Genomic DNA, 144,179 nt, shown 5'->3' on the forward strand with positions numbered 1-144,179 from the left:
TGACTTGGTTTAATTCTGCAAAGGCTAAAGTTCCACGGTGTAGAGAAAGTAATGTTACTGAAAGTAAATTCTGGAGCATAGGTAGCACACTCATGAAATTGGTTGCAGACAACTCTAAATCATATGATTAGTGTACTAACAATGTTTACATCATCTTAGCACATAGTAGTTATCAGCTAAATACAACTGTACACTCCTTTGAGTTCAATGCATTACTTTCTCTTCAATGCATTCTGAGGTAAGGTTGTGTACATAACTACTCTGGGTGGTTTGGAACTGTATAGGTATTGCATGTAGAGTGCTCACGGCCATGGAATACTCCAATGCAAGCTGAATTCAGTAAGCTACCTGTTACCATTTACAGTGGGACAGCCATTGACTTGGTTTACTTCTGCAAAGGCTAAAGTTCCACTGTGTAGAGAAGGTAATGTTACTGAAAGTAACTTCTGGAGCATAGGTAGCACACTCATAAAATTGGTTGCAGACAACTCTAAATCGTATGGTTAGTGTGCCAACAATGTTTACATCATGTTAGCACATAGTAGTTATCAACAGAATTGAACTGTACACTCCATTGAGTTGAATGCATTACATTCTATTCAATGCATTCTGTGGTAAGGTTGTGTACATAACTACTCTGGGTGGTTTGGAACTGTATAGATTTTGCATGTAGAGTGCTCACTGCCATGGAATACTCCAATGCAAGCTGAATTCAGTAACCTACCTGTTACCATTTACAGTGGAACAGCCATTGACTTGGTTTACTTCTGCAAAGGCTAAAGTTCCACTGTGTTGCGAAGGTAATGTTATTGAAAGTAACTTCTGGAGCATAGGTAGCACACTGATAAAATTGGTTGCAGACAACTCTAAATCGTATGGTTAGTGTGCTAACAATGTTTACATCATGTTAGCACATAGTAGTTATCAACAGAATTGAACTGTACACTCCATTGAGTTGAATGCATTACATTCTGTTCAATGCATTCTGTGGTAAGGTTGTGTACATAACTACTCTGGGTGGTTTGGAACTGTATAGATTTTGCATGTAGAGTGCTCACTTCCATGGAATACTCCAATGCAAGCTGAATTCAGTAACCTACTTGTTACCATTTACAGTGGAACAGCCATTGACTTGGTTTACTTCTGCAAAGGCTAAAGTTCCACTGTGTAGAGAAGGTAATGTTACTGAAAGTAACTTCTGGAGTATCGGTAGCACACTGATAACATTGGTTGCAAACAACTCTAAATCATATGGGTAGTGTGCTAACAATGTTTAAATAATGATAGCACATAGTAGTTATCAGCAAAATTGAACTGTACACTCCATTGAGTTGAAAGCATCACTTTCTATTCAATGCATTCTGTGGTAAGGTTGGGTACATAACTACTCTGGGTGATTTGGAACTGTATAGATATTGCATGTAGAGTGCTCAGTGCCATGGAATACTCCAATGCAAGCTGAATTCAGTAAGCTACCTGTTACCATTTACAGTGGAACAGCCATTGACTTGGTTTACTTCTGCAAAGGCTAAAGTTCCACTGTGTAGAGAAGGTAATGTTACTGAAACTAAATTCTGGAGCATAGGTACCACACTCATAAAATTGGTTGCAGACAACTCTAAATCATATGGTTAGTGTGCTAACATTGTTTACATCATGTTAGCACATAGAAGTTATCAACTAAATAGAACTGTACACCATTGAGTTGAATGCATTACTTTCTATTCAATGCATTCTGAGGTAAGGTTGTGTACATAACTACTCTGGGTGGTTTGGAACTATATAGATTTTGCATGTAGAGTGCTCAGTCCATGGAATACTCCAATGCAAGCTGAATTCAGTAACCTACCTGTTACCATTTACAGTGGAACAGCCATTGACTTGGTTTACTTCTGCAAAGGCTAAAGTTCCACTGTGTAGAGAAGGTAATGTTACTGAAACTAAATTCTGGAGCATAGGTAGCACACTCATAAAATTGGTTGCAGACAACTCTAAATCATATGGTTAGTGTGCTAACAATGTTTACATCATGTTAGCACATAGTAGTTATCAACAGAATTGAACTGTACACTCCATTGAGTTGAATGCATTACATTCTATTCAATGCATTCTGTGGTAAGGTTGTGTACATAACTACTCTGGGTGGTTTGGAACTGTATAGATTTTGCTTGTAGAGTGCTCACTGCCATGGAATACTCCAATGCAAGCTGAATTCAGTAACCTACCTGTTACCATTTACAGTGGAACAGCCATTGACTTGGTTTACTTCTGCAAAGGCTAAAGTTCCACTGTGTAGAGAAGGTAATGTTACTGAAAGTAACATCTGGAGCATAGGTAGCACACTCATAAAATTGGTTGCAGACAACTCTAAAGCATATGTTTAGTGTGCTAACAATGTTTACATCATGTTAGCAGATAGTAGTTATCAGCAACATTGAACTGTACACTCCATTGAGTTGAATGCATTACTTTCTATTGAATGCAGTCTGTGGTAAGTTTGTGTACATAACTACTCAGGGTGATTTGGAACTGTATAGATATTGCATGTAGAGTGCTCAGTACCATGGAATACTCCAATGCAAGCTGAATTCAGTAACCTACCTGTTACAATTTACAGTGGAACAGCCATTGACTTGGTTTACTTCTGCAAAGGCTAAAGTTCCACTGTGTAGAGAAGGTAATGTTACTGAAAGTAACTTCTGGAGCATAGGTAGCGCACTGATAAAATTTGTTGCAGACAACTCTAAATCATATGGTTAGTGTGCTAACATTGTTTACATCATGTTAGCACATAGAAGTTATCAACTAAATAGAACTGTACACCATTGAGTTGAATGCATTACTTTCTATTCAATGCATTCTGAGGTAAGGTTGTGTACATAACTACTCTGGGTGGTTTGGAACTATATAGATTTTGCATGTAGAGTGCTCAGTCCATGGAATACTCCAATGCAAGCTGAATTCAGTAACCTACCTGTTACCATTTACAGTGGAACAGCCATTGACTTGGTTTAATTCTGCAAAGGCTAAAGTTCCACGGTGTAGAGAAAGTAATGTTACTGAAAGTAAATTCTGGAGCATAGGTAGCACACTCATGAAATTGGTTGCAGACAACTCTAAATCATATGATTAGTGTACTAACAATGTTTACATCATCTTAGCACATAGTAGTTATCAGCTAAATACAACTGTACACTCCTTTGAGTTCAATGCATTACTTTCTCTTCAATGCATTCTGAGGTAAGGTTGTGTACATAACTACTCTGGGTGGTTTGGAACTGTATAGGTATTGCATGTAGAGTGCTCACGGCCATGGAATACTCCAATGCAAGCTGAATTCAGTAAGCTACCTGTTACCATTTACAGTGGGACAGCCATTGACTTGGTTTACTTCTGCAAAGGCTAAAGTTCCACTGTGTAGAGAAGGTAATGTTACTGAAAGTAACTTCTGGAGCATAGGTAGCACACTCATAAAATTGGTTGCAGACAACTCTAAATCGTATGGTTAGTGTGCCAACAATGTTTACATCATGTTAGCACATAGTAGTTATCAACAGAATTGAACTGTACACTCCATTGAGTTGAATGCATTACATTCTATTCAATGCATTCTGTGGTAAGGTTGTGTACATAACTACTCTGGGTGGTTTGGAACTGTATAGATTTTGCATGTAGAGTGCTCACTGCCATGGAATACTCCAATGCAAGCTGAATTCAGTAACCTACCTGTTACCATTTACAGTGGAACAGCCATTGACTTGGTTTACTTCTGCAAAGGCTAAAGTTCCACTGTGTTGCGAAGGTAATGTTATTGAAAGTAACTTCTGGAGCATAGGTAGCACACTGATAAAATTGGTTGCAGACAACTCTAAATCGTATGGTTAGTGTGCTAACAATGTTTACATCATGTTAGCACATAGTAGTTATCAACAGAATTGAACTGTACACTCCATTGAGTTGAATGCATTACATTCTGTTCAATGCATTCTGTGGTAAGGTTGTGTACATAACTACTCTGGGTGGTTTGGAACTGTATAGATTTTGCATGTAGAGTGCTCACTTCCATGGAATACTCCAATGCAAGCTGAATTCAGTAACCTACTTGTTACCATTTACAGTGGAACAGCCATTGACTTGGTTTACTTCTGCAAAGGCTAAAGTTCCACTGTGTAGAGAAGGTAATGTTACTGAAAGTAACTTCTGGAGTATCGGTAGCACACTGATAACATTGGTTGCAAACAACTCTAAATCATATGGGTAGTGTGCTAACAATGTTTAAATAATGATAGCACATAGTAGTTATCAGCAAAATTGAACTGTACACTCCATTGAGTTGAAAGCATCACTTTCTATTCAATGCATTCTGTGGTAAGGTTGGGTACATAACTACTCTGGGTGATTTGGAACTGTATAGATATTGCATGTAGAGTGCTCAGTGCCATGGAATACTCCAATGCAAGCTGAATTCAGTAAGCTACCTGTTACCATTTACAGTGGAACAGCCATTGACTTGGTTTACTTCTGCAAAGGCTAAAGTTCCACTGTGTAGAGAAGGTAATGTTACTGAAACTAAATTCTGGAGCATAGGTACCACACTCATAAAATTGGTTGCAGACAACTCTAAATCATATAGTTAGTGTGCTAACATTGTTTACATCATGTTAGCACATAGAAGTTATCAACTAAATAGAACTGTACACCATTGAGTTGAATGCATTACTTTCTATTCAATGCATTCTGAGGTAAGGTTGTGTACATAACTACTCTGGGTGGTTTGGAACTATATAGATTTTGCATGTAGAGTGCTCAGTCCATGGAATACTCCAATGCAAGCTGAATTCAGTAACCTACCTGTTACCATTTACAGTGGAACAGCCATTGACTTGGTTTAATTCTGCAAAGGCTAAAGTTCCACTGTGTAGAGAAGGTAATGTTACTGAAAGTAAATTCTGGAGCACAGTTAGCACACTCATAAAATTGGTTGCAGACAATCTTAAATCATATGGTTAGTGTGCTAACATTGTTTACATCATGTTAGCACATAGTAGTTATCAGCTAAATAGAACTGTACACTGCATTGAGTTGAATGCATTACTTTCTATACAATGCATTCTGAGGTAAGGTTGTGTACATAACTACTCTGGGTGGTTTGGAACTGTATAGATTTTGCATGTAGAGTGCTCAGTCCATGGAATACTCCAATGCAAGCTAAATTCAGTAACCTACCTGTTACCATTTACAGTGGAACAGCCATTGACTTGGTTTACTTCTGCAAAGGCTAAAGTTCCACTGTGTAGAGAAGGTAATGTTACTGAAACTAAATTCTGGAGCATAGGTAGCACACTCATAAAATTGGTTGCAGACAACTCTAAATCATATGGTTAGTGTGCTAACAATGTTTACATCATGTTAGCACATAGTAGTTATCAACAGAATTGAACTGTACACTCCATTGAGTTGAATGCATTACATTCTATTCAATGCATTCTGTGGTAAGGTTGTGTACATAACTACTCTGGGTGGTTTGGAACTGTATAGATTTTGCTTGTAGAGTGCTCACTGCCATGGAATACTCCAATGCAAGCTGAATTCAGTAACCTACCTGTTACCATTTACAGTGGAACAGCCATTGACTTGGTTTACTTCTGCAAAGGCTAAAGTTCCACTGTGTAGAGAAGGTAATGTTACTGAAAGTAACATCTGGAGCATAGGTAGCACACTCATAAAATTGGTTGCAGACAACTCTAAAGCATATGTTTAGTGTGCTAACAATGTTTACATCATGTTAGCAGATAGTAGTTATCAGCAACATTGAACTGTACACTCCATTGAGTTGAATGCATTACTTTCTATTGAATGCAGTCTGTGGTAAGTTTGTGTACATAACTACTCAGGGTGATTTGGAACTGTATAGATATTGCATGTAGAGTGCTCAGTACCATGGAATACTCCAATGCAAGCTGAATTCAGTAACCTACCTGTTACAATTTACAGTGGAACAGCCATTGACTTGGTTTACTTCTGCAAAGGCTAAAGTTCCACTGTGTAGAGAAGGTAATGTTACTGAAAGTAACTTCTGGAGCATAGGTAGCGCACTGATAAAATTTGTTGCAGACAACTCTAAATCATATGGTTAGTGTGCTAACATTGTTTACATCATGTTAGCACATAGAAGTTATCAACTAAATAGAACTGTACACCATTGAGTTGAATGCATTACTTTCTATTCAATGCATTCTGAGGTCAGGTTGTGTACATAACTACTCTGGGTGGTTTGGAACTATATAGATTTTGCATGTAGAGTGCTCAGTCCATGGAATACTCCAATGCAAGCTGAATTCAGTAACCTACCTGTTACCATTTACAGTGGAACAGCCATTGACTTGGTTTAATTCTGCAAAGGCTAAAGTTCCACTGTGTAGAGAAGGTAATGTTACTGAAAGTAAATTCTGGAGCATAGGTAGCACACTCATGAAATTGGTTGCAGACAACTCTAAATCATATGATTAGTGTACTAACAATGTTTACATCATCTTAGCACATAGTAGTTATCAGCTAAATACAACTGTACACTCCTTTGAGTTCAATGCATTACTTTCTCTTCAATGCATTCTGAGGTAAGGTTGTGTACATAACTACTCTGGGTGGTTTGGAACTGTATAGGTATTGCATGTAGAGTGCTCACGGCCATGGAATACTCCAATGCAAGCTGAATTCAGTAAGCTACCTGTTACCATTTACAGTGGGACAGCCATTGACTTGGTTTACTTCTGCAAAGGCTAAAGTTCCACTGTGTAGAGAAGGTAATGTTACTGAAAGTAACTTCTGGAGCATAGGTAGCACACTCATAAAATTGGTTGCAGACAACTCTAAATCGTATGGTTAGTGTGCTAACAATGTTTACATCATGTTAGCACATAGTAGTTAACAACAGAATTGAACTGTACACTCCATTGAGTTGAATGCATTACATTCTATTCAATGCATTCTGTGGTAAGGTTGTGTACATAACTACTCTGGGTGGTTTGGAACTGTATAGATTTTGCATGTAGAGTGCTCACTGCCATGGAATACTCCAATGCAAGCTGAATTCAGTAACCTACCTGTTACCATTTACAGTGGAACAGCCATTGACTTGGTTTACTTCTGCAAAGGCTAAAGTTCCACTGTGTTGCGAAGGTAATGTTATTGAAAGTAACTTCTGGAGCATAGGTAGCACACTAATAAAATTGGTTGCAGACAACTCTAAATCGTATGGTTAGTGTGCTAACAATGTTTACATCATGTTAGCACATAGTAGTTATCAACAGAATTGAACTGTACACTCCATTGAGTTGAATGCATTACATTCTATTCAATGCATTCTGTGGTAAGGTTGTGTAGATAACTACTCTGGGTGGTTTGGAACTGTATAGATTTTGCATGTAGAGTGCTCACTTCCATGGAATACTCCACTGCAAGCTGAATTCAGTAACCTACCTGTTACCATTTACAGTGGAACAGCCATTGACTTGGTTTACTTCTGCAAAGGCTAAAGTTCCACTGTGTAGAGAAGGTAATGTTACTGAAAGTAACTTCTGGAGTATCGGTAGCACACTGATAACATTGGTTGCAGACAACTCTAAATCATATGGGTAGTGTGCTAACAATGTTTAAATCATGATAGCACATAGTAGTTATCAGCAAAATTGAACTGTACACTCCATTGAGTTGAAAGCATCACTTTCTATTCAATGCATTCTGTGGTAAAGTTGGGTACATAACTACTCTGGGTGATTTGGAACTGTATAGATATTGCATGTAGAGTGCTCAGTGCCATGGAATACTCCAATGCAAGCTGAATTCAGTAAGCTACCTGTTACCATTTACAGTGGAACAGCCATTGACTTGGTTTACTTCTGCAAAGGCTAAAGTTCCACTGTGTAGAGAAGGTAATGTTACTGAAACTAAATTCTGGAGCATAGGTAGCACACTCATAAAATTGGTTGCAGACAACTCTAAATCATATGGTTAGTGTGCTAACATTGTTTACATCAGGTTAGCACATAGTAGTTATCAGCTAAATAGAACTGTACACTCCATTGAGTTGAATGCATTACTTTCTATTCATTGCATTCTGAGGTAAGGTTGTGTACATAACTACTCTGGGTGGTTTGCAACAATATAGATTTTGCATGTAGAGTGCTCAGTCCATGGAATACTCCAATGCAAGCTGAATTCAGTAACCTACCTGTTACCATTTACAGTGGAACAGCCATTGACTTGGATTACTTCTGCAAAGGCTAAAGTTCCACTGTGTAGAGAAGGTAATGTTACTGAAAGTAACTTCTGGAGCATAGGTAGCACACTCATAAAATTGGTTGCAGACAACTCTAAATCATATGGTTAGTGTGCTAACATTGTTTACATCATGTTAGCACATAGAAGTTATCAACTAAATAGAACTGTACACCATTGAGTTGAATGCATTACTTTCTTTTCAATGCATTCTGAGGTAAGGTTGTGTACATAACTACTCTGGGTGGTTTGGAACTATATAGATTTTGCATGTAGAGTGCTCAGTCCATGGAATACTCCAATGCAAGCTGAATTCAGTAACCTACCTGTTACCATTTACAGTGGAACAGCCATTGACTTGGTTTAATTCTGCAAAGGCTAAAGTTCCACTGTGTAGAGAAGGTAATGTTACTGAAAGTAAATTCTGGAGCATAGTTAGCACACTCATAAAATTGGTTGCAGACAATCTTAAATCATATGGTTAGTGTGCTAACATTGTTTACATCATGTTAGCACATAGTAGTTATCAGCTAAATAGAACTGTACACTGCATTGAGTTGAATGCATTACTTTCTATACAATGCATTCTGAGGTAAGGTTGTGTACATAACTACTCTGGGTGGTTTGGAACTGTATAGATTTTGCATGTAGAGTGCTCAGTCCATGGAATACTCCAATGCAAGCTAAATTCAGTAACCTACCTATTACCATTTACAGTGGAACAGCCATTGACTTGGTTTACTTCTGCAAAGGCTAAAGTTCCACTGTGTAGAGAAGGTAATGTTACTGAAACTAAATTCTGGAGCATAGGTAGCACACTCATAAAATTGGTTGCAGACAACTCTAAATCATATGGTTAGTGTGCTAACATTGTTTACATCAGGTTAGCACATAGTAGTTATCAGCTAAATAGAACTGTACACTCCATTGAGTTGAATGCATTACTTTCTATTCAATGCATTCTGAGGTAAGGTTGTGTACATAACTACTCTGGGTGGTTTGCAACAATATAGATTTTGCATGTAGAGTGCTCAGTCCATGGAATACTCCAATGCAAGCTGAATTCAGTAACCTACCTGTTACCATTTACAGTGGAACAGCCATTGACTTGGTTTACTTCTGCAAAGGCTAAAGTTCCACTGTGTAGAGAAGGTAATGTTACTGAAAGTAACTTCTGGAGTATCGGTAGCACACTGATAACATTGGTTGCAGACAACTCTAAATCATATGGGTAGTGTGCTAACAATGTTTAAATCATGATAGCACATAGTAGTTATCAGCAAAATTGAACTGTACACTCCATTGAGTTGAAAGCATCACTTTCTATTCAATGCATTCTGTGGTAAAGTTGGGTACATAACTACTCTGGGTGATTTGGAACTGTATAGATATTGCATGTAGAGTGCTCAGTGCCATGGAATACTCCAATGCAAGCTGAATTCAGTAAGCTACCTGTTACCATTTACAGTGGAACAGCCATTGACTTGGTTTACTTCTGCAAAGGCTAAAGTTCCACTGTGTAGAGAAGGTAATGTTACTGAAACTAAATTCTGGAGCATAGGTACCACACTCATAAAATTGGTTGCAGACAACTCTAAATCATATGGTTAGTGTGCTAACATTGTTTACATCATGTTAGCACATAGAAGTTATCAACTAAATAGAACTGTACACCATTGAGTTGAATGCATTACTTTCTATTCAATGCATTCTGAGGTAAGGTTGTGTACATAACTACTCTGGGTGGTTTGGAACTATATAGATTTTGCATGTAGAGTGCTCAGTCCATGGAATACTCCAATGCAAGCTGAATTCAGTAACCTACCTGTTACCATTTACAGTGGAACAGCCATTGACTTGGTTTACTTCTGCAAAGGCTAAAGTTCCACTGTGTAGAGAAGGTAATGTTACTGAAACTAAATTCTGGAGCATAGGTAGCACACTCATAAAATTGGTTGCAGACAACTCTAAATCATATGGTTAGTGTGCTAACAATGTTTACATCATGTTAGCACATAGTAGTTATCAACAGAATTGAACTGTACACTCCATTGAGTTGAATGCATTACATTCTATTCAATGCATTCTGTGGTAAGGTTGTGTACATAACTACTCTGGGTGGTTTGGAACTGTATAGATTTTGCTTGTAGAGTGCTCACTGCCATGGAATACTCCAATGCAAGCTGAATTCAGTAACCTACCTGTTACCATTTACAGTGGAACAGCCATTGACTTGGTTTACTTCTGCAAAGGCTAAAGTTCCACTGTGTAGAGAAGGTAATGTTACTGAAAGTAACATCTGGAGCATAGGTAGCACACTCATAAAATTGGTTGCAGACAACTCTAAAGCATATGTTTAGTGTGCTAACAATGTTTACATCATGTTAGCAGATAGTAGTTATCAGCAACATTGAACTGTACACTCCATTGAGTTGAATGCATTACTTTCTATTGAATGCAGTCTGTGGTAAGTTTGTGTACATAACTACTCAGGGTGATTTGGAACTGTATAGATATTGCATGTAGAGTGCTCAGTACCATGGAATACTCCAATGCAAGCTGAATTCAGTAACCTACCTGTTACAATTTACAGTGGAACAGCCATTGACTTGGTTTACTTCTGCAAAGGCTAAAGTTCCACTGTGTAGAGAAGGTAATGTTACTGAAAGTAACTTCTGGAGCATAGGTAGCGCACTGATAAAATTTGTTGCAGACAACTCTAAATCATATGGTTAGTGTGCTAACATTGTTTACATCATGTTAGCACATAGAAGTTATCAACTAAATAGAACTGTACACCATTGAGTTGAATGCATTACTTTCTATTCAATGCATTCTGAGGTAAGGTTGTGTACATAACTACTCTGGGTGGTTTGGAACTATATAGATTTTGCATGTAGAGTGCTCAGTCCATGGAATACTCCAATGCAAGCTGAATTCAGTAACCTACCTGTTACCATTTACAGTGGAACAGCCATTGACTTGGTTTAATTCTGCAAAGGCTAAAGTTCCACGGTGTAGAGAAAGTAATGTTACTGAAAGTAAATTCTGGAGCATAGGTAGCACACTCATGAAATTGGTTGCAGACAACTCTAAATCATATGATTAGTGTACTAACAATGTTTACATCATCTTAGCACATAGTAGTTATCAGCTAAATACAACTGTACACTCCTTTGAGTTCAATGCATTACTTTCTCTTCAATGCATTCTGAGGTAAGGTTGTGTACATAACTACTCTGGGTGGTTTGGAACTGTATAGGTATTGCATGTAGAGTGCTCACGGCCATGGAATACTCCAATGCAAGCTGAATTCAGTAAGCTACCTGTTACCATTTACAGTGGGACAGCCATTGACTTGGTTTACTTCTGCAAAGGCTAAAGTTCCACTGTGTAGAGAAGGTAATGTTACTGAAAGTAACTTCTGGAGCATAGGTAGCACACTCATAAAATTGGTTGCAGACAACTCTAAATCGTATGGTTAGTGTGCCAACAATGTTTACATCATGTTAGCACATAGTAGTTATCAACAGAATTGAACTGTACACTCCATTGAGTTGAATGCATTACATTCTATTCAATGCATTCTGTGGTAAGGTTGTGTACATAACTACTCTGGGTGGTTTGGAACTGTATAGATTTTGCATGTAGAGTGCTCACTGCCATGGAATACTCCAATGCAAGCTGAATTCAGTAACCTACCTGTTACCATTTACAGTGGAACAGCCATTGACTTGGTTTACTTCTGCAAAGGCTAAAGTTCCACTGTGTTGCGAAGGTAATGTTATTGAAAGTAACTTCTGGAGCATAGGTAGCACACTGATAAAATTGGTTGCAGACAACTCTAAATCGTATGGTTAGTGTGCTAACAATGTTTACATCATGTTAGCACATAGTAGTTATCAACAGAATTGAACTGTACACTCCATTGAGTTGAATGCATTACATTCTGTTCAATGCATTCTGTGGTAAGGTTGTGTACATAACTACTCTGGGTGGTTTGGAACTGTATAGATTTTGCATGTAGAGTGCTCACTTCCATGGAATACTCCAATGCAAGCTGAATTCAGTAACCTACTTGTTACCATTTACAGTGGAACAGCCATTGACTTGGTTTACTTCTGCAAAGGCTAAAGTTCCACTGTGTAGAGAAGGTAATGTTACTGAAAGTAACTTCTGGAGTATCGGTAGCACACTGATAACATTGGTTGCAAACAACTCTAAATCATATGGGTAGTGTGCTAACAATGTTTAAATAATGATAGCACATAGTAGTTATCAGCAAAATTGAACTGTACACTCCATTGAGTTGAAAGCATCACTTTCTATTCAATGCATTCTGTGGTAAGGTTGGGTACATAACTACTCTGGGTGATTTGGAACTGTATAGATATTGCATGTAGAGTGCTCAGTGCCATGGAATACTCCAATGCAAGCTGAATTCAGTAAGCTACCTGTTACCATTTACAGTGGAACAGCCATTGACTTGGTTTACTTCTGCAAAGGCTAAAGTTCCACTGTGTAGAGAAGGTAATGTTACTGAAACTAAATTCTGGAGCATAGGTACCACACTCATAAAATTGGTTGCAGACAACTCTAAATCATATAGTTAGTGTGCTAACATTGTTTACATCATGTTAGCACATAGAAGTTATCAACTAAATAGAACTGTACACCATTGAGTTGAATGCATTACTTTCTATTCAATGCATTCTGAGGTAAGGTTGTGTACATAACTACTCTGGGTGGTTTGGAACTATATAGATTTTGCATGTAGAGTGCTCAGTCCATGGAATACTCCAATGCAAGCTGAATTCAGTAACCTACCTGTTACCATTTACAGTGGAACAGCCATTGACTTGGTTTAATTCTGCAAAGGCTAAAGTTCCACTGTGTAGAGAAGGTAATGTTACTGAAAGTAAATTCTGGAGCACAGTTAGCACACTCATAAAATTGGTTGCAGACAATCTTAAATCATATGGTTAGTGTGCTAACATTGTTTACATCATGTTAGCACATAGTAGTTATCAGCTAAATAGAACTGTACACTGCATTGAGTTGAATGCATTACTTTCTATACAATGCATTCTGAGGTAAGGTTGTGTACATAACTACTCTGGGTGGTTTGGAACTGTATAGATTTTGCATGTAGAGTGCTCAGTCCATGGAATACTCCAATGCAAGCTAAATTCAGTAACCTACCTGTTACCATTTACAGTGGAACAGCCATTGACTTGGTTTACTTCTGCAAAGGCTAAAGTTCCACTGTGTAGAGAAGGTAATGTTACTGAAACTAAATTCTGGAGCATAGGTAGCACACTCATAAAATTGGTTGCAGACAACTCTAAATCATATGGTTAGTGTGCTAACAATGTTTACATCATGTTAGCACATAGTAGTTATCAACAGAATTGAACTGTACACTCCATTGAGTTGAATGCATTACATTCTATTCAATGCATTCTGTGGTAAGGTTGTGTACATAACTACTCTGGGTGGTTTGGAACTGTATAGATTTTGCTTGTAGAGTGCTCACTGCCATGGAATACTCCAATGCAAGCTGAATTCAGTAACCTACCTGTTACCATTTACAGTGGAACAGCCATTGACTTGGTTTACTTCTGCAAAGGCTAAAGTTCCACTGTGTAGAGAAGGTAATGTTACTGAAAGTAACATCTGGAGCATAGGTAGCACACTCATAAAATTGGTTGCAGACAACTCTAAAGCATATGTTTAGTGTGCTAACAATGTTTACATCATGTTAGCAGATAGTAGTTATCAGCAACATTGAACTGTACACTCCATTGAGTTGAATGCATTACTTTCTATTGAATGCAGTCTGTGGTAAGTTTGTGTACATAACTACTCAGGGTGATTTGGAACTGTATAGATATTGCATGTAGAGTGCTCAGTACCATGGAATACTCCAATGCAAGCTGAATTCAGTAACCTACCTGTTACAATTTACAGTGGAACAGCCATTGACTTGGTTTACTTCTGCAAAGGCTAAAGTTCCACTGTGTAGAGAAGGTAATGTTACTGAAAGTAACTTCTGGAGCATAGGTAGCGCACTGATAAAATTTGTTGCAGACAACTCTAAATCATATGGTTAGTGTGCTAACATTGTTTACATCATGTTAGCACATAGAAGTTATCAACTAAATAGAACTGTACACCATTGAGTTGAATGCATTACTTTCTATTCAATGCATTCTGAGGTCAGGTTGTGTACATAACTACTCTGGGTGGTTTGGAACTATATAGATTTTGCATGTAGAGTGCTCAGTCCATGGAATACTCCAATGCAAGCTGAATTCAGTAACCTACCTGTTACCATTTACAGTGGAACAGCCATTGACTTGGTTTAATTCTGCAAAGGCTAAAGTTCCACTGTGTAGAGAAGGTAATGTTACTGAAAGTAAATTCTGGAGCATAGGTAGCACACTCATGAAATTGGTTGCAGACAACTCTAAATCATATGATTAGTGTACTAACAATGTTTACATCATCTTAGCACATAGTAGTTATCAGCTAAATACAACTGTACACTCCTTTGAGTTCAATGCATTACTTTCTCTTCAATGCATTCTGAGGTAAGGTTGTGTACATAACTACTCTGGGTGGTTTGGAACTGTATAGGTATTGCATGTAGAGTGCTCACGGCCATGGAATACTCCAATGCAAGCTGAATTCAGTAAGCTACCTGTTACCATTTACAGTGGGACAGCCATTGACTTGGTTTACTTCTGCAAAGGCTAAAGTTCCACTGTGTAGAGAAGGTAATGTTACTGAAAGTAACTTCTGGAGCATAGGTAGCACACTCATAAAATTGGTTGCAGACAACTCTAAATCGTATGGTTAGTGTGCTAACAATGTTTACATCATGTTAGCACATAGTAGTTAACAACAGAATTGAACTGTACACTCCATTGAGTTGAATGCATTACATTCTATTCAATGCATTCTGTGGTAAGGTTGTGTACATAACTACTCTGGGTGGTTTGGAACTGTATAGATTTTGCATGTAGAGTGCTCACTGCCATGGAATACTCCAATGCAAGCTGAATTCAGTAACCTACCTGTTACCATTTACAGTGGAACAGCCATTGACTTGGTTTACTTCTGCAAAGGCTAAAGTTCCACTGTGTTGCGAAGGTAATGTTATTGAAAGTAACTTCTGGAGCATAGGTAGCACACTAATAAAATTGGTTGCAGACAACTCTAAATCGTATGGTTAGTGTGCTAACAATGTTTACATCATGTTAGCACATAGTAGTTATCAACAGAATTGAACTGTACACTCCATTGAGTTGAATGCATTACATTCTATTCAATGCATTCTGTGGTAAGGTTGTGTAGATAACTACTCTGGGTGGTTTGGAACTGTATAGATTTTGCATGTAGAGTGCTCACTTCCATGGAATACTCCACTGCAAGCTGAATTCAGTAACCTACCTGTTACCATTTACAGTGGAACAGCCATTGACTTGGTTTACTTCTGCAAAGGCTAAAGTTCCACTGTGTAGAGAAGGTAATGTTACTGAAAGTAACTTCTGGAGTATCGGTAGCACACTGATAACATTGGTTGCAGACAACTCTAAATCATATGGGTAGTGTGCTAACAATGTTTAAATCATGATAGCACATAGTAGTTATCAGCAAAATTGAACTGTACACTCCATTGAGTTGAAAGCATCACTTTCTATTCAATGCATTCTGTGGTAAAGTTGGGTACATAACTACTCTGGGTGATTTGGAACTGTATAGATATTGCATGTAGAGTGCTCAGTGCCATGGAATACTCCAATGCAAGCTGAATTCAGTAAGCTACCTGTTACCATTTACAGTGGAACAGCCATTGACTTGGTTTACTTCTGCAAAGGCTAAAGTTCCACTGTGTAGAGAAGGTAATGTTACTGAAACTAAATTCTGGAGCATAGGTAGCACACTCATAAAATTGGTTGCAGACAACTCTAAATCATATGGTTAGTGTGCTAACATTGTTTACATCAGGTTAGCACATAGTAGTTATCAGCTAAATAGAACTGTACACTCCATTGAGTTGAATGCATTACTTTCTATTCATTGCATTCTGAGGTAAGGTTGTGTACATAACTACTCTGGGTGGTTTGCAACAATATAGATTTTGCATGTAGAGTGCTCAGTCCATGGAATACTCCAATGCAAGCTGAATTCAGTAACCTACCTGTTACCATTTACAGTGGAACAGCCATTGACTTGGATTACTTCTGCAAAGGCTAAAGTTCCACTGTGTAGAGAAGGTAATGTTACTGAAAGTAACTTCTGGAGCATAGGTAGCACACTCATAAAATTGGTTGCAGACAACTCTAAATCATATGGTTAGTGTGCTAACATTGTTTACATCATGTTAGCACATAGAAGTTATCAACTAAATAGAACTGTACACCATTGAGTTGAATGCATTACTTTCTTTTCAATGCATTCTGAGGTAAGGTTGTGTACATAACTACTCTGGGTGGTTTGGAACTATATAGATTTTGCATGTAGAGTGCTCAGTCCATGGAATACTCCAATGCAAGCTGAATTCAGTAACCTACCTGTTACCATTTACAGTGGAACAGCCATTGACTTGGTTTAATTCTGCAAAGGCTAAAGTTCCACTGTGTAGAGAAGGTAATGTTACTGAAAGTAAATTCTGGAGCATAGTTAGCACACTCATAAAATTGGTTGCAGACAATCTTAAATCATATGGTTAGTGTGCTAACATTGTTTACATCATGTTAGCACATAGTAGTTATCAGCTAAATAGAACTGTACACTGCATTGAGTTGAATGCATTACTTTCTATACAATGCATTCTGAGGTAAGGTTGTGTACATAACTACTCTGGGTGGTTTGGAACTGTATAGATTTTGCATGTAGAGTGCTCAGTCCATGGAATACTCCAATGCAAGCTAAATTCAGTAACCTACCTATTACCATTTACAGTGGAACAGCCATTGACTTGGTTTACTTCTGCAAAGGCTAAAGTTCCACTGTGTAGAGAAGGTAATGTTACTGAAACTAAATTCTGGAGCATAGGTAGCACACTCATAAAATTGGTTGCAGACAACTCTAAATCATATGGTTAGTGTGCTAACATTGTTTACATCAGGTTAGCACATAGTAGTTATCAGCTAAATAGAACTGTACACTCCATTGAGTTGAATGCATTACTTTCTATTCAATGCATTCTGAGGTAAGGTTGTGTACATAACTACTCTGGGTGGTTTGCAACAATATAGATTTTGCATGTAGAGTGCTCAGTCCATGGAATACTCCAATGCAAGCTGAATTCAGTAACCTACCTGTTACCATTTACAGTGGAACAGCCATTGACTTGGTTTACTTCTGCAAAGGCTAAAGTTCCACTGTGTAGAGAAGGTAATGTTACTGAAAGTAACTTCTGGAGTATCGGTAGCACACTGATAACATTGGTTGCAGACAACTCTAAATCATATGGGTAGTGTGCTAACAATGTTTAAATCATGATAGCACATAGTAGTTATCAGCAAAATTGAACTGTACACTCCATTGAGTTGAAAGCATCACTTTCTATTCAATGCATTCTGTGGTAAAGTTGGGTACATAACTACTCTGGGTGATTTGGAACTGTATAGATATTGCATGTAGAGTGCTCAGTGCCATGGAATACTCCAATGCAAGCTGAATTCAGTAAGCTACCTGTTACCATTTACAGTGGAACAGCCATTGACTTGGTTTACTTCTGCAAAGGCTAAAGTTCCACTGTGTAGAGAAGGTAATGTTACTGAAACTAAATTCTGGAGCATAGGTAGCACACTCATAAAATTGGTTGCAGACAACTCTAAATCATATGGTTAGTGTGCTAACATTGTTTACATCAGGTTAGCACATAGTAGTTATCAGCTAAATAGAACTGTACACTCCATTGAGTTGAATGCATTACTTTCTATTCATTGCATTCTGAGGTAAGGTTGTGTACATAACTACTCTGGGTGGTTTGCAACAATATAGATTTTGCATGTAGAGTGCTCAGTCCATGGAATACTCCAATGCAAGCTGAATTCAGTAACCTACCTGTTACCATTTACAGTGGAACAGCCATTGACTTGGATTACTTCTGCAAAGGCTAAAGTTCCACTGTGTAGAGAAGGTAATGTTACTGAAAGTAACTTCTGGAGCATAAGTAGCACACTCATAAAATTGGTTGCAGACAACTCTAAATCATATGGTTAGTGTGCTAACATTGTTTACATCATGTTAGCACATAGAAGTTATCAACTAAATAGAACTGTACACCATTGAGTTGAATGCATTACTTTCTTTTCAATGCATTCTGAGGTAAGGTTGTGTACATAACTACTCTGGGTGGTTTGGAACTATATAGATTTTGCATGTAGAGTGCTCAGTCCATGGAATACTCCAATGCAAGCTGAATTCAGTAACCTACCTGTTACCATTTACAGTGGAACAGCCATTGACTTGGTTTAATTCTGCAAAGGCTAAAGTTCCACTGTGTAGAGAAGGTAATGTTACTGAAAGTAAATTCTGGAGCATAGTTAGCACACTCATAAAATTGGTTGCAGACAATCTTAAATCATATGGTTAGTGTGCTAACATTGTTTACATCATGTTAGCACATAGTAGTTATCAGCTAAATAGAACTGTACACTGCATTGAGTTGAATGCATTACTTTCTATACAATGCATTCTGAGGTAAGGTTGTGTACATAACTACTCTGGGTGGTTTGGAACTGTATAGATTTTGCATGTAGAGTGCTCAGTCCATGGAATACTCCAATGCAAGCTAAATTCAGTAACCTACCTGTTACCATTTACAGTGGAACAGCCATTGACTTGGTTTACTTCTGCAAAGGCTAAAGTTCCACTGTGTAGAGAAGGTAATGTTACTGAAACTAAATTCTGGAGCATAGGTAGCACACTCATAAAATTGGTTGCAGACAACTCTAAATCATATGGTTAGTGTGCTAACAATGTTTACATCATGTAAGCACATAGTAGTTATCAACAGAATTGAACTGTACACTCCATTGAGTTGAATGCATTACATTCTATTCAATGCATTCTGTGGTAAGGTTGTGTACATAACTACTCTGGGTGGTTTGGAACTGTATAGATTTTGCTTGTAGAGTGCTCACTGCCATGGAATACTCCAATGCAAGCTGAATTCAGTAACCTACCTGTTACCATTTACAGTGGAACAGCCATTGACTTGCTTTACTTCTGCAAAGGCTAAAGTTCCACTGTGTAGAGAAGGTAATGTTACTGAAAGTAACTTCTGGAGTATAGGTAGCACACTGATAACATTGGTTGCAGACAACTCTAAATCATATGGGTAGAGTGCTAACAATGTTTAAATCATGATAGCACATAGTAGTTATCAGCAAACTTGAACTGTACACTCCATTGAGTTGAAAGCATCACTTTCTATTCAATGCATTCTGTGGTAAGGTTGGGTACATAACTACTCTGGGTGATTTGGAACTGTATAGATATTGCATGTAGAGTGCTCAGTGCCATGGAATACTCCAATGCAAGCTGAATTCAGTAACCTACCTGTTACCATTTACAGTGGAACAGCCATTGACTTGGTTTACTTCTGCAAAGGCTAAAGTTCCACTGTGTAGAGAAGGTAATGTTACTGAAACTAAATTCTGGAGCATAGGTAGCACACTCATAAAATTGGTTGCAGACAACTCTAAATCATATGGTTAGTGTGCTAACATTGTTTACATCAGGTTAGCACATAGTAGTTATCAGCTAAATAGAACTGTACACTCCATTGAGTTGAATGCATTACTTTCTATTCAATGCATTCTGAGGTAAGGTTGTGTACATAACTACTCTGGGTGGTTTGCAACAATATAGATTTTGCATGTAGAGTGCTCAGTCCATGGAATACTCCAATGCAAGCTGAATTCAGTAACCTACCTGTTACCATTTACAGTGGAACAGCCATTGACTTGGTTTACTTCTGCAAAGGCTAAAGTTCCACTGTGTAGAGAAGGTAATGTTACTGAAAGTAACTTCTGGAGCATAGGTAGCACACTCATAAAATTGGTTGCAGACAACTCTAAAGCATATGTTTAGTGTGCTAACAATGTTTACATCATGTTAGCAGATAGTAGTTATCAGCAACATTGAACTGTACACCATTGAGTTGAATGCATTACTTTCTATTCAATGCATTCTGAGGTAAGGTTGTGTACATAACTACTCTGGGTGGTTTGGAACTATATAGATTTTGCATGTAGAGTGCTCAGTCCATGGAATACTCCAATGCAAGCTGAATTCAGTAACCTACCTGTTACCATTTACAGTGGAACAGCCATTGACTTGGTTTAATTCTGCAAAGGCTAAAGTTCCACTGTGTAGAGAAGGTAATGTTACTGAAAGTAAATTCTGGAGCATAGGTAGCACACTCATGAAATTGGTTGCAGACAACTCTAAATCATATGATTAGTGTACTAACAATGTTTACATCATCTTAGCACATAGTAGTTATCAGCTAAATACAACTGTACACTCCTTTGAGTTCAATGCATTACTTTCTCTTCAATGCATTCTGAGGTAAGGTTGTGTACATAACTACTCTGGGTGGTTTGGAACTGTATAGGTATTGCATGTAGAGTGCTCACGGCCATGGAATACTCCAATGCAAGCTGAATTCAGTAAGCTACCTGTTAACATTTACAGTGGGACAGCCATTGACTTGGTTTACTTCTGCAAAGGCTAAAGTTCCACTGTGTAGAGAAGGTAATGTTACTGAAAGTAACTTCTGGAGCATAGGTAGCACACTCATAAAATTGGTTGCAGACAACTCTAAATCGTATGGTTAGTGTGCTAACAATGTTTACTTCATGTTAGCACATAGTAGTTATCAGCTAAATACAACTGTACACTCCTTTGAGTTCAATGCATTACTTTCTCTTCAATGCATTCTGAGGTAAGGTTGTGTACATAACTACTCTGGGTGGTTTGGAACTGTATAGGTATTGCATGTAGAGTGCTCACGGCCATGGAATACTCCAATGCAAGCTGAATTCAGTAAGCTACCTGTTACCATTTACAGTGGGACAGCCATTGACTTGGTTTACTTCTGCAAAGGCTAAAGTTCCACTGTGTAGAGAAGGTAATGTTACTGAAAGTAACTTCTGGAGCATAGGTAGCACACTCATAAAATTGGTTGCAGACAACTCTAAATCGTATGGTTAGTGTGCTAACAATGTTTACATCATGTTAGCACATAGTAGTTATCAACAGAATTGAACTGTACACTCCATTGAGTTGAATGCATTACATTCTATTCAATGCATTCTGTGGTAAGGTTGTGTACATAACTACTCTGGGTGGTTTGGAACTGTATAGATTTTGCATGTAGAGTGCTCACTGCCATGGAATACTCCAATGCAAGCTGAATTCAGTAACCTACCTGTTACCATTTACAGTGGAACAGCCATTGACTTGGTTTAATTCTGCAAAGGCTAAAGTTCCACTGTGTAGAGAAGGTAATGTTACTGAAAGTAAATTCTGGAGCATAGGTAGCACACTCATGAAATTGGTTGCAGACAACTCTAAATCATATGGTTAGTGTGCTAACATTGTTTACATCATGTTAGCAAATAGTAGTTATCAGCTAAATAGAACTGTACACTGCATTGAGTTGAATGCATTACTTTCTATACAATGCATTCTGATGTCAGGTTGTGTACATAACTACTCTGGGTGGTTTGGAACTGTGTAGATTTTGCATATAGAGTGCTCAGTCCATGGAATACTCCAATGCAAGCTGAATTCAGTAACCTACCTGTTACCATTTACAGTGGAACAGCCATTGACTTGGTTTAATTCTGCAAAGGCTAAAGTTCCACTGTGTAGAGAAGGTAATGTTACTGAAAGTAAATTCTGGAGCATAGGTAGCACACTCATGAAATTGGTTGCAGACAACTCTAAATCATATGATTAGTGTACTAACAATGTTTACATCATCTTAGCACATAGTAGTTATCAGCTAAATACAACTGTACACTCCTTTGAGTTCAATGCATTACTTTCTCTTCAATGCATTCTGAGGTAAGGTTGTGTACATAACTACTCTGGGTGGTTTGGAACTGTATAGGTATTGCATGTAGAGTGCTCACGGCCATGGAATACTCCAATGCAAGCTGAATTCAGTAAGCTACCTGTTACCATTTACAGTGGGACAGCCATTGACTTGGTTTACTTCTGCAAAGGCTAAAGTTCCACTGTGTAGAGAAGGTAATGTTACTGAAAGTAACTTCTGGAGAATCGGTAGCACACTGATAACATTGGTTGCAGACAACTCTAAATCATATGGGTAGTGTGCTAACAATGTTTAAATAATGATAGCACATAGTAGTTATCAGCAAAATTGAACTGTACACTCCATTGAGTTGAAAGCATCACTTTCTATTGAATGCAGTCTGTGGTAAGTTTTTGTACATAACTACTCAGGGTGATTTGGAACTGTATAGATATTGCATGTAGAGTGCTCAGTACCATGGAATACTCCAATGCAAGCTGAATTCAGTAACCTACCTGTTACAACTTACAGTGGAACAGCCATTGACTTGGTTTACTTCTGCAAAGGCTAAAGTTCCACTGTGTAGAGAAGGTAATGTTACTGAAAGTAACTTCTGGAGCATAGGTAGCGCACTGATAAAATTTGTTGCAGACAACTCTAAATCATATGATTAGTGTGCTAACATTGTTTACATCATGTTAGCACATAGAAGTTATCAACTAAATAGAACTGTACACCATTGAGTTGAATGCATTACTTTCTATTCAATGCATTCTGAGGTAAGGTTGTGTACATAACTACTCTGGGTGGTTTGGAACTATATAGATTTTGCATGTAGAGTGCTCAGTCCATGGAATACTCCAATGCAAGCTGAATTCAGTAACCTACCTGTTACCATTTACAGTGGAACAGCCATTGACTTGGTTTAATTCTGCAAAGGCTAAAGTTCCACTGTGTAGAGAAGGTAATGTTACTGAAAGTAAATTCTGGAGCATAGGTAGCACACTCATGAAATTGGTTGCAGACAACTCTAAATCATATGGTTAGTGTGCTAACATTGTTTACATCATGTTAGCAAATAGTAGTTATCAGCTAAATAGAACTGTACACTGCATTGAGTTGAATGCATTACTTTCTATACAATGCATTCTGATGTCAGGTTGTGTACATAACTACTCTGGGTGGTTTGGAACTGTGTAGATTTTGCATATAGAGTGCTCAGTCCATGGAATACTCCAATGCAAGCTGAATTCAGTAACCTACCTGTTACCATTTACAGTGGAACAGCCATTGACTTGGTTTAATTCTGCAAAGGCTAAAGTTCCACTGTGTAGAGAAGGTAATGTTACTGAAAGTAAATTCTGGAGCATAGGTAGCACACTCATGAAATTGGTTGCAGACAACTCTAAATCATATGATTAGTGTACTAACAATGTTTACATCATCTTAGCACATAGTAGTTATCAGCTAAATACAACTGTACACTCCTTTGAGTTCAATGCATTACTTTCTCTTCAATGCATTCTGAGGTAAGGTTGTGTACATAACTACTCTGGGTGGTTTGGAACTGTATAGGTATTGCATGTAGAGTGCTCACGGCCATGGAATACTCCAATGCAAGCTGAATTCAGTAAGCTACCTGTTACCATTTACAGTGGGACAGCCATTGACTTGGTTTACTTCTGCAAAGGCTAAAGTTCCACTGTGTAGAGAAGGTAATGTTACTGAAAGTAACTTCTGGAGAATCGGTAGCACACTGATAACATTGGTTGCAGACAAGTCTAAATCATATGGGTAGTGTGCTAACAATGTTTAAATAATGATAGCACATAGTAGTTATCAGCAAAATTGAACTGTACACTCCATTGAGTTGAAAGCATCACTTTCTATTGAATGCAGTCTGTGGTAAGTTTTTGTACATAACTACTCAGGGTGATTTGGAACTGTATAGATATTGCATGTAGAGTGCTCAGTACCATGGAATACTCCAATGCAAGCTGAATTCAGTAACCTACCTGTTACAACTTACAGTGGAACAGCCATTGACTTGGTTTACTTCTGCAAAGGCTAAAGTTCCACTGTGTAGAGAAGGTAATGTTACTGAAAGTAACTTCTGGAGCATAGGTAGCGCACTGATAAAATTTGTTGCAGACAACTCTAAATCATATGATTAGTGTGCTAACATTGTTTACATCATGTTAGCACATAGAAGTTATCAACTAAATAGAACTGTACACCATTGAGTTGAATGCATTACTTTCTATTCAATGCATTCTGAGGTAAGGTTGTGTACATAACTACTCTGGGTGGTTTGGAACTATATAGATTTTGCATGTAGAGTGCTCAGTCCATGGAATACTCCAATGCAAGCTGAATTCAGTAACCTACCTGTTACCATTTACAGTGGAACAGCCATTGACTTGGTTTAATTCTGCAAAGGCTAAAGTTCCACTGTGTAGAGAAGGTAATGTTACTGAAAGTAAATTCTGGAGCATAGGTAGCACACTCATGAAATTGGTTGCAGACAACTCTAAATCATATGGTAAGTGTGCTAACATTGTTTACATCATGTTAGCACATAGTAGTTATCAGCTAAATAGAACTGTACACTGCATTGAGTTGAATGCATTACTTTCTATACAATGCATTCTGAGGTCAGGTTGTGTACATAACTAATCTGGGTGGTTTGGAACTGTATAGATTTTGCATATAGAGTGCTCAGTCCATGGAATACTCCAATGCAAGCTAAATTCAGTAACCTACCTGTTACCATTTACAGTGGAACAGCCATTGACTTGGTTTACTTCTGCAAAGGCTAAAGTTCCACTGTGTAGAGAAGGTAATGTTACTGAAAATAACTTCTGGAGCATAGGTAGCGCACTGATAAAATTGGTTGCAGACAACTCTAAATCATATGGTTAGTGTACTAACAATGTTATACATCATGTTAGCACATAGTAGCTATCACCAGAATAGAACTGTACACTCCATTGAGTTGATTGCATTACTTTCTATTCAATGCATTCTGTGGTAACGTTGTGTACATAATTTCTCTGGGTGGTTTGGAACTGTATAGATTTTGCATGTAGAGTGCTCAGTGCCATGGAATACTCCAATGCAAGCTGAATTCAGTAACCTACCTGTTACCATTTACAGTGGAACAGCCATTGACTTGGTTTACTTCAGCAAAGGCTAAAGTTCCACTGTGTAGCGAAGGTAATGTTATTGAAAGTAACTTCTGGAGCATAGGTAGCACACTGATAAAATTGGTTGCAGACAACTCTAAATCATATGATTAGTGTACTAACAATGTTTACATCATCTTAGCACATAGTAGTTATCAGCTAAATACAACTGTACACTCCTTTGAGTTCAAAGCATTACTTTCTCTTCAATGCATTCTGAGGTAAGGTTGTGTACATAACTACTCTGGGTGGTTTGGAACTGTATAGGTATTGCATGTAGAGTGCTCACGGCCATGGAATACTCCAATGCAAGCTGAATTCAGTAAGCTACCTGTTACCATTTACAGTGGGACAGCCATTGACTTGGTTTACTTCTGCAAAGGCTAAAGTTCCACTGTGTAGAGAAGGTAATGTTACTGAAAGTAACTTCTGGAGCATAGGTAGCACACTCATAAAATTGGTTGCAGACAACTCTAAATCGTATGGTTAGTGTGCTAACAATGTTTACATCATGTTAGCACATAGTAGTTATCAACAGAATTGAACTGTACACTCCATTGAGTTGAATGCATTACATTCTATTCAATGCATTCTGTGGTAAGGTTGTGTACATAACTACTCTGGGTGGTTTGGAACTGTATAGATTTTGCATGTAGAGTGCTCACTGCCATGGAATACTCCAATGCAAGCTGAATTCAGTAACCTACCTGTTACCATTTACAGTGGAACAGCCATTGACTTGGTTTACTTCTGCAAAGGCTAAAGTTCCACTGTGTAGAGAAGGTAATGTTACTGAAAGTAACTTCTGGAGTATCGGTAGCACACTGATAACATTGGTTGCAGACAACTCTAAATCATATGGGTAGTGTGCTAACAATGTTTAAATCATGATAGCACATAGTAGTTATCAGCAAAATTGAACTGTACACTCCATTGAGTTGAAAGCATCACTTTCTATTCAATGCATTCTGTGGTAAGGTTGGGTACATAACTACTCTGGGTGATTTGGAACTGTATAGATATTGCATGTAGAGTGCTCAGTGCCATGGAATACTCCAATGCAAGCTGAATTCAGTAAGCTACCTGTTACCATTTACAGTGGAACAGCCATTGACTTGGTTTACTTCTGCAAAGGCTAAAGTTCCACTGTGTAGAGAAGGTAATGTTACTGAAACTAAATTCTGGAGCATAGGTAGCACACTCATAAAATTGGTTGCAGACAACTCTAAATCATATGGTTAGTGTGCTAACATTGTTTACATCAGGTTAGCACATAGTAGTTATCAGCTAAATAGAACTGTACACTCCATTGAGTTGAATGCATTACTTTCTATTCATTGCATTCTGAGGTAAGGTTGTGTACATAACTACTCTGGGTGGTTTGCAACAATATAGATTTTGCATGTAGAGTGCTCAGTCCATGGAATACTCCAATGCAAGCTGAATTCAGTAACCTACCTGTTACCATTTACAGTGGAACAGCCATTGACTTGGTTTACTTCTGCAAAGGCTAAAGTTCCACTGTGTAGAGAAGGTAATGTTACTGAAAGTAACTTCTGGAGCATAGGTAGCACACTCATAAAATTGGTTGCAGACAACTCTAAATCATATGGTTAGTGTGCTAACATTGTTTACATCATCTTGGCACATAGAAGTTATCAACTAAATAGAACTGTACACCATTGAGTTGAATGCATTACTTTCTATTCAATGCATTCTGAGGTAAGGTTGTGTACATAACTACTCTGGGTGGTTTGGAACTATATAGATTTTGCATGTAGAGTGCTCAGTCCATGGAATACTCCAATGCAAGCTGAATTCCGTAACCTACCTGTTACCATTTACAGTGGAACAGCCATTGACTTGGTTTAATTCTGCAAAGGCTAAAGTTCCACTGTGTAGAGAAGGTAATGTTACTGAAAGTAAATTCTGGAGCATAGGTAGCACACTCATGAAATTGGTTGCAGACAACTCTAAATCATATGGTTAGTGTGCTAACATTGTTTACATCATGTTAGCACATAGTAGTTATCAGCTAAATAGAACTGTACACTGCATTGAGTTGATTGCATTACTTTCTATACAATGCATTCTGAGGTAAGGTTGTGTACATAACTACTCTGCGTGGTTTGGAACTGTATAGATTTTGCATATAGAGTGCTCAGTCCATGGAATACTCCAATGCAAGCTAAATTCAGTAACCAACCTGTTACCATTTACAGTGGAACAGCCATTGACTTGGTTTACTTCTGCAAAGGCTAAAGTTCCACTGTGTAGAGAAGGTAATGTTACTGAAAGTAACTTCTGGAGCATAGGTAGCGCACTGATAAAATTGGTTGCAGACAACTCTAAATCATATGGTTAGTGTACTAACAATGTTATACATCATGTTAGCACATAGTAGCTATCACCAGAATAGAACTGTACACTCCATTGAGTTGATTGCATTACTTTCTATTCAATGCATTCTGTGGTAACGTTGTGTACATAATTTCTCTGGGTGGTTTGGAACTGTATAGATTTTGCATGTAAGAGTGCCCAGTGCCATGGAATACTCCAATGCAAGCTGAATTCAGTAACCTACCTGTTACCATTTACAGTGGAACAGCCATTGACTTGGTTTACTTCTGCAAAGGCTAAAGTTCCACTGTGTAGCGAAGGTAATGTTATTGAAAGTAACTTCTGGAGCATAGGTAGCACACTGATAAAATTGGTTGCAGACAACTCTAAATCATATGATTAGTGTACTAACAATGTTTACATCATCTTAGCACATAGTAGTTATCAGCTAAATACAACTGTACACTCCTTTGAGTTCAATGCATTACTTTCTCTTCAATGCATTCTGAGGTAAGGTTGTGTACATAACTATGGGTGGTTTGGAACTGTATAGGTATTGCATGTAGAGTGCTCACGGCCATGGAATACTCCAATGCAAGCTGAATTCAGTAAGCTACCTGTTACCATTTACAGTGGGACAGCCATTGATTGGTTTACTTCTGCAAAGGCTAAAGTTCCACTGTGTAGAGAAGGTAATGTTACTGAAAGTAACTTCTGGAGCATAGGTAGCACACTCATAAAATTGGTTGCAGACAACTCTAAATCGTATGGTTAGTGTGCTAACAATGTTTACATCATGTTAGCACATAGTAGTTATCAACAGAATTGAACTGTACACTCCATTGAGTTGAATGCATTACATTCTATTCAATGCATTCTGTGGTAAGGTTGTGTACATAACTACTCTGGGTGGTTTGGAACTGTATAGATTTTGCATGTAGAGTGCTCACTTCCATGGAATACTCCAATGCCAGCTGAATTCAGTAACCTACCTGTTACCATTTACAGTGGAACAGCCATTGACTTGGTTTACTTCTGCAAAGGCTAAAGTTCCACTGTGTAGAGAAGGTAATGTTACTGAAAGTAACTTCTGGAGTATCGGTAGCACACTGATAACATTGGTTGCAGACAACTCTAAATCATATGGGTAGTGTGCTAACAATGTTTACATCATGTTAGCACATAGAAGTTATCAACTAAATAGAACTGTACACCATTGAGTTGAATGCATTACTTTCTATTCAATGCATTCTGAGGTAAGGTTGTGTACATAACTACTCTGGGTGGTTTGGAACTATATAGATTTTGCATGTAGAGTGCTCAGTCCATGGAATACTCCAATGCAAGCTGAATTCAGTAACCTACCTGTTACCATTTACAGTGGAACAGCCATTGACTTGGTTTAATTCTGCAAAGGCTAAAGTTCCACTGTGTAGAGAAGGTAATGTTACTGAAAGTAACTTCTGGAGTATCGGTAGCACACTGATAACATTGGTTGCAGACAACTCTAAATCATATGGGTAGTGTGCTAACAATGTTTACATCATGTTAGCACATAGAAGTTATCAACTAAATAGAACTGTACACCATTGAGTTGAATGCATTACTTTCTATTCAATGCATTCTGAGGTAAGGTTGTGTACATAACTACTCTGGGTGGTTTGGAACTATATAGATTTTGCATGTAGAGTGCTCAGTCCATGGAATACTCCAATGCAAGCTGAATTCAGTAACCTACCTGTTACCATTTACAGTGGAACAGCCATTGACTTGGTTTAATTCTGCAAAGGCTAAAGTTCCACTGTGTAGAGAAGGTAATGTTACTGAAAGTAAATTCTGGAGCATAGTTAGCACACTCATAACATTGGTTGCAGACAATCTTACATCATATGGTTAGTGTGCTAACATTGTTTACATCATGTTAGCACATAGTAGTTATCAGCTAAATAGAACTGTACACTGCATTGAGTTGAATGCATTACTTTCTATACAATGCATTCTGAGGTAAGGTTGTGTACATAACTACTCTGGGTGGTTTGGAACTGTATAGATTTTGCATATAGAGTGCTCAGTCCATGGAATACTCCAATGCAAGCTAAATTCAGTAACCTACCTGTTACCATTTACAGTGGAACAGCCATTGACTTGGTTTACTTCTGCAAAGGCTAAAGTTCCTCTGTGTAGAGAAGGTAATGTTACTGAAACTAAATTCTGGAGCATAGGTAGCACACTCATAAAATTGGTTGCAGACAACTCTAAATCATATGGTTAGTGTGCTAACAATGTTTACATCATGTTAGCACATAGTAGTTATCAACAGAATTGAACTGTACACTCCATTGAGTTGAATGCATTACATTCTATTCAATGCATTCTGTGGTAAGGTTGTGTACATAACTACTCTGGGTGGTTTGGAACTGTATAGATTTTGCTTGTAGAGTGCTCACTGCCATGGAATACTCCAATGCAAGCTGAATTCAGTAACCTACCTGTTACCATTTACAGTGGAACAGCCATTGACTTGGTTTACTTCTGCAAAGGCTAAAGTTCCACTGTGTAGAGAAGGTAATGTTACTGAAAGTAACTTCTGGAGTATAGGTAGTACACTCATAACATTGGTTGCAGACAACTCTAAATCATATGGGTAGAGTGCTAACAATGTTTAAATCATGATAGCACATAGTAGTTATCAGCAAACTTGAACTGTACACTCCATTGAGTTGAATGCATCACTTTCTATTCAATGCATTCTGTGGTAAGGTTGGGTACATAACTACTCTGGGTGATTTGGAACTGTATAGATATTGCATGTAGAGTGCTCAGTGCCATGGAATACTCCAATGCAAGCTGAATTCAGTAAGCTACCTGTTACCATTTACAGTGGAACAGCCATTGACTTGGTTTACTTCTGCAAAGGCTAAAGTTCCACTGTGTAGAGAAGGCAATGTTACTGAAAGTAACTTCTGGAGAATCGGTAGCACACTGATAACATTGTTTGCAGACAACTCTAAATCATATGGGTAGTGTGCTAACAGTGTTTAAATCATGATAGCACATAGTAGTTATCAGCAAAATTGAACTGTACACTCCATTGAGTTGAAAGCATCACTTTCTATTGAATGCAGTCTGTGGTAAGTTTTTGTACATAACTACTCAGTGTGATTTGGAACTGTATAGATATTGCATGTAGAGTGCTCAGTACCATGGAATACTCCAATGCAAGCTGAATTCAGTAACCTACCTGTTACAATTTACAGTGGAACAGCCATTGACTTGGTTTACTTCTGCAAAGGCTAAAGTTCCACTGTGTAGAGAAGGTAATGTTACTGAGAGTAACTTCTGGAGCATAGGTAGCGCACTGATAAAATTTGTTGCAGACAACTCTAAATCATATGGTTAGTGTGCTAACATTGTTTACATCATGTTAGCACATAGAAGTTATCAACTAAATAGAACTGTACACCATTGAGTTGAATGCATTACTTTCTATTCTATGCATTCTGAGGTAAGGTTGTGTACATAACTATTCTGGGTGGTTTGGAACTATATAGATTTTGCATGTAGAGTGCTCAGTCCATGGAATACTCCAATGCAAGCTGAATTCAGTAACCTACCTGTTACCATTTACAGTGGAACAGCCATTGACGGTTTACTTCTGCAAAGGCTAAAGTTCCACTGTGTTGCGAAGGTAATGTTATTGAAAGTAACTTCTGGAGCATAGGTAGCACACTGATAAAATTGGTTGCAGACAACTCTAAATCATATGATTAGTGTACTAACAATGTTTACATCATCTTAGCACATAGTAGTTATCAGCTAAATACAACTGTACACTCCTTTGAGTTCAAAGCATTACTTTCTCTTCAATGCATTCTGAGGTAAGGTTGTGTACATAACTACTCTGGGTGGTTTGGAACTGTATAGGTATTGCATGTAGAGTGCTCACGGCCATGGAATACTCCAATGCAAGCTGAATTCAGTAAGCTACCTGTTACCATTTACAGTGGGACAGCCATTGACTTGGTTTACTTCTGCAAAGGCTAAAGTTCCACTGTGTAGAGAAGGTAATGTTACTGAAAGTAACTTCTGGAGCATAGGTAGCACACTCATAAAATTGGTTGCAGACAACTCTAAATCGTATGGTTAGTGTGCTAACAATGTTTACATCATGTTAGCACATAGTAGTTATCAACAGAATTGAACTGTACACTCCATTGAGTTGAATGCATTACATTCTATTCAATGCATTCTGTGGTAAGGTTGTGTACATAACTACTCTGGGTGGTTTGGAACTGTATAGATTTTGCATGTAGAGTGCTCACTTCCATGGAATACTCCAATGCCAGCTGAATACAGTAACCTACCTGTTACCATTTACAGTGGAACAGCCATTGACTTGGTTTACTTCTGCAAAGGCTAAAGTTCCACTGTGTAGAGAAGGTAATGTTACTGAAAGTAACTTCTGGAGTATCGGTAGCACACTGATAACATTGGTTGCAGACAACTCTAAATCATATGGGTAGTGTGCTAACAATGTTTACATCATGTTAGCACATAGAAGTTATCAACTAAATAGAACTGTACACCATTGAGTTGAATGCATTACTTTCTATTCAATGCATTCTGAGGTAAGGTTGTGTACATAACTACTCTGGGTGGTTTGGAACTATATAGATTTTGCATGTAGAGTGCTCAGTCCATGGAATACTCCAATGCAAGCTGAATTCAGTAACCAACCTGTTACCATTTACAGTGGAACAGCCATTGACTTGGTTTAATTCTGCAAAGGCTAAAGTTCCACTGTGTAGAGAAGGTAATGTTACTGAAAGTAAATTCTGGAGCATAGTTAGCACACTCATGAAATTGGTTGCAGACAATCTTAAATCATATGGTTAGTGTGCTAACATTGTTTACATCATGTTAGCACATAGTAGTTATCAGCTAAATAGAACTGTACACTGCATTGAGTTGAATGCATTACTTTCTATACAATGCATTCTGAGGTAAGGTTGTGTACATAACTACTCTGGGTGGTTTGGAACTGTATAGATTTTGCATGTAGAGTGCTCAGTCCATGGAATACTCCAATGCAAGCTAAATTCAGTAACCTACCTGTTTCCATTTACAGTGGAACAGCCATTGACTTGGTTTACTTCTGCAAAGGCTAAAGTTCCACTGTGTAGAGAAGGTAATGTTACTGAAACTAAATTCTGGAGCATAGGTAGCACACTCATAAAATTGGTTGCAGACAACTCTAAATCATATGGTTAGTGTGCTAACAATGTTTACATCATGTTAGCACATAGTAGTTATCAACAGAATTGAACTGTACACTCCATTGAGTTGAATGCATTACATTCTATTCAATGCATTCTGTGGTAAGGTTGTGTACATAACTACTCTGGGTGGTTTGGAACTGTATAGATTTTGCTTGTAGAGTGCTCACTGCCATGGAATACTCCAATGCAAGCTGAATTCAGTAACCTACCTGTTACCATTTACAGTGGAACAGCCATTGACTTGGTTTACTTCTGCAAAGGCTAAAGTTCCACTGTGTAGAGAAGGTAATGTTACTGAAAGTAACTTCTGGAGTATAGGTAGTACACTCATAACATTGGTTGCAGACAACTCTAAATCATATGGGTAGAGTGCTAACAATGTTTAAATAATGATAGCACATAGTAGTTATCAGCAAACTTGAACTGTACACTCCATTGAGTTGAAAGCATCACTTTCTATTCAATGCATTCTGTGGTAAGGTTGGGTACATAACTACTCTGGGTGATTTGGAACTGTATAGATATTGCATGTAGAGTGCTCAGTGCCATGGAATACTCCAATGCAAGCTGAATTCAGTAACCTACCTGTTACCATTTACAGTGGAACAGCCATTGACTTGGTTTACTTCTGCAAAGGCTAAAGTTCCACTGTGTAGAGAAGGTAATGTTACTGAAAGTAACTTCTGGAGCATAGGTAGCACACTCATAAAATTGGTTGCAGACAACTCTAAAGCATATGTTTAGTGTGCTAACAATGTTTACATCATGTTAGCAGATAGTAGTTATCAGCAACATTGAACTGTACACTCCATTGAGTTGAATGCATTACTTTCTATTGAATGCAGTCTGTGGTAAGTTTGAGTACATAACTACTCAGGGTGATTAGGAACTGTATAGATATTGCATGTAGAGTGCTCAGTACCATGGAATACTCCAATGCAAGCTGAATTCAGTAACCTACCTGTTACAATTTACAGTGGAACAGCCATTGACTTGGTTTACTTCTGCAAAGGCTAAAGTTCCACTGTGTAGAGAAGGTAATGTTACTGAAAGTAACTTCTGGAGCATAGGTAGCGCACTGATAAAATTTGTTGCAGACAACTCTAAATCATATGGTTAGTGTGCTAACAATGTTTACATCATGTTAGCACATAGTAGTTATCAACAAAATTGAACTGTACACTCCATTGAGTTGAATGCATTACATTCTATTCAATGCATTCTGTGGTAAGGTTGTGTACATAACTACACTGGGTGGTTTGGAACTGTATAGATTTTGCATGTAGAGTGCTCACTGCCATGGAATACTCCAATGCAAGCTGAATTCAGTAACCTACCTGTTACCATTTACAGTGGAACAGCCATTGACTTGGTTTACTTCTGCAAAGGCTAAAGTTCCACTGTGTAGAGAAGGTAATGTTACTGAAAGTAACTTCTGGAGAATCGGTAGCACACTGATAACATTGGTTGCAGACAATAAATCATATGGGTAGTGTGCTAACAATGTTTAAATAATGATAGCAGATAGGAGTTATCAGCAAAATTGAACTGTACACTCCATTGAGTTGAAAGCATCACTTTCTATTGAATGCAGTCTGTGGTAAGTTTTTGTACATAACTACTCAGGGTGATTTGGAACTGTATAGATATTGCATGTAGAGTGCTCAGTACCATGGAATACTCCAATGCAAGCTGAATTCAGTAACCTACCTGTTACAATTTACAGTGGAACAGCCATTGACTTGGTTTACTTCTGCAAAGGCTAAAGTTCCACTGTGTAGAGAAGGTAATGTTACTGAAAGTAACTTCTGGAGCATAGGTAGCGCACTGATAAAATTTGTTGCAGACAACTCTAAATCATATGGTTAGTGTGCTAACATTGTTTACATCATGTTAGCACATAGAAGTTATCAACTAAATAGAACTGTACACCATTGAGTTGAATGCATTACTTTCTATTCAATGCATTCTGAGGTAAGGTTGTGTACATAACTACTCTGGGTGGTTTGGAACTGTATAGATTTTGCTTGTAGAGTGCTCAGTCCATGGAATACTCCAATGCAAGCTAAATTCAGTAACCTACCTGTTACCATTTACAGTGGAACAGCCATTGACTTGGTTTACTTCTGCAAAGGCTAAAGTTCCACTGTGTAGAGAAGGTAATGTTACTGAAAGTAACTTCTGGAGTATAGGTAGTACACTCATAACATTGGTTGCAGACAACTCTAAATCATATGGGTAGAGTGCTAACAATGTTTGAATAATGATAGCACATAGTAGTTATCAGCAAACTTGAACTGTACACTCCATTGAGTTGAAAGCATCACTTTCTATTCAATGCATTCTGTGGTAAGGTTGGGTACATAACTACTCTGGGTGATTTGGAACTGTATAGATATTGCATGTAGAGTGCTCAGTGCCATGGAATACTCCAATGCAAGCTGAATTCAGTAACCTACCTGTTACCATTTACAGTGGAACAGCCATTGACTTGGTTTACTTCTGCAAAGGCTAAAGTTCCACTGTGTAGAGAAGGTAATGTTACTGAAAGTAACTTCTGGAGCATAGGTAGCGCACTGATAAAATTGGTTGCAGACAACTCTAAATCATATGATTAGTGTACTAACAATGTTTACATCATCTTAGCACATAGTAGTTATCAGCTAAATACAACTGTACACTCCTTTGAGTTCAAAGCATTACTTTCTCTTCAATGCATTCTGAGGTAAGGTTGTGTACATAACTACTCTGGGTGGTTTGGAACTGTATAGGTATTGCATGTAGAGTGCTCACGGCCATGGAATACTCCAATGCAAGCTGAATTCAGTAAGCTACCTGTTACCATTTACAGTGGGACAGCCATTGACTTGGTTTACTTCTGCAAAGGCTAAAGTTCCACTGTGTAGAGAAGGTAATGTTACTGAAAGTAACTTCTGGAGCATAGGTAGCACACTCATAAAATTGGTTGCAGACAACTCTAAATCGTATGGTTAGTGTGCTAACAATGTTTACATCATGTTAGCACATAGTAGTTATCAACAGAATTGAACTGTACACTCCATTGAGTTGAATGCATTACATTCTATTCAATGCATTCTGTGGTAAGGTTGTGTACATAACTACTCTGGGTGGTTTGGAACTGTATAGATTTTGCATGTAGAGTGCTCACTTCCATGGAATACTCCAATGCCAGCTGAATACAGTAACCTACCTGTTACCATTTACAGTGGAACAGCCATTGACTTGGTTTACTTCTGCAAAGGCTAAAGTTCCACTGTGTAGAGAAGGTAATGTTACTGAAAGTAACTTCTGGAGTATCGGTAGCACACTGATAACATTGGTTGCAGACAACTCTAAATCATATGGGTAGTGTGCTAACAATGTTTACATCATGTTAGCACATAGAAGTTATCAACTAAATAGAACTGTACACCATTGAGTTGAATGCATTACTTTCTATTCAATGCATTCTGAGGTAAGGTTGTGTACATAACTACTCTGGGTGGTTTGGAACTGTATAGATTTTGCTTGTAGAGTGCTCAGTCCATGGAATACTCCAATGCAAGCTAAATTCAGTAACCTACCTGTTACCATTTACAGTGGAACAGCCATTGACTTGGTTTACTTCTGCAAAGGCTAAAGTTCCACTGTGTAGAGAAGGTAATGTTACTGAAAGTAACTTCTGGAGTATAGGTAGTACACTCATAACATTGGTTGCAGACAACTCTAAATCATATGGGTAGAGTGCTAACAATGTTTGAATAATGATAGCACATAGTAGTTATCAGCAAACTTGAACTGTACACTCCATTGAGTTGAAAGCATCACTTTCTATTCAATGCATTCTGTGGTAAGGTTGGGTACATAACTACTCTGGGTGATTTGGAACTGTATAGATATTGCATGTAGAGTGCTCAGTGCCATGGAATACTCCAATGCAAGCTGAATTCAGTAACCTACCTGTTACCATTTACAGTGGAACAGCCATTGACTTGGTTTACTTCTGCAAAGGCTAAAGTTCCACTGTGTAGAGAAGGTAATGTTACTGAAAGTAACTTCTGGAGCATAGGTAGCGCACTGATAAAATTGGTTGCAGACAACTCTAAATCATATGATTAGTGTACTAACAATGTTTACATCATCTTAGCACATAGTAGTTATCAGCTAAATACAACTGTACACTCCTTTGAGTTCAAAGCATTACTTTCTCTTCAATGCATTCTGAGGTAAGGTTGTGTACATAACTACTCTGGGTGGTTTGGAACTGTATAGGTATTGCATGTAGAGTGCTCACGGCCATGGAATACTCCAATGCAAGCTGAATTCAGTAAGCTACCTGTTACCATTTACAGTGGGACAGCCATTGACTTGGTTTACTTCTGCAAAGGCTAAAGTTCCACTGTGTAGAGAAGGTAATGTTACTGAAAGTAACTTCTGGAGCATAGGTAGCACACTCATAAAATTGGTTGCAGACAACTCTAAATCGTATGGTTAGTGTGCTAACAATGTTTACATCATGTTAGCACATAGTAGTTATCAACAGAATTGAACTGTACACTCCATTGAGTTGAATGCATTACATTCTATTCAATGCATTCTGTGGTAAGGTTGTGTACATAACTACTCTGGGTGGTTTGGAACTGTATAGATTTTGCATGTAGAGTGCTCACTTCCATGGAATACTCCAATGCCAGCTGAATACAGTAACCTACCTGTTACCATTTACAGTGGAACAGCCATTGACTTGGTTTACTTCTGCAAAGGCTAAAGTTCCACTGTGTAGAGAAGGTAATGTTACTGAAAGTAACTTCTGGAGTATCGGTAGCACACTGATAACATTGGTTGCAGACAACTCTAAATCATATGGGTAGTGTGCTAACAATGTTTACATCATGTTAGCACATAGAAGTTATCAACTAAATAGAACTGTACACCATTGAGTTGAATGCATTACTTTCTATTCAATGCATTCTGAGGTAAGGTTGTGTACATAACTACTCTGGGTGGTTTGGAACTGTATAGATTTTGCTTGTAGAGTGCTCAGTCCATGGAATACTCCAATGCAAGCTAAATTCAGTAACCTACCTGTTACCATTTACAGTGGAACAGCCATTGACTTGGTTTACTTCTGCAAAGGCTAAAGTTCCACTGTGTAGAGAAGGTAATGTTACTGAAAGTAACTTCTGGAGTATAGGTAGTACACTCATAACATTGGTTGCAGACAACTCTAAATCATATGGGTAGAGTGCTAACAATGTTTGAATAATGATAGCACATAGTAGTTATCAGCAAACTTGAAATGTACACTCCATTGAGTTGAAAGCATCACTTTCTATTCAATGCATTCTGTGGTAAGGTTGGGTACATAACTACTCTGGGTGATTTGGAACTGTATAGATATTGCATGTAGAGTGCTCAGTGCCATGGAATACTCCAATGCAAGCTGAATTCAGTAACCTACCTGTTACCATTTACAGTGGAACAGCCATTGACTTGGTTTACTTCTGCAAAGGCTAAAGTTCCACTGTGTAGAGAAGGTAATGTTACTGAAAGTAACTTCTGGAGCATAGGTAGCGCACTGATAAAATTGGTTGCAGACAACTCTAAATCATATGATTAGTGTACTAACAATGTTTACATCATCTTAGCACATAGTAGTTATCAGCTAAATACAACTGTACACTCCTTTGAGTTCAAAGCATTACTTTCTCTTCAATGCATTCTGAGGTAAGGCTGTGTACATAACTACTCTGGGTGGTTTGGAACTGTATAGGTATTGCATGTAGAGTGCTCACGGCCATGGAATACTCCAATGCAAGCTGAATTCAGTAAGCTACCTGTTACCATTTACAGTGGGACAGCCATTGACTTGGTTTACTTCTGCAAAGGCTAAAGTTCCACTGTGTAGAGAAGGTAATGTTACTGAAAGTAACTTCTGGAGCATAGGTAGCACACTCATAAAATTGGTTGCAGACAACTCTAAATCGTATGGTTAGTGTGCTAACAATGTTTACATCATGTTAGCACATAGTAGTTATCAACAGAATTGAACTGTACACTCCATTGAGTTGAATGCATTACATTCTATTCAATGCATTCTGTGGTAAGGTTGTGTACATAACTACTCTGGGTGGTTTGGAACTGTATAGATTTTGCATGTAGAGTGCTCACTTCCATGGAATACTCCAATGCCAGCTGAATACAGTAACCTACCTGTTACCATTTACAGTGGAACAGCCATTGACTTGGTTTACTTCTGCAAAGGCTAAAGTTCCACTGTGTAGAGAAGGTAATGTTACTGAAAGTAACTTCTGGAGTATCGGTAGCACACTGATAACATTGGTTGCAGACAACTCTAAATCATATGGGTAGTGTGCTAACAATGTTTACATCATGTTAGCACATAGAAGTTATCAACTAAATAGAACTGTACACCATTGAGTTGAATGCATTACTTTCTATTCAATGCATTCTGAGGTAAGGTTGTGTACATAACTACTCTGGGTGGTTTGGAACTATATAGATTTTGCATGTAGAGTGCTCAGTCCATGGAATACTCCAATGCAAGCTGAATTCAGTAACCAACCTGTTACCATTTACAGTGGAACAGCCATTGACTTGGTTTAATTCTGCAAAGGCTAAAGTTCCACTGTGTAGAGAAGGTAATGTTACTGAAAGTAAATTCTGGAGCATAGTTAGCACACTCATGAAATTGGTTGCAGACAATCTTAAATCATATGGTTAGTGTGCTAACATTGTTTACATCATGTTAGCACATAGTAGTTATCAGCTAAATAGAACTGTACACTGCATTGAGTTGAATGCATTACTTTCTATACAATGCATTCTGAGGTAAGGTTGTGTACATAACTACTCTGGGTGGTTTGGAACTGTATAGATTTTGCATGTAGAGTGCTCAGTCCATGGAATACTCCAATGCAAGCTAAATTCAGTAACCTACCTGTTACCATTTACAGTGGAACAGCCATTGACTTGGTTTACTTCTGCAAAGGCTAAAGTTCCACTGTGTAGAGAAGGTAATGTTACTGAAACTAAATTCTGGAGCATAGGTAGCACACTCATAAAATTGGTTGCAGACAACTCTAAATCATATGGTTAGTGTGCTAACAATGTTTACATCATGTTAGCACATAGTAGTTATCAACAGAATTGAACTGTACACTCCATTGAGTTGAATGCATTACATTCTATTCAATGCATTCTGTGGTAAGGTTGTGTACATAACTACTCTGGGTGGTTTGGAACTGTATAGATTTTGCTTGTAGAGTGCTCACTGCCATGGAATACTCCAATGCAAGCTGAATTCAGTAACCTACCTGTTACCATTTACAGTGGAACAGCCATTGACTTGGTTTACTTCTGCAAAGGCTAAAGTTCCACTGTGTAGAGAAGGTAATGTTACTGAAAGTAACTTCTGGAGCATAGGTAGCGCACTGATAAAATTGGTTGCAGACAACTCTAAATCATATGGTTAGTGTACTAACAATGTTATACATCATGTTAGCACATAGTAGCTATCACCAGAATTGAACTGTACACCATTGAGTTGATTGCATTACTTTCTATTCAATGCATTCTGTGGTAACGTTGTGTACATAATTTCTCTGGGTGGTTTGGAACTGTATAGATTTTGCATGTAGAGTGCTCAGTGCCATGGAATACTCCAATGCAATCTGAATTCAGTAACCTACCTGTTACCATTTACAGTGGAACAGCCATTGACTTGGTTTACTTCTGCAAAGGCTAAAGTTCCACTGTGTAGAGAAGGTAATGTTACTGAAAGTAACTTCTGGAGTATAGGTAGTACACACATAACATTGGTTGCAGACAACTCTAAATCATATGGGTAGAGTGCTAACAATGTTTAAATAATGATAGCACATAGTAGTTATCAGCAAACTTGAACTGTACACTCCATTGAGTTGAAAGCATCACTTTCTATTCAATGCATTCTGTGGTATGGTTGGGTACATAACTACTCTGGGTGATTTGGAACTGTATAGATATTGCATGTAGAGTGCTCAGTGCCATGGAATACTCCAATGCAAGCTGAATTCAGTAACCTACCTGTTACCATTTACAGTGGAACAGCCATTGACTTGGTTTACTTCTGCAAAGGCTAAAGTTCCACTGTGTAGAGAAGGTAATGTTACTGAAAGTAACTTCTGGAGCATAGGTAGCACACTCATAAAATTGGTTGCAGACAACTCTAAAGCATATGTTTAGTGTGCTAACAATGTTTACATCATGTTAGCAGATAGTAGTTATCAGCAACATTGAACTGTACACTCCATTGAGTTGAATGCATTACTTTCTATTGAATGCAGTCTGTGGTAAGTTTGAGTACATAACTACTCAGGGTGATTAGGAACTGTATAGATATTGCATGTAGAGTGCTCAGTACCATGGAATACTCCAATGCAAGCTGAATTCAGTAACCTACCTGTTACAATTTACAGTGGAACAGCCATTGACTTGGTTTACTTCTGCAAAGGCTAAAGTTCCACTGTGTAGAGAAGGTAATGTTACTGAAAGTAACTTCTGGAGCATAGGTAGCGCACTGATAAAATTTGTTGCAGACAACTCTAAATCATATGGTTAGTGTGCTAACAATGTTTACATCATGTTAGCACATAGTAGTTATCAACAAAATTGAACTGTACACTCCATTGAGTTGAATGCATTACATTCTATTCAATGCATTCTGTGGTAAGGTTGTGTACATAACTACACTGGGTGGTTTGGAACTGTATAGATTTTGCATGTAGAGTGCTCACTGCCATGGAATACTCCAATGCAAGCTGAATTCAGTAACCTACCTGTTACCATTTACAGTGGAACAGCCATTGACTTGGTTTACTTCTGCAAAGGCTAAAGTTCCACTGTGTAGAGAAGGTAATGTTACTGAAAGTAACTTCTGGAGAATCGGTAGCACACTGATAACATTGGTTGCAGACAATAAATCATATGGGTAGTGTGCTAACAATGTTTAAATAATGATAGCAGATAGGAGTTATCAGCAAAATTGAACTGTACACTCCATTGAGTTGAAAGCATCACTTTCTATTGAATGCAGTCTGTGGTAAGTTTTTGTACATAACTACTCAGGGTGATTTGGAACTGTATAGATATTGCATGTAGAGTGCTCAGTACCATGGAATACTCCAATGCAAGCTGAATTCAGTAACCTACCTGTTACAATTTACAGTGGAACACCCATTGACTTGGTTTACTTCTGCAAAGGCTAAAGTTCCACTGTGTAGAGAAGGTAATGTTACTGAAAGTAACTTCTGGAGCATAGGTAGCGCACTGATAAAATTTGTTGCAGACAACTCTAAATCATATGGTTAGTGTGCTAACATTGTTTACATCATGTTAGCACATAGAAGTTATCAACTAAATAGAACTGTACACCATTGAGTTGAATGCATTACTTTCTATTCAATGCATTCTGAGGTAAGGTTGTGTACATAACTACTCTGGGTGGTTTGGAACTGTATAGATTTTGCTTGTAGAGTGCTCAGTCCATGGAATACTCCAATGCAAGCTAAATTCAGTAACCTACCTGTTACCATTTACAGTGGAACAGCCATTGACTTGGTTTACTTCTGCAAAGGCTAAAGTTCCACTGTGTAGAGAAGGTAATGTTACTGAAAGTAACTTCTGGAGTATAGGTAGTACACTCATAACATTGGTTGCAGACAACTCTAAATCATATGGGTAGAGTGCTAACAATGTTTAAATAATGATAGCACATAGTAGTTATCAGCAAACTTGAACTGTACACTCCATTGAGTTGAAAGCATCACTTTCTATTCAATGCATTCTGTGGTAAGGTTGGGTACATAACTACTCTGGGTGATTTGGAACTGTATAGATATTGCATGTAGAGTGCTCAGTGCCATGGAATACTCCAATGCAAGCTGAATTCAGTAACCTACCTGTTACCATTTACAGTGGAACAGCCATTGACTTGGTTTACTTCTGCAAAGGCTAAAGTTCCACTGTGTAGAGAAGGTAATGTTACTGAAAGTAGCTTCTGGAGCATAGGTAGCACACTCATAAAATTGGTTGCAGACAACTCTAAAGCATATGTTTAGTGTGCTAACAATGTTTACATCATGTTAGCAGATAGTAGTTATCAGCAACATTGAACTGTACACTCCATTGAGTTGAATGCATTACTTTCTATTGAATGCAGTCTGTGGTAAGTTTGAGTACATAACTACTCAGGGTGATTAGGAACTGTATAGATATTGCATGTAGAGTGCTCAGTACCATGGAATACTCCAATGCAAGCTGAATTCAGTAACCTACCTGTTACAATTTACAGTGGAACAGCCATTGACTTGGTTTACTTCTGCAAAGGCTAAAGTTCCACTGTGTAGAGAAGGTAATGTTACTGAAAGTAACTTCTGGAGCATAGGTAGCGCACTGATAAAATTTGTTGCAGACAACTCTAAATCATATGGTTAGTGTGCTAACAATGTTTACATCATGTTAGCACATAGTAGTTATCAACAAAATTGAACTGTACACTCCATTGAGTTGAATGCATTACATTCTATTCAATGCATTCTGTGGTAAGGTTGTGTACATAACTACACTGGGTGGTTTGGAACTGTATAGATTTTGCATGTAGAGTGCTCACTGCCATGGAATACTCCAATGCAAGCTGAATTCAGTAACCTACCTGTTACCATTTACAGTGGAACAGCCATTGACTTGGTTTACTTCTGCAAAGGCTAAAGTTCCACTGTGTAGAGAAGGTAATGTTACTGAAAGTAACTTCTGGAGAATCGGTAGCACACTGATAACATTGGTTGCAGACAATAAATCATATGGGTAGTGTGCTAACAATGTTTAAATAATGATAGCAGATAGGAGTTATCAGCAAAATTGAACTGTACACTCCATTGAGTTGAAAGCAACACTTTCTATTGAATGCAGTCTGTGGTAAGTTTTTGTACATAACTACTCAGGGTGATTTGGAACTGTATAGATATTGCATGTAGAGTGCTCAGTACCATGGAATACTCCAATGCAAGCTGAATTCAGTAACCTACCTGTTACAATTTACAGTGGAACAGCCATTGACTTGGTTTACTTCTGCAAAGGCTAAAGTTCCACTGTGTAGAGAAGGTAATGTTACTGAAAGTAACTTCTGGAGCATAGGTAGCGCACTGATAAAATTTGTTGCAGACAACTCTAAATCATATGGTTAGTGTGCTAACATTGTTTACATCATGTTAGCACATAGAAGTTATCAACTAAATAGAACTGTACACCATTGAGTTGAATGCATTACTTTCTATTCAATGCATTCTGAGGTAAGGTTGTGTACATAACTACTCTGGGTGGTTTGGAACTGTATAGATTTTGCTTGTAGAGTGCTCAGTCCATGGAATACTCCAATGCAAGCTAAATTCAGTAACCTACCTGTTACCATTTACAGTGGAACAGCCATTGACTTGGTTTACTTCTGCAAAGGCTAAAGTTCCACTGTGTAGAGAAGGTAATGTTACTGAAAGTAACTTCTGGAGTATAGGTAGTACACTCATAACATTGGTTGCAGACAACTCTAAATCATATGGGTAGAGTGCTAACAATGTTTAAATAATGATAGCACATAGTAGTTATCAGCAAACTTGAACTGTACACTCCATTGAGTTGAAAGCATCACTTTCTATTCAATGCATTCTGTGGTAAGGTTGGGTACATAACTACTCTGGGTGATTTGGAACTGTATAGATATTGCATGTAGAGTGCTCAGTGCCATGGAATACTCCAATGCAAGCTGAATTCAGTAACCTACCTGTTACCATTTACAGTGGAACAGCCATTGACTTGGTTTACTTCTGCAAAGGCTAAAGTTCCACTGTGTAGAGAAGGTAATGTTACTGAAAGTAACTTCTGGAGCATAGGTAGCACACTCATAAAATTGGTTGCAGACAACTCTAAAGCATATGTTTAGTGTGCTAACAATGTTTACATCATGTTAGCAGATAGTAGTTATCAGCAACATTGAACTGTACACTCCATTGAGTTGAATGCATTACTTTCTATTGAATGCAGTCTGTGGTAAGTTTGAGTACATAACTACTCAGGGTGATTAGGAACTGTATAGATATTGCATGTAGAGTGCTCAGTACCATGGAATACTCCAATGCAAGCTGAATTCAGTAACCTACCTGTTACAATTTACAGTGGAACAGCCATTGACTTGGTTTACTTCTGCAAAGGCTAAAGTTCCACTGTGTAGAGAAGGTAATGTTACTGAAAGTAACTTCTGGAGCATAGGTAGCGCACTGATAAAATTTGTTGCAGACAACTCTAAATCATATGGTTAGTGTGCTAACAATGTTTACATCATGTTAGCACATAGTAGTTATCAACAAAATTGAACTGTACACTCCATTGAGTTGAATGCATTACATTCTATTCAATGCATTCTGTGGTAAGGTTGTGTACATAACTACACTGGGTGGTTTGGAACTGTATAGATTTTGCATGTAGAGTGCTCACTGCCATGGAATACTCCAATGCAAGCTGAATTCAGTAACCTACCTGTTACCATTTACAGTGGAACAGCCATTGACTTGGTTTACTTCTGCAAAGGCTAAAGTTCCACTGTGTAGAGAAGGTAATGTTACTGAAAGTAACTTCTGGAGAATCGGTAGCACACTGATAACATTGGTTGCAGACAATAAATCATATGGGTAGTGTGCTAACAATGTTTAAATAATGATAGCAGATAGGAGTTATCAGCAAAATTGAACTGTACACTCCATTGAGTTGAAAGCATCACTTTCTATTGAATGCAGTCTGTGGTAAGTTTTTGTACATAACTACTCAGGGTGATTTGGAACTGTATAGATATTGCATGTAGAGTGCTCAGTACCATGGAATACTCCAATGCAAGCTGAATTCAGTAACCTACCTGTTACAATTTACAGTGGAACAGCCATTGACTTGGTTTACTTCTGCAAAGGCTAAAGTTCCACTGTGTAGAGAAGGTAATGTTACTGAAAGTAACTTCTGGAGCATAGGTAGCGCACTGATAAAATTTGTTGCAGACAACTCTAAATCATATGGTTAGTGTGCTAACATTGTTTACATCATGTTAGCACATAGAAGTTATCAACTAAATAGAACTGTACACCATTGAGTTGAATGCATTACTTTCTATTCAATGCATTCTGAGGTAAGGTTGTGTACATAACTACTCTGGGTGGTTTGGAACTGTATAGATTTTGCATGTAGAGTGCTCAGTCCATGGAATCCTCCAATGCAAGCTAAATTCAGTAACCTACCTGTTACCATTTACAGTGGAACAGCCATTGACTTGGTTTACTTCTGCAAAGGCTAAAGTTCCACTGTGTAGAGAAGGTAATGTTACTGAAAGTAACTTCTGGAGTATAGGTAGCACACTCATAACATTGGTTGCAGACAACTCTAAATCATATGGGTAGAGTGCTAACAATGTTTAAATCATGATAGCACATAGTAGTTATCAGCAAACTTGAACTGTACACTCCATTGAGTTGAAAGCATCACTTTCTATTCAATGCATTCTGTGGTAAGGTTGGGTACATAACTACTCTGGGTGATTTGGAACTGTATAGATATTGCATGTAGAGTGCTCAGTGCCATGGAATACTCCAATGCAAGCTGAATTCAGTAAGCTACCTGTTACCATTTACAGTGGAACAGCCATTGACTTGGTTTACTTCTGCAAAGGCTAAAGTTCCACTGTGTAGAGAAGGTAATGTTACTGAAACTAAATTCTGGAGCATAGGTAGCACACTCATAATATTGGTTGCAGACAACTCTAAATCATATGGTTAGTGTGCTAACATTGTTTACATCAGGTTAGCACATAGTAGTTATCAGCTAAATAGAACTGTACACTCCATTGAGTTGAATGCATTACTTTCTATTCAATGCATTCTGAGGTAAGGTTGTGTACATAACTACTCTGGGTGGTTTGCAACAATATAGATTTTGCATGTAGAGTGCTCAGTCCATGGAATACTCCAATGCAAGCTGAATTCAGTAACCTACCTGTTACCATTTACAGTGGAACAGCCATTGACTTGGTTTACTTCTGCAAAGGCTAAAGTTCCACTGTGTAGAGAAGGTAATGTTACTGAAAGTAACTTCTGGAGCATAGGTAGCACACTCATAAAATTGGTTGCAGACAACTCTAAAGCATATGTTTACTGTGCTAACAATGTTTACATCATGTTAGCAGATAGTAGTTATCAGCAACATTGAACTGTACACTCCATTGAGTTGAATGCATTACTTTCTATTGAATGCAGTCTGTGGTAAGTTTGTGTACATAACTACTCAGGGTGATTTGGAACTGTATAGATATTGCATGTAGAGTGCTCAGTACCATGGAATACTCCGATGCAAGCTGAATTCAGTAACCTACCTGTTACAATTTACAGTGGAACAGCCATTGACTTGGTTTACTTCTGCAAAGGCTAAAGTTCCACTGTGTAGAGAAGGTAATGTTACTGAAAGTAACTTCTGGAGCATAGGTAGCGCACTGATAAAATTTGTTGCAGACAACTCTAAATCATATGGTTAGTGTGCTGACATTGTTTACATCATGTTAGCACATAGAAGTTATCAACTAAATAGAACTGTACACCATTGAGTTGAATGCATTACTTTCTATTCATTGCATTCTGAGGTAAGGTTGTGTACATAACTACTCTGGGTGGTTTGGAACTATATAGATTTTGCATGTAGAGTGCTCAGTCCATGGAATACTCCAATGCAAGCTGAATTCAGTAACGTACCTGTTACCATTTACAGTGGAACAGCCATTGACTTGGTTTAATTCTGCAAAGGCTAAAGTTCCACTGTGTAGAGAAGGTAATGTTACTGAAAGTAAATTCTGGAGCATAGGTAGCACACTCATGAAATTGGTTGCAGACAACTCTAAATCATATGATTAGTGTACTAACAATGTTTACATCATCTTAGCACATAGTAGTTATCAGCTAAATACAACTGTACACTCCTTTGAGTTCAATGCATTACTTTCTCTTCAATGCATTCTGAGGTAAGGTTGTGTACATAACTACTCTGGGTGGTTTGGAACTGTATAGGTATTGCATGTAGAGTGCTCACGGCCATGGAATACTCCAATGCAAGCTGAATTCAGTAAGCTACCTGTTACCATTTACAGTGGGACAGCCATTGACTTGGTTTACTTCTGCAAAGGCTAAAGTTCCACTGTGTAGAGAAGGTAATGTTACTGAAAGTAACTTCTGGAGCATAGGTAGCACACTCATAAAATTGGTTGCAGACAACTCTAAATCGTATGGTTAGTGTGCTAACAATGTTTACATCATGTTAGCACATAGTAGTTATCAACAGAATTGAACTGTACACTCCATTGAGTTGAATGCATTACATTCTATTCAATGCATTCTGTGGTAAGGTTGTGTACATAACTACTCTGCGTGGTTTGGAACTGTATAGATTTTGCATGTAGAGTGCTCACTGCCATGGAATACTCCAATGCAAGCTGAATTCAGTAACCTACCTGTTACCATTTACAGTGGAACAGCCATTGACTTGGTTTACTTCTGCAAAGGCTAAAGTTCCACTGTGTAGAGAAGGTAATGTTACTGAAAGGAACTTCTGGAGAATCGGTAGCACACTGGTAACATTGGTTGCAGACAACTCTAAATCATATGGGTAGTGTGCTAACAATGTTTAAATCATGATAGCACATATTAGTTATCAGCAAAATTGAACTGTACACTCCATTGAGTTGAAAGCATCACTTTCTATTGAATGCAGTCTGTGGTAAGTTTTTGTACATAACTACTCAGTGTGATTTGGAACTGTATAGATATTGCATGTAGAGTGCTCAGTACCATGGAATACTCCAATGCAAGCTGAATTCAGTAACCTACCTGTTACAATTTACAGTGGAACAGCCATTGACTTGGTTTACTTCTGCAAAGGCTAAAGTTCCACTGTGTAGAGAAGGTAATGTTACTGAAAGTAACTTCTGGAGCATAGGTAGCGCACTGATAAAATTTGTTGCAGACAACTCTAAATCATATGGTTAGTGTGCTAACATTGTTTACATCATGTTAGCACATAGAAGTTATCAACTAAATAGAACTGTACACCATTGAGTTGAATGCATTACTTTCTATTCAATGCATTCTGAGGTAAGGTTGTGTACATAACTACTCTGGGTGGTTTGGAACTATATAGATTTTGCATGTTGAGTGCTCAGTCCATGGAATACTCCAATGCAAGCTGAATTCAGTAACCTACCTGTTACCATTTACAGTGGAACAGCCATTGACTTGGTTTAATTCTGCAAAGGCTAAAGTTCCACTGTGTAGAGAAGGTAATGTTACTGAAAGTAAATTCTGGAGCATAGGTAGCACACTCATGAAATTGGTTGCAGACAACTCTAAATCATATGGTTAGTGTGCTAACATTGTTTACATCATGTTAGCACATAGTAGTTATCAGCTAATTAGAACTGTACACTGCATTGAGTTGAATGCATTACTTTCTATACAATGCATTCTGAGGTAAGGTTGTGTACATAACTACTCTGGGTGGTTTGGAACTGTATAGATTTTGCATATAGAGTGCTCAGTCGATGGAATACTCCAATGCAAGCTAAATTCAGTAACCTACCTGTTACCATTTACAGTGGAACAGCCATTGACTTGGTTTACTTCTGCAAAGGCTAAAGTTCCACTGTGTAGAGAAGGTAATGTTACTGAAAGTAACTTCTGGAGCATAGGTAGCGCACTGATAAAATTGGTTGCAGACAACTCTAAATCATATGGTTAGTGTACTAACAATGTTATACATCATGTTAGCACATAGTAGCTATCACCAGAATAGAATTGTACACTCCATTGAGTTGATTGCATTACTTTCTATTCAATGCATTCTGTGGTAACGTTGTGTACATAATTTCTCTGGGTGGTTTGGAACTGTATAGATTTTGCATGTAGAGTGCTCAGTGCCATGGAATACTCCAATGCAAGCTGAATTCAGTAACCTACCTGTTACCATTTACAGTGGAACAGCCATTGACTTGGTTTACTTCTGCAAAGGCTAAAGTTCCACTGTGTTGCGAAGGTAATGTTATTGAAAGTAACTTCTGGAGCATAGGTAGCACACTGATAAAATTGGTTGCAGACAACTCTAAATCATATGATTAGTGTACTAACAATGTTTACATCATCTTAGCACATAGTAGTTATCAGCTAAATACAACTGTACACTCCTTTGAGTTCAAAGCATTACTTTCTCTTCAATGCATTCTGAGGTAAGGTTGTGTACATAACTACTCTGGGTGGTTTGGAACTGTATAGGTATTGCATGTAGAGTGCTCACGGCCATGGAATACTCCAATGCAAGCTGAATTCAGTAAGCTACCTGTTACCATTTACAGTGGGACAGCCATTGACTTGGTTTACTTCTGCAAAGGCTAAAGTTCCACTGTGTAGAGAAGGTAATGTTACTGAAAGTAACTTCTGGAGCATAGGTAGCACACTCATAAAATTGGTTGCAGACAACTCTAAATCGTATGGTTAGTGTGCTAACAATGTTTACATCATGTTAGCACATAGTAGTTATCAACAGAATTGAACTGTACACTCCATTGAGTTGAATGCATTACATTCTATTCAATGCATTCTGTGGTAAGGTTGTGTACATAACTACTCTGGGTGGTTTGGAACTGTATAGATTTTGCATGTAGAGTGCTCACTTCCATGGAATACTCCAATGCCAGCTGAATTCAGTAACCTACCTGCTACCATTTACAGTGGAACAGCCATTGACTTGGTTTACTTCTGCAAAGGCTAAAGTTCCACTGTGTAGAGAAGGTAATGTTACTGAAAGTAACTTCTGGAGTATCGGTAGCACACTGATAACATTGGTTGCAGACAACTCTAAATCATATGGGTAGTGTGCTAACAATGTTTACATCATGTTAGCACATAGAAGTTATCAACTAAATAGAACTGTACACCATTGAGTTGAATGCATTACTTTCTATTCAATGCATTCTGAGGTAAGGTTGTGTACATAACTACTCTGGGTGGTTTGGAACTATATAGATTTTGCATGTAGAGTGCTCAGTCCATGGAATACTCCAATGCAAGCTGAATTCAGTAACCTACCTGTTACCATTTACAGTGGAACAGCCATTGACTTGGTTTAATTCTGCAAAGGCTAAAGTTCCACTGTGTAGAGAAGGTAATGTTACTGAAAGTAAATTCTGGAGCATAGTTAGCACACTCATGAAATTGGTTGCAGACAATCTTAAATCATATGGTTAGTGTGCTAACATTGTTTACATCATGTTAGCACATAGTAGTTATCAGCTAAATAGAACTGTACACTGCATTGAGTTGAATGCATTACTTTCTATACAATGCATTCTGAGGTAAGGTTGTGTACATAACTACTCTGGGTGGTTTGGAACTGTATAGATTTTGCATGTAGAGTGCTCAGTCCATGGAATACTCCAATGCAAGCTAAATTCAGTAACCTACCTGTTACCATTTACAGTGGAACAGCCATTGACTTGGTTTACTTCTGCAAAGGCTAAAGTTCCACTGTGTAGAGAAGGTAATGTTACTGAAACTAAATTCTGGAGCATAGGTAGCACACTCATAAAATTGGTTGCAGACAACTCTAAATCATATGGTTAGTGTGCTAACAATGTTTACATCATGTTAGCACATAGTAGTTATCAACAGAATTGAACTGTACACTCCATTGAGTTGAATGCATTACATTCTATTCAATGCATTCTGTGGTAAGGTTGTGTACATAACTACTCTGGGTGGTTTGGAACTGTATAGATTTTGCTTGTAGAGTGCTCACTGCCATGGAATACTCCAATGCAAGCTGAATTCAGTAACCTACCTGTTACCATTTACAGTGGAACAGCCATTGACTTGGTTTACTTCTGCAAAGGCTAAAGTTCCACTGTGTAGAGAAGGTAATGTTACTGAAAGTAACTTCTGGAGTATAGGTAGTACACTCATAACATTGGTTGCAGACAACTCTAAATCATATGGGTAGAGTGCTAACAATGTTTAAATCATGATAGCACATAGTAGTTATCAGCAAACTTGAACTGTACACTCCATTGAGTTGAAAGCATCACTTTCTATTCAATGCATTCTGTGGTAAGGTTGGGTATATAACTACTCTGGGTGATTTGGAACTGTATAGATATTGCATGTAGAGTGCTCAGTGCCATAGAATACTCCAATGCAAGCTGAATTCAGTAAGCTACCTGTTACCATTTACAGTGGAACAGCCATTGACTTGGTTTACTTCTGCAAAGGCTAAAGTTCCACTGTGTAGAGAAGGTAATGTTACTGAAACTAAATTCTGGAGCATAGGTAGCACACTCATAAAATTGGTTGCAGACAACTCTAAATCATATGGTTAGTGTGCTAACATTGTTTACATCAGGTTAGCACATAGTAGTTATCAGCTAAATAGAACTGTACACTCCATTGAGTTGAATGCATTACTTTCTATTGAATGCAGTCTGTGGTAAGTTTGTGTACATAGCTACTCAGGGTGATTTGGAACTGTATAGATATTGCATGTAGAGTGCTCAGTACCATGGAATACTCCAATGCAAGCTGAATTCAGTAACCTACCTGTTACAATTTACAGTGGAACAGCCATTGACTTGGTTTACTTCTGCAAAGGCTAAAGTTCCACTGTGTAGAGAAGGTAATGTTACTGAAAGTAACTTCTGGAGCATAGGTAGCGCTCTGATAAAATTTGTTGCAGACAACTCTAAATCATATGGTTAGTGTGCTAACATTGTTTACATCATGTTAGCACATAGAAGTTATCAACTAAATAGAACTGTACACCATTGAGTTGAATGCATTACTTTCTATTCAATGCATTCTGAGGTAAGGTTGTGTACATAACTACTCTGGGTGGTTTGGAACTATATAGATTTTGCATGTAGAGTGCTCAGTCCATGGAATACTCCAATGCAAGCTGAATTCAGTAACCTACCTGTTACCATTTACAGTGGAACAGCCATTGACTTGGTTTAATTCTGCAAAGGCTAAAGTTCCACTGTGTAGAGAAGGTAATGTTACTGAAAGTAAATTCTGGAGCATAGGTAGCACACTCATGAAATTGGTTGCAGACAACTCTAAATCATATGATTAGTGTACTAACAATGTTTACATCATCTTAGCACATAGTAGTTATCAGCTAAATACAACTGTACACTCCTTTGAGTTCAATGCATTACTTTCTCTTCAATGCATTCTGAGGTAAGGTTGTGTACATAACTACTCTGGGTGGTTTGGAACTGTATAGGTATTGCATGTAGAGTGCTCACGGCCATGGAATACTCCAATGCAAGCTGAATTCAGTAAGCTACCTGTTACCATTTACAGTGGGACAGCCATTGACTTGGTTTACTTCAGCAAAGGCTAAAGTTCCACTGTGTAGAGAAGGTAATGTTACTGAAAGTAACTTCTGGAGCATAGGTAGCACACTCATAAAATTGGTTGCAGACAACTCTAAATCGTATGGTTAGTGTGCTAACAATGTTTACATCATGTTAGCACATAGTAGTTATCAACAGAATTGAACTGTACACTCCATTGAGTTGAATGCATTACATTCTATTCAATGCATTCTGTGGTAAGGTTGTGTACATAACTACTCTGGGTGGTTTGGAACTGTATAGATATTGCATGTAGAGTGCTCAGTACCATGGAATACTCCAATGCAAGCTGAATTCAGTAACCTACCTGTTACAATTTACAGTGGAACAGCCATTGACTTGGTTTACTTCTGCAAAGGCTAAAGTTCCACTGTGTAGAGAAGGTAATGTTACTGAAAGTAACTTCTGGAGCATAGGTAGCGCACTGATAAAATTTGTTGCAGACAACTCTAAATCATATGGTTAATGTGCTAACATTGTTTACATCATGTTAGCACATAGAAGTTATCAACTAAATAGAACTGTACACCATTGAGTTGAATGCATTACTTTCTATTCAATGCATTCTGAGGTAAGGTTGTGTACATAACTACTCTGGGTGGTTTGGAACTATATAGATTTTGCATGTAGAGTGCTCAGTCCATGGAATACTCCAATGCAAGCTGAATTCAGTAACCTACCTGTTACCATTTACAGTGGAACAGCCATTGACTTGGTTTACTTCTGCAAAGGCTAAAGTTCCACTGTGTAGAGAAGGTAATGTTACTGAAAGTAACTTCTGGAGTATAGGTAGTACACTCATAACATTGGTTGCAGACAACTCTAAATCATATGGGTAGAGTGCTAACAATGTTTAAATCATGATAGCACATAGTAGTTATCAGCAAACTTGAACTGTACACTCCATTGAGTTGAAAGCATCACTTTCTATTCAATGCATTCTGTGGTAAGGTTGGGTACATAACTACTCTGGGTGATTTGGAACTTTATAGATATTGCATGTAGAGTGCTCAGTGCCATAGAATACTCCAATGCAAGCTGAATTCAGTAAGCTACCTGTTACCATTTACAGTGGAACAGCCATTGACTTGGTTTACTTCTGCAAAGGCTAAAGTTCCACTGTGTAGAGAAGGTAATGTTACTGCAACTAAATTCTGGAGCATAGGTAGCACACTCATAAAATTGGTTGCAGACAACTCTAAATCATATGGTTAGTGTGCTAACATTGTTTACATCAGGTTAGCACATAGTAGTTATCAGCTAAATAGAACTGTACACTCCATTGAGTTGAATGCATTACTTTCTATTGAATGCAGTCTGTGGTAAGTTTGTGTACATAACTACTCAGGGTGATTTGGAACTGTATAGATATTGCATGTAGAGTGCTCAGTACCATGGAATACTCCAATGCAATCTGAATTCAGTAACCTACCTGTTACAATTTACAGTGGAACAGCCATTGACTTGGTTTACTTCTGCAAAGGCTAAAGTTCCACTGTGTAGAGAAGGTAATGTTACTGAAAGTAACTTCTGGAGCATAGGTAGCGCACTGATAAAATTTGTTGCAGACAACTCTAAATCATATGGTTAGTGTGCTAACATTGTTTACATCATGTTAGCACATAGAAGTTATCAACTAAATAGAACTGTACACCATTGAGTTGAATGCATTACTTTCTATTCAATGCATTCTGAGGTAAGGTTGTGTACATAACTACTCTGGGTGGTTTGGAACTATATAGATTTTGCATGTAGAGTGCTCAGTCCATGGAATACTCCAATGCAAGCTGAATTCAGTAACCTACCTGTTACCATTTACAGTGGAACAGCCATTGACTTGGTTTAATTCTGCAAAGGCTAAAGTTCCACTGTGTAGAGAAGGTAATGTTACTGAAAGTAAATTCTGGAGCATAGGTAGCACACTCATGAAATTGGTTGCAGACAACTCTAAATCATATGATTAGTGTACTAACAATGTTTACATCATCTTAGCACATAGTAGTTATCAGCTAAATACAACTGTACACTCCTTTGAGTTCAATGCATTACTTTCTCTTCAATGCATTCTGAGGTAAGGTTGTGTACATAACTACTCTGGGTGGTTTGGAACTGTATAGGTATTGCATGTAGAGTGCTCACGGCCATGGAATACTCCAATGCAAGCTGAATTCAGTAAGCTACCTGTTACCATTTACAGTGGGACAGCCATTGACTTGGTTTACTTCAGCAAAGGCTAAAGTTCCACTGTGTAGAGAAGGTAATGTTACTGAAAGTAACTTCTGGAGCATAGGTAGCACACTCATAAAATTGGTTGCAGACAACTCTAAATCGTATGGTTAGTGTGCTAACAATGTTTACATCATGTTAGCACATAGTAGTTATCAACAGAATTGAACTGTACACTCCATTGAGTTGAATGCATTACATTCTATTCAATGCATTCTGTGGTAAGGTTGTGTACATAACTACTCTGGGTGGTTTGGAACTGTATAGATATTGCATGTAGAGTGCTCAGTACCATGGAATACTCCAATGCAAGCTGAATTCAGTAACCTACCTGTTACAATTTACAGTGGAACAGCCATTGACTTGGTTTACTTCTGCAAAGGCTAAAGTTCCACTGTGTAGAGAAGGTAATGTTACTGAAAGTAACTTCTGGAGCATAGGTAGCGCACTGATAAAATTTGTTGCAGACAACTCTAAATCATATGGTTAATGTGCTAACATTGTTTACATCATGTTAGCACATAGAAGTTATCAACTAAATAGAACTGTACACCATTGAGTTGAATGCATTACTTTCTATTCAATGCATTCTGAGGTAAGGTTGTGTACATAACTACTCTGGGTGGTTTGGAACTATATAGATTTTGCATGTAGAGTGCTCAGTCCATGGAATACTCCAATGCAAGCTGAATTCAGTAACCTACCTGTTACCATTTACAGTGGAACAGCCATTGACTTGGTTTACTTCTGCAAAGGCTAAAGTTCCACTGTGTAGAGAAGGTAATGTTACTGAAAGTAACTTCTGGAGTATAGGTAGTACACTCATAACATTGGTTGCAGACAACTCTAAATCATATGGGTAGAGTGCTAACAATGTTTAAATCATGATAGCACATAGTAGTTATCAGCAAACTTGAACTGTACACTCCATTGAGTTGAAAGCATCACTTTCTATTCAATGCATTCTGTGGTAAGGTTGGGTACATAACTACTCTGGGTGATTTGGAACTTTATAGATATTGCATGTAGAGTGCTCAGTGCCATAGAATACTCCAATGCAAGCTGAATTCAGTAAGCTACCTGTTACCATTTACAGTGGAACAGCCATTGACTTGGTTTACTTCTGCAAAGGCTAAAGTTCCACTGTGTAGAGAAGGTAATGTTACTGCAACTAAATTCTGGAGCATAGGTAGCACACTCATAAAATTGGTTGCAGACAACTCTAAATCATATGGTTAGTGTGCTAACATTGTTTACATCAGGTTAGCACATAGTAGTTATCAGCTAAATAGAACTGTACACTCCATTGAGTTGAATGCATTACTTTCTATTGAATGCAGTCTGTGGTAAGTTTGTGTACATAACTACTCAGGGTGATTTGGAACTGTATAGATATTGCATGTAGAGTGCTCAGTACCATGGAATACTCCAATGCAATCTGAATTCAGTAACCTACCTGTTACAATTTACAGTGGAACAGCCATTGACTTGGTTTACTTCTGCAAAGGCTAAAGTTCCACTGTGTAGAGAAGGTAATGTTACTGAAAGTAACTTCTGGAGCATAGGTAGCGCACTGATAAAATTTGTTGCAGACAACTCTAAATCATATGGTTAGTGTGCTAACATTGTTTACATCATGTTAGCACATAGAAGTTATCAACTAAATAGAACTGTACACCATTGAGTTGAATGCATTACTTTCTATTCAATGCATTCTGAGGTAAGGTTGTGTACATAACTACTCTGGGTGGTTTGGAACTATATAGATTTTGCATGTAGAGTGCTCAGTCCATGGAATACTCCAATGCAAGCTGAATTCAGTAACCTACCTGTTACCATTTACAGTGGAACAGCCATTGACTTGGTTTAATTCTGCAAAGGCTAAAGTTCCACTGTGTAGAGAAGGTAATGTTACTGAAAGTAAATTCTGGAGCATAGGTAGCACACTCATGAAATTGGTTGCAGACAACTCTAAATCATATGATTAGTGTACTAACAATGTTTACATCATCTTAGCACATAGTAGTTATCAGCTAAATACAACTGTACACTCCTTTGAGTTCAATGCATTACTTTCTCTTCAATGCATTCTGAGGTAAGGTTGTGTACATAACTACTCTGGGTGGTTTGGAACTGTATAGGTATTGCATGTAGAGTGCTCACGGCCATGGAATACTCCAATGCAAGCTGAATTCAGTAAGCTACCTGTTACCATTTACAGTGGGACAGCCATTGACTTGGTTTACTTCAGCAAAGGCTAAAGTTCCACTGTGTAGAGAAGGTAATGTTACTGAAAGTAACTTCTGGAGCATAGGTAGCACACTCATAAAATTGGTTGCAGACAACTCTAAATCGTATGGTTAGTGTGCTAACAATGTTTACATCATGTTAGCACATAGTAGTTATCAACAGAATTGAACTGTACACTCCATTGAGTTGAATGCATTACATTCTATTCAATGCATTCTGTGGTAAGGTTGTGTACATAACTACTCTGGGTGGTTTGGAACTGTATAGATATTGCATGTAGAGTGCTCAGTACCATGGAATACTCCAATGCAAGCTGAATTCAGTAACCTACCTGTTACAATTTACAGTGGAACAGCCATTGACTTGGTTTACTTCTGCAAAGGCTAAAGTTCCACTGTGTAGAGAAGGTAATGTTACTGAAAGTAACTTCTGGAGCATAGGTAGCGCACTGATAAAATTTGTTGCAGACAACTCTAAATCATATGGTTAATGTGCTAACATTGTTTACATCATGTTAGCACATAGAAGTTATCAACTAAATAGAACTGTACACCATTGAGTTGAATGCATTACTTTCTATTCAATGCATTCTGAGGTAAGGTTGTGTACATAACTACTCTGGGTGGTTTGGAACTATATAGATTTTGCATGTAGAGTGCTCAGTCCATGGAATACTCCAATGCAAGCTGAATTCAGTAACCTACCTGTTACCATTTACAGTGGAACAGCCATTGACTTGGTTTACTTCTGCAAAGGCTAAAGTTCCACTGTGTAGAGAAGGTAATGTTACTGAAAGTAACTTCTGGAGTATAGGTAGTACACTCATAACATTGGTTGCAGACAACTCTAAATCATATGGGTAGAGTGCTAACAATGTTTAAATCATGATAGCACATAGTAGTTATCAGCAAACTTGAACTGTACACTCCATTGAGTTGAAAGCATCACTTTCTATTCAATGCATTCTGTGGTAAGGTTGGGTACATAACTACTCTGGGTGATTTGGAACTTTATAGATATTGCATGTAGAGTGCTCAGTGCCATAGAATACTCCAATGCAAGCTGAATTCAGTAAGCTACCTGTTACCATTTACAGTGGAACAGCCATTGACTTGGTTTACTTCTGCAAAGGCTAAAGTTCCACTGTGTAGAGAAGGTAATGTTACTGCAACTAAATTCTGGAGCATAGGTAGCACACTCATAAAATTGGTTGCAGACAACTCTAAATCATATGGTTAGTGTGCTAACATTGTTTACATCAGGTTAGCACATAGTAGTTATCAGCTAAATAGAACTGTACACTCCATTGAGTTGAATGCATTACTTTCTATTGAATGCAGTCTGTGGTAAGTTTGTGTACATAACTACTCAGGGTGATTTGGAACTGTATAGATATTGCATGTAGAGTGCTCAGTACCATGGAATACTCCAATGCAAGCTGAATTCAGTAACCTACCTGTTACAATTTACAGTGGAACAGCCATTGACTTGGTTTACTTCTGCAAAGGCTAAAGTTCCACTGTGTAGAGAAGGTAATGTTACTGAAAGTAACTTCTGGAGCATAGGTAGCGCACTGATAAAATTTGTTGCAGACAACTCTAAATCATATGGTTAGTGTGCTAACATTGTTTACATCATGTTAGCACATAGAAGTTATCAACTAAATAGAACTGTACACCATTGAGTTGAATGCATTACTTTCTATTCAATGCATTCTGAGGTAAGGTTGTGTACATAACTACTCTGGGTGGTTTGGAACTATATAGATTTTGCATGTAGAGTGCTCAGTCCATGGAATACTCCAATGCAAGCTGAATTCAGTAACCTACCTGTTACCATTTACAGTGGAACAGCCATTGACTTGGTTTAATTCTGCAAAGGCTAAAGTTCCACTGTGTAGAGAAGGTAATGTTACTGAAAGTAAATTCTGGAGCATAGGTAGCACACTCATGAAATTGGTTGCAGACAACTCTAAATCATATGATTAGTGTACTAACAATGTTTACATCATCTTAGCACATAGTAGTTATCAGCTAAATACAACTGTACACTCCTTTGAGTTCAATGCATTACTTTCTCTTCAATGCATTCTGAGGTAAGGTTGTGTACATAACTACTCTGGGTGGTTTGGAACTGTATAGGTATTGCATGTAGAGTGCTCACGGCCATGGAATACTCCAATGCAAGCTGAATTCAGTAAGCTACCTGTTACCATTTACAGTGGGACAGCCATTGACTTGGTTTACTTCAGCAAAGGCTAAAGTTCCACTGTGTAGAGAAGGTAATGTTACTGAAAGTAACTTCTGGAGCATAGGTAGCACACTCATAAAATTGGTTGCAGACAACTCTAAATCGTATGGTTAGTGTGCTAACAATGTTTACATCATGTTAGCACATAGTAGTTATCAACAGAATTGAACTGTACACTCCATTGAGTTGAATGCATTACATTCTATTCAATGCATTCTGTGGTAAGGTTGTGTACATAACTACTCTGGGTGGTTTGGAACTGTATAGATATTGCATGTAGAGTGCTCAGTACCATGGAATACTCCAATGCAAGCTGAATTCAGTAACCTACCTGTTACAATTTACAGTGGAACAGCCATTGACTTGGTTTACTTCTGCAAAGGCTAAAGTTCCACTGTGTAGAGAAGGTAATGTTACTGAAAGTAACTTCTGGAGCATAGGTAGCGCACTGATAAAATTTGTTGCAGACAACTCTAAATCATATGGTTAATGTGCTAACATTGTTTACATCATGTTAGCACATAGAAGTTATCAACTAAATAGAACTGTACACCATTGAGTTGAATGCATTACTTTCTATTCAATGCATTCTGAGGTAAGGTTGTGTACATAACTACTCTGGGTGGTTTGGAACTGTATAGATTTTGCATGTAGAGTGCTCAGTCCATGGAATACTCCAATGCAAGCTAAATTCAGTAACCTACCTGTTACCATTTACAGTGGAACAGCCATTGACTTGGTTTACTTCTGCAAAGGCTAAAGTTCCACTGTGTAGAGAAGGTAATGTTACTGCAACTAAATTCTGGAGCATAGGTAGCACACTCATAAAATTGGTTGCAGACAACTCTAAATCATATGGTTAGTGTGCTAACATTGTTTACATCAGGTTAGCACATAGTAGTTATCAGCTAAATAGAACTGTACACTCCATTGAGTTCAATGCATTACTTTCTATTGAATGCAGTCTGTGGTAAGTTTGTGTACATAACTACTCAGGGTGATTTGGAACTGTATAGATATTGCATGTAGAGTGCTCAGTACCATGGAATACTCCAATGCAAGCTGAATTCAGTAACCTACCTGTTACAATTTACAGTGGAACAGCCATTGACTTGGTTTACTTCTGCAAAGGCTAAAGTTCCACTGTGTAGAGAAGGTAATGTTACTGAAAGTAACTTCTGGAGCATAGGTAGCGCACTGATAAAATTTGTTGCAGACAACTCTAAATCATATGGTTAGTGTGCTAACATTGTTTACATCATGTTAGCACATAGAAGTTATCAACTAAATAGAACTGTACACCATTGAGTTGAATGCATTACTTTCTATTCAATGCATTCTGAGGTAAGGTTGTGTACATAACTACTCTGGGTGGTTTGGAACTATATAGATTTTGCATGTAGAGTGCTCAGTCCATGGAATACTCCAATGCAAGCTGAATTCAGTAACCTACCTGTTACCATTTACAGTGGAACAGCCATTGACTTGGTTTACTTCTGCAAAGGCTAAAGTTCCACTGTGTAGAGAAGGTAATGTTACTGAAAGTAACTTCTGGAGTATAGGTAGTACACTCATAACATTGGTTGCAGACAACTCTAAATCATATGGGTAGAGTGCTAACAATGTTTAAATCATGATAGCACATAGTAGTTATCAGCAAACTTGAACTGTACACTCCATTGAGTTGAAAGCATCACTTTCTATTCAATGCATTCTGTGGTAAGGTTGGGTACATAACTACTCTGGGTGATTTGGAACTTTATAGATATTGCATGTAGAGTGCTCAGTGCCATAGAATACTCCAATGCAAGCTGAATTCAGTAAGCTACCTGTTACCATTTACAGTGGAACAGCCATTGACTTGGTTTACTTCTGCAAAGGCTAAAGTTCCACTGTGTAGAGAAGGTAATGTTACTGCAACTAAATTCTGGAGCATAGGTAGCACACTCATAAAATTGGTTGCAGACAACTCTAAATCATATGGTTAGTGTGCTAACATTGTTTACATCAGGTTAGCACATAGTAGTTATCAGCTAAATAGAACTGTACACTCCATTGAGTTGAATGCATTACTTTCTATTGAATGCAGTCTGTGGTAAGTTTGTGTACATAACTACTCAGGGTGATTTGGAACTGTATAGATATTGCATGTAGAGTGCTCAGTACCATGGAATACTCCAATGCAAGCTGAATTCAGTAACCTACCTGTTACAATTTACAGTGGAACAGCCATTGACTTGGTTTACTTCTGCAAAGGCTAAAGTTCCACTGTGTAGAGAAGGTAATGTTACTGAAAGTAACTTCTGGAGCATAGGTAGCGCACTGATAAAATTTGTTGCAGACAACTCTAAATCATATGGTTAGTGTGCTAACATTGTTTACATCATGTTAGCACATAGAAGTTATCAACTAAATAGAACTGTACACCATTGAGTTGAATGCATTACTTTCTATTCAATGCATTCTGAGGTAAGGTTGTGTACATAACTACTCTGGGTGGTTTGGAACTATATAGATTTTGCATGTAGAGTGCTCAGTCCATGGAATACTCCAATGCAAGCTGAATTCAGTAACCTACCTGTTACCATTTACAGTGGAACAGCCATTGACTTGGTTTAATTCTGCAAAGGCTAAAGTTCCACTGTGTAGAGAAGGTAATGTTACTGAAAGTAAATTCTGGAGCATAGGTAGCACACTCATGAAATTGGTTGCAGACAACTCTAAATCATATGATTAGTGTACTAACAATGTTTACATCATCTTAGCACATAGTAGTTATCAGCTAAATACAACTGTACACTCCTTTGAGTTCAATGCATTACTTTCTCTTCAATGCATTCTGAGGTAAGGTTGTGTACATAACTACTCTGGGTGGTTTGGAACTGTATAGGTATTGCATGTAGAGTGCTCACGGCCATGGAATACTCCAATGCAAGCTGAATTCAGTAAGCTACCTGTTACCATTTACAGTGGGACAGCCATTGACTTGGTTTACTTCAGCAAAGGCTAAAGTTCCACTGTGTAGAGAAGGTAATGTTACTGAAAGTAACTTCTGGAGCATAGGTAGCACACTCATAAAATTGGTTGCAGACAACTCTAAATCGTATGGTTAGTGTGCTAACAATGTTTACATCATGTTAGCACATAGTAGTTATCAACAGAATTGAACTGTACACTCCATTGAGTTGAATGCATTACATTCTATTCAATGCATTCTGTGGTAAGGTTGTGTACATAACTACTCTGGGTGGTTTGGAACTGTATAGATATTGCATGTAGAGTGCTCAGTACCATGGAATACTCCAATGCAAGCTGAATTCAGTAACCTACCTGTTACAATTTACAGTGGAACAGCCATTGACTTGGTTTACTTCTGCAAAGGCTAAAGTTCCACTGTGTAGAGAAGGTAATGTTACTGAAAGTAACTTCTGGAGCATAGGTAGCGCACTGATAAAATTTGTTGCAGACAACTCTAAATCATATGGTTAATGTGCTAACATTGTTTACATCATGTTAGCACATAGAAGTTATCAACTAAATAGAACTGTACACCATTGAGTTGAATGCATTACTTTCTATTCAATGCATTCTGAGGTAAGGTTGTGTACATAACTACTCTGGGTGGTTTGGAACTGTATAGATTTTGCATGTAGAGTGCTCAGTCCATGGAATACTCCAATGCAAGCTAAATTCAGTAACCTACCTGTTACCATTTACAGTGGAACAGCCATTGACTTGGTTTACTTCTGCAAAGGCTAAAGTTCCACTGTGTAGAGAAGGTAATGTTACTGCAACTAAATTCTGGAGCATAGGTAGCACACTCATAAAATTGGTTGCAGACAACTCTAAATCATATGGTTAGTGTGCTAACATTGTTTACATCAGGTTAGCACATAGTAGTTATCAGCTAAATAGAACTGTACACTCCATTGAGTTCAATGCATTACTTTCTATTGAATGCAGTCTGTGGTAAGTTTGTGTACATAACTACTCAGGGTGATTTGGAACTGTATAGATATTGCATGTAGAGTGCTCAGTACCATGGAATACTCCAATGCAAGCTGAATTCAGTAACCTACCTGTTACAATTTACAGTGGAACAGCCATTGACTTGGTTTACTTCTGCAAAGGCTAAAGTTCCACTGTGTAGAGAAGGTAATGTTACTGAAAGTAACTTCTGGAGCATAGGTAGCGCACTGATAAAATTTGTTGCAGACAACTCTAAATCATATGGTTAGTGTGCTAACATTGTTTACATCATGTTAGCACATAGAAGTTATCAACTAAATAGAACTGTACACCATTGAGTTGAATGCATTACTTTCTATTCAATGCATTCTGAGGTAAGGTTGTGTACATAACTACTCTGGGTGGTTTGGAACTATATAGATTTTGCATGTAGAGTGCTCAGTCCATGGAATACTCCAATGCAAGCTGAATTCAGTAACCTACCTGTTACCATTTACAGTGGAACAGCCATTGACTTGGTTTAATTCTGCAAAGGCTAAAGTTCCACTGTGTAGAGAAGGTAATGTTACTGAAAGTAAATTCTGGAGCATAGGTAGCACACTCATGAAATTGGTTGCAGACAACTCTAAATCATATGATTAGTGTACTAACAATGTTTACATCATCTTAGCACATAGTAGTTATCAGCTAAATACAACTGTACACTCCTTTGAGTTCAATGCATTACTTTCTCTTCAATGCATTCTGAGGTAAGGTTGTGTACATAACTACTCTGGGTGGTTTGGAACTGTATAGGTATTGCATGTAGAGTGCTCACGGCCATGGAATACTCCAATGCAAGCTGAATTCAGTAAGCTACCTGTTACCATTTACAGTGGGACAGCCATTGACTTGGTTTACTTCAGCAAAGGCTAAAGTTCCACTGTGTAGAGAAGGTAATGTTACTGAAAGTAACTTCTGGAGCATAGGTAGCACACTCATAAAATTGGTTGCAGACAACTCTAAATCGTATGGTTAGTGTGCTAACAATGTTTACATCATGTTAGCACATAGTAGTTATCAACAGAATTGAACTGTACACTCCATTGAGTTGAATGCATTACATTCTATTCAATGCATTCTGTGGTAAGGTTGTGTACATAACTACTCTGGGTGGTTTGGAACTGTATAGATATTGCATGTAGAGTGCTCAGTACCATGGAATACTCCAATGCAAGCTGAATTCAGTAACCTACCTGTTACAATTTACAGTGGAACAGCCATTGACTTGGTTTACTTCTGCAAAGGCTAAAGTTCCACTGTGTAGAGAAGGTAATGTTACTGAAAGTAACTTCTGGAGCATAGGTAGCGCACTGATAAAATTTGTTGCAGACAACTCTAAATCATATGGTTAATGTGCTAACATTGTTTACATCATGTTAGCACATAGAAGTTATCAACTAAATAGAACTGTACACCATTGAGTTGAATGCATTACTTTCTATTCAATGCATTCTGAGGTAAGGTTGTGTACATAACTACTCTGGGTGGTTTGGAACTATATAGATTTTGCATGTAGAGTGCTCAGTCCATGGAATACTCCAATGCAAGCTGAATTCAGTAACCTACCTGTTACCATTTACAGTGGAACAGCCATTGACTTGGTTTAATTCTGCAAAGGCTAAAGTTCCACTGTGTAGAGAAGGTAATGTTACTGAAAGTAAATTCTGGAGCATAGGTAGCACACTCATGAAATTGGTTGCAGACAACTCTAAATCATATGATTAGTGTACTAACAATGTTTACATCATCTTAGCACATAGTAGTTATCAGCTAAATACAACTGTACACTCCTTTGAGTTCAATGCATTACTTTCTCTTCAATGCATTCTGAGGTAAGGTTGTGTACATAACTACTCTGGGTGGTTTGGAACTGTATAGGTATTGCATGTAGAGTGCTCACGGCCATGGAATACTCCAATGCAAGCTGAATTCAGTAAGCTACCTGTTACCATTTACAGTGGGACAGCCATTGACTTGGTTTACTTCTGCAAAGGCTAAAGTTCCACTGTGTTGCGAAGGTAATGTTATTGAAAGTAACTTCTGGAGCATAGGTAGCACACTCATAAAATTGGTTGCAGACAACTCTAAATCGTATGGTTAGTGTGCTAACAATGTTTACATCATGTTAGCACATAGTAGTTATCAACAGAATTGAACTGTACACTCCATTGAGTTGAATGCATTACATTCTATTCAATGCATTCTGTGGTAAGGTTGTGTACATAACTACTCTGGGTGGTTTGGAACTGTATAGATTTTGCATGTAGAGTGCTCACTTCCATGGAATACTCCAATGCAAGCTGAATTCAGTAACCTACCTGTTACCATTTACAGTGGAACAGCCATTGACTTGGTTTACTTCTGCAAAGGCTAAAGTTCCACTGTGTAGAGAAGGTAATGTTACTGAAAGTAACTTCTGGAGTATCGGTAGCACACTGATAACATTGGTTGCAGACAACTCTAAATCATATGGGTAGTGTGCTAACAATGTTTAAATCATGATAGCACATAGTAGTTATCAGCAAAATTGAACTGTACACTCCATTGAGTTGAAAGCATCACTTTCTATTCAATGCATTCTGTGGTAAGGTTGGGTACATAACTACTCTGGGTGATTTGGAACTGTATAGATATTGCATGTAGAGTGCTCAGTGCCATGGAATACTCCAATGCAAGCTGAATTCAGTAAGCTACCTGTTACCATTTACAGTGGAACAGCCATTGACTTGGTTTACTTCTGCAAAGGCTAAAGTTCCACTGTGTAGAGAAGGTAATGTTACTGAAACTAAATTCTGGAGCATAGGTAGCACACTCATAAAATTGGTTGCAGACAACTCTAAATCATATGGTTAGTGTGCTAACATTGTTTACATCATGTTAGCACATAGAAGTTATCAACTAAATAGAACTGTACACCATTGAGTTGAATGCATTACTTTCTATTCAATGCGTTCTGAGGTAAGGTTGTGTACATAACTACTCTGGGTGGTTTGGAACTATATAGATTTTGCATGTAGAGTGCTCAGTCCATGGAATACTCCAATGCAAGCTGAATTCAGTAACCTACCTGTTACCATTTACAGTGGAACAGCCATTGACTTGGTTTAATTCTGCAAAGGCTAAAGTTCCACTGTGTAGAGAAGGTAATGTTACTGAAAGTAAATTCTGGAGCATAGTTAGCACACTCATAAAATTGGTTGCAGACAATCTTAAATCATATGGTTAGTGTGCTAACATTGTTTACATCATGTTAGCACATAGTAGTTATCAGCTAAATAGAACTGTACACTGCATTGAGTTGAATGCATTACTTTCTATACAATGCATTCTGAGGTAAGGTTGAGTACATAACTACTCTGGGTGGTTTGGAACTGTATAGATTTTGCATGTAGAGTGCTCAGTCCATGGAATACTCCAATGCAAGCTAAATTCAGTAACCTACCTGTTACCATTTACAGTGGAACAGCCATTGACTTGGTTTACTTCTGCAAAGGCTAAAGTTCCACTGTGTAGAGAAGGTAATGTTACTGAAACTAAATTCTGGAGCATAGGTAGCACACTCATAAAATTGGTTGCAGACAACTCTAAATCATATGGTTAGTGTGCTAACAATGTTTACATCATGTTAGCACATAGTAGTTATCAACAGAATTGAACTGTACACTCCATTGAGTTGAATGCATTACATTCTATTCAATGCATTCTGTGGTAAGGTTGTGTACATAACTACTCTGGGTGGTTTGGAACTGTATAGATTTTGCTTGTAGAGTGCTCACTGCCATGGAATACTCCAATGCAAGCTGAATTCAGTAACCTACCTGTTACCATTTACAGTGGAACAGCCATTGACTTGGTTTACTTCTGCAAAGGCTAAAGTTCCACTGTGTAGAGAAGGTAATGTTACTGAAACTAAATTCTGGAGCATAGGTAGCACACTCATAAAATTGGTTGCAGACAACTCTAAATCATATGGTTAGTGTGCTAACATTGTTTACATCAGGTTAGCACATAGTAGTTATCAGCTAAATAGAACTGTACACTCCATTGAGTTGAATGCATTACTTTCTATTCAATGCATTCTGAGGTAAGGTTGTCTACATAACTACTCTGGGTGGTTTGCAACAATATAGATTTTGCATGTAGAGTGCTCAGTCCATGGAATACTCCAATGCAAGCTGAATTCAGTAACCTACCTGTTACCATTTACAGTGGAACAGCCATTGACTTGGTTTACTTCTGCAAAGGCTAAAGTTCCACTGTGTAGAGAAGGTAATGTTACTGAAAGTAACTTCTGGAGCATAGGTAGCACACTCATAAAATTGGTTGCAGACAACTCTAAAGCATATGTTTAGTGTGCTAACAATGTTTACATCATGTTAGCAGATAGTAGTTATCAGCAACATTGAACTGTACACTCCATTGAGTTGAATGCATTACTTTCTATTGAATGCAGTCTGTGGTAAGTTTGTGTACATAACTACTCAGGGTGATTTGGAACTGTATAGATATTGCATGTAGAGTGCTCAGTACCATGGAATACTCCAATGCAAGCTGAATTCAGTAACCTACCTGTTGCAATTTACAGTGGAACAGCCATTGACTTGGTTTACTTCTGCAAAGGCTAAAGTTCCACTGTGTAGAGAAGGTAATGTTACTGAAAGTAACTTCTGGAGCATAGGTAGCGCACTGATAAAATTTGTTGCAGACAACTCTAAATCATATGGTTAATGTGCTAACATTGTTTACATCATGTTAGCACATAGAAGTTATCAACTAAATAGAACTGTACACCATTGAGTTGAATGCATTACTTTCTATTCAATGCATTCTGAGGTAAGGTTGTGTACATAACTACTCTGGGTGGTTTGGAACTATATAGATTTTGCATGTAGAGTGCTCAGTCCATGGAATACTCCAATGCAAGCTGAATTCAGTAACCTACCTGTTACCATTTACAGTGGAACAGCCATTGACTTGGTTTAATTCTGCAAAGGCTAAAGTTCCACTGTGTAGAGAAGGTAATGTTACTGAAAGTAAATTCTGGAGCATAGGTAGCACACTCATGAAATTGGTTGCAGACAACTCTAAATCATATGATTAGTGTACTAACAATGTTTACATCATCTTAGCACATAGTAGTTATCAGCTAAATACAACTGTACACTCCTTTGAGTTCAATGCATTACTTTCTCTTCAATGCATTCTGAGGTAAGGTTGTGTACATAACTACTCTGGGTGGTTTGGAACTGTATAGATTTTGCATGTAGAGTGCTCACTGCCATGGAATACTCCAATGCAAGCTGAATTCAGTAACCTACCTGTTACCATTTACAGTGGAACAGCCATTGACTTGGTTTACTTCTGCAAAGGCTAAAGTTCCACTGTGTTGCGAAGGTAATGTTATTGAAAGTAACTTCTGGAGCATAGGTAGCACACTGATAAAATTGGTTGCAGACAACTCTAAATCGTATGGTTAGTGTGCTAACAATGTTTACATCATGTTAGCACATAGTAGTTATCAACAGAATTGAACTGTACACTCCATTGAGTTGAATGCATTACATTCTATTCAATGCATTCTGTGGTAAGGTTGTGTACATAACTACTCTGGGTGGTTTGGAACTGTATAGATTTTGCATGTAGAGTGCTCACTTCCATGGAATACTCCAATGCAAGCTGAATTCAGTAACCTACCTGTTACCATTTACAGTGGAACAGCCATTGACTTGGTTTACTTCTGCAAAGGCTAAAGTTCCACTGTGTAGAGAAGGTAATGTTACTGAAAGTAACTTCTGGAGTATCGGTAGCACACTGATAACATTGGTTGCAGACAACTCTAAATCATATGGGTAGTGTGCTAACAATGTTTAAATCATGATAGCACATAGTAGTTATCAGCAAAATTGAACTGTACACTCCATTGAGTTGAAAGCATCACTTTCTATTCAATGCATTCTGTGGTAAGGTTGGGTACATAACTACTCTGGGTGATTTGGAACTGTATAGATATTGCATGTAGAGTGCTCAGTGCCATGGAATACTCCAATGCAAGCTGAATTCAGTAAGCTACCTGTTACCATTTACAGTGGAACAGCCATTGACTTGGTTTACTTCTGCAAAGGCTAAAGTTCCACTGTGTAGAGAAGGTAATGTTACTGAAACTAAATTCTGGAGCATAGGTAGCACACTCATAAAATTGGTTGCAGACAACTCTAAATCATATGGTTAGTGTGCTAACATTGTTTACATCATGTTAGCACATAGAAGTTATCAACTAAATAGAACTGTACACCATTGAGTTGAATGCATTACTTTCTATTCAATGCGTTCTGAGGTAAGGTTGTGTACATAACTACTCTGGGTGGTTTGGAACTATATAGATTTTGCATGTAGAGTGCTCAGTCCATGGAATACTCCAATGCAAGCTGAATTCAGTAACCTACCTGTTACCATTTACAGTGGAACAGCCATTGACTTGGTTTAATTCTGCAAAGGCTAAAGTTCCACTGTGTAGAGAAGGTAATGTTACTGAAACTAAATTCTGGAGCATAGTTAGCACACTCATAAAATTGGTTGCAGACAACTCTAAATCATATGGTTAGTGTGCTAACAATGTTTACATCATGTTAGCACATAGTAGTTATCAACAGAATTGAACTGTACACTCCATTGAGTTGAATGCATTACATTCTATTCAATGCATTCTGTGGTAAGGTTGTGTACATAACTACTCTGGGTGGTTTGGAACTGTATAGATTTTGCTTGTAGAGTGCTCACTGCCATGGAATACTCCAATGCAAGCTGAATTCAGTAACCTACCTGTTACCATTTACAGTGGAACAGCCATTGACTTGGTTTACTTCTGCAAAGGCTAAAGTTCCACTGTGTAGAGAAGGTAATGTTACTGAAACTAAATTCTGGAGCATAGGTAGCACACTCATAAAATTGGTTGCAGACAACTCTAAATCATATGGTTAGTGTGCTAACATTGTTTACATCAGGTTAGCACATAGTAGTTATCAGCTAAATAGAACTGTACACTCCATTGAGTTGAATGCATTACTTTCTATTCAATGCATTCTGAGGTAAGGTTGTCTACATAACTACTCTGGGTGGTTTGCAACAATATAGATTTTGCATGTAGAGTGCTCAGTCCATGGAATACTCCAATGCAAGCTGAATTCAGTAACCTACCTGTTACCATTTACAGTGGAACAGCCATTGACTTGGTTTACTTCTGCAAAGGCTAAAGTTCCACTGTGTAGAGAAGGTAATGTTACTGAAAGTAACTTCTGGAGCATAGGTAGCACACTCATAAAATTGGTTGCAGACAACTCTAAAGCATATGTTTAGTGTGCTAACAATGTTTACATCATGTTAGCAGATAGTAGTTATCAGCAACATTGAACTGTACACTCCATTGAGTTGAATGCATTACTTTCTATTGAATGCAGTCTGTGGTAAGTTTGTGTACATAACTACTCAGGGTGATTTGGAACTGTATAGATATTGCATGTAGAGTGCTCAGTACCATGGAATACTCCAATGCAAGCTGAATTCAGTAACCTACCTGTTGCAATTTACAGTGGAACAGCCATTGACTTGGTTTACTTCTGCAAAGGCTAAAGTTCCACTGTGTAGAGAAGGTAATGTTACTGAAAGTAACTTCTGGAGCATAGGTAGCGCACTGATAAAATTTGTTGCAGACAACTCTAAATCATATGGTTAATGTGCTAACATTGTTTACATCATGTTAGCACATAGAAGTTATCAACTAAATAGAACTGTACACCATTGAGTTGAATGCATTACTTTCTATTCAATGCATTCTGAGGTAAGGTTGTGTACATAACTACTCTGGGTGGTTTGGAACTATATAGATTTTGCATGTAGAGTGCTCAGTCCATGGAATACTCCAATGCAAGCTGAATTCAGTAACCTACCTGTTACCATTTACAGTGGAACAGCCATTGACTTGGTTTAATTCTGCAAAGGCTAAAGTTCCACTGTGTAGAGAAGGTAATGTTACTGAAAGTAAATTCTGGAGCATAGGTAGCACACTCATGAAATTGGTTGCAGACAACTCTAAATCATATGATTAGTGTACTAACAATGTTTACATCATCTTAGCACATAGTAGTTATCAGCTAAATACAACTGTACACTCCTTTGAGTTCAATGCATTACTTTCTCTTCAATGCATTCTGAGGTAAGGTTGTGTACATAACTACTCTGGGTGGTTTGGAACTGTATAGATTTTGCATGTAGAGTGCTCACTGCCATGGAATACTCCAATGCAAGCTGAATTCAGTAACCTACCTGTTACCATTTACAGTGGAACAGCCATTGACTTGGTTTACTTCTGCAAAGGCTAAAGTTCCACTGTGTTGCGAAGGTAATGTTATTGAAAGTAACTTCTGGAGCATAGGTAGCACACTGATAAAATTGGTTGCAGACAACTCTAAATCGTATGGTTAGTGTGCTAACAATGTTTACATCATGTTAGCACATAGTAGTTATCAACAGAATTGAACTGTACACTCCATTGAGTTGAATGCATTACATTCTATTCAATGCATTCTGCGGTAAGGTTGTGTACATAACTACTCTGGGTGGTTTGGAACTGCATAGATTTTGCATGTAGAGTGCTCACTGCCATGGAATACTCCAATGCAAGCTGAATTCAGTAACCTACCTGTTACCATTTACAGTGGAACAGCCATTGACTTGGTTTACTTCTGCAAAGGCTAAAGTTCCACTGTGTTGCGAAGGTAATGTTATTGAAAGTAACTTCTGGAGCATAGGTAGCACACTGATAAAATTGGTTGCAGACAACTCTAAATCGTATGGTTAGTGTGCTAACAATGTTTACATCATGTTAGCACATAGTAGTTATCAACAGAATTGAACTGTACACTCCATTGAGTTGAATGCATTACATTCTATTCAATGCATTCTGTGGTAAGGTTGTGTACATAACTACTCTGGGTGGTTTGGAACTGTATAGATTTTGCATGTAGAGTGCTCACTTCCATGGAATACTCCAATGCAAGCTGAATTCAGTAACCTACCTGTTACCATTTACAGTGGAACAGCCATTGACTTGGTTTACTTCTGCAAAGGCTAAAGTTCCACTGTGTAGAGAAGGTAATGTTACTGAAACTAAATTCTGGAGCATAGGTAGCACACTCATAAAATTGGTTGCAGACAACTCTAAATCATATGGTTAATGTGCTAACATTGTTTACATCAGGTTAGCACATAGTAGTTATCAGCTAAATATAACTGTACACTCCATTGAGTTGAATGCATTACTTTCTATTCATTGCATTCTGAGGTAAGGTTGTGTACATAACTACTCTGGGTGGTTTGGAACTATATAGATTTTGCATGTAGAGTGCTCAGTCCATGGAATACTCCAATGCAAGCTGAATTCAGTAACCTACCTGTTACCATTTACAGTGGAACAGCCATTGACTTGGTTTAATTCTGCAAAGGCTAAAGTTCCACTGTGTAGAGAAGGTAATGTTACTGAAAGTAAATTCTGGAGCATAGTTAGCACACTCATAAAATTGGTTGCAGACAATCTTAAATCATATGGTTAGTGTGCTAACATTGTTTACATCATGTTAGCACATAGTAGTTATCAGCTAAATAGAACTGTCCACTGCATTGAGTTGAATGCATTACTTTCTATGCAATGCATTCTGAGGTAAGGTTGTGTACATAACTACTCTGGGTGGTTTGGAACTGTATAGATTTTGCATGTAGAGTGCTCAGTCCATGGAATACTCCAATGCAAGCTAAATTCAGTAACCTACCTGTTACCATTTACAGTGGAACAGCCATTGACTTGGTTTACTTCTGCAAAGGCTAAAGTTCCACTGTGTAGAGAAGGTAATGTTACTGAAACTAAATTCTGGAGCATAGGTAGCACACTCATAAAATTGGTTGCAGACAACTCTAAATCATATGGTTAGTGTGCTAACAATGTTTACATCATGTTAGCACATAGTAGTTATCAACAGAATTGAACTGTACACTCCATTGAGTTGAATGCATTACATTCTATTCAATGCATTCTGTGGTAAGGTTGTGTACATAACTACTCTGGGTGGTTTGGAACTGTATAGATTTTGCTTGTAGAGTGCTCACTGCCATGGAATACTCCAATGCAAGCTGAATTCAGTAACCTACCTGTTACCATTTACAGTGGAACAGCCATTGACTTGGTTTACTTCTGCAAAGGCTAAAGTTCCACTGTGTAGAGAAGGTAATGTTACTGAAAGTAACTTCTGGAGTATAGGTAGCACACTGATAACATTGGTTGCAGACAACTCTAAATCATATGGGTAGAGTGCTAACAATGTTTAAATCATGATAGCACATAGTAGTTATCAGCAAACTTGAACTGTACACTCCATTGAGTTGAAAGCATCACTTTCTATTCAATGCATTCTGTGGTAAGGTTGGGTACATAACTACTCTGGGTGATTTGGAACTGTATAGATATTGCATGTAGAGTGCTCAGTGCCATGGAATACTCCAATGCAAGCTGAATTCAGTAAGCTACCTGTTACCATTTACAGTGGAACAGCCATTGACTTGGTTTACTTCTGCAAAGGCTAAAGTTCCACTGTGTAGAGAAGGTAATGTTACTGAAACTAAATTCTGGAGCATAGGTAGCACACTCATAAAATTGGTTGCAGACAACTCTAAATCATATGGTTAGTGTGCTAACATTGTTTACATCAGGTTAGCACATAGTAGTTATCAGCTAAATAGAACTGTACACTCCATTGAGTTGAATGCATTACTTTCTATTCAATGCATTCTGAGGTAAGGTTGTGTACATAACTACTCTGGGTGGTTTGCAACAATATAGATTTTGCATGTAGAGTGCTCAGTCCATGGAATACTCCAATGCAAGCTGAATTCAGTAACCTACCTGTTACCATTTACAGTGGAACAGCCATTGACTTGGTTTACTTCTGCAAAGGCTAAAGTTCCACTGTGTAGAGAAGGTAATGTTACTGAAAGTAACTTCTGGAGCATAGGTAGCACACTCATAAAATTGGTTGCAGACAACTCTAAAGCATATGTTTAGTGTGCTAACAATGTTTACATCATGTTAGCAGATAGTAGTTATCAGCAACATTGAACTGTACACCATTGAGTTGAATGCATTACTTTCTATTCAATGCATTCTGAGGTAAGGTTGTGTACATAACTACTCTGGGTGGTTTGGAACTATATAGATTTTGCATGTAGAGTGCTCAGTCCATGGAATACTCCAATGCAAGCTGAATTCAGTAAGCTACCTGTTACCATTTACAGTGGGACAGCCATTGACTTGGTTTACTTCTGCAAAGGCTAAAGTTCCACTGTGTAGAGAAGGTAATGTTACTGAAAGTAACTTCTGGAGCATAGGTAGCACACTCATAAAATTGGTTGCAGACAACTCTAAATCGTATGGTTAGTGTGCTAACAATGTTTACATCATGTTAGCACATAGTAGTTATCAACAGAATTGAACTGTACACTCCATTGAGTTGAATGCATTACATTCTATTCAATGCATTCTGTGGTAAGGTTGTGTACATAACTACTCTGGGTGGTTTGGAACTGTATAGATTTTGCATGTAGAGTGCTCACTGCCATGGAATACTCGAATGCAAGCTGAATTCAGTAACCTACCTGTTACCATTTACAGTGGAACAGCCATTGACTTGGTTTACTTCTGCAAAGGCTAAAGTTCCACTGTGTAGAGAAGGTAATGTTACTGAAAGTAACTTCTGGAGAATCGGTAGCACACTGATAACATTGGTTGCAGACAACTCTAAATCATATGGGTAGTGTGCTAACAATGTTTAAATAATGATAGCACATAGTAGTTATCAGCAAAATTGAACTGTACACTCCATTGAGTTGAAAGCATCACTTTCTATTGAATGCAGTCTGTGGTAAGTTTTTGTACATAACTACTCAGGGTGATTTGGAACTGTATAGATATTGCATGTAGAGTGCTCAGTACCATGGAATACTCCAATGCAAGCTGAATTCAGTAACCTACCTGTTACAATTTACAGTGGAACAGCCATTGACTTGGTTTACTTCTGCAAAGGCTAAAGTTCCACTGTGTAGAGAAGGTAATGTTACTGAAAGTAAATTCTGGAGCATAGGTAGCACACTCATGAAATTGGTTGCAGACAACTCTAAATCGTATGGTTAGTGTGCTAACAATGTTTACATCATGTTAGCACATAGTAGTTATCAACAGAATTGAACTGTACACTCCATTGAGTTGAAAGCATCACTTTCTATTCAATGCATTCTGTGGTAAAGTTGGGTACATAACTACTCTGGGTGATTTGGAACTGCATAGATATTGCATGTAGAGTGCTCAGTGCCATGGAATACTCCAATGCAAGCTGAATTCAGTAAGCTACCTGTTACCATTTACAGTGGAACAGCCATTGACTTGGTTTACTTCTGCAAAGGCTAAAGTTCCACTGTGTAGAGAAGGTAATGTTACTGAAACTAAATTCTGGAGCATAGGTAGCACACTCATAAAATTGGTTGCAGACAACTCTAAATCATATGGTTAGTGTGCTAACATTGTTTACATCAGGTTAGCACATAGTAGTTATCAGCTAAATATAACTGTACACTCCATTGAGTTGAATGCATTACTTTCTATTCATTGCATTCTGAGGTAAGGTTGTGTACATAACTACTCTGGGTGGTTTGGAACTATATAGATTTTGCATGTAGAGTGCTCAGTCCATGGAATACTCCAATGCAAGCTGAATTCAGTAACCTACCTGTTACCATTTACAGTGGAACAGCCATTGACTTGGTTTAATTCTGCAAAGGCTAAAGTTCCACTGTGTAGAGAAGGTAATGTTACTGAAAGTAAATTCTGGAGCATAGTTAGCACACTCATAAAATTGGTTGCAGACAATCTTAAATCATATGGTTAGTGTGCTAACATTGTTTACATCATGTTAGCACATAGTAGTTATCAGCTAAATAGAACTGTCCACTGCATTGAGTTGAATGCATTACTTTCTATACAATGCATTCTGAGGTAAGGTTGTGTACATAACTACACTGGGTGGTTTGGAACTGTATAGATTTTGCATGTAGAGTGCTCAGTCCATGGAATACTCCAATGCAAGCTAAATTCAGTAACCTACCTGTTACCATTTACAGTGGAACAGCCATTGACTTGGTTTACTTCTGCAAAGGCTAAAGTTCCACTGTGTAGAGAAGGTAATGTTACTGAAACTAAATTCTGGAGCATAGGTAGCACACTCATAAAATTGGTTGCAGACAACTCTAAATCATATGGTTAGTGTGCTAACAATGTTTACATCATGTTAGCACATAGTAGTTATCAACAGAATTGAACTGTACACTCCATTGAGTTGAATGCATTACATTCTATTCAATGCATTCTGTGGTAAGGTTGTGTACATAACTACTCTGTGTGGTTTGGAACTGTATAGATTTTGCTTGTAGAGTGCTCACTGCCATGGAATACTCCAATGCAAGCTGAATTCAGTAACCTACCTGTTACCATTTACAGTGGAACAGCCATTGACTTGGTTTACTTCTGCAAAGGCTAAAGTTCCACTGTGTAGAGAAGGTAATGTTACTGAAAGTAACTTCTGGAGTATAGGTAGCACACTGATAACATTGGTTGCAGACAACTCTAAATCATATGGGTAGAGTGCTAACAATGTTTAAATCATGATAGCACATAGTAGTTATCAGCAAACTTGAACTGTACACTCCATTGAGTTGAAAGCATCACTTTCTATTCAATGCATTCTGTGGTAAGGTTGGGTACATAACTACTCTGGGTGATTTGGAACTGTATAGATATTGCATGTAGAGTGCTCAGTGCCATGGAATACTCCAATGCAAGCTGAATTCAGTAAGCTACCTGTTACCATTTACAGTGGAACAGCCATTGACTTGGTTTACTTCTGCAAAGGCTAAAGTCCCACTGTGTAGAGAAGGTAATGTTACTGAAACTAAATTCTGGAGCATAGGTAGCACACTCATAAAATTGGTTGCAGACAACTCTAAATCATATGGTTAGTGTGCTAACATTGTTTACATCAGGTTAGCACATAGTAGTTATCAGCTAAATAGAACTGTACACTCCATTGAGTTGAATGCATTACTTTCTATTCAATGCATTCTGAGGTAAGGTTGTGTACATAACTACTCTGGGTGGTTTGCAACAATATAGATTTTGCATGTAGAGTGCTCAGTCCATGGAATACTCCAATGCAAGCTGAATTCAGTAACCTACCTGTTACCATTTACAGTGGAACAGCCATTGACTTGGTTTACTTCTGCAAAGGCTAAAGTTCCACTGTGTAGAGAAGGTAATGTTACTGAAAGTAACTTCTGGAGCATAGGTAGCACACTCATAAAATTGGTTGCAGAGAACTCTAAAGCATATGTTTAGTGTGCTAACAATGTTTACATCATGTTAGCAGATAGTAGTTATCAGCAACATTGAACTGTACACCATTGAGTTGAATGCATTACTTTCTATTCAATGCATTCTGAGGTAAGGTTGTGTACATAACTACTCTGGGTGGTTTGGAACTATATAGATTTTGCATGTAGAGTGCTCAGTCCATGGAATACTCCAATGCAAGCTGAATTCAGTAACCTACCTGTTACCATTTACAGTGGAACAGCCATTGACTTGGTTTAATTCTGCAAAGGCTAAAGTTCCACTGTGTAGAGAAGGTAATGTTACTGAAAGTAAATTCTGGAGCATAGGTAGCACACTCATGAAATTGGTCGCAGACAACTCTAAATCATATGATTAGTGTACTAACAATGTTTACATCATCTTAGCACATAGTAGTTATCAGCTAAATACAACTGTACACTCCTTTGAGTTCAATGCATTACTTTCTCTTCAATGCATTCTGAGGTAAGGTTGTGTACATAACTACTCTGGGTGGTTTGGAACTGTATAGGTATTGCATGTAGAGTGCTCACGGCCATGGAATACTCCAATGCAAGCTGAATTCAGTAAGCTACCTGTTACCATTTACAGTGGGACAGCCATTGACTTGGTTTACTTCTGCAAAGGCTAAAGTTCCACTGTGTAGAGAAGGTAATGTTACTGAAAGTAACTTCTGGAGCATAGGTAGCACACTCATAAAATTGGTTGCAGACAACTCTAAATCGTATGGTTAGTGTGCTAACAATGTTTACATCATGTTAGCACATAGTAGTTATCAACAGAATTGAACTGTACACTCCATTGAGTTGAATGCATTACATTCTATTCAATGCATTCTGTGGTAAGGTTGTGTACATAACTACTCTGGGTGGTTTGGAACTGTATAGATTTTGCATGTAGAGTGCTCACTTCCATGGAATACTCCAATGCAAGCTGAATTCAGTAACCTACCTGTTACCATTTACAGTGGAACAGCCATTGACTTGGTTTACTTCTGCAAAGGCTAAAGTTCCACTGTGTAGAGAAGGTAATGTTACTGAAAGTAACTTCTGGAGTATCGGTAGCACACTGATAACATTGGTTGCAGACAACTCTAAATCATATGGGTAGTGTGCTAACAATGTTTAAATCATGATAGCACATAGTAGTTATCAGCAAAATTGAACTGTACACTCCATTGAGTTGAAAGCATCACTTTCTATTCAATGCATTCTGTGGTAAAGTTGGGTACATAACTACTCTGGGTGATTTGGAACTGCATAGATATTGCATGTAGAGTGCTCAGTGCCATGGAATACTCCAATGCAAGCTGAATTCAGTAAGCTACCTGTTACCATTTACAGTGGAACAGCCATTGACTTGGTTTACTTCTGCAAAGGCTAAAGTTCCACTGTGTAGAGAAGGTAATGTTACTGAAACTAAATTCTGGAGCATAGGTAGCACACTCATAAAATTGGTTGCAGACAACTCTAAATCATATGGTTAGTGTGCTAACATTGTTTACATCAGGTTAGCACATAGTAGTTATCAGCTAAATATAACTGTACACTCCATTGAGTTGAATGCATTACTTTCTATTCATTGCATTCTGAGGTAAGGTTGTGTACATAACTACTCTGGGTGGTTTGGAACTATATAGATTTTGCATGTAGAGTGCTCAGTCCATGGAATACTCCAATGCAAGCTGAATTCAGTAACCTACCTGTTACCATTTACAGTGGAACAGCCATTGACTTGGTTTAATTCTGCAAAGGCTAAAGTTCCACTGTGTAGAGAAGGTAATGTTACTGAAAGTAAATTCTGGAGCATAGTTAGCACACTCATAAAATTGGTTGCAGACAATCTTAAATCATATGGTTAGTGTGCTAACATTGTTTACATCATGTTAGCACATAGTAGTTATCAGCTAAATAGAACTGTCCACTGCATTGAGTTGAATGCATTACTTTCTATACAATGCATTCTGAGGTAAGGTTGTGTACATAACTACACTGGGTGGTTTGGAACTGTATAGATTTTGCATGTAGAGTGCTCAGTCCATGGAATACTCCAATGCAAGCTAAATTCAGTAACCTACCTGTTACCATTTACAGTGGAACAGCCATTGACTTGGTTTACTTCTGCAAAGGCTAAAGTTCCACTGTGTAGAGAAGGTAATGTTACTGAAACTAAATTCTGGAGCATAGGTAGCACACTCATAAAATTGGTTGCAGACAACTCTAAATCATATGGTTAGTGTGCTAACAATGTTTACATCATGTTAGCACATAGTAGTTATCAACAGAATTGAACTGTACACTCCATTGAGTTGAATGCATTACATTCTATTCAATGCATTCTGTGGTAAGGTTGTGTACATAACTACTCTGTGTGGTTTGGAACTGTATAGATTTTGCTTGTAGAGTGCTCACTGCCATGGAATACTCCAATGCAAGCTGAATTCAGTAACCTACCTGTTACCATTTACAGTGGAACAGCCATTGACTTGGTTTACTTCTGCAAAGGCTAAAGTTCCACTGTGTAGAGAAGGTAATGTTACTGAAAGTAACTTCTGGAGTATAGGTAGCACACTGATAACATTGGTTGCAGACAACTCTAAATCATATGGGTAGAGTGCTAACAATGTTTAAATCATGATAGCACATAGTAGTTATCAGCAAACTTGAACTGTACACTCCATTGAGTTGAAAGCATCACTTTCTATTCAATGCATTCTGTGGTAAGGTTGGGTACATAACTACTCTGGGTGATTTGGAACTGTATAGATATTGCATGTAGAGTGCTCAGTGCCATGGAATACTCCAATGCAAGCTGAATTCAGTAAGCTACCTGTTACCATTTACAGTGGAACAGCCATTGACTTGGTTTACTTCTGCAAAGGCTAAAGTTCCACTGTGTAGAGAAGGTAATGTTACTGAAACTAAATTCTGGAGCATAGGTAGCACACTCATAAAATTGGTTGCAGACAACTCTAAATCATATGGTTAGTGTGCTAACATTGTTTACATCAGGTTAGCACATAGTAGTTATCAGCTAAATAGAACTGTACACTCCATTGAGTTGAATGCATTACTTTCTATTCAATGCATTCTGAGGTAAGGTTGTGTACATAACTACTCTGGGTGGTTTGCAACAATATAGATTTTGCATGTAGAGTGCTCAGTCCATGGAATACTCCAATGCAAGCTGAATTCAGTAACCTACCTGTTACCATTTACAGTGGAACAGCCATTGACTTGGTTTACTTCTGCAAAGGCTAAAGTTCCACTGTGTAGAGAAGGTAATGTTACTGAAAGTAACTTCTGGAGCATAGGTAGCACACTCATAAAATTGGTTGCAGACAACTCTAAAGCATATGTTTAGTGTGCTAACAATGTTTACATCATGTTAGCAGATAGTAGTTATCAGCAACATTGAACTGTACACCATTGAGTTGAATGCATTACTTTCTATTCAATGCATTCTGAGGTAAGGTTGTGTACATAACTACTCTGGGTGGTTTGGAACTATATAGATTTTGCATGTAGAGTGCTCAGTCCATGGAATACTCCAATGCAAGCTGAATTCAGTAACCTACCTGTTACCATTTACAGTGGAACAGCCATTGACTTGGTTTAATTCTGCAAAGGCTAAAGTTCCACTGTGTAGAGAAGGTAATGTTACTGAAAGTAAATTCTGGAGCATAGGTAGCACACTCATGAAATTGGTTGCAGACAACTCTAAATCATATGATTAGTGTACTAACAATGTTTACATCATCTTAGCACATAGTAGTTATCAGCTAAATACAACTGTACACTCCTTTGAGTTCAATGCATTACTTTCTCTTCAATGCATTCTGAGGTAAGGTTGTGTACATAACTACTCTGGGTGGTTTGGAACTGTATATGTATTGCATGTAGAGTGCTCACGGCCATGGAATACTCCAATGCAAGCTGAATTCAGTAAGCTACCTGTTACCATTTACAGTGGGACAGCCATTGACTTGGTTTACTTCTGCAAAGGCTAAAGTTCCACTGTGTAGAGAAGGTAATGTTACTGAAAGTAACTTCTGGAGCATAGGTAGCACACTCATAAAATTGGTTGCAGACAACTCTAAATCGTATGGTTAGTGTGCTAACAATGTTTACATCATGTTAGCACATAGTAGTTATCAACAGAATTGAACTGTACACTCCATTGAGTTGAATGCATTACATTCTATTCAATGCATTCTGTGGTAAGGTTGTGTACATAACTACTCTGGGTGGTTTGGAACTGTATAGATTTTGCATGTAGAGTGCTCACTGCCATGGAATACTCGAATGCAAGCTGAATTCAGTAACCTACCTGTTACCATTTACAGTGGAACAGCCATTGACTTGGTTTACTTCTGCAAAGGCTAAAGTTCCACTGTGTAGAGAAGGTAATGTTACTGAAAGTAACTTCTGGAGAATCGGTAGCACACTGATAACATTGGTTGCAGACAACTCTAAATCATATGGGTAGTGTGCTAACAATGTTTAAATAATGATAGCACATAGTAGTTATCAGCAAAATTGAACTGTACACTCCATTGAGTTGAAAGCATCACTTTCTATTGAATGCAGTCTGTGGTAAGTTTTTGTACATAACTACTCAGGGTGATTTGGAACTGTATAGATATTGCATGTAGAGTGCTCAGTACCATGGAATACTCCAATGCAAGCTGAATTCAGTAACCTACCTGTTACAATTTACAGTGGAACAGCCATTGACTTGGTTTACTTCTGCAAAGGCTAAAGTTCCACTGTGTAGAGAAGGTAATGTTACTGAAAGTAACTTCTGGAGCATAGGTAGCGCACTGATAAAATTTGTTGCAGACAACTCTAAATCATATGATTAGTGTGCTAACATTGTTTACATCATGTTAGCACATAGAAGTTATCAACTAAATAGAACTGTACACCATTGAGTTGAATGCATTACTTTCTATTCAATGCATTCTGAGGTAAGGTTGTGTACATAACTACTCTGGGTGGTTTGGAACTATATAGATTTTGCATGTAGAGTGCTCAGTCCATGGAATACTCCAATGCAAGCTGAATTCCGTAACCTACCTGTTACCATTTACAGTGGAACAGCCATTGACTTGGTTTAACTCTGCAAAGGCTAAAGTTCCACTGTGTAGAGAAGGTAATGTTACTGAAAGTAAATTCTGGAGCATAGGTAGCACACTCATGAAATTGGTTGCAGACAACTCTAAATCATATGGTTAGTGTGCTAACATTGTTTACATCATGTTAGCACATAGTAGTTATCAGCTAAATAGAACTGTACACTGCATTGAGTTGAATGCATTACTTTCTATACAATGCATTCTGAGGTCAGGTTGTGTACATAACTACTCTGGGTGGTTTGGAACTGTATAGATTTTGCATATAGAGTGCTCAGTCCATGGAATACTCCAATGCAAGCTGAATTCAGTAACCTACCTGTTACCATTTACAGTGGAACAGCCATTGACTTGGTTTAATTCTGCAAAGGCTAAAGTTCCACTGTGTAGAGAAGGTAATGTTACTGAAAGTAAATTCTGGAGCATAGGTAGCACACTCATGAAATTGGTTGCAGACAACTCTAAATCATATGATTAGTGTACTAACAATGTTTACATCATCTTAGCACATAGTAGTTATCAGCTAAATACAACTGTACACTCCTTTGAGTTCAATGCATTACTTTCTCTTCAATGCATTCTGAGGTAAGGTTGTGTACATAACTACTCTGGGTGGTTTGGAACTGTATAGGTATTGCATGTAGAGTGCTCACGGCCATGGAATACTCCAATGCAAGCTGAATTCAGTAAGCTACCTGTTACCATTTACAGTGGGACAGCCATTGACTTGGTTTACTTCAGCAAAGGCTAAAGAAGGTAATGTTACTGAAAGTAACTTCTGGAGCATAGGTAGCACACTTAAAAAATTGGTTGCAGACAACTCTAAATCGTATGGTTAGTGTGCTAACAATGTTTACATCATGTTAGCACATAGTAGTTATCAACAGAATTGAACTGTACACTCCATTGAGTTGAATGCATTACATTCTATTCAATGCATTCTGTGGTAAGGTTGTGTACATAACTACTCTGGGTGGTTTGGAACTGTATAGATTTTGCATGTAGAGTGCTCACTGCCATGGAATACTCCAATGCAAGCTGAATTCAGTAACCTACCTGTTACCATTTACAGTGGAACAGCCATTGACTTGGTTTACTTCTGCAAAGGCTAAAGTTCCACTGTGTAGAGAAGGTAATGTTACTGAAAGTAACTTCTGGAGAATCGGTAGCACACTGATAACATTGGTTGCAGACAACTCTAAATCATATGGGTAGTGTGCTAACAATGTTTAAATAATGATAGCACATAGTAGTTATCAGCAAAATTGAACTGTACACTCCATTGAGTTGAAAGCATCACTTTCTATTGAATGCAGTCTGTGGTAAGTTTTTGTACATAACTACTCAGGGTGATTTGGAACTGTATAGATATTGCATGTAGAGTGCTCAGTACCATGGAATACTCCAATGCAAGCTGAATTCAGTAACCTACCTGTTACAATTTACAGTGGAACAGCCATTGACTTGGTTTACTTCTGCAAAGGCTAAAGTTCCACTGTGTAGAGAAGGTAATGTTACTGAAAGTAACTTCTGGAGCATAGGTAGCGCACTGATAAAATTTGTTGCAGACAACTCTAAATCATATGATTAGTGTGCTAACATTGTTTACATCATGTTAGCACATAGAAGTTATCAACTAAATAGAACTGTACACCATTGAGTTGAATGCATTACTTTCTATTCAATGCATTCTGAGGTAAGGTTGTGTACATAACTACTCTGGGTGGTTTGGAACTATATAGATTTTGCATGTAGAGTGCTCAGTCCATGGAATACTCCAATGCAAGCTGAATTCCGTAACCTACCTGTTACCATTTACAGTGGAACAGCCATTGACTTGGTTTAACTCTGCAAAGGCTAAAGTTCCACTGTGTAGAGAAGGTAATGTTACTGAAAGTAAATGCTGGAGCATAGGTAGCACACTCATGAAATTGGTTGCAGACAACTCTAAATCATATGGTTAGTGTGCTAACATTGTTTACATCATGTTAGCACATAGTAGTTATCAGCTAAATAGAACTGTACACTGCATTGAGTTGAATGCATTACTTTCTATACAATGCATTCTGAGGTCAGGTTGTGTACATAACTACTCTGGGTGGTTTGGAACTGTATAGATTTTGCATATAGAGTGCTCAGTCCATGGAATACTCCAATGCAAGCTGAATTCAGTAACCTACCTGTTACCATTTACAGTGGAACAGCCATTGACTTGGTTTAATTCTGCAAAGGCTAAAGTTCCACTGTGTAGAGAAGGTAATGTTACTGAAAGTAAATTCTGGAGCATAGGTAGCACACTCATGAAATTGGTTGCAGACAACTCTAAATCATATGATTAGTGTACTAACAATGTTTACATCATCTTAGCACATAGTAGTTATCAGCTAAATACAACTGTACACTCCTTTGAGTTCAATGCATTACTTTCTCTTCAATGCATTCTGAGGTAAGGTTGTGTACATAACTACTCTGGGTGGTTTGGAACTGAATAGGTATTGCATGTAGAGTGCTCACGGCCATGGAATACTCCAATGCAAGCTGAATTCAGTAAGCTACCTGTTACCATTTACAGTGGGACAGCCATTGACTTGGTTTACTTCTGCAAAGGCTAAAGAAGGTAATGTTACTGAAAGTAACTTCTGGAGCATAGGTAGCACACTTATAAAATTGGTTGCAGACAACTCTAAATCGTATGGTTAGTGTGCTAACAATGTTTACATCATGTTAGCACATAGTAGTTATCAACAGAATTGAACTGTACACTCCATTGAGTTGAATGCATTACATTCTATTCATTGCATTCTGTGGTAAGGTTGTGTACATAACTACTCTGGGTGGTTTGGAACTGTATAGATTTTGCATGTAGAGTGCTCACTGCCATGGAATACTCCAATGCAAGCTGAATTCAGTAACCTACCTGTTACCATTTACAGTGGAACAGCCATTGACTTGGTTTAATTCTGCAAAGGCTAAAGTTCCACTGTGTAGAGAAGGTAATGTTACTGAAAGTAACTTCTGGAGAATCGGTAGCACACTGATAACATTGGTTGCAGACAACTCTAAATCATATGGGTAGTGTGCTAACAATGTTTAAATAATGATAGCACATAGTAGTTATCAGCAAAATTGAACTGTACACTCCATTGAGTTGAAAGCATCACTTTCTATTGAATGCAGTCTGTGGTAAGTTTTTGTACATAACTACTCAGGGTCATTTGGAACTGTATAGATATTGCATGTAGAGTGCTCAGTACCATGGAATACTCCAATGCAAGCTGAATTCAGTAACCTACCTGTTACAATTTACAGTGGAACAGCCATTGACTTGGTTTACTTCTGCAAAGGCTAAAGTTCCACTGTGTAGAGAAGGTAATGTTACTGAAAGTAACTTCTGGAGCATAGGTAGCGCACTGATAAAATTTGTTGCAGACAACTCTAAATCATATGATTAGTGTGCTAACATTGTTTACATCATGTTAGCACATAGAAGTTATCAACTAAATAGAACTGTACACCATTGAGTTGAATGCATTACTTTCTATTCAATGCATTCTGAGGTAAGGTTGTGTACATAACTACTCTGGGTGGTTTGGAACTATATAGATTTTGCATGTAGAGTGCTCACTCCATGGAATACTCCAATGCAAGCTGAATTCAGTAACCTACCTGTTACCATTTACAGTGGAACAGCCATTGACTTGGTTTACTTCAGCAAAGGCTAAAGTTCCACTGTGTAGCGAAGGTAATGTTATTGAAAGTAACTTCTGGAGCATAGGTAGCACACTGATAAAATTGGTTGCAGACAACTCTAAATCATATGATTAGTGTACTAACAATGTTTACATCATCTTAGCACATAGTAGTTATCAGCTAAATACAACTGTACACTCCTTTGAGTTCAAAGCATTACTTTCTCTTCAATGCATTCTGAGGTAAGGTTGTGTACATAACTACTCTGGGTGGTTTGGAACTGTATAGGTATAGCATGTAGAGTGCTCACTGCCATGGAATACTCCAATGCAAGCTGAATTCAGTAACCTACCTGTTACCATTTACAGTGGAACAGCCATTGACTTGGTTTACTTCTGCAAAGGCTAAAGTTCCACTGTGTAGAGAAGGTAATGTTACTGAAAGTAACTTCTGGAGTATCGGTAGCACACTGATAACATTGGTTGCAGACAACTCTAAATCATATGGGTAGTGTGCTAACAATGTTTAAATCATGATAGCACATAGTAGTTATCAGCAAAATTGAACTGTACACTCCATTGAGTTGAAAGCATCACTTTCTATTCAATGCATTCTGTGGTAAGGTTGGGTACATAACTACTCTGGGTGATTTGGAACTGTATAGATATTGCATGTAGAGTGCTCAGTGCCATGGAATACTCCAATGCAAGCTGAATTCAGTAAGCTACCTGTTACAATTTACAGTGGAACAGCCATTGACTTGGTTTACTTCTGCAAAGGCTAAAGTTCCACTGTGTAGAGAAGGTAATGTTACTGAAACTAAATTCTGGAGCATAGGTAGCACACTCATAAAATTGGTTGCAGACAACTCTAAATCATATGGTTAGTGTGCTAACATTGTTTACATCATCTTAGCACATAGAAGTTATCAACTAAATAGAACTGTACACCATTGAGTTGAATGCATTACTTTCTATTCAATGCATTCTGAGGTAAGGTTGTGTACATAACTACTCTGGGTGGTTTGGAACTATATAAATTTTGCATGTAGAGTGCTCAGTCCATGGAATACTCCAATGCAAGCTGAATTCCGTAACCTACCTGTTACCATTTACAGTGGAACAGCCATTGACTTGGTTTAATTCTGCAAAGGCTAAAGTTCCACTGTGTAGAGAAGGTAATGTTACTGAAAGTAAATTCTGGAGCATAGGTAGCACACTCATGAAATTGGTTGCAGACAACTCTAAATCATATGGTTAGTGTGCTAACATTGTTTACATCATGTTAGCACATAGTAGTTATCAGCTAAATAGAACTGTACACTGCATTGAGTTGAATGCATTACTTTCTATACAATGCATTCTGAGGTAAGGTTGTGTACATAACTACTCTGGGTGGTTTGGAACTGTATAGATTTTGCATATAGAGTGCTCAGTCCATGGAATACTCCAATGCAAGCTAAATTCAGTAACCTACCTGTTACCATTTACAGTGGAACACCCATTGACTTGGTTTACTTCTGCAAAGGCTAAAGTTCCACTGTGTAGAGAAGGTAATGTTACTGAAAGTAACTTCTGGAGCATAGGTAGCGCACTGATAAAATTGGTTGCAGACAACTCTAAATCATATGGTTAGTGTACTAACAATGTTATACATCATGTTAGCACATAGTAGCTATCACCAGAATAGAACTGTACACTCCATTGAGTTGATTGCATTACTTTCTATTCAATGCATTCTGTGGTAACGTTGTGTACATAATTTCTCTGGGTGGTTTGGAACTGTATAGATTTTGCATGTAGAGTGCTCAGTGCCATGGAATACTCCAATGCAAGCTGAATTCAGTAACCTACCTGTTACCATTTACAGTGGAACAGCCATTGACTTGGTTTACTTCTGCAAAGGCTAAAGTTCCACTGTGTAGCGAAGGTAATGTTATTGAAAGTAACTTCTGGAGCATAGGTAGTACACTGATAAAATTGGTTGCAGACAACTCTAAATCATATGGTTAGTGTGCTAACAATGTTTACATCATGTTAGCACATAGTAGTTATCAACAGAATTGAACTGTACACTCCATTGAGTTGAATGCATTACATTCTATTCAATGCATTCTGTGGTAAGGTTGTGTACATAACTACTCTGTGTGGTTTGGAACTGTATAGATTTTGCTTGTAGAGTGCTCACTGCCATGGAATACTCCAATGCAAGCTGAATTCAGTAACCTACCTGTTACCATTTACAGTGGAACAGCCATTGACTTGGTTTACTTCTGCAAAGGCTAAAGTTCCACTGTGTAGAGAAGGTAATGTTACTGAAAGTAACTTCTGGAGTATAGGTAGCACACTGATAACATTGGTTGCAGACAACTCTAAATCATATGGGTAGAGTGCTAACAATGTTTAAATCATGATAGCACATAGTAGTTATCAGCAAACTTGAACTGTACACTCCATTGAGTTGAAAGCATCACTTTCTATTCAATGCATTCTGTGGTAAGGTTGGGTACATAACTACTCTGGGTGATTTGGAACTGTATAGATATTGCATGTAGAGTGCTCAGTGCCATGGAATACTCCAATGCAAGCTGAATTCAGTAAGCTACCTGTTACCATTTACAGTGGAACAGCCATTGACTTGGTTTACTTCTGCAAAGGCTAAAGTTCCACTGTGTAGAGAAGGTAATGTTACTGAAACTAAATTCTGGAGCATAGGTAGCACACTCATAAAATTGGTTGCAGACAACTCTAAATCATATGGTTAGTGTGCTAACATTGTTTACATCAGGTTAGCACATAGTAGTTATCAGCTAAATAGAACTGTACACTCCATTGAGTTGAATGCATTACTTTCTATTCAATGCATTCTGAGGTAAGGTTGTGTACATAACTACTCTGGGTGGTTTGCAACAATATAGATTTTGCATGTAGAGTGCTCAGTCCATGGAATACTCCAATGCAAGCTGAATTCAGTAACCTACCTGTTACCATTTACAGTGGAACAGCCATTGACTTGGTTTACTTCTGCAAAGGCTAAAGTTCCACTGTGTAGAGAAGGTAATGTTACTGAAAGTAACTTCTGGAGCATAGGTAGCACACTCATAAAATTGGTTGCAGACAACTCTAAAGCATATGTTTAGTGTGCTAACAATGTTTACATCATGTTAGCAGATAGTAGTTATCAGCAACATTGAACTGTACACCATTGAGTTGAATGCATTACTTTCTATTCAATGCATTCTGAGGTAAGGTTGTGTACATAACTACTCTGGGTGGTTTGGAACTATATAGATTTTGCATGTAGAGTGCTCAGTCCATGGAATACTCCAATGCAAGCTGAATTCAGTAACCTACCTGTTACCATTTACAGTGGAACAGCCATTGACTTGGTTTAATTCTGCAAAGGCTAAAGTTCCACTGTGTAGAGAAGGTAATGTTACTGAAAGTAAATTCTGGAGCATAGGTAGCACACTCATGAAATTGGTTGCAGACAACTCTAAATCATATGATTAGTGTACTAACAATGTTTACATCATCTTAGCACATAGTAGTTATCAGCTAAATACAACTGTACACTCCTTTGAGTTCAATGCATTACTTTCTCTTCAATGCATTCTGAGGTAAGGTTGTGTACATAACTACTCTGGGTGGTTTGGAACTGTATAGGTATTGCATGTAGAGTGCTCACGGCCATGGAATACTCCAATGCAAGCTGAATTCAGTAAGCTACCTGTTACCATTTACAGTGGGACAGCCATTGACTTGGTTTACTTCTGCAAAGGCTAAAGTTCCACTGTGTAGAGAAGGTAATGTTACTGAAAGTAACTTCTGGAGCATAGGTAGCACACTCATAAAATTGGTTGCAGACAACTCTAAATCGTATGGTTAGTGTGCTAACAATGTTTACATCATGTTAGCACATAGTAGTTATCAACAGAATTGAACTGTACACTCCATTGAGTTGAATGCATTACATTCTATTCAATGCATTCTGTGGTAAGGTTGTGTACATAACTACTCTGGGTGGTTTGGAACTGTATAGATTTTGCATGTAGAGTGCTCACTGCCATGGAATACTCCAATGCAAGCTGAATTCAGTAACCTACCTGTTACCATTTACAGTGGAACAGCCATTGACTTGGTTTACTTCTGCAAAGGCTAAAGTTCCACTGTGTAGAGAAGGTAATGTTACTGAAAGTAACTTCTGGAGAATCGGTAGCACACTGATAACATTGGTTGCAGACAACTCTAAATCATATGGGTAGTGTGCTAACAATGTTTAAATAATGATAGCACATAGTAGTTATCAGCAAAATTGAACTGTACACTCCATTGAGTTGAAAGCATCACTTTCTATTGAATGCAGTCTGTGGTAAGTTTTTGTACATAACTACTCAGGGTGATTTGGAACTGTATAGATATTGCATGTAGAGTGCTCAGTACCATGGAATACTCCAATGCAAGCTGAATTCAGTAACCTACCTGTTACAATTTACAGTGGAACAGCCATTGACTTGGTTTACTTCTGCAAAGGCTAAAGTTCCACTGTGTAGAGAAGGTAATGTTACTGAAAGTAACTTCTGGAGCATAGGTAGCGCACTGATAAAATTTGTTGCAGACAACTCTAAATCATATGATTAGTGTGCTAACATTGTTTACATCATGTTAGCACATACAAGTTATCAACTAAATAGAACTGTACACCATTGAGTTGAATGCATTACTTTCTATTCAATGCATTCTGAGGTAAGGTTGTGTACATAACTACTCTGGGTGGTTTGGAACTATATAGATTTTGCATGTAGAGTGCTCAGTCCATGGAATACTCCAATGCAAGCTGAATTCCGTAACCTACCTGTTACCATTTACAGTGGAACAGCCATTGACTTGGTTTAACTCTGCAAAGGCTAAAGTTCCACTGTGTAGAGAAGGTAATGTTACTGAAAGTAAATTCTGGAGCATAGGTAGCACACTCATGAAATTGGTTGCAGACAACTCTAAATCATATGGTTAGTGTGCTAACATTGTTTACATCATGTTAGCACATAGTAGTTATCAGCTAAATAGAACTGTACACTGCATTGAGTTGAATGCATTACTTTCTATACAATGCATTCTGAGGTCAGGTTGTGTACATAACTACTCTGGGTGGTTTGGAACTGTATAGATTTTGCATATAGAGTGCTCAGTCCATGGAATACTCCAATGCAAGCTGAATTCAGTAACCTACCTGTTACCATTTACAGTGGAACAGCCATTGACTTGGTTTAATTCTGCAAAGGCTAAAGTTCCACTGTGTAGAGAAGGTAATGTTACTGAAAGTAAATTCTGGAGCATAGGTAGCACACTCATGAAATTGGTTGCAGACAACTCTAAATCATATGATTAGTGTACTAACAATGTTTACATCATCTTAGCACATAGTAGTTATCAGCTAAATACAACTGTACACTCCTTTGAGTTCAATGCATTACTTTCTCTTCAATGCATTCTGAGGTAAGGTTGTGTACATAACTACTCTGGGTGGTTTGGAACTGTATAGGTATTGCATGTAGAGTGCTCACGGCCATGGAATACTCCAATGCAAGCTGAATTCAGTAAGCTACCTGTTACCATTTACAGTGGGACAGCCATTGACTTGGTTTACTTCTGCAAAGGCTAAAGAAGGTAATGTTACTGAAAGTAACTTCTGGAGCATAGGTAGCACACTTATAAAATTGGTTGCAGACAACTCTAAATCGTATGGTTAGTGTGCTAACAATGTTTACATCATGTTAGCACATAGTAGTTATCAACAGAATTGAACTGTACACTCCATTGAGTTGAATGCATTACATTCTATTCAATGCATTCTGTGGTAAGGTTGTGTACATAACTACTCTGGGTGGTTTGGAACTGTATAGATTTTGCATGTAGAGTGCTCACTGCCATGGAATACTCCAATGCAAGCTGAATTCAGTAACCTACCTGTTACCATTTACAGTGGAACAGCCATTGACTTGGTTTACTTCTGCAAAGGCTAAAGTTCCACTGTGTAGAGAAGGTAATGTTACTGAAAGTAACTTCTGGAGAATCGGTAGCACACTGATAACATTGGTTGCAGACAACTCTAAATCATATGGGTAGTGTGCTAACAATGTTTAAATAATGATAGCACATAGTAGTTATCAGCAAAATTGAACTGTACACTCCATTGAGTTGAAAGCATCACTTTCTATTGAATGCAGTCTGTGGTAAGTTTTTGTACATAACTACTCAGGGTCATTTGGAACTGTATAGATATTGCATGTAGAGTGCTCAGTACCATGGAATACTCCAATGCAAGCTGAATTCAGTAACCTACCTGTTACAATTTACAGTGGAACAGCCATTGACTTGGTTTACTTCTGCAAAGGCTAAAGTTCCACTGTGTAGAGAAGGTAATGTTACTGAAAGTAACTTCTGGAGCATAGGTAGCGCACTGATAAAATTTGTTGCAGACAACTCTAAATCATATGATTAGTGTGCTAACATTGTTTACATCATGTTAGCACATAGAAGTTATCAACTAAATAGAACTGTACACCATTGAGTTGAATGCATTACTTTCTATTCAATGCATCCTGAGGTAAGGTTGTGTACATAACTACTCTGGGTGGTTTGGAACTATATAGATTTTGCATGTAGAGTGCTCACTCCATGGAATACTCCAATGCAAGCTGAATTCAGTAACCTACCTATTACCATTTACAGTGGAACAGCCATTGACTTGGTTTACTTCATCAAAGGCTAAAGTTCCACTGTGTAGCGAAGGTAATGTTATTGAAAGTAACTTCTGGAGCATAGGTAGCACACTGATAAAATTGGTTGCAGACAACTCTAAATCATATGATTAGTGTACTAACAATGTTTACATCATCTTAGCACATAGTAGTTATCAGCTAAATACAACTGTACACTCCTTTGAGTTCAAAGCATTACTTTCTCTTCAATGCATTCTGAGGTAAGGTTGTGTACATAACTACTCTGGGTGGTTTGGAACTGTATAGGTATTGCATGTAGAGTGCTCACTGCCATGGAATACTCCAATGCAAGCTGAATTCAGTAACCTACCTGTTACCATTTACAGTGGAACAGCCATTGACTTGGTTTACTTCTGCAAAGGCTAAAGTTCCACTGTGTAGAGAAGGTAATGTTACTGAAAGTAACTTCTGGAGTATCGGTAGCACACTGATAACATTGGTTGCAGACAACTCTAAATCATATGGGTAGTGTGCTAACAATGTTTAAATCATGATAGCACATAGTAGTTATCAGCAAAATTGAACTGTACACTCCATTGAGTTGAAAGCATCACTTTCCATTCAATGCATTCTGTGGTAAGGTTGGGTACATAACTACTCTGGGTGATTTGGAACTGTATAGATATTGCATGTAGAGTGCTCAGTGCCATGGAATACTCCAATGCAAGCTGAATTCAGTAAGCTACCTGTTACCATTTACAGTGGAACAGCCATTGACTTGGTTTACTTCTGCAAAGGCTAAAGTTCCACTGTGTAGAGAAGGTAATGTTACTGAAAGTAACTTCTGGAGCATAGGTAGCACACTCATAAAATTGGTTGCAGACAACTCTAAATCATATGGTTAGTGTGCTAACATTGTTTACATCATCTTAGCACATAGAAGTTATCAACTAAATAGAACTGTACACCATTGAGTTGAATGCATTACTTTCTATTCAATGCATTCTGAGGTAAGGTTGTGTACATAACTACTCTGGGTGGTTTGGAACTATATAGATTTTGCATGTAGATTGCTCAGTCCATGGAATACTCCAATGCAAGCTGAATTCCGTAACCTACCTGTTACCATTTACAGTGGAACAGCCATTGACTTGGTTTAATTCTGCAAAGGCTAAAGTTCCACTGTGTAGAGAAGGTAATGTTACTGAAAGTAAATTCTGGAGCATAGGTAGCACACTCATGAAATTGGTTGCAGACAACTCTAAATCATATGGTTAGTGTGCTAACATTGTTTACATCATGTTAGCACATAGTAGTTATCAGCTAAATAGAACTGTACACTGCATTGAGTTGAATGCATTACTTTCTATACAATGCATTCTGAGGTAAGGTTGTGTACATAACTACTCTGGGTGGTTTGGAACTGTATAGATTTTGCATATAGAGTGCTCAGTCCATGGAATACTCCAATGCAAGCTAAATTCAGTAACCTACCTGTTACCATTTACAGTGGAACATCCATTGACTTGGTTTACTTCTGCAAAGGCTAAAGTTCCACTGTGTAGAGAAGGTAATGTTACTGAAAGTAACTTCTGGAGCATAGGTAGCGCACTGATAAAATTGGTTGCAGACAACTCTAAATCATATGGTTAGTGTACTAACAATGTTATACATCATGTTAGCACATAGTAGCTATCACCAGAATAGAACTGTACACTCCATTGAGTTGATTGCATTACTTTCTATTCAATGCATTCTGTGGTAACGTTGTGTACATAATTTCTCTGGGTGGTTTGGAACTGTATAGATTTTGCATGTAGAGTGCTCAGTGCCATGGAATACTCCAATGCAAGCTGAATTCAGTAACCTACCTGTTACCATTTACAGTGGAACAGCCATTGACTTGGTTTACTTCTGCAAAGGCTAAAGTTCCACTGTGTAGCGAAGGTAATGTTATTGAAAGTAACTTCTGGAGCATAGGTAGCACACTGATAAAATTGGTTGCAGACAACTCTAAATCATATGATTAGTGTACTAACAATGTTTACGTCATCTTAGCACATAGTAGTTATCAGCTAAATACAACTGTACACTCCTTTGAGTTCAATGCATTACTTTCTCTTCAATGCATTCTGAGGTAAGGTTGTGTACATAACTACTCTGGGTGGTTTGGAACTGTATAGGTATTGCATGTAGAGTGCTCACGGCCATGGAATACTCCAATGCAAGCTGAATTCAGTAAGCTACCTGTTACCATTTACAGTGGGACAGCCATTGACTTGGTTTACTTCTGCAAAGGCTAAAGTTCCAATGTGTAGAGAAGGTAATGTTACTGAAAGTAACTTCTGGAGCATAGCTAGCACACTCATAAAATTGGTTGCAGACAACTCTAAATCGTATGGTTAGTGTGCTAACAATGTTTACATCATGTTAGCACATAGTAGTTATCAACAGAATTGAACTGTACACTCCATTGAGTTGAATGCATTACATTCTATTCAATGCATTCTGTGGTAAGGTTGTGTACATAACTACTCTGGGTGGTTTGGAACTGTATAGATATTGCATGTAGAGTGCTCACTGCCATGGAATACTCCAATGCAAGCTGAATTCAGTAAGCTGCCTGTTACCATTTACAGTAGAACAGCCATTGACTTGGTTTACTTCTGCAAAGGCTAAAGTTCCACTGTGTAGAGAAGGTAATGTTACTGAAAGTAAATTCTGGAGCATAGGTAGCACACTCATAAAATTGGTTGCAGACAACTCTAAATCATATGGTTAGTGTGCTAACATTGTTTACATCAGGTTAGCACATAGTAGTTATCAGCTAAATAGAACTCTACACTCCATTGAGTTGAATGCATTACTTTCTATTCATTGCATTCTGAGGTAAGGTTGTGTACATAACTGCTCTGGGTGGTTTGCAACAATATAGATTTTGCATGTAGAGTGCTCAGTCCATGGAATACTCCAATGCAAGCTGAATTCAGTAACCTACCTGTTACCATTTACAGTGGAACAGCCATTGACTTGGTTTACTTCTGCAAAGGCTAAAGTTCCACTGTGTAGAGAAGGTAATGTTACTGAAAGTAACTTCTGGAGAATAGGTAGCGCACTGATAAAATTGGTTGCAGACAACTCTAAATCATATGGTTAGTGTACTAACAATGTTATACATCATGTTAGCACATAGTAGCTATCACCAGAATAGAACTGTACACTCCATTGAGTTGATTGCATTACTTTCTATTCAATGCATTCTGTGGTAACGTTGTGTACATAATTTCTCTGGGTGGTTTGGAACTGTATAGATTTTGCATGTAGAGTGCTCAGTGCCATGGAATACTCCAATGCAAGCTGAATTCAGTAACCTACCTGTTACCATTTACAGTGGAACAGCCATTGACTTGGTTTACTTCTGCAAAGGCTAAAGTTCCACTGTGTAGCGAAGGTAATGTTATTGAAAGTAACTTCTGGAGCATAGGTAGCACACTGATAAAATTGGTTGCAGACAACTCTAAATCATATGATTAGTGTACTAACAATGTTTACGTCATCTTAGCACATAGTAGTTATCAGCTAAATACAACTGTACACTCCTTTGAGTTCAATGCATTACTTTCTCTTCAATGCATTCTGAGGTAAGGTTGTGTACATAACTACTCTGGGTGGTTTGGAACTGTATAGGTATTGCATGTAGAGTGCTCACGGCCATGGAATACTCCAATGCAAGCTGAATTCAGTAAGCTACCTGTTACCATTTACAGTGGGACAGCCATTGACTTGATTTACTTCTGCAAAGGCTAAAGTTCCACTGTGTAGAGAAGGTAATGTTACTGAAAGTAACTTCTGGAGCATAGGTAGCACACTCATAAAATTGGTTGCAGACAACTCTAAAGCATATGTTTAGTGTGCTAACAATGTTTACATCATGTTAGCAGATAGTAGTTATCAGCAACATTGAACTGTACACTCCATTGAGTTGAATGCATTACTTTCTATTGAATGCAGTCTGTGGTAAGTTTGTGTACATAACTACTCAGGGTGATTTGGAACTGTATAGATATTGCATGTAGAGTGCTCAGTCCATGGAATACTCCAATGCAAGCTGAATTCAGTAACCTACCTGTTACCATTTACAGTGGAACAGCCATTGACTTGGTTTAATTCTGCAAAGGCTAAAGTTCCACTGTGTAGAGAAGGTAATGTTACTGAAAGTAAATTCTGGAGCATAGGTAGCACACTCATGAAATTGGTTGCAGACAACTCTAAATCATATGGTTAGTGTGCTAACATTGTTTACATCATGTTAGCACATAGTAGTTATCAGCTAAATAGAACTGTACACTGCATTGAGTTGAATGCATTACTTTCTATACAATGCATTCTGAGGTAAGGTTGTGTACATAACTACTCTGGGTGGTTTGGAACTGTATAGATTTTGCATATAGAGTGCTCAGTCCATGGAATACTCCAATGCAAGCTGAATTCAGTAAGCTACCTGTTACCATTTACAGTGGAACAGCCATTGACTTGGTTTACTTCTGCAAAGGCTAAAGTTCCACTGTGTAGAGAAGGTAATGTTACTGAAAGTAACTTCTGGAGCATAGGTAGCGCACTGATAGAATTTGTTGCAGACAACTCTAAATCATATGGTTAGTGTGCTGACATTGTTTACATCATGTTAGCACATAGAAGTTATCAACTAAATAGAACTGTACACCATTGATTTGAATGCATTACTTTCTATTCAATGCATTCTGAGGTAAGGTTGTGTACATAACTACTCTGGGTGGTTTGGAACTATATAGATTTTGCATGTAGAGTGCTCAGTCCATGGAATACTCCAATGCAAGCTGAATTCAGTAACCTACCTGTTACCATTTACAGTGGAACAGCCATTGACTTGGTTTAATTCTGCAAAGGCTAAAGTTCCACTGTGTAGAGAAGGTAATGTTACTGAAAGTAAATTCTGGAGCATAGGTAGCACACTCATGAAATTGGTTGCAGACAACTCTAAATCATATGATTAGTGTACTAACAATGTTTACATCATCTTAGCACATAGTAGTTATCAGCTAAATACAACTGTACACTCCTTTGAGTTCAATGCATTACTTTCTCTTCAATGCATTCTGAGGTAAGGTTGTGTACATAACTACTCTGGGTGGTTTGGAACTGTATAGGTATTGCATGTAGAGTGCTCACGGCCATGGAATACTCCAATGCAAGCTGAATTCAGTAAGCTACCTGTTACCATTTACAGTGGGACAGCCATTGACTTGGTTTACTTCTGCAAAGGCTAAAGTTCCACTGTGTAGAGAAGGTAATGTTACTGAAAGTAACTTCTGGAGCATAGGTAGCACACTCATAAAATTGGTTGCAGACAACTCTAAATCGTATGGTTAGTGTGCTAACAATGTTTACATCATGTTAGCACATAGTAGTTATCAACAGAATTGAACTGTACACTCCATTGAGTTGAATGCATTACATTCTATTCAATGCATTCTGTGGTAAGGTTGTGTACATAACTACTCTGGGTGGTTTGGAAATGTATAGATTTTGCATGTAGAGTGCTCACTGCCATGGAATACTCCAATGCAAGCTGAATTCAGTAACCTACCTGTTACCATTTACAGTGGAACAGCCATTGACTTGGTTTACTTCTGCAAAGGCTAAAGTTCCACTGTGTAGAGAAGATAATGTTACTGAAAGTAACTTCTGGAGAATCGGTAGCACACTGATAACATTGGTTGCAGACAACTCTAAATCATATGGGTAGTGTGCTAACAATGTTTAAATCATGATAGCACATAGTAGTTATCAGCAAAATTGAACTGTACACTCCATTGAGTTGAAAGCATCACTTTCTATTGAATGCAGTCTGTGGTAAGTTTTTGTACATAACTACTCAGGGTGATTTGGAACTGTATAGATATTGCATGTAGAGTGCTCAGTACCATGGAATACTCCAATGCAAGCTGAATTCAGTAACCTACCTGTTACAATTTACAGTGGAACAGCCATTGACTTGGTTTACTTCTGCAAAGGCTAAAGTTCCACTGTGTAGAGAAGGTAATGTTACTGAAAGTAACTTCTGGAGCATAGGTAGCGCACTGATAAAATTTGTTGCAGACAACTCTAAATCATATGGTTAGTGTGCTAACATTCTTTACATCATGTTAGCACATAGAAGTTATCAACTAAATAGAACTGTACACCATTGAGTTGAATGCATTACTTTCTATTCAATGCATTCTGAGGTAAGGTTGTGTACATAACTACTCTGGGTGGTTTGGAACTATATAGATTTTGCATGTAGAGTGCTCAGTCCATGGAATACTCCAATCCAAGCTGAATTCAGTAACCTACCTGTTACCATTTACAGTGGAACAGCCATTGACTTGGTTTAATTCTGCGAAGGCTAAAGTTCCACTGTGTAGAGAAGGTAATGTTACTGAAAGTAAATTCTGGAGCATAGGTAGCACACTCATGAAATTGGTTGCAGACAACTCTAAATCATATGGTTAGTGTGCTAACATTCTTTACATCATGTTAGCACATAGTAGTTATCAGCTAAATAGAACTGTACACTGCATTGAGTTGAATGCATTACTTTCTATACAATGCATTCTGAGGTAAGGTTGTGTACATAACTACTCTGGGTGGTTTGGAACTGTATAGATTTTGCATATAGAGTGCTCGGTCCATGGAATACTCCAATGCAAGCTGTAATTCAGTAAGCTACCTGTTACCATTTACAGTGGAACAGCCATTGACTTGGTTTACTTCTGCAAAGGCTAAAGTTCCACTGTGTAGAGAAGGTAATGTTACTGAAAGTAAATTCTGGAGCATAGGTAGCACACTCATAAAATTGGTTGCAGACAACTCTAAATCATATGGTTAGTGTGCTAACATTGTTTACATCAGGTTAGCACATAGTAGTTATCAGCTAAATAGAACTGTACACCATTGAGTTGAATGCATTACTTTCTATTCAATGCATTCTGAGGTAAAGTTGTGTACATAACTACTCTGGGTGGTTTGGAACTATATAGATTTTGCATGTAGAGTGCTCAGTCCATGGAATACTCCAATGCAAGCTGAATTCAGTAACCTACCTGTTACCATTTACAGTGGAACAGCCATTGACTTGGTTTAATTCTGCAAAGGCTAAAGTTCCACTGTGTAGAGAAGGTAATGTTACTGAAAGTAAATTCTGGAGCATAGGTAGCACACTCATGAAATTGGTTGCAGACAACTCTAAATGATATGGTTAGTGTGCTAACATTGTTTACATCATGTTAGCACATAGTAGTTATCAGCTAAATAGAACTGTACACTGCTTTGAGTTGAATGCATTACTTTCTATACAATGCATTCTGAGGTAAGGTTGTGTTCATAACTACTCTGGGTGGTTTGGAACTGTATAGATTTTGCATATAGAGTGCTCAGTCCATGGAATACTCCAATGCAAGCTGAATTCAGTAAGCTACCTGTTACCATTTACAGTGGAACAGCCATTGACTTGGTTTACTTCTGCAAAGGCTAAAGTTCCACTGTGTAGAGAAGGTAATGTTACTGAAAGTAAATTCTGGAGCATAGGTAGCACACTCATAAAATTGGTTGCAGACAACTCTAAATCATATGGTTAGTGTGCTAACATTGTTTACATCAGGTTAGCACATAGTAGTTATCAGCTAAATAGAACTGTACACTCCATTGAGTTGAATGCATTACTTTCTATTCATTGCATTCTGTGGTAAGGTTGTGTACATAACTACTCTGGGTGGGTTGCAACAATATAGATTTTGCATGTAGAGTGCTCAGTCCATGGAATACTCCAATGCAAGCTGAATTCAGTAACCTACCTGTTACCATTTACAGTGGAACAGCCATTGACTTGGTTTACTTCTGCAAAGGCTAAAGTTCCACTGTGTAGCGAAGGTAATGTTATTGAAAGTAACTTCTGGAACATAGGTAGCACACTGATAAAATTGGTTGCAGACAACTCTAAATCATATGATTAGTGTACTAACAATGTTTACGTCATCTTAGCACATAGTAGTTATCAGCTAAATACAACTGTACACTCCTTTGAGTTCAATGCATTACTTTCTCTTCAATGCATTCTGAGGTAAGGTTGTGTACATAACTACTCTGGGTGGTTTGGAACTGTATAGGTATTGCATGTAGAGTGCTCACGGCCATGGAATACTCCAATGCAAGCTGAATTCAGTAAGCTACCTGTTACCATTTACAGTGGGACAGCCATTGACTTGGTTTACTTCTGCAAAGGCTAAAGTTCCACTGTGTAGAGAAGGTAATGTTACTGAAAGTAACTTCTGGAGCATAGGTAGCACACTCATAAAATTGGTTGCAGACAACTCTAAATCGTATGGTTAGTGTGCTAACAATGTTTACATCATGTTAGCACATAGTAGTTATCAACAGAATTGAACTGTACACTCCATTGAGTTGAATGCATTACATTCTATTCAATGCATTCTGTGGTAAGGTTGTGTACATAACTACTCTGGGTGGTTTGGAACTGTATAGATATTGCATGTAGAGTGCTCACTGCCATGGAATACTCCAATGCAAGCTGAATTCAGTAAGCTACCTGTTACCATTTACAGTAGAACAGCCATTGACTTGGTTTACTTCTGCAAAGGCTAAAGTTCCACTGTGTAGAGAAGGTAATGTTACTGAAAGTAAATTCTGGAGCATAGGTAGCACACTCATAAAATTGGTTGCAGACAACTCTAAATCATATGGTTAGTGTGCTAACATTGTTTACATCAGGTTAGCACATAGTAGTTATCAGCTAAATAGAACTCTACACTCCATTGAGTTGAATGCATTACTTTCTATTCATTGCATTCTGAGGTAAGGTTGTGTACATAACTGCTCTGGGTGGTTTGCAACAATATAGATTTTGCATGTAGAGTGCTCAGTCCATGGAATACTCCAATGCAAGCTGAATTCAGTAACCTACCTGTTACCATTTACAGTGGAACAGCCATTGACTTGGTTTACTTCTGCAAAGGCTAAAGTTCCACTGTGTAGAGAAGGTAATGTTACTGAAAGTAACTTCTGGAGAATAGGTAGCGCACTGATAAAATTGGTTGCAGACAACTCTAAATCATATGGTTAGTGTACTAACAATGTTATACATCATGTTAGCACATAGTAGCTATCACCAGAATAGAACTGTACACTCCATTGAGTTGATTGCATTACTTTCTATTCAATGCATTCTGTGGTAACGTTGTGTACATAATTTCTCTGGGTGGTTTGGAACTGTATAGATTTTGCATGTAGAGTGCTCAGTGCCATGGAATACTCCAATGCAAGCTGAATTCAGTAACCTACCTGTTACCATTTACAGTGGAACAGCCATTGACTTGGTTTACTTCTGCAAAGGCTAAAGTTCCACTGTGTAGCGAAGGTAATGTTATTGAAAGTAACTTCTGGAGCATAGGTAGCACACTGATAAAATTGGTTGCAGACAACTCTAAATCATATGATTAGTGTACTAACAATGTTTACGTCATCTTAGCACATAGTAGTTATCAGCTAAATACAACTGTACACTCCTTTGAGTTCAATGCATTACTTTCTCTTCAATGCATTCTGAGGTAAGGTTGTGTACATAACTACTCTGGGTGGTTTGGAACTGTATAGGTATTGCATGTAGAGTGCTCACGGCCATGGAATACTCCAATGCAAGCTCTATTCAGTAAGCTACCTGTTACCATTTACAGTGGGACAGCCATTGACTTGGTTTACTTCTGCAAAGGCTAAAGTTCCACTGTGTAGAGAAGGTAATGTTACTGAAAGTAACTTCTGGAGCATAGGTAGCACACTCATAAAATTGGTTGCAGACAACTCTAAAGCATATGTTTAGTGTGCTAACAATGTTTACATCATGTTAGCAGATAGTAGTTATCAGCAACATTGAACTGTACACTCCATTGAGTTGAATGCATTACTTTCTATTGAATGCAGTCTGTGGTAAGTTTGTGTACATAACTACTCAGGGTGATTTGGAACTGTATAGATATTGCATGTAGAGTGCTCAGTCCATGGAATACTCCAATGCAAGCTGAATTCAGTAACCTACCTGTTACCATTTACAGTGGAACAGCCATTGACTTGGTTTAATTCTGCAAAGGCTAAAGTTCCACTGTGTAGAGAAGGTAATGTTACTGAAAGTAAATTCTGGAGCATAGGTAGCACACTCATGAAATTGGTTGCAGACAACTCTAAATCATATGGTTAGTGTGCTAACATTGTTTACATCATGTTAGCACATAGTAGTTATCAGCTAAATAGAACTGTACACTGCATTGAGTTGAATGCATTACTTTCTATACAATGCATTCTGAGGTAAGGTTGTGTACATAACTACTCTGGGTGGTTTGGAACTGTATAGATTTTGCATATAGAGTGCTCAGTCCATGGAATACTCCAATGCAAGCTGAATTCAGTAAGCTACCTGTTACCATTTACAGTGGAACAGCCATTGACTTGGTTTACTTCTGCAAAGGCTAAAGTTCCACTGTGTAGAGAAGGTAATGTTACTGAAAGTAACTTCTGGAGCATAGGTAGCGCACTGATAAAATTTGTTGCAGACAACTCTAAATCATATGGTTAGTGTGCTGACATTGTTTACATCATGTTAGCACATAGAAGTTATCAACTAAATAGAACTGTACACCATTGATTTGAATGCATTACTTTCTATTCAAGGTTGTGTACATAACTACTCTGGGTGGTTTGGAACTATATAGATTTTGCATGTAGAGTGCTCAGTCCATGGAATACTCCAATGCAAGCTGAATTCAGTAACCTACCTGTTACCATTTACAGTGGAACAGCCATTGACTTGGTTTAATTCTGCAAAGGCTAAAGTTCCACTGTGTAGAGAAGGTAATGTTACTGAAAGTAAATTCTGGAGCATAGGTAGCACACTCATGAAATTGGTTGCAGACAACTCTAAATCATATGATTAGTGTACTAACAATGTTTACATCATCTTAGCACATAGTAGTTATCAGCTAAATACAACTGTACACTCCTTTGAGTTCAATGCATTACTTTCTCTTCAATGCATTCTGAGGTAAGGTTGTGTACATAACTACTCTGGGTGGTTTGGAACTGTATAGGTATTGCATGTAGAGTGCTCACGGCCATGGAATACTCCAATGCAAGCTGAATTCAGTAAGCTACCTGTTACCATTTACAGTGGGACAGCCATTGACTTGGTTTACTTCTGCAAAGGCTAAAGTTCCACTGTGTAGAGAAGGTAATGTTACTGAAAGTAACTTCTGGAGCATAGGTAGCACACTCATAAAATTGGTTGCAGACAACTCTAAATCGTATGGTTAGTGTGCTAACAATGTTTACATCATGTTAGCACATAGTAGTTATCAACAGAATTGAACTGTACACTCCATTGAGTTGAATGCATTACATTCTATTCAATGCATTCTGTGGTAAGGTTGTGTACATAACTACTCTGGGTGGTTTGGAAATGTATAGATTTTGCATGTAGAGTGCTCACTGCCATGGAATACTCCAATGCAAGCTGAATTCAGTAACCTACCTGTTACCATTTACAGTGGAACAGCCATTGACTTGGTTTACTTCTGCAAAGGCTAAAGTTCCACTGTGTAGAGAAGATAATGTTACTGAAAGTAACTTCTGGAGAATCGGTAGCACACTGATAACATTGGTTGCAGACAACTCTAAATCATATGGGTAGTGTGCTAACAATGTTTAAATCATGATAGCACATAGTAGTTATCAGCAAAATTGAACTGTACACTCCATTGAGTTGAAAGCATCACTTTCTATTGAATGCAGTCTGTGGTAAGTTTTTGTACATAACTACTCAGGGTGATTTGGAACTGTATAGATATTGCATGTAGAGTGCTCAGTACCATGGAATACTCCAATGCAAGCTGAATTCAGTAACCTACCTGTTACAATTTACAGTGGAACAGCCATTGACTTGGTTTACTTCTGCAAAGGCTAAAGTTCCACTGTGTAGAGAAGGTAATGTTACTGAAAGTAACTTCTGGAGCATAGGTAGCGCACTGATAAAATTTGTTGCAGACAACTCTAAATCATATGGTTAGTGTGCTAACATTGTTTACATCATGTTAGCACATAGAAGTTATCAACTAAATAGAACTGTACACCATTGAGTTGAATGCATTACTTTCTATTCAATGCATTCTGAGGTAAGGTTGTGTACATAACTACTCTGGGTGGTTTGGAACTATATAGATTTTGCATGTAGAGTGCTCAGTCCATGGAATACTCCAATCCAAGCTGAATTCAGTAACCTACCTGTTACCATTTACAGTGGAACAGCCATTGACTTGGTTTAATTCTGCAAAGGCTAAAGTTCCACTGTGTAGAGAAGGTAATGTTACTGAAAGTAAATTCTGGAGCATAGGTAGCACACTCATGAAATTGGTTGCAGACAACTCTAAATCATATGGTTAGTGTGCTAACATTGTTTACATCATGTTAGCACATAGTAGTTATCAGCTAAATAGAACTGTACACTGCATTGAGTTGAATGCATTACTTTCTATACAATGCATTCTGAGGTAAGGTTGTGTACATAACTACTCTGGGTGGTTTGGAACTGTATAGATTTTGCATATAGAGTGCTCGGTCCATGGAATACTCCAATGCAAGCTGAATTCAGTAAGCTACCTGTTACCATTTACAGTGGAACAGCCATTGACTTGGTTTACTTCTGCAAAGGCTAAAGTTCCACTGTGTAGAGAAGGTAATGTTACTGAAAGTAAATTCTGGAGCATAGGTAGCACACTCATAAAATTGGTTGCAGACAACTCTAAATCATATGGTTAGTGTGCTAACATTGTTTACATCAGGTTAGCACATAGTAGTTATCAGCTAAATAGAACTGTACACCATTGAGTTGAATGCATTACTTTCTATTCAATGCATTCTGAGGTAAAGTTGTGTACATAACTACTCTGGGTGGTTTGGAACTATATAGATTTTGCATGTAGAGTGCTCAGTCCATGGAATACTCCAATGCAAGCTGAATTCAGTAACCTACCTGTTACCATTTACAGTGGAACAGCCATTGACTTGGTTTAATTCTGCAAAGGCTAAAGTTCCACTGTGTAGAGAAGGTAATGTTACTGAAAGTAAATTCTGGAGCATAGGTAGCACACTCATGAAATTGGTTGCAGACAACTCTAAATGATATGGTTAGTGTGCTAACATTGTTTACATCATGTTAGCACATAGTAGTTATCAGCTAAATAGAACTGTACACTGCTTTGAGTTGAATGCATTACTTTCTATACAATGCATTCTGAGGTAAGGTTGTGTTCATAACTACTCTGGGTGGTTTGGAACTGTATAGATTTTGCATATAGAGTGCTCAGTCCATGGAATACTCCAATGCAAGCTGAATTCAGTAAGCTACCTGTTACCATTTACAGTGGAACAGCCATTGACTTGGTTTACTTCTGCAAAGGCTAAAGTTCCACTGTGTAGAGAAGGTAATGTTACTGAAAGTAAATTCTGGAGCATAGGTAGCACACTCATAAAATTGTTTGCAGACAACTCTAAATCATATGGTTAGTGTGCTAACATTGTTTACATCAGGTTAGCACATAGTAGTTATCAGCTAAATAGAACTGTACACTCCATTGAGTTGAATGCATTACTTTCTATTCATTGCATTCTGTGGTAAGGTTGTGTACATAACTACTCTGGGTGGTTTGCAACAATATAGATTTTGCATGTAGAGTGCTCAGTCCATGGAATACTCCAATGCAAGCTGAATTCAGTAACCTACCTGTTACCATTTACAGTGGAACAGCCATTGACTTGGTTTACTTCTGCAAAGGCTAAAGTTCCACTGTGTAGCGAAGGTAATGTTATTGAAAGTAACTTCTGGAGCATAGGTAGCACACTGATAAAATTGGTTGCAGACAACTCTAAATCATATGATTAGTGTACTAACAATGTTTACGTCATCTTAGCACATAGTAGTTATCAGCTAAATACAACTGTACACTCCTTTGAGTTCAATGCATTACTTTCTCTTCAATGCATTCTGAGGTAAGGTTGTGTACATAACTACTCTGGGTGGTTTGGAACTGTATAGGTATTGCATGTAGAGTGCTCACGGCCATGGAATACTCCAATGCAAGCTGAATTCAGTAAGCTACCTGTTACCATTTACAGTGGGACAGCCATTGACTTGGTTTACTTCTGCAAAGGCTAAAGTTCCACTGTGTAGAGAAGGTAATGTTACTGAAAGTAACTTCTGGAGCATAGGTAGCACACTCATAAAATTGGTTGCAGACAACTCTAAATCGTATGGTTAGTGTGCTAACAATGTTTACATCATGTTAGCACATAGTAGTTATCAACAGAATTGAACTGTACACTCCATTGAGTTGAATGCATTACATTCTATTCAATGCATTCTGTGGTAAGGTTGTGTACATAACTACTCTGGGTGGTTTGGAACTGTATAGATATTGCATGTAGAGTGCTCACTGCCATGGAATACTCCAATGCAAGCTGAATTCAGTAAGCTACCTGTTACCATTTACAGTAGAACAGCCATTGACTTGGTTTACTTCTGCAAAGGCTAAAGTTCCACTGTGTAGAGAAGGTAATGTTACTGAAAGTAAATTCTGGAGCATAGGTAGCACACTCATAAAATTGGTTGCAGACAACTCTAAATCATATGGTTAGTGTGCTAACATTGTTTACATCAGGTTAGCACATAGTAGTTATCAGCTAAATAGAACTCAACACTCCATTGAGTTGAATGCATTACTTTCTATTCATTGCATTCTGAGGTAAGGTTGTGTACATAACTGCTCTGGGTGGTTTGCAACAATATAGATTTTGCATGTAGAGTGCTCAGTCCATGGAATACTCCAATGCAAGCTGAATTCAGTAACCTACCTGTTACCATTTACAGTGGAACAGCCATTGACTTGGTTTACTTCTGCAAAGGCTAAAGTTCCACTGTGTAGAGAAGGTAATGTTACTGAAAGTAACTTCTGGAGAATAGGTAGCGCACTGATAAAATTGGTTGCAGACAACTCTAAATCATATGGTTAGTGTACTAACAATGTTATACATCATGTTAGCACATAGTAGCTATCACCAGAATAGAACTGTACACTCCATTGAGTTGATTGCATTACTTTCTATTCAATGCATTCTGTGGTAACGTTGTGTACATAATTTCTCTGGGTGGTTTGGAACTGTATAGATTTTGCATGTAGAGTGCTCAGTGCCATGGAATACTCCAATGCAAGCTGAATTCAGTAACCTACCTGTTACCATTTACAGTGGAACAGCCATTGACTTGGTTTACTTCTGCAAAGGCTAAAGTTCCACTGTGTAGCGAAGGTAATGTTATTGAAAGTAACTTCTGGAGCATAGGTAGCACACTGATAAAATTGGTTGCAGACAACTCTAAATCATATGATTAGTGTACTAACAATGTTTACGTCATCTTAGCACATAGTAGTTATCAGCTAAATACAACTGTACACTCCTTTGAGTTCAATGCATTACTTTCTCTTCAATGCATTCTGAGGTAAGGTTGTGTACATAACTACTCTGGGTGGTTTGGAACTGTATAGGTATTGCATGTAGAGTGCTCACGGCCATGGAATACTCCAATGCAAGCTGAATTCAGTAAGCTACCTGTTACCATTTACAGTGGGACAGCCATTGACTTGGTTTACTTCTGCAAAGGCTAAAGTTCCACTGTGTAGAGAAGGTAATGTTACTGAAAGTAACTTCTGGAGCATAGGTAGCACACTCATAAAATTGGTTGCAGACAACTCTAAAGCATATGTTTAGTGTGCTAACAATGTTTACATCATGTTAGTAGATAGTAGTTATCAGCAACATTGAACTGTACACTCCATTGAGTTGAATGCATTACTTTCTATTGAATGCAGTCTGTGGTAAGTTTGTGTACATAACTACTCAGGGTGATTTGGAACTGTATAGATATTGCATGTAGAGTGCTCAGTCCATGGAATACTCCAATGCAAGCTGAATTCAGTAACCTACCTGTTACCATTTACAGTGGAACAGCCATTGACTTGGTTTAATTCTGCAAAGGCTAAAGTTCCACTGTGTAGAGAAGGTAATGTTACTGAAAGTAAATTCTGGAGCATAGGTAGCACACTCATGAAATTGGTTGCAGACAACTCTAAATCATATGGTTAGTGTGCTAACATTGTTTACATCATGTTAGCACATAGTAGTTATCAGCTAAATAGAACTGTACACTGCATTGAGTTGAATGCATTACTTTCTATACAATGCATTCTGAGGTAAGGTTGTGTACATAACTACTCTGGGTGGTTTGGAACTGTATAGATTTTGCATATAGAGTGCTCAGTCCATGGAATACTGCAATGCAAGCTGAATTCAGTAAGCTACCTGTTACCATTTACAGTGGAACAGCCATTGACTTGGTTTACTTCTGCAAAGGCTAAAGTTCCACTGTGTAGAGAAGGTAATGTTACTGAAAGTAACTTCTGGAGCATAGGTAGCGCACTGATAAAATTTGTTGCAGACAACTCTAAATCATATGGTTAGTGTGCTGACATTGTTTACATCATGTTAGCACATAGAAGTTATCAACTAAATAGAACTGTACACCATTGATTTGAATGCATTACTTTCTATTCAAGGTTGTGTACATAACTACTCTGGGTGGTTTGGAACTATATAGATTTTGCATGTAGAGTGCTCAGTCCATGGAATACTCCAATGCAAGCTGAATTCAGTAACCTACCTGTTACCATTTACAGTGGAACAGCCATTGACTTGGTTTAATTCTGCAAAGGCTAAAGTTCCACTGTGTAGAGAAGGTAATGTTACTGAAAGTAAATTCTGGAGCATAGGTAGCACACTCATGAAATTGGTTGCAGACAACTCTAAATCATATGATTAGTGTACTAACAATGTTTACATCATCTTAGCACATAGTAGTTATCAGCTAAATACAACTGTACACTCCTTTGAGTTCAATGCATTACTTTCTCTTCAATGCATTCTGAGGTAAGGTTGTGTACATAACTACTCTGGGTGGTTTGGAACTGTATAGGTATTGCATGTAGAGTGCTCACGGCCATGGAATACTCCAATGCAAGCTGAATTCAGTAAGCTACCTGTTACCATTTACAGTGGGACAGCCATTGACTTGGTTTACTTCTGCAAAGGCTAAAGTTCCACTGTGTAGAGAAGGTAATGTTACTGAAAGTAACTTCTGGAGCATAGGTAGCACACTCATAAAATTGGTTGCAGACAACTCTAAATCGTATGGTTAGTGTGCTAACAATGTTTACATCATGTTAGCACATAGTAGTTATCAACAGAATTGAACTGTACACTCCATTGAGTTGAATGCATTACATTCTATTCAATGCATTCTGTGGTAAGGTTGTGTACATAACTACTCTGGGTGGTTTGGAAATGTATAGATTTTGCATGTAGAGTGCTCACTGCCATGGAATACTCCAATGCAAGCTGAATTCAGTAACCTACCTGTTACCATTTACAGTGGAACAGCCATTGACTTGGTTTACTTCTGCAAAGGCTAAAGTTCCACTGTGTAGAGAAGATAATGTTACTGAAAGTAACTTCTGGAGAATCGGTAGCACACTGATAACATTGGTTGCAGACAACTCTAAATCATATGGGTAGTGTGCTAACAATGTTTAAATCATGATAGCACATAGTAGTTATCAGCAAAATTGAACTGTACACTCCATTGAGTTGAAAGCATCACTTTCTATTTAATGCATTCTGTGGTAAGGTAGGGTACATAACTACTCTGGGTGATTTGGAACTGTATAGATATTGCATGTAGAGTGCTCAGTGCCATGGAATACTCCAATGCAAGCTGAATTCAGTAAGCTACCTGTTACCATTTACAGTGGAACAGCCATTGACTTGGTTTACTTCTGCAAAGGCTAAAGTTCCACTGTGTAGAGAAGGTAATGTTACTGAAACTAAATTCTGGAGCATAGGTAGCACACTCATAAAATTGGTTGCAGACAACTCTAAATCATATGGTTAGTGTGCTAACATTGTTTACATCATGTTAGCACATAGAAGTTATCAACTAAATAGAACTGTACACCATTGAGTTGAATGCATTACTTTCTATTCAATGCATTCTGAGGTAAGGTTGTGTACATAACTACTCTGGGTGGTTTGGAAGTATATAGATTTTGCATGTAGACTGCTCAGTCCATGGAATACTCCAATGCAAGCTGAATTCAGTAACCTACCTGTTACCATTTACAGTGGAACAGCCATTGACTTGGTTTACTTCTGCAAAGGCTAAACTTCCACGGTGTAGAGAAGGTATTGTTACTGAAAGTAACTTCTGGAGCATAGGTAGCACACTCATAAATCTGGTTGCTGACAACTCCAAATCATATGATTAGTGTACTAACAATGTTTACATCATCTTAGCACATAGTAGTTATGAGCTAAATACAACTGTACACTCCTTTGAGTTCAATGCATTACTTTCTCTTCAATGCATTCTGAGGTAAGGTTGTGTACATAACTACTCTGGGTGGTTTGGAACTGTATAGGTATTGCATGTAGAGTGCTCACGGCCATGGAATACTCCAATGCAAGCTGAATTCAGTAACCTACCTGTTACCATTTACAGTGGGACAGCCATTGACTTGGTTTACTTCTGCAAAGGCTAAAGTTCCACTGTGTAGAGAAGGTAATGTTAATGAAAGTAACTTCTGGAGTATCGGTAGCACACTGATAACATTGGTTGCAGACAACTCTAAATCATATGGGTAGTGTGCTAACAATGTTTAAATCATGATAGCACATAGTAGTTATCAGCAAAATTGAACTGTACACTCCATTGAGTTGAAAGCATCACTTTCTATTTAATGCATTCTGTGGTAAGGTAGGGTACATAACTACTCTGGGTGATTTGGAACTGTATAGATATTGCATGTAGAGTGCTCAGTGCCATGGAATACTCCAATGCAAGCTGAATTCAGTAAGCTACCTGTTACCATTTACAGTGGAACAGCCATTGACTTGGTTTACTTCTGCAAAGGCTAAAGTTCCACTGTGTAGAGAAGGTAATGTTACTGAAACTAAATTCTGGAGCATAGGTAGCACACTCATAAAATTGGTTGCAGACAACTCTAAATCATATGGTTAGTGTGCTAACATTGTTTACATCATGTTAGCACATAGAAGTTATCAACTAAATAGAACTGTACACCATTGAGTTGAATGCATTACTTTCTATTCAATGCATTCTGAGGTAAGGTTGTGTACATAACTACTCTGGGTGGTTTGGAACTATATAGATTTTGCATGTAGACTGCTCAGTCCATGGAATACTCCAATGCAAGCTGAATTCAGTAACCTACCTGTTACCATTTACAGTGGAACAGCCATTGACTTGGTTTAATTCTGCAAAGGCTAAATTTCCACTGTGTAGAGAAGGTAATGTTACTGAAAGTAAATTCTGGAGCATAGGTAGCACACTCATAAAATTGGTTGCAGACAACTCTAAATCATATGGTTAGTGTGCTTACATTGTTTACATCATGTTAGCACATAGTAGTTATCAGCTAAATAGAACTGTACACTGCATTGAGTTGAATGCATTACTTTCTATACAATGCATTCTGAGGTAAGGTTGTGTACATAACTACTCTGGGTGGTTTGGAACTGTATAGATTTTGCATGTAGAGTGCTCAGTCCATGGAATACTCCAATGCAAGCTAAATTCAGTAACCTACCTGTTACCATTTACAGTGGAACAGCCATTGACTTGGTTTACTTCTGCAAAGGCTAAAGTTCCACTGTGTAGAGAAGGTAATGTTACTGAAAGTAACTTCTGGAGCATAGGTAGCGCACTGATAATATTGGTTGCAGACAACTCTAAATCATATGGTTAGTGTACTAACAATGTTATACATCATGTTAGCACATAGTAGCTATCACCAGAATTGAACTGTACACCATTGAGTTGATTGCATTACTTTCTATTCAATGCATTCTGTGGTAACGTTGTGTACATAATTTCTCTGGGTGGTTTGGAACTGTATAGATTTTGCATGTAGAGTGCTCAGTGCCATGGAATACTCCAATGCAATCTGAATTCAGTAACCTACCTGTTACCATTTACAGTGGAACAGCCATTGACTTGGTTTACTTCTGCAAAGGCTAAAGTTCCACTGTGTAGCGAAGGTAATGTTACTGACAGTAACTTCTGGAGCATAGGTAGCACACTGATAAAATTGGTTGCAGACAACTCTAAATCATATGATTAGTGTACTAACAATGTTTACATCATCTTAGCACATAGTAGTTATCAGCTAAATACAACTGTACACTCCTTTGAGTTCAAAGCATTACTTTCTCTTCAATGCATTCTGAGGTAAGGTTGTGTACATAACTACTCTGGGTGGTTTGGAACTGTATAGGTATTGCATGTAGAGTGCTCACGGCCATGGAATACTCCAATGCAAGCTGAATTCAGTAAGCTACCTGTTACCATTTACAGTGGGACAGCCATTGACTTGGTTTACTTCTGCAAAGGCTAAAGTTCCACTGTGTAGAGAAGGTAATGTTACTGAAAGTAACTTCTGGAGCATAGGTAGCACACTCATAAAATTGGTTGCAGACAACTCTAAATCGTATGGTTAGTGTGCTAACAATGTTTACATCATGTTAGCACATAGTAGTTATCAACAGAATTGAACTGTACACTCCATTGAGTTGAATGCATTACATTCTATTCAATGCATTCTGTGGTAAGGTTGTGTACATAACTACTCTGGGTGGTTTGGAACTGTATAGATTTTGCATGTAGAGTGCTCACTGCCATGGAATACTCCAATGCAAGCTGAATTCAGTAACCTACCTGTTACCATTTACAGTGGAACAGCCATTGACTTGGTTTACTTCTGCAAAGGCTAAAGTTCCACTGTGTAGAGAAGGTAATGTTACTGAAAGTAACTTCTGGAGTATCGGTAGCACACTGATAACATTGGTTGCAGACAACTCTAAATCATATGGGTAGTGTGCTAACAATGTTTAAATCATGATAGCACATAGTAGTTATCAGCAAAATTGAACTGTACACTCCATTGAGTTGAAAGCATCACTTTCTATTCAATGCATTCTGTGGTAATGTTGGGTACATAACTACTCTGGGTGATTTGGAACTGTATAGATATTGCATGTAGAGTGCTCAGTGCCATGGAATACTCCAATGCAAGCTGAATTCAGTAAGCTACCTGTTACCATTTACAGTGGAACAGCCATTGACTTGGTTTACTTCTGCAAAGGCTAAAGTTCCACTGTGTAGAGAAGGTAATGTTACTGAAACTAAATTCTGGAGCATAGGTAGCACAGTCATAAAATTGGTTGCAGACAACTCTAAATCATATGGTTAGTGTGCTAACATTGTTTACATCAGGTTAGCACATAGTAGTTATCAGCTAAATGGAACTGTACACTCCATTGAGTTGAATGCATTACTTTGTATTCATTGCATTCTGAGGTAAGGTTGTGTACATAACTACTCTGGGTAGTTTGCAACAATATAGGTTTTGCATGTAGAGTGCTCAGTCCATGGAATACTCCAATGCAAGCTGAATTCAGTAACCTACCTGTTACCATTTACAGTGGAACAGCCATTGACTTGGTTTACTTCTGCAAAGGCTAAAGTTCCACTGTGTAGAGAAGGTAATGTTACTGAAAGTAACTTCTGGAGCATAGGTAGCACACTCATAAAATTGGTTGCAGACAACTCTAAATCATATGGTTAGTGTGCTAACATTGTTTACATCAGGTTAGCACATAGTAGTTATCAACTAAATAGAACTGTACACCATTGAGTTGAATGCATTACTTTCTATTCAATGCATTCTGAGGTAAGGTTGTGTACATAACTACTCTGGGTGGTTTGGAACTGTATAGATTTTGCATATAGAGTGCTCAGTCCATGGAATACTCCAATGCAAGCTAAATTCAGTAACCTACCTGTTACCATTTACAGTGGAAGAGCCATTGACTTGGTTTACTTCTGCAAAGGCTAAAGTTCCACTGTGTAGAGAAGGTAATGTTACTGAAAGTAACTTCTGGAGCATAGGTAGCGCACTGATAAAATTGGTTGCAGACAACTCTAAATCATATGGTTAGTGTACTAACAATGTTATACATCATGTTAGCACATAGTAGCTATCACCAGAATAGAACTGTACACTCCATTGAGTTGATTGCATTACTTTCTATTCAATGCATTCTGTGGTAACGTTGTGTACATAATTTCTCTGGGTGGTTTGGAACTGTATAGATTTTGCATGTAGAGTGCTCAGTGCCATGGAATACTCCAATGCAAGCTGAATTCAGTAACCTACCTGTTACCATTTACAGTGGAACAGCCATTGACTTGGTTTACTTCTGCAAAGGCTAAAGTTCCACTGTGTAGCGAAGGTAATGTTATTGAAAGTAACTTCTGGAGCATAGGTAGCACACTGATAAAATTGGTTGCAGACAACTCTAAATCATATGATTAGTGTACTAACAATGTTTACATCATCTTAGCACATAGTAGTTATCAGCTAAATACAACTGTACACTCCTTTGAGTTCAATGCATTACTTTCTCTTCAATGCATTCTGAGGTAAGGTTGTGTACATAACTACTCTGGGTGGTTTGGAACTGTATAGATTTTGCATGTAGAGTGCTCACTGCCACGGAATACTCCAATGCAAGCTGAATTCAGTAACCTACCTGTTACCATTTACAGTGGAACAGCCATTGACTTGGTTTACTTCTGCAAAGGCTAAAGTTCCACTGTGTAGAGAAGGTAATGTTACTGAAAGTAACTTCTGGAGTATCGGTAGCACACTGATAACATTGGTTGCAGACAACTCTAAATCATATGGGTAGTGTGCTAACAATGTTTAAATCATGATAGCACATAGTAGTTATCAGCAAAATTGAACTGTACACTCCATTGAGTTGAAAGCATCACTTTCTATTCAATGCATTCTGTGGTAAGGTTGGGTACATAACTACTCTGGGTGATTTGGAACTGTATAGATATTGCATGTAGAGTGCTCAGTGCCATGGAATACTCCAATGCAAGCTGAATTCAGTAAGCTACCTGTTACCATTTACAGTGGAACAGCCATTGACTTGGTTTACTTCTGCAAAGGCTAAAGTTCCACTGTGTAGAGAAGGTAATGTTACTGAAACTAAATTCTGGAGCATAGGTAGCACAGTCATAAAATTGGTTGCAGACAACTCTAAATCATATGGTTAGTGTGCTAACATTGTTTACATCAGGTTAGCACATAGTAGTTATCAGCTAAATAGAACTGTACACTCCATTGAGTTGAATGCATTACTTTCTATTCATTGCATTCTGAGGTAAGGTTGTGTACATAACTACTCTGGGTGGTTTGCAACAATATAGATTTTGCATGTAGAGTGCTCAGTCCATGGAATACTCCAATGCAAGCTGAATTCAGTAACCTACCTGTTACCATTTACAGTGGAACAGCCATTGACTTGGTTTACTTCTGCAAAGGCTAAAGTTCCACTGTGTAGAGAAGGTAATGTTACTGAAAGTAACTTCTGGAGCATAGGTAGCACACTCATAAAATTGGTTGCAGACAACTCTAAATCATATGGTTAGTGTGCTAACATTGTTTACATCAGGTTAGCACATAGTAGTTATCAACTAAATAGAACTGTACACCATTGAGTTGAATGCATTACTTTCTATTCAATGCATTCTGAGGTAAGGTTGTGTACATAACTACTCTGGGTGGTTTGGAACTGTATAGATTTTGCATATAGAGTGCTCAGTCCATGGAATACTCCAATGCAAGCTAAATTCAGTAACCTACCTGTTACCATTTACAGTGGAAGAGCCATTGACTTGGTTTACTTCTGCAAAGGCTAAAGTTCCACTGTGTAGAGAAGGTAATGTTACTGAAAGTAACTTCTGGAGCATAGGTAGCGCACTGATAAAATTGGTTGCAGACAACTCTAAATCATATGGTTAGTGTACTAACAATGTTATACATCATGTTAGCACATAGTAGCTATCACCAGAATAGAACTGTACACTCCATTGAGTTGATTGCATTACTTTCTATTCAATGCATTCTGTGGTAACGTTGTGTACATAATTTCTCTGGGTGGTTTGGAACTGTATAGATTTTGCATGTAGAGTGCTCAGTGCCATGGAATACTCCAATGCAAGCTGAATTCAGTAACCTACCTGTTACCATTTACAGTGGAACAGCCATTGACTTGGTTTACTTCTGCAAAGGCTAAAGTTCCACTGTGTAGCGAAGGTAATGTTATTGAAAGTAACTTCTGGAGCATAGGTAGCACACTGATAAAACTGGTTGCAGACAACTCTAAATCATATGATTAGTGTACTAACAATGTTTACATCATCTTAGCACATAGTAGTTATCAGCTAAATACAACTGTACACTCCTTTGAGTTCAATGCATTACTTTCTCTTGAATGCATTCTGATGTAAGGTTGTGTACATAACTACTCTGGGTGGTTTGGAACTGTATAGGTATTGCATGTAGAGTGCTCACGGCCATGGAATACTCCAATGCAAGCTGAATTCAGTAAGCTACCTGTTACCATTTACAGTGGGACAGCCATTGACTTGGTTTACTTCTGCAAAGGCTAAAGTTCCACTGTGTAGAGAAGGTATTGTTACTGAAAGTAACTTCTGGAGCATAGGTAGCACACTCATTAAATTGGTTGCAGACAACTCTAAATCGTATGGTTAGTGTGCTAACAATGTTTACATCATGTTAGCACATAGTAGTTATCAACAGAATTGAACTGTACACTCCATTGAGTTGAATGCATTACATTCTATTCAATGCATTCTGTGGTAAGGTTGTGTACATAACTACTCTGGGTGGTTTGGAACTGTATAGATTTTGCATGTAGAGTGCTCACTGCCATGGAATACTCCAATGCAAGCTGAATTCAGTAAGCTACCTGTTACCATTTACAGTGGAACAGCCATTGACTTGGTTTACTTCTGCAAAGGCTAAAGTTCCACTGTGTAGAGAAGGTAATGTTACTGAAAGTAAATTCTGGAGCATAGGTAGCACACTCATAAAATTGGTTGCAGACAACTCTAAATCATATGGTTAGTGTGCTAACATTGTTTACATCAGGTTAGCACATAGTACTTATCAGCTAAATAGAACTGTACTCTCCATTGAGTTGAATGCATTACTTTCTATTCATTGCATTCTGAGGTAAGGTTGTGTACATAACTACTCTGGGTGGTTTGCAACAATATACATTTTGCATGTAGAGTGCTCAGTCCATGGAATACTCCAATGCAAGCTGAATTCAGTAACCTACCTGTTACCATTTACAGTGGAACAGCCATTGACTTGGTTTAATTCTGCAAAGGCTAAAGTTCCACTGTGTAGAGAAGGTAATGTTACTGAAAGTAAATTCTGGAGCATAGGTAGCACACTCATGAAATTGGTTGCAGACAACTCTAAATCATATGGTTAGTGTGCTAACATTGTTTACATCATGTTAGCACATAGTAGTTATCAGCTAAATAGAACTGTACACTGCATTGAGTTGAATGCATTACTTTCTATACAATGCATTCTGAGGTAAGGTTGTGTACATAACTACTCTGGGTGGTTTGGAACTGTATAGGTATTGCATGTAGAGTGCTCACGGCCATGGAATACTCCAATGGAAGCTGAATTCAGTAAGCTACCTGTTACCATTTACAGTGGGACAGCCATTGACTTGGTTTACTTCTGCAAAGGCTAAAGTTCCACTGTGTAGAGAAGGTAATGTTACTGAAAGTAACTTCTGGAGCATAGGTAGCGCACTGATAAAATTTGTTGCAGTCAACTCTAAATCATATGGTTAGTGTGCTAACATTGTTTACATCATGTTAGCACATAGAAGTTATCAACTAAAGAGAACTGTACACCATTGAGTTGAATGCATTACTTTCTATTCAATGCATTCTGAGGTAAGGTTGTGTACATAACTACTCTGGGTGGTTTGGAGCTATATAGATTTTGCATGTAGAGTGCTCAGTCCATGGAATACTCCAATGCAAGCTGAATTCAGTAACCTACCTGTTACCATTTACAGTGGAACAGCCATTGAGTTGGTTTAATTCTGCAAAGGCTAAAGTTCCACTGTGTAGAGAAGGTAATGTTACTGAAAGTAAATTCTGGAGCATAGGTAGCACACTCATGAAATTGGTTGCAGACAACTCTAAATCATATGGTTAGTGTGCTAACATTGTTTACATCATGTTAGCACATAGTAGTTATCAGCTAAATAGAACTGTACACTGCATTGAGTTGAATGCATTACTTTCTATACAATGCATTCTGAGGTAAGGTTGTGTACATAACTACTCTGGGTGGTTTGGAACTGTATAGGTATTGCATGTAGAGTGCTCACGGCCATGGAATACTCCAATGCAAGCTGAATTCAGTAAGCTACCTGATACCATTTACAGTGGGACAGCCATTGACTTGGTTTACTTCTGCAAAGGCTAAAGTTCCACTGTGTAGAGAAGGTAATGTTACTGAAAGTAACTTCTGGAGCATAGGTAGCACACTCATAAAATTGGTTGCAGACAACTCTAAATCGTATGGTTAGTGTGCTAACAATGTTTACATCATGTTAGCACATAGTAGTTATCAACAGAATTGAACTGTACACTCCATTGAGTTGAATGCATTACATTCTATTCAATGCATTCTGTGGTAAGGTTGTGTACATAACTACTCTGGGTGGTTTGGAACTGTATAGATTTTGCATGTAGAGTGCTCACTGCCATGGAATACTCCAATGCAAGCTGAATTCAGTAACCTACCTGTTACCATTTACAGTGGAACAGCCATTGACTTGGTTTACTTCTGCAAAGGCTAAAGTTCCACTGTGTAGAGAAGGTAATGTTAATGAAAGTAACTTCTGGAGTATCGGTAGCACACTGATAACATTGGTTGCAGACAACTCTAAATCATATGGGTAGTGTGCTAACAATGTTTAAATCATGATAGCACATAGTAGTTATTAGCAAAATTGAACTGTACACTCCATTGAGTTGAAAGCATCACTTTCTATTCAATGCATTCTGTGGTAAGGTAGGGTACATAACTACTCTGGGTGATTTGGAACTGTATAGATATTGCATGTAGAGTGCTCAGTGCCATGGAATACTCCAATGGAAGCTGAATTCAGTAAGCTACCTGTTACCATTTACAGTGGAACAGCCATTGACTTGGTTTACTTCTGCAAAGGCTAAAGTTCCACTGTGTAGAGAAGGTAATGTTACTGAAAGTAACTTCTGGAGCATAGGTAGCACACTCATAAAATTGGTTGCAGACAACTCTAAATCGTATGGTTAGTGTGCTAACAATGTTTACATCATGTTAGCACATAGTAGTTATCAACAGAATTGAACTGTACACTCCATTGAGTTGAATGCATTACATTCTATTCAATGCATTCTGAGGTAAGGTTGTGTACATAACTACTCTGGGTGGTTTGGAACTATATAGATTTTGCATGTAGACTGCTCAGTCCATGGAATACTCCAATGCAAGCTGAATTCAGTAACCTACCTGTTACCATTTACAGTGGAACAGCCATTGACTTGGTTTAATTCTGCAAAGGCTAAAGTTCCACTGTGTAGAGAAGGTAATTTTACTGAAAGTAAATTCTGGAGCATAGGTAGCACACTCATAAAATTGGTTGCAGACAACTCTAAATCATATGGTTAGTGTGCTTACATTGTTTACATCATGTTAGCACATAGTAGTTATCAGCTAAATAGAACTGTACGCTGCATTGAGTTGAATGCATTACTTTCTATACAATGCATTCTGAGGTAAGGTTGTGTACATAACTACTCTGGGTGGTTTGGAACTGTATAGATTTTGCATGTAGAGTGCTCAGTCCATGGAATACTCCAATGCAAGCTAAATTCAGTAACCTACCTGTTACCATTTACAGTGGAACAGCCATTGACTTGGTTTACTTCTGCAAAGGCTAAAGTTCCACTGTGTAGAGAAGGTAATGTTACTGAAAGTAACTTCTGGAGCATAGGTAGCGCACTGATAAAATTGGTTGCAGACAACTCTAAATCATATGGTTAGTGTACTAACAATGTTATACATCATGTTAGCACATAGTAGCTATCACCAGAATTGAACTGTACACCATTGAGTTGATTGCATTACTTTCTATTCAATGCATTCTGTGGTAACGTTGTGTACATAATTTCTCTGGGTGGTTTGGAACTGTATAGATTTTGCATGTAGAGTGCTCAGTGCCATGGAATACTCCAATGCAATCTGAATTCAGTAACCTACCTGTTACCATTTACAGTGGAACAGCCATTGACTTGGTTTACTTCTGCAAAGGCTAAAGTTCCACTGTGTAGCGAAGGTAATGTTACTGACAGTAACTTCTGGAGCATAGGTAGCACACTGATAAAATTGGTTGCAGACAACTCTAAATCATATGATTAGTGTACTAACAATGTTTACTTCATCTTAGCACATAGTAGTTATCAGCTAAATACAACTGTACACTCCGTTGAGTTCAATGCATTACTTTCTCTTCAATGCATTCTGAGGTAAGGTTGTGTACATAACTACTCTGGGTGGTTTGGAACTGTATAGGTATTGCATGTAGAGTGCTCACGGCCATGGAATACTCCAATGCAAGCTGAATTCAGTAAGCTACCTGTTACCATTTACAGTGGGACAGCCATTGACTTGGTTTACTTCTGCAAAGGCTAAAGTTCCGCTGTGTAGAGAAGGTAATGTTACTGAAAGTAACTTCTGGAGCATAGGTAGCACACTCATAAAATTGGTTACAGACAACTCTAAATCGTATGTTTAGTGTGCTAACAATGTTTACATCATGTTAGCACATAGTAGTTATCAGCAGAATTGAACTGTACACTCCATTGAGTTGAATGCATTACTTTCTATTCAATGCATTCTGTGATAAGGTTGTGTACATAACTACTCTGGGCGGTTTGGAACTGTATAGATTTTGCATGTAGACTGCTCACTGCCATGGAATACTCCAATGCAAGCTGAATTCAGTAAGCTACCTGTTACCATTTACAGTGGAACAGCCATTGACTTGGTTTACTTCTGCAAAGGCTAAACTTCCACGGTGTAGAGAAGGTATTGTTACTGAAAGTAACTTCTGGAGCATAGCTAGCACACTCATAAATCTGGTTGCTGACAACTCCAAATCATATGATTAGTGTACTAACAATGTTTACATCATCTTAGCACATAGTAGTTATCAGCTAAATACAACTGTACACTCCTTTGAGTTCAATGCATTACTTTCTCTTCAATGCATTCTGAGGTAAGGTTGTGTACATAACTACTCTGTGTGTTTTGGAACTGTATAGGTATTGCATGTAGAGTGCTCACGGCCATGGAATACTCCAATGCAAGCTGAATTCAGTAAGCTACCTGTTACCATTTACAGTGGGACAGCCATTGACTTGGTTTACTTTTGCAAAGGCTAAAGTTCCACTGTGTAGAGAAGGTAATGTTACTGAAAGTAACTTCTGGAGCATAGGTAGCACACTCATAAAATTGGTTGCAGACAACTCTAAATCGTATGGTTAGTGTGCTAACAATGTTTACATCATGTTAGCACATAGTAGCTATCACCAGAATAGAACTGTACACTCCATTGAGTTGATTTCATTACTTTCTATTCAATGCATTCTGTGGTAAGGTTGTGTACATAACTACTCTGGGCGGTTTGGAACTGTATAGATTTTGCATGTAGACTGCTCACTGCCATGGAATACTCCAATGCAAGCTGAATTCAGTAAGCTACCTGTTACCATTTACAGTGGAACAGCCATTGACTTGGTTTACTTCTGCAAAGGCTAAAGTTCCACTGTGTAGCGAAGGTAATGTTACTGACAGTAACTTCTGGAGCATAGGTAGCACACTGATAAAATTGGTTGCAGACAACTCTAAATCATATGATTAGTGTACTAACAATGTTTACATCATCTTAGCACATAGTAGTTATCAGCTAAATACAACTGTACACTCCGTTGAGTTCAATGCATTACTTTCTCTTCAATGCATTCTGAGGTAAGGTTGTGTACATAACTACTCTGGGTGGTTTGGAACTGTATAGGTATTGCATGTAGAGTGCTCACGGCCATGGAATACTCCAATGCAAGCTGAATTCAGTAAGCTACCTGTTACCATTTACAGTGGGACAGCCATTGACTTGGTTTACTTCTGCAAAGGCTAAAGTTCCGCTGTGTAGAGAAGGTAATGTTACTGAAAGTAACTTCTGGAGCATAGGTAGCACACTCATAAAATTGGTTACAGACAACTCTAAATCGTATGGTTAGTGTGCTAACAATGTTTACATCATGTTAGCACATAGTAGTTATCAGCAGAATTGAACTGTACACTCCATTGAGTTGAATGCATTACTTTCTATTCAATGCATTCTGTGGTAAGGTTGTGTACATAACTACTCTGGGCGGTTTGGAACTGTATAGATTTTGCATGTAGACTGCTCACTGCCATGGAATACTCCAATGCAAGCTGAATTCAGTAAGCTACCTGTTACCATTTACAGTGGAACAGCCATTGACTTGGTTTACTTCTGCAAAGGCTAAACTTCCACGGTGTAGAGAAGGTATTGTTACTGAAAGTAACTTCTGGAGCATAGGTAGCACACTCATAAATCTGGTTGCTGACAACTCCAAATCATATGATTAGTGTACTAACAATGTTTACATCATCTTAGCACATAGTAGTTATCAGCTAAATACAACTGTACACTCCTTTGAGTTCAATGCATTACTTTCTCTTCAATGCATTCTGAGGTAAGGTTGTGTACATAACTACTCTGGGTGGTTTGGAACTGTATAGGTATTGCATGTAGAGTGCTCACGGCCATGGAATACTCCAATGCAAGCTGAATTCAGTAACCTACCTGTTACCATTTACAGTGGAACAGCCATTGACTTGGTTTACTTCTGCAAAGGCTAAAGTTCCACTGTGTAGCGAAGGTAATGTTATTGAAAGTAACTTCTGGAGCATAGGTAGCACACTGATAAAATTGGTTGCAGACAACTCTAAATCATATGATTAGTGTACTAACAATGTTTACATCATCTTAGCACATAGAAGTTATCAACTAAATAGAACTGTACACCATTGAGTTGAATGCATTACTTTCTATTCAATGCATTCTGAGGTAAGGTTGTGTACATAACTACTCTGGGTGGTTTGGAACTATATAGATTTTGCATGTAGAGTGCTCAGTCCATGGAATACTCCAATGCAAGCTAAATTCAGTAACCTACCTGTTACCATTTACAGTGGAACAGCCATTGACTTGGTTTACTTCTGCAAAGGCTAAAGTTCCACTGTGTAGAGCAGGTAATGTTACTGAAATAACTTCTGGAGCATAGGTAGCGCACTGATAAAATTGGTTGCAGACAACTCTAAATCATATGGTTAGTGTACTAACAATGTTATACATCATGTTAGCACATAGTAGCTATCACCAGAATTGAACTGTACACCATTGAGTTGATTGCATTACTTTCTATTCAATGCATTCTGTGGTAACGTTGTGTACATAATTTCTCTGGGTGGTTTGGAACTGTATAGTTTGCATGTAGAGTGCTCAGTGCCATGGAATACTCCAATGCAATCTGAATTCAGTAACCTACCTGTTACCATTTACAGTGGAACAGCCATTGATTTGGTTTACTTCTGCAAAGGCTAAAGTTCCACTGTGTAGCGAAGGTAATGTTACTGACAGTAACTTCTGGAGCATAGGTAGCACACTGATAAAATTGGTTGCAGACAACTCTAAATCATATGATTAGTGTACTAACAATGTTTACATCATCTTAGCACGTAGTAGTTATCAGCTAAATACAACTGTACACTCCTTTGAGTTCAATGCATTACTTTCTCTTCAATGCATTCTGAGGTAAGGTTGTGTACATAACTACTCTGGGTGGTTTGGAACTGTATAGGTATTGCATGTAGAGTGCTCACGGCCATGGAATACTCCAATGCAAGCTGAATTCAGTAAGCTACCTGTTACCATTTACAGTGGGACAGCCATTGACTTGGTTTACTTCTGCAAAGGCTAATGTTCCGCTGTGTAGAGAAGGTAATGTTACTGAAAGTAACTTCTGGAGCATAGGTAGCACACTCATAAAATTGGTTACAGACAACTCTAAATCGTATGGTTAGTGTGCTAACAATGTTTACATCATGTTAGCACATAGTAGTTATCAGCAGAATTGAACTGTACACTCCATTGAGTTGAATGCATTACTTTCTATTCAATGCATTCTGTGGTAAGGTTGTGTACATAACTACTCTGGGCGGTTTGGAACTGTATAGATTTTGCATGTAGACTGCTCACTGCCATGGAATACTCCAATGCAAGCTGAATTCAGTAAGCTACCTGTTACCATTTACAGTGGAACAGCCATTGACTTGTTTTACTTCTGCAAAGGCTAAACTTCCACGGTGTAGAGAAGGTATTGTTACTGAAAGTAACTTCTGGAGCATAGGTCGCACACTCATAAATCTGGTTGCTGACAACTCCAAATCATATGATTAGTGTACTAACAATGTTTACATCATCTTAGCACATAGTAGTTATCAGCTAAATACAACTGTACACTCCTTTGAGTTCAATGCATTACTTTCTCTTCAATGCATTCTGAGGTAAGGTTGTGTACATAACTACTCTGGGTGGTTTGGAACTGTATAGGTATTGCATGTAGAGTGCTCACGGCCATGGAATACTCCAATGCAAGCTGAATTCAGTAAGCTACCTGTTACCATTTACAGTGGGACAGCCATTGACTTGGTTTACTTCTGCAAAGGCTAAAGTTCCACTGTGTAGAGAAGGTAATGTTACTGAAAGTAACTTCTGGAGCATAGGTAGCACACTCATAAAATTGGTTGCAGACAACTCTAAATCGTATGGTTAGTGTGCTAACAATGTTTACATCATGTTAGCACATAGTAGCTATCACCAGAATAGAACTGTACACTCCATTGAGTTGATTGCATTACTTTCTATTCAATGCATTCTGTGGTAACGTTGTGTACATAATTTCTCTGGGTGGTTTGGAACTGTATAGATTTTGCATGTAGAGTGCTCAGTGCCATCGAATACTCCAATGCAAGCTGAATTCAGTAACCTACCTGTTACCATTTACAGTGGAACAGCCATTGACTTGGTTTACTTCTGCAAAGGCTAAAGTTCCACTGTGTAGCGAAGGTAATGTTATTCAAAGTAACTTCTGGAGCATAGGTAGCACACTGATAAAATTGGTTGCAGACAACTCTAAATCATATGATTAGTGTACTAACAATGTTTACATCATCTTAGCACATAGTAGTTATCAGCTAAATACAACTGTACACTCCTTTGAGTTCAATGCATTACTTTCTCTTCAATGCATTCTGAGGTAAGTTTGTGTACATAACTACTCTGGGTGGTTTGGAACTGTATAGGTATTGCATGTAGAGTGCTCACGGCCATGGAATACTCCAATGCAAGCTGAATTCAGTAAGCTACCTGTTACCATTTACAGTGGGACAGCCATTGACTTGGTTTACTTCTGCAAAGGCTAAAGTTCCACTGTGTAGAGAAGGTAATGTTACTGAAAGTAACTTCTGGAGCATAGGTAGCACACTCATAAAATTGGTTGCAGACAACTCTAAATCGTATGGTTAGTGTGCTAACAATGTTTACATCATGTTAGCACATAGTAGTTATCAACAGAATTGAACTGTACACTCCATTGAGTTGAATGCATTACATTCTATTCAATGCATTCTGTGGTAAGGTTGTGTACATAACTACTCTGGGTGGTTTGGAACTGTATTGATTTTGCATGTAGAGTGCTCACTGCCATGGAATACTCCAATGCAAGCTGAATTCAGTAACCTACCTGTTACCATTTACAGTGGAACAGCCATTGACTTGGTTTACTTCTGCAAAGGCTAAAGTTCCACTGTGTAGAGAAGGTAATGTTAATGAAAGTAACTTCTGGAGTATCAGTAGCACACTGATAACATTGGTTGCAGACAACTCTAAATCATATGGGTAGTGTGCTAACAATGTTTAAATCATGATAGCACATAGTAGTTATCAGCAAAATTGAACTGTACACTCCATTGAGTTGAAAGCATCACTTTCTATTCAATGCATTCTGTGGTAAGGTAGGGTACATAAATACTCTGGGTGATTTGGAACTGTATACATATTGCATGTAGAGTGCTCAGTGCCATGGAATACTCCAATGCAAGCTGAATTCAGTAAGCTACCTGTTACCATTTACAGTGGAACAGCCATTGACTTGGTTTACTTCTGCAAAGGCTAAAGTTCCACTGTGTAGAGAAGGTAATGTTACTGAAACTAAATTCTGGAGCATAGGTAGCACACTCATAAAATTGGTTGCAGACAACTCTAAATCATATGGTTAGTGTGCTAACATTGTTTACATCATGTTAGCACATAGAAGTTATCAACTAAATAGAACTGTACACCATTGAGTTGAATGCATTACTTTCTATACAATGCATTCTGAGGTAAGGTTGTGTACATAACTACTCTGGGTGATTTGGAACTGTATAGATTTTGCATATAGAGTGCTCAGTCCATGGAATACTCCAATGCAAGCTAAATTCAGTAACCTACCTGTTACCATTTACAGTGGAACAGCCATTGACTTGGTTTACTTCTGCAAAGGCTAAAGTTCCACTGTGTAGAGAAGGTAATGTTACTGAAAGTAACTTCTGGAGCATAGGTAGCGCACTGATAAAATTGGTTGCAGACAACTCTAAATCATATGGTTAGTGTACTAACAATGTTATACATCATGTTAGCACATAGTAGCTATCACCAGAATTGAACTGTACACCATTGAGTTGATTGCATTACTTTCTATTCAATGCATTCTGTGGTAACGTTGTGTACATAATTTCTCTGGGTGGTTTGGAACTGTATAGATTTTGCATGTAGAGTGCTCAGTGCCATGGAATACTCCAATGCAATCTGAATTCAGTAACCTACCTGTTACCATTTACAGTGGAACAGCCATTGACTTGGTTTACTTCTGCAAAGGCTAAAGTTCCACTGTGTAGCGAAGGTAATGTTACTGACAGTAATTTCTGGAGCATAGGTAGCACACTGATAAAATTGGTTGCAGACAACTCTAAATCATATGATTAGTGTACTAACAATGTTTACATCATCTTAGCACATAGTAGTTATCAGCTAAATACAACTGTACACTCCTTTGAGTTCAATGCATTACTTTCTCTTCAATGCATTCTGAGGTAAGGTTGTGTACATAACTACTCTGGGTGGTTTGGAACTGTATAGGTATTGCATGTAGAGTGCTCACGGCCATGGAATACTCCAATGCAAGCTGAATTCAGTAAGCTACCTGTTACCATTTACAGTGGGACAGCCATTGACTTGGTTTACTTCTGCAAAGGCTAAAGTTCCGCTGTGTAGAGAAGGTAATGTTACTGAAAGTAACTTCTGGAGCATAGGTAGCACACTCATAAAATTGGTTACAGACAACTCTAAATCGTATGGTTAGTGTGCTAACAATGTTTACATCATGTTAGCACATAGTAGTTATCAGCAGAATTGAACTGTACACTCCATTGAGTTGAATGCATTACTTTCTATTCAATGCATTCTGTGGTAAGGTTGTGTACATAACTACTCTGGGCGGTTTGGAACTGTATAGATTTTGCATGTAGACTGCTCACTGCCATGGAATACTCCAATGCAAGCTGAATTCAGTAAGCTACCTGTTACCATTTACAGTGGAACAGCCATTGACTTGGTTTACTTCTGCAAAGGCTAAACTTCCACGGTGTAGAGAAGGTATTGTTACTGAAAGTAACTTCTGGAGCATAGGTAGCACACTCATAAATCTGGTTGCTGACAACTCCAAATCATATGATTAGTGTACTAACAATGTTTACATCATCTTAGCACATAGTAGTTATCAGCTAAATACAACTGTACACTCCTTTGAGTTCAATGCATTACTTTCTCTTCAATGCATTCTGAGGTAAGGTTGTGTACATAACTACTCTGGGTGGTTTGGAACTGTATAGGTATTGCATGTAGAGTGCTCACGGCCATGGAATACTCCAATGCAAGCTGAATTCAGTAAGCTACCTGTTACCATTTACAGTGGGACAGCCATTGACTTGGTTTACTTCTGCAAAGGCTAAAGTTCCACTGTGTAGAGAAGGTAATGTTACTGAAACTAAATTCTGGAGCATAGGTAGCACACTCATAAAATTGGTTGCAGACAACTCTAAATCGTATGGTTAGTGTGCTAACATTGTTTACATCATGTTAGCACATAGAAGTTATCAACTAAATAGAACTGTACACCATTGAGTTGAATGCATTACTTTCTATTCAATGCATTCTGAGGTAAAGTTGTGTACATAACTACTCTGGGTGGTTTGGAACTATATAGATTTTGCATGTAGACTGCTCAGTCCATGGAATACTCCAATGCAAGCTGAATTCAGTAACCTACCTGTTACCATTTACAGTGGAACAGCCATTGACTTGGTTTACTTCTGCAAAGGCTAAACTTCCACGGTGTAGAGAAGGTATTGTTACTGAAAGTAACTTCTGGAGCATAGGTAGCACACTCATAAATCTGGTTGCTGACAACTCCAAATCATATGATTAGTGTACTAACAATGTTTACATCATCTTAGCACATAGTAGTTATCAGCTAAATACAACTGTACACTCCTTTGAGTTCAATGCATTACTTTCTCTTCAATGCATTCTGAGGTAAGGTTGTGTACATAACTACTCTGGGTGGTTTGGAACTGTATAGGTATTGCATGTAGAGTGCTCACGGCCATGGAATACTCCAATGCAAGCTGAATTCAGTAAGCTACCTGTTACCATTTACAGTGCGACAGCCATTGACTTGGTTTACTTCTGCAAAGGCTAAAGTTCCACTGTGTAGAGAAGGTAATGTTAATGAAAGTAACTTCTGGAGTATCGGTAGCACACTGATAACATTGGTTGCAGACAACTCTAAATCATATGGGTAGTGTGCTAACAATGTTTAAATCATGATAGCACATAGTAGTTATCAGCAAAATTGAACTGTACACTCCATTGAGTTGAAAGCATCACTTTCTATTCAATGCATTCTGTGGTAAGGTAGGGTACATAACTACTCTGGGTGATTTGGAACTGTATAGATATTGCATGTAGAGTTCTCAGTGCCATGGAATACTCCAATGCAAGCTGAATTCAGTAAGCTACCTGTTACCATTTACAGTGGAACAGCCATTGACTTGGTTTACTTCTGCAAAGGCTAAAGTTCCACTGTGTAGAGAAGGTAATGTTACTGAAACTAAATTCTGGAGCATAGGTAGCACACTCATAAAATTGGTTGCAGACAACTCTAAATCATATGGTTAGTGTGCTAACATTGTTTACATCATGTTAGCACATAGAAGTTATCAACTAAATAGAACTGTACACCATTGAGTTGAATGCATTACTTTCTATTCAATGCATTCTGAGGTAAGGTTGTGTACATAACTACTCTGGGTGGTTTGGAACTATATAGATTTTGCATGTAGACTGCTCAGTCCATGGAATACTCCAATGCAAGCTGAATTCAGTAACCTACCTGTTACCATTTACAGTGGAACAGCCTTTGACTTGGTTTACTTCTGCAAAGGCTAAAGTTCCACTGTGTAGAGAAGGTAATGTTACTGAAAGTAACTTCTGGAGCATAGGTAGCGCACTGATAAAATTGGTTGCAGACAACTCTGAATCATATGGTTAGTGTACTAACAATGTTATACATCATCTTAGCACATAGTAGTTATCAGCAGAATTGAACTGTACACTCCATTGAGTTGAAAGCATCACTTTCTATTCAATGCATTCTGTGGTAAGGTAGGGTACATAACTACTCTGGGTGATTTGGAACTGTATAGATATTGCATGTAGAGTGCTCAGTGCCATGGAATACTCCAATGCAAGCTGAATTCAGTAAGCTACCTGTTACCATTTACAGTGGAACAGCCATTGACTTGGTTTACTTCTGCAAAGGCTAAAGTTCCACTGTGTAGAGAAGGTAATGTTACTGAAACTAAATTCTGGAGCATAGGTAGCACACTCATAAAATTGGTTGCAGACAACTCTAAATCATATGGTTAGTGTGCTAACATTGTTTACATCATGTTAGCACATAGAAGTTATCAACTGAATAGAACTGTACACCATTGAGTTGAATGCATTACTTTCTATTCAATGCATTCTGAGGTAAGGTTGTGTACATAACTACTCTGGGTGGTTTGGAAGTATATAGATTTTGCATGTAGACTGCTCAGTCCATGGAATACTCCAATGCAAGCTGAATTCAGTAACCTACCTGTTACCATTTACAGTGGAACAGCCATTGACTTGGTTTACTTCTGCAAAGGCTAAACTTCCACGGTGTAGAGAAGGTATTGTTACTGAAAGTAACTTCTGGAGCATAGGTAGCACACTCATAAATCTGGTTGCTGACAACTCCAAATCATATGATTAGTGTACTAACAATGTTTACATCATCTTAGCACATAGTAGTTATGAGCTAAATACAACTGTACACTCCTTTGAGTTCAATGCATTACTTTCTCTTCAATGCATTCTGAGGTAAGGTTGTGTACATAACTACTCTGGGTGGTTTGGAACTGTATAGGTATTGCATGTAGAGTGCTCACGGCCATGGAATACTCCAATGCAAGCTGAATTCAGTAACCTACCTGTTACCATTTACAGTGGGACAGCCATTGACTTGGTTTACTTCTGCAAAGGCTAAAGTTCCACTGTGTAGAGAAGGTAATGTTAATGAAAGTAACTTCTGGAGTATCGGTAGCACACTGATAACATTGGTTGCAGACAACTCTAAATCATATGGGTAGTGTGCTAACAATGTTTAAATCATGATAGCACATAGTAGTTATCAGCAAAATTGAACTGTACACTCCATTGAGTTGAAAGCATCACTTTCTATTTAATGCATTCTGTGGTAAGGTAGGGTACATAACTACTCTGGGTGATTTGGAACTGTATAGATATTGCATGTAGAGTGCTCAGTGCCATGGAATACTCCAATGCAAGCTGAATTCAGTAAGCTACCTGTTACCATTTACAGTGGAACAGCCATTGACTTGGTTTACTTCTGCAAAGGCTAAAGTTCCACTGTGTAGAGAAGGTAATGTTACTGAAACTAAATTCTGGAGCATAGGTAGCACACTCATAAAATTGGTTGCAGACAACTCTAAATCATATGGTTAGTGTGCTAACATTGTTTACATCATGTTAGCACATAGAAGTTATCAACTAAATAGAACTGTACACCATTGAGTTGAATGCATTACTTTCTATTCAATGCATTCTGAGGTAAGGTTGTGTACATAACTACTCTGGGTGGTTTGGAACTATATAGATTTTGCATGTAGACTGCTCAGTCCATGGAATACTCCAATGCAAGCTGAATTCAGTAACCTACCTGTTACCATTTACAGTGGAACAGCCATTGACTTGGTTTAATTCTGCAAAGGCTAAAGTTCCACTGTGTAGAGAAGGTAATGTTACTGAAAGTAAATTCTGGAGCATAGGTAGCACACTCATAAAATTGGTTGCAGACAACTCTAAATCATATGGTTAGTGTGCTTACATTGTTTACATCATGTTAGCACATAGTAGTTATCAGCTAAATAGAACTGTACACTGCATTGAGTTGAATGCATTACTTTCTATACAATGCATTCTGAGGTAAGGTTGTGTACATAACTACTCTGGGTGGTTTGGAACTGTATAGATTTTGCATGTAGAGTGCTCAGTCCATGGAATACTCCAATGCAAGCTAAATTCAGTAACCTACCTGTTACCATTTACAGTGGAACAGCCATTGACTTGGTTTACTTCTGCAAAGGCTAAAGTTCCACTGTGTAGAGAAGGTAATGTTACTGAAAGTAACTTCTGGAGCATAGGTAGCGCACTGATAAAATTGGTTGCAGACAACTCTAAATCATATGGTTAGTGTACTAACAATGTTATACATCATGTTAGCACATAGTAGCTATCACCAGAATTGAACTGTACACCATTGAGTTGATTGCATTACTTTCTATTCAATGCATTCTGTGGTAACGTTGTGTACATAATTTCTCTGGGTGGTTTGGAACTGTATAGATTTTGCATGTAGAGTGCTCAGTGCCATGGAATACTCCAATGCAATCTGAATTCAGTAACCTACCTGTTACCATTTACAGTGGAACAGCCATTGACTTGGTTTACTTCTGCAAAGGCTAAAGTTCCACTGTGTAGCGAAGGTAATGTTACTGACAGTAACTTCTGGAGCATAGGTAGCACACTGATAAAATTGGTTGCAGACAACTCTAAATCATATGATTAGTGTACTAACAATGTTTACATCATCTTAGCACATAGTAGTTATCAGCTAAATACAACTGTACACTCCTTTGAGTTCAATGCATTACTTTCTCTTCAATGCATTCTGAGGTAAGGTTGTGTACATAACTGCTCTGGGTGGTTTGGAACTGTATAGGTATTGCATGTAGAGTGCTCACGGCCATGGAATACTCCAATGCAAGCTGAATTCAGTAAGCTACCTGTTAGCATTTACAGTGGGACAGCCATTGATTTGGTTTACTTCTGCAAAGGCTAAAGTTCCGCTGTGTAGAGAAGGTAATGTTACTGAAAGTAACTTCTGGAGCATAGGTAGCACACTCATAAAATTGGTTACAGACAACTCTAAATCGTATGGTTAGTGTGCTAACAATGTTTACATCATGTTAGCACATAGTAGTTATCAGCAGAATTGAACTGTACACTCCATTGAGTTGAGTGCATTACTTTCTATTCAATGCATTCTGTGGTAAGGTTGTGTACATAACTACTCTGGGTGGTTTGGAACTAGATAGATTTTGCATGTAGACTGCTCAGTCCATGGAATACTCCAATGCAAGCTGAATTCAGTAACCTACCTGTTACCATTTACAGTGGAACAGCCATTGACTTGGTTTACTTCTGCAAAGGCTAAACTTCCACGGTGTAGAGAAGGTATTGTTACTGAAAGTAACTTCTGGAGCATAGGTAGCACACTCATAAATCTGGTTGCTGACAACTCCAAATCATATGATTAGTGTACTAACAATGTTTACATCATCTTAGCACATAGTAGTTATGAGCTCAATACAACTGTACACTCCTTTGAGTTCAATGCATTACTTTCTCTTCAATGCATTCTGAGGTAAGGTTGTGTACATAACTACTCTGGGTGGTTTGGAACTGTATAGGTATTGCATGTAGAGTGCTCACGGCCATGGAATACTCCCATGCAAGCTGAATTCAGTAAGCTACCTGTTACCATTTACAGTGGGACAGCCATTGACTTGGTTTACTTCTGCAAAGGCTAAAGTTCCACTGTGTAGAGAAGGTAATGTTACTGAAAGTAACTTCTGGAGCATAGGTAGCACACTCATAAAATTGGTTGCAGACAACTCTAAATCGTATGGTTAGTGTGCTAACAATGTTTACATCATGTTAGCACATAGTAGTTATCAACAGAATTGAACTGTACACTCCATTGAGTTGAATGCATTACATTCTATTCAATGCATTCTGTGGTAAGGTTGTGTACATAACTACTCTGGGTGGTTTGGAACTGTATAGATTTTGCATGTAGAGTGCTCACTGCCATGGAATACTCCAATGCAAGCTGAATTCAGTAACCTACCTGTTACCATTTACAGTGGAACAGCCATTGACTTGGTTTACTTCTGCAAAGGCTAAAGTTCCACTGTGTAGAGAAGGTAATGTTAATGAAAGTAACTTCTGGAGTATCGGTAGCACACTGATAACATTGGTTGCAGACAACTCTAAATCATATGGGTAGTGTGCTAACAATGTTTAAATCATGATAGCACATAGTAGTTATCAGCAAAATTGAACTGTACACTCCATTGAGTTGAAAGCATCACTTTCTATTCAATGCATTCTGTGGTAAGGTAGGGTACATAACTACTCTGGGTGATTTGGAACTGTATAGATATTGCATGTAGAGTGCTCAGTGCCATGGAATACTCCAATGCAAGCTGAATTCAGTAAGCTACCTGTTACCATTTACAGTGGAACAGCCATTGACTTGGTTTACTTCTGCAAAGGCTAAAGTTCCACTGTGTAGAGAAGGTAATGTTACTGAAACTAAATTCTGGAGCATAGGTAGCACACTCATAAAATTGGTTGCAGACAACTCTAAATCATATGGTTAGTGTGCTAACATTGTTTACATCATGTTAGCACATAGTAGCTATCACCAGAATTGAACTGTACACCATTGAGTTGATTGCATTACTTTCTATTCAATGCATTCTGTGGTAACGTTGTGTACATAATTTCTCTGGGTGGTTTGGAACTGTATAGATTTTGCATGTAGAGTGCTCAGTGCCATGGAATACTCCAATGCAATCTGAATTCAGTAACCTACCTGTTACCATTTACAGTGGAACAGCCATTGACTTGGTTTAATTCTGCAAAGGCTAAAGTTCCACTGTGTAGAGAAGGTAATGTTACTGACAGTAACTTCTGGAGCATAGGTAGCACACTGATAAAATTGGTTGCAGACAACTCTAAATCATATGGTTAGTGTGCTTACATTGTTTACATCATCTTAGCACATAGTAGTTATCAGCTAAATACAACTGTACACTCCTTTGAGTTCAATGCATTACTTTCTCTTCAATGCATTCTGAGGTAAGGTTGTGTACATAACTACTCTGGGTGGTTTGGAACTGTATAGGTATTGCATGTAGAGTGCTCACGGCCATGGAATACTCCAATGCAAGCTGAATTCAGTAACCTACCTGTTAGCATTTACAGTGGAACAGCCATTGACTTGGTTTACTTCTGCAAAGGCTAAAGTTCCGCTGTGTAGAGAAGGTAATGTTACTGAAAGTAACTTCTGGAGCATAGGTAGCACACTCATAAAATTGGTTACAGACAACTCTAAATCGTATGGTTAGTGTGCTAACAATGTTTACATCATGTTAGCACATAGTAGTTATCAGCAGAATTGAACTGTACACTCCATTGAGTTGAATGCATTACTTTCTATTCAATGCATTCTGTGGTAAGGTTGTGTACATAACTACTCTGGGCGGTTTGGAACTGTATAGATTTTGCATGTAGACTGCTCACTGCCATGGAATACTCCAATGCAAGCTGAATTCAGTAAGCTACCTGTTACAATTTACAGTGGAACAGCCATTGACTTGGTTTACTTCTGCGAAGGCTAAAGTTCCACTGTGTAGCGAAGGTAATGTTACTGGAAGTAACTTCTGGAGCATAGGTAGCACACTGATAAAATTGGTTGCAGACAACTCTAAATCATATGATTAGTGTACTAACAATGTTTACATCATCTTAGCACATAGTAGTTATCAGCTAAATACAACTGTACACTCCTTTGAGTTCAATGCATTACTTTCTATTCAATGCATTCTGAGGTAAGGTTGTGTACATAACTACTCTGGGTGGCTTGGAACAATATAGATTTTGCATGTAGAGTGCTCAGTCCATGGAATACTCCAAAGCAAGCTGAATTCGGTAACCTACCTGTTACCATTTACAGTGGAACAGCCATTGACTTGGTTTACTTCTGCAAAGGCTAAAGTTCCACTGTGTAGAGAAGGTAATGTTACTGAAAGTAACTTCTGGAGCATAGGTAGCACACTCATAAAATTGGTTGCAGACAACTCTAAAGCATATGTTTAGTGTGCTAACAATGTTTACATCATGTTAGCACATAGTAGTTATCAGCAACATTGAACTGTACACTCCATTGAGTTGAATGCATTACTTTCTATTGAATGCAGTCTGTGGTAAGTTTGTGTACATAACTACTCAGGGTGATTTGGAACTGTATAGATATTGCATGTAGAGTGCTCAGTACCATGGAATACTCCAATGCAAGCTGAATTCAGTAACCTACCTGTTACAATTTACAGTGGAACAGCCATTGACTTGGTTAACTTCTGCCAAGGCTAAAGTTCCACTGTGTAGAGAAGGTAATGTTACTGAAAGTAACTTCTGGAGCATAGGTAGCGCACTGATAAAATTGGTTGCAGACAACTCTAAATCATATGGTTACTGTACTAACAATGTTTACATCATGTTAGCACATAGTAGGTATCACCAGAATTGATCTGTACAATCCATTGAGTTGAAAGCATCACTTTCAATTCAATGCATTCTGTGGTAACTTTGTGTACATGACTACTCAGGGTGATTTGGAACTGTATAGATATTGCACGTAGAGTGGTCAGTGCCATGGAATACTCCAATGCATGCTGATTTCAGTAACCTACCTGTTACCATTTACAGTGGAACAGCCATTGACTTGGTTTACTTCTGCAAAGTCTAAAGTTCCACTCTGTAGCGAAGGTAATGTTATTGAAAGTAACTTCTGGAGCATAGGTAGCACACTGATAAAATTGGTTGCAGACAACTCTAAATCATATGATTAGTGTACTAACAATGTTTACATCATCTTAGCACATAGTAGTTATGAGCTAAATACAACTGTACACTCCTTTGAGTTCAATGCATTACTTTCTCTTCAATGCATTCTGAGGTAAGGTTGTGTACATAACTACTCTGGGTGGTTTGGAACTGTATAGGTATTGCATGTAGAGTGCTCACGGCCATGGAATACTCCAATGCAAGCTGAATTCAGTAACCTACCTGTTACCATTTACAGTGGAACAGCCATTGACTTGGTTTACTTCTGCAAAGGCTAAAGTTCCACTGTGTAGAGAAGGTAATGTTACTGAAAGTAACTTCTGGAGTATAGGTAGCACACTCATAACATTGGTTGCAGACAACTCTAAATCATATGGGTAGTGTGCTAACAATGTTTACATCATCTTAGCACATAGTAGTTATGAGCTAAATACAACTGTACACTCCTTTGAGTTCAATGCATTACTTTCTCTTCAATGCATTCTGAGGTAAGGTTGTGTACATAACTACTCTGGGTGGTTTGGAACTGTATAGGTATTGCATGTAGAGTGCTCACGGCCATGGAATACTCCAATGCAAGCTGAATTCAGTAACCTACCTGTTACCATTTACAGTGGAACAGCCATTGACTTGGTTTACTTCTGCAAAGGCTGAAGTTCCACTGTGTAGAGAAGGTAATGTTACTGAAAGTAACTTCTGGACTATAGGTACACACTCATAACATTGGTTGCAGACAACTCTAAATCATATGGGTAGTGTGCTAACAATGTTTACATCATGTTAGCACATAGTAGTTATCAGCAGAATTGAACTGTACACTCCATTGAGTTGAATGCATTACTTTCTATTCAATGCATTCTGTGGTAAGGTTGTGTACATAACTACTCTGGGCGGTTTGGAACTGTATAGATTTTGCATGTAGACTGCTCACTGCCATGGAATACTCCAATGCAAGCTGAATTCAGTAAGCTACCTGTTACAATTTACAGTGGAACAGCCATTGACTTGGTTAACTTCTGCCAAGGCTAAAGTTCCACTGTGTAGCGAAGGTAATGTTACTGGAAGTAACTTCTGGAGCATAGGTAGCACACTGATAAAATTGGTTGCAGACAACTCTAAATCATATGGTTACTGTACTAACAATGTTTACATCATGTTAGCACATAGTAGGTATCACCAGAATTGATCTGTACAATCCATTGAGTTGAAAGCATCACTTTCAATTCAATGCATTCTGTGGTAACTTTGTGTACATGACTACTCAGGGTGATTTGGAACTGTATAGATATTGCACGTAGAGTGGTCAGTGCCATGGAATACACCAATGCATGCTGATTTCAGTAACCTACCTGTTACCATTTACAGTGGAACAGCCATTGACTTGGTTTACTTCTGCAAAGTCTAAAGTTCCACTGTGTAGCGAAGGTAATGTTATTGAAAGTAACTTCTAGAGCATAGGTAGCACACTGATAAAATTGGTTGAAGACAACTCTAAATCATATGATTAGTGTACTAACAATGTTTACATCATCTTAGCACATAGTAGTTATGAGCTAAATACAACTGTACACTCCTTTGAGTTCAATGCATTACTTTCTCTTCAATGCATTCTGAGGTAAGGTTGTGTACATAACTACTCTGGGTGGTTTGGAACTGTATAGGTATTGCATGTAGAGTGCTCACGGCCATGGAATACTCCAATGCAAGCTGAATTCAGTAAGCTACCTGTTACCATTTACAGTGGGACAGCCATTGACTTGGTTTACTTCTACAAAGGCTAAAGTTCCACTGTGTAGAGAAGGTAATGTTACTGAAAGTAACTTCTGGAGCATAGGTAGCACACTCATAAAATTGGTTGCAGACAACTCTAAGTCTTATGGTTAGTGTGCTAACAATGTTTACATCATGTTAGCACATAGTAGTTATCAGCAGAATTGAACTGTACACTCCATTGAGTTGAATGCATTACTTTCTATTCAATGCATTCTGTGGTAAGGTTGTGTACATAACTACTCTGGGCGGTTTGGAACTGTATAGATTTTGCATGTAGACTGCTCACTGCCATGGAATACTCCAATGCAAGCTGAATTCAGTAAGCTACCTGTTCCCATTTACAGTGGAACAGCCATTGACTTGGTTTACTTCTGCGAAGGCTAAAGTTCCACTGTGTAGCGAAGGTAATGTTACTGAAAGTAACTTCTGGAGCATAGGTAGCACACTGATAAAATTGGTTGCAGACAACTCTAAATCATATGATTAGTGTACTAACAATGTTTACATCATCTTAGCACATAGTAGTTATCAGCTAAATACAACTGTACACTCCTTTGAGTTCAATGCATTACTTTCTATTCAATGCATTCTGAGGTAAGGTTGTGTACATAACTACTCTGGGTGGCTTGGAACAATATAGATTTTGCATGTAGAGTGCTCAGTCCATGGAATACTCCAAAGCAAGCTGAATTCGGTAATCTACCTGTTACCATTTACAGTGGAACAGCCATTGACTTGGTTTACTTCTGCAAAGGCTAAAGTTCCACTGTGTACCGAAGGTAATGTTATTGAAAGTAACTTCTGGAGCATAGGTAGCACACTGATAAAATTGGTTGCAGACAACTCTAAATCATATGGTTAGTGTGCTAACAATGTTTACATCATGTTAGCACATAGTAGCTATCACCAGAATTGAACTGTACACCATTGAGTTGATTGCATTACTTTCTATTCAATGCATTCTGTGGTAACGTTGTGTACATAATTTCTCTGGGTGGTTTGGAACTGTAAAGATTTTGCATGTAGAGTGCTCAGTGCCATGGAATACTCCAATGCAATCTGAATTCAGTAACCTACCTGTTACCATTTACAGTGGAACAGCCATTGACTTGGTTTACTTCTGCAAAGGCTAAAGTTCCACTGTGTAGCGAAGGTAATGTTACTGACAGTAACTTCTGGAGCATAGGTAGCACACTGATAAAATTGGTTGCAGACAACTCTAAATCATATGATTAGTGTACTAACAATGTTTACATCATCTTAGCACATAGTAGTTATCAGCTAAATACAACTGTACACTCCTTTGAGTTCAATGCATTACTTTCTCTTCAATGCATTCTGAGGTAAGGTTGTGTACATAACTACTCTGGGTGGTTTGGAACTGTATAGGTATTGCATGTAGAGTGCTCACGGCCATGGAATACTCCAATGCAAGCTGAATTCAGAAAGCTACCTGTTAGCATTTACAGTGGGACAGCCATTGATTTGGTTTACTTCTGCAAAGGCTAAAGTTCCGCTGTGTAGAGAAGGTAATGTTACTGAAAGTAACTTCTGGAGCATAGGTAGCACACTCATAAAATTGGTTACAGACAACTCTAAATCGTATGGTTAGTGTGCTAACAATGTTTACATCATGTTAGCACATAGTAGTTATCAGCAGAATTGAACTGTACACTCCATTGAGTTGAATGCATTACTTTCTATTCAATGCATTCTGTGGTAAGGTTGTGTACATAACTACTCTGGGCGGTTTGGAACTGTATAGATTTTGCATGTAGACTGCTCACTGCCATGGAATACTCGAATGCAAGCTGAATTCAGTAAGCTACCTGTTACAATTTACAGTGGAACAGCCATTGACTTGGTTTACTTCTGCGAAGGCTAAAGTTCCACTGTGTAGCGAAGGTAATGTTACTGGAAGTAACTTCTGGAGCATAGGTAGCACACTGATAAAATTGGTTGCAGACAACTCTAAATCATATGATTAGTGTACTAACAATGTTTACATCATCTTAGCACATAGTAGTTATCAGCTAAATACAACTGTACACTCCTTTGAGTTCAATGCATTACTTTCTATTCAATGCATTCTGAGGTAAGGTTGTGTACATAACTACTCTGGGTGGCTTGGAACAATATAGATTTTGCATGTAGAGTGCTCAGTCCATGGAATACTCCAAAGCAAGCTGAATTCGGTAACCTACCTGTTACCATTTACAGTGGAACAGCCATTGACTTGGTTTACTTCTGCAAAGGCTAAAGTTCCACTGTGTAGAGAAGGTAATGTTACTGAAAGTAACTTCTGGAGCATAGGTAGCACACTCATAAAATTGGTTGCAGACAACTCTAAAGCATATGTTTAGTGTGCTAACAATGTTTACATCATGTTAGCACATAGTAGTTATCAGCAACATTGAACTGTACACTCCATTGAGTTGAATGCATTACTTTCTATTGAATGCAGTCTGTGGTAAGTTTGTGTACATAACTACTCAGGGTGATTTGGAACTGTATAGATATTGCATGTAGAGTGCTCAGTACCATGGAATACTCCAATGCAAGCTGAATTCAGTAACCTACCTGTTACAATTTACAGTGGAACAGCCATTGACTTGGTTAACTTCTGCCAAGGCTAAAGTTCCACTGTGTAGAGAAGGCAATGTTACTGAAAGTAACTTCTGGAGCATAGGTAGCGCACTGATAAAATTGGTTGCAGACAACTCTAAATCATATGGTTACTGTACTAACAATGTTTACATCATGTTAGCACATAGTAGGTATCACCAGAATTGATCTGTACAATCCATTGAGTTGAAAGCATCACTTTCAATTCAATGCATTCTGTGGTAACTTTGTGTACATGACTACTCAGGGTGATTTGGAACTGTATAGATATTGCACGTAGAGTGGTCAGTGCCATGGAATACTCCAATGCATGCTGATTTCAGTAACCTACCTGTTACCATTTACAGTGGAACAGCCATTGACTTGGTTTACTTCTGCAAAGTCTAAAGTTCCACTGTGTAGCGAAGGTAATGTTATTGAAAGTAACTTCTGGAGCATAGGTAGCACACTGATAAAATTGGTTGCAGACAACTCTAAATCATATGATTAGTGTACTAACAATGTTTACATCATCTTAGCACATAGTAGTTATGAGCTAA

This window comes from Hypanus sabinus, chromosome 8, assembly GCF_030144855.1.
Source record: "Hypanus sabinus isolate sHypSab1 chromosome 8, sHypSab1.hap1, whole genome shotgun sequence".
NCBI classification, from domain to species: domain Eukaryota; kingdom Metazoa; phylum Chordata; class Chondrichthyes; order Myliobatiformes; family Dasyatidae; genus Hypanus; species Hypanus sabinus.